Raw genomic sequence first — 120,450 nt, 5'->3', positions numbered from 1 at the left:
AATCTGACTTCTCTATGGGGCCGTCTATGAAAATTGTATTTCTGGGCCTGGCGTCAATTAAACTGAAGTACTGAAGCAAAAGTTTAGGAGCAGTCGAAATCGTGCTTCTAGATCCGAACCCTGTCCCCTTAATCTAGACCAGAGAAAGAGGCCCAACAGCGGAAAATCTTTCTCCCTCCAGCAGGGGGCGTTTTTCCATTGTTTCGGATGGAATTCAATGAGTGTCGAATTTCTTCAACCAAAAATGATTATTTGGTACGTGAGGTTTAGTTGATTGAATATAAGTTTCGTAATGCTTAAGTTGAGTGTACTGATATAAGTAGCACATGTGAATCCCGGAAACTGAGAAAACGTTTAGAGTTCTCGAGATGGCTATGCATATTCATGGTACGAGGCTAGTAACGTTAGCATGTTTCAAAAATGTGTTCCTTTTTAACAAATGGGAAACAAGTATATAGAAAGAATATACAAAGGACATTTGAGCCCTTACATTAATACAATGACAAAAAAAGCTGCAACGCTGTTTCTCGGTGGTCATTAAAAAATAAATATATATATTTTTTTTTTTACTTATTCGTATAGTGGTAGGCTTGATAATATCTATAAATACTTTTGAAAGAAACAGCCTTCATTTTGTTAATAAGTAGGTATGTGTGTGTGTGTGGCAACATCCAAACTTTTTCCCCCCAACAGACATCAATAAAACCATTCCAATAAGGCATGACATGAGGTATAGATAGATAGATAGATAGATAGATAGATAGATAGAACATCCTGTTGAAACAAGGCTCCTATAGCTCTGTTGTTGAATGGACTAAAAGAAAAACAAAACTTACCTAATGCTGGGTCAACGGGGTTAACTGTATGTATGTTCTGAGGGTCAGGTTACATTCCTGAATAATAAAGCAACACCTGAGGGAATGGCATCTAAAACAATTGCAAAATATTTAGGTTTTACAGGGATCTTGTAAAGTGATCAGAAATCCTTATAATTAAGTTAAAGGCCATCTGCATTTACAAGTTGGTTCACCAATAGGATATTATTTCAGAACGAATATCCTAAAAACATAAGTATTTTTATACAGCATGTCCCGATTATTCAATATATAATATCTGTCACGAACCGGCTCATAGCCCGTAACAAAGAGGGAGACAACGCGGTGATACATTTTTGTTATTCCTTAACTGAAGTAGCCTATATACAATAAACAATGGTGTGTGTAGTCAGTAATCAGTAGTGTAAGTGATTGGTTGCGTGCATAGACGTGATAATGATGGATGTTGTTGAAAGGTGCCAAAGCAAACAACCAAAATCCAAGTGTCTCTGCTTGGAGTCTCCTCAATGAATGGGGAAAGGTATTTATCCCGGGACACACCCTGGCCCAGCCCTACGTCCCCAATGACGGCCCACACTTCCACTTGCCCCAGCCAACCTTGTCCTCCCCAGATCTCAGCAACCTTTGCCCACAGGAAGAAACCTTTAACCTTTAAGACAGAAGAAAACGAGACCAGGCAGAAGCGACAGAACAATACCCCCAAAAATAAACAATGGTCAGTCACTTAGACATTCAGGAACAGGGCGCACGAGAGAGTGCGTCAGCAACAAGCTCCAACGAAAAGAACGTCTCAGGGTCCGTCTCATTAAATTGTCAACAGTAAGTTTGCAACAATATCAAATGAGTCCGGGGCACAACCGAGAGAGGATCGACCACTAGGTAAAACGAAAAGAGCGAGACGCTGAGGAGGTGGCGAGTTCTCGGCAGATGCTGCCCCAGTGGTAACTTCAAGAATACCACTTCATCCGATTGGCTTTCAATAGTCAACCCAACAGATTTTATTTAGACCTTTATAACTAATTTCAGCCTTGTAATGTTAAGCGATCTTCAACAGCTGTTCTTTAGTACATAATTCCAACAGTTCCTCTGATGGAAAGCGAATGAACTCGTCTACAGACGCCATAGTCACAAGTAAAAAAATATACGTTTTTTTTTAATTCTCGCTCTTCCCCTCTGCTGAGCACACCAGACCACAAGAGAAATGCCAATCACACTGGGCACCACAGGAGAGAGATTAAATATATATGCAGCTTCCCCAAATCCTACAATAACTCAACCCTAGTCTTTGCGGTGGGTAATTACACACTGTAGGCCGCTGGCAAGGAAAAACCCCAGCACGCTGGCAGATTTGCCCCCAAGCCACGGACATGCCCCCGAGACAACTGCTCAATCCAGACACCACACAAAAATAACAAACAAAATAACCATGCCCAATTTATTCCAAAGTGAAACAAGCCAAAACGGCTGCGCGTGTATTTTGTCCCCCACACCAAACGCGATCACGACACGTAGGTTAAAATAGCAAAACAAACTCTGAACCAATTATATTAATTTGGGGACAGGTCGAAAAGCATTAAACATGTATGGCAATTTAGCTAGCACTTGCTAGCTAATTTGTCCTATTTAGCTAGCTTGCGGTTGCTAGCTAATTTGTCCTGGGATATAAACATTGAGTTGTTATTTTACCTGAAATGCATAAGGTCCTCTACTCCAATAATTAATCCACACATAAAACGGTCAACCGAATCATTTCTAGTCATCTCTCCTCCTCCAAAGATTTTTCTTCTCTGGACTTTATATTGCGATTGGCAACTTTCATAAATTAGGTGCATTACCGCCACTGACCTCGTTCGTTTTTCAGTTACCCACGTGGGTATAACCAATGAGGAGATGGCATGTGGGTACCTGCTTCTATAAACCAATGAGGAGATGGGAGAGGCAGAACTTGCAGCGCAATCTGCGTTACAAATAGAACTGACTTCTATTTTAGCACTCGGCGACGCTCGCGAGCAGTGTGGGTGCAATAATTGAATAATATAGATTTCTACATTTATTTTACGACACGAGCGGCGTAGTCAGCCTGTCAGTTCAATTTGTGACGCAGATTGTTTGACGTGTTGTTTGACGTGACAGCAAATTAGCCGTGGTTGGCTAGCTAACAAGCAAGGGATAAGCACGTTGCCAGCCAGTATGGCAATGGAACATTTAGAACAAACAACTGGGTCGCATCCATAGATACAGAACAAAAAGACTGAACGACTGGGTCGCGCCTCTGGCAACGCTAGATTTGTGTCGGGACTATATCTTGTGGAATGTCATACTATTTCTGGCCAGATAGCATCAGATACACGGGCTACATATAGAGGGGTGCTGTTTCGCTCGCTCGCTCAGATGCTTTTTCTGATGAAGAAGGCAAGATGCAACAATTTCAATTATTTTACTGAGTTAGTTTATATAAAGGGCATCAGTCAGTTGAAATAAATGCATTAGGCCCTAATCTATGGATTTCACATGACTGGGAATACAGATATCAAATCAAATTTGATTTGACACATGCGCCGAATACAAAAGATGTAGACCTTACAGTGAAATGCTTACTTACAAGCCCTTAACCAACAATGCAGTTAAGAAAAATAAAGAAAAATAAGTCTTAAGTAAAACAAATAATTAAAGAGCAGCAGTAAAATAACAGTAGCGATGCTATATACAGGGGTTACCGGTACAGAGTCAATGTGTGGGAAAACATTGGCATTGGCTAATAGGACTGATGGTAAAGGCAGATTACCCACTTGCTGTCGGATCCTTACAAGGCACCCCGACCTACGTCCCTGATATCTCTGTCTTTCTCCTGCGAATGACGGGGATGAGGGCCTTGTCAGGTGTTTTAAGTAAATCCTTTGCGTCTGACTCATTAAAGATTTTTTTAAATTCCAGTAAGAGGTGAGTAATCGCTGTCCTGAGATCTAGAAACTCTTTTTGGTCATAAGAGACGGTGGTAGAAACATGTACAAAATAAGTTACAAATAACACAAACATACAATAGCACAACTGGTTAGGAGACCACAGATAACTTGTTTTCAAGGTAGGGGTGTGGATCAGAAAACCAGTTAGTATCTAGTGTGACCACCATTTCACAACATCTCCTTCGCATAGAGTTTATCAGGCTGTTGATTTTGGCCTGTGGAATGTTGTCCTACTCCTCTTCTATGGCTGTGCGAAGTTGCTGGATATTGATGGGAACTGTAACACACTGTTGTACACATCCATCCAGAGCATCCCAAACGTGCTCAGTGGTTGACATATCTGGTGAGCATGCAAGCCATGGAAGACCTGGGACATTTTCAGCTTCCAGGAATTGTGTACAGATCCTTGCGACATGGGGCTGTGCATTATCATGCTGAAACATGATGGCGGCAGATGAATGGCATGACAATGGGCCTCAGGATCTCATCACGGTATCTCTGTGTATTTAAATTGCCATCGATAAAATGCAATTCTGTTCGTTGTATGTAGCTTATGCCTGCCCATACCATAACCCCACCATGGGGCACTCTGTCCACAACATTGACATCAGCAAACTGCTCGCTCACACATCTGCCCGGTACAGTCGAAACCGGGATTCATCCGTGAAGAGCAAACTTCTCCAAAGTGCCAGTGGCCATCAAAGGTGAGCATTTGCCCACTGAAGTCGTTTGACACCGAACTGCAGTCAGGTCAAGACCCTGGTGAGGACGATGAGCAAGCAGATGAGTTTCCCTGAGACGGTTTCTGACAGTTTGCACATAAATTCTTCGGTTGTGCAAACCCACAGTTATCAGCTTTCCGGGTGGCTGGTCCCAGACAATCCCACAGGTGAAGTAGCCGGATGTGGAGGTCCTGGGCTGCCGTGGTCACACGTGGTCTGCAGTTGTGAGGCCGGTTGGACGTACTGCCAAATTATCTAAAATTACGTTGGAGGCGGATTACGGTAGAGAAATTAACATTAAATGATCTAGCAACAGCTCTAGTGGACATTCCTGCAGTCAGTATGCCAAATGTATGATCCCTCAACTTGTGACAAGACTGCACAAGTGGCCTTTTATTGTCCCCAGTACAAGGTGCACCTGTGTAATAATCATTCTGTTTAAATCAGCTTCTTGATATGCCACACCTGCCAGGTGGAAGAATTATCTTGACAAAGGAGAAATGCTCACTTACAGGGATGTAAACAAATTTCTGCCCACAATGAGAGAAATACACTTTTTGTGTATATGGAACATTTATAGGGTCTTATTTCAACTCATGAATCTTGGGACCAACATTTTACATGTTGTGTTTATATTTTTGTTCAGTATAAAACATATATTATTGATGTTGTCTACCTGCACTGCTGTATGCTGTTTGGGTGGTGACAGCACATGTGAAGCTCAATAGGGGAGCAGGGCCTTCCCAGCCCTGGTGGATGTCACTCATTCATGTGAGGTCAGCAAGATCAGTTGTGGCTCCCGCCACACTGCGGCAGTCACAAGTAAGAGCCCTTCACATAAGCGTCCTCAAACGGCTAATTTAGAAATATAACAATTTTTTCCCCATTTATTTTTCTGGTACGGGTGATCTCTACACTTGCGGCTGGGGTAAGCTTAAAAAAATATTCATGATTAGAAAATGTCACCTGTTCTAGGTGGCTTCGAGTAGGCCTATGTATTGCATGAAGTCATTATGAATTCCAAAGCGCAATACATATCCAGGAATGGAAAGACATGGCCTTTCCTCATAACCACGGCTACAAGCTCTGCTTGTATCACTGTTTCAGGTGAATATGGCCAGCTGGGACAGGGGACTGCAGCTCAGACGAGCCAAGATGAGTAGAGTTCTTCAAGGACCAGGGGCTGCGTGTGATGGAAGTAGTCTTTGGGCCATGGAACACTTTTGTTTCTGCTATCAAAGAGGACCCCTCTCCATCCTGACACATATCCTTTATCCTTCCTTTGTAACTAAGGACTACATGGAATGGAAAAACTGGCTGTAGGAGTTGAGCACTAAGGACAGTGCAGATTTTGATTGACTAGATCAGGGCTTTTATACAACACTGTTCCTGGAGCAATCATCCTGCAGATTTTCAGTCCAACCCTAATCTATCGCACCAGATTCTAATAATTAGCTGGTTGATAAACTGAATCAAGTTAGTTACAGTATAACTAGGGTTGGAGTGAACATACAAGAGGGTAGCTCTCCAGGAACAGGGTTGGAGAGCCCTGGACTAGATATTCATGATGATTTGTTCAGACAAATAAAAAATAAAAAAATGACTAAGTCAGTGACTAAGACTTGATTACTTTTATTCTAGATATTTAGATTTAAATAATACAGTTAGAAGGCTCTTATTGCATATACATTATGTAAAAATACATTATCAAACATAATAGAAATATTAATCTACAGACAAAGAATTTAAGGCAAGATCTTAAAAATATTATTACAATGAAAAAAAAAAGGTCTTCTGAGTATTAAATAGGACAGAGAATCCAAGGTATCCATATCCTGGCATCTTATTTGTCGACTTCACAGAACAATCTTAAAAGAACTAGAGAACAACGCAGAGCATTAGAGGGAGGCTCATAGGTGCAATGTAGAGATTATGAAGAGTATTCTAATCAGATTTGTACTGACCTGACGAAATCTGGTGACCTTGAGATGACGTGTTGGAACTCTGACAGATTCACAGTTCCATCTTTGTCTATATCAGACTCTTCAAGAATCTGCAATATTGTAAATAAGTATTTGTTTTAGCCTTGGAGATGGCAAACGGAGACCTGAAAGGTAGACTCAGCGATAGGACCATAGATCATACTCAGCAATGCAATTTCCTGCGTTGAGACAGTATTCAAATCTGCCACAGCTGCTACTATAGGCTAGGCTGATGCTCTTCCCAGTTTATGGTCTTCCCTGAGGCAGTGCCACATTGGAAAGAACCAGGCAATAGTGGACTTAATCTGTTAACTCACATTGCTGATGAGCTGCCTCATCTCTTCAGTGGTAAGCCTTGTGTCATCCGTCTCACCAGTCAGACAGTTCACCAGCTTCTCCAGGTCCCCACCATCCAGAGTGCCATCATCATCAAAGTCTGAACAGACAAAACAATACCAATTCAACATTTTCACCAACCCCCCCCCCCCCCCCCCCCCCCCCCAAAAAAAACTGCCAGACAACAATGAATACACTACATACATATACAGGCCTAAGAAAGTCTCAATTGCATTACCAAAAATGCGGAATGCGTAGTGGGACTTGATTTCCAGTGTAGCTGAATCACTGAAGGCACTCAAGAGATCAAGGAAGTCCTCAAAGGTGAGACTTCCATCTTTCATATCAGATGTTGAGAATACGTGACAGATCCTTTTTCTGAAAGGGTTGGACTAAAGGTTGGGGACAGAACATGACAGAACATTAAGTCCAATGCAGACGTTTTTCTCTGTCTAATCACTTCTGGGTAACAATGAAGTACATTACTGTTTTAAATTCAAATGGGCAAAAATATTTTATTAGCAAAGAGACATTTCTCAAGCAAGAATTTTGCTAGGACTGTCGGGGTGGTCTAAGTGGGGAGGGTAAAACTACTAACTAATTTACTGCTTGGTGAGGTCACCATGGAAAGGCCAACGCTCCATCCCACCAAAACAGGCTGACATTTCAGGTAGTTTTTTCAAACAGCTTACACTAAAAAGGCATTATCACAATATTATTCCAACCTCAGTATGGAAATATATATATATAAAACACAGGAAAAACACATTGTTCCTTAAAGGGCCAGTGCAGTCAAAAGTAAATCAAACATTTGTTACAATGTTTTTTAACTAAAAATAATTTACTCGCTTTATTAGTAATTTAGTATAATTTGAATTGCAATCTTGCCACCTTGAGTTCTGGCAGTGAAAGGACTTTCTCCATGGGCACTCGCGGGGTGGGGATGTTTCTGTCCTCTTTGGAGAGGAGTTCACTGAATCTCTTGTGTGCCCTAAAGAAAACATGCATCACAACATCCACTCTGCCTGTATGGATGTTGATTGCTCAACAAGTCTCTTTCGCAATAGATGTACAATGACAAACCTTTCCAACCTAGTTCAAAAAGTTACAGTAAATCCATCTTGCCTGTCAAACTTCCTTGTAAATTAGACTTTAGTACGTTGCGTAAGTAAGGATTAAAGTTAAGTTGACAAGGAAGTTTGGCTCTGGCAAGATGGAGCCTATATATTTACTATATGATCAAAAAGGATATTGACAACAATAGCATCCGCGAATTTAAATAATGGGGAATAACGCTAGTTACTTACAGAATAATTTCTTGCTTTGTAAGAAACGTCAGCTCCTGGAGGGGAAGAGTTGGTGCATTATTTTCAAATACACCACACATTCCAAATTGATATAATTATACCTCAACTTCTTGCTTTTATCAGTGTCGTGTCACTTGCAATGTACTCAAGAAGTTGTCCTACCAACAACGTCATCAAAAGCTGACAATACACTTGAGAATTAATATAAGGCAATTAATTCAAACCGAACAGCGACTCTTTATGAGGGCATAAACGATATAACTAACTAGCTGGCTAAAAACAACTTGGTTAGTTTTTAGATACCGCGTTAACTAGCTTGCTTAAGTAAGCTATTTGTTAACCTAACCACGTTACCAAATAGTACAATGACCAACAACTTGTTGTGTAACGTTACATTGGCTAGATAGCTGTCTTATTTCACCTGATATTCTGAGAGCAGATCCTTCCTTAATTGACTTGCTGTTGTTCCCATGTTGTTGTTCTTTTCTGTTTGTTATTAGCTAGTCAACTTCAGAGAAAGAAAACTTTCTGCTTCGATAACTTTCCAAAGCACCTAGCCACTTCCCTTTCCGAATCGACGAAATATACCATAGTAACAAGATTTGCATAGAGCACGCCAACACACCACCAGATGGCGATCACGTGCATCAATACAAATCGCTGACACAGGAAGAAAAGCAGAACGAAGATGGATCCTATCCACATTGACTTACAGTTTACGTATTTTTCCTTCAATTATTTGTATAAATCATGAATAAATACATGTTATTGACACTTTACTACTATTACGTGGAAAACTTTTATTTAGAAAATGTCCGAGATCCGGAAGTACTTCTAAGTGTTGCTGCGGAGACGCTGATAAAATATGCCATGTTTTTAGTTGCTTCCTGATAGTTGTGGTAAATAACGGGGTTAAACTACTTATAGATTAGCGGTTAGATATCGGTTTTTACATAAACTCGACAGATATGTAATTTATTTTCTACGCTGCTGATTCAGATAACGGTGCGTTAGCTACATGCTATTTACCTTGAGATAAGACTCGGCGTTGTCACTCCATGTCATTAATCTCATTGTTGAAACGAGACACATCGTGCCACGTAACGTCTGGGTAGCTACCGGTGCTAATATTTATTGCAGACCAATGGAGAACGGCAAATCGCCAACACGTTTCGTCTACTGTAACCGAGATTTTGCAAGCCATGTTTGCTGGTCTGGATGTGGTGACCGAACTGCCTCGATGTCTAAATTTGACACGACAATTCAAGCCGGCTGGACTGACAGGATGGACAGAGGGCTGTTCCGTTATCACCTGGGCGACTTGGAGACAAGAATTTTACCTGGGCCGGCTCGGTATGTGGCCCAACTGAATATTCAAAGAGGGATAGAGAGAAGACAGCCTCAGGAAATATTAAGCATCAAACAAAACTTTGACACCAAGCAGTTCAACTTCAACAAAATCAAACCAGAGGAAGTCATTTTTGAGATGAGTAAGCAAATTGAGCCTACGTCGCACCCCAAAGGTGGGGGCTCCTGTAAAGAATATGGACACCCATGTGATGAACTCTGTAGAATTATGGTGATTGTCAATGTTAGCCCATTGGAATTTGGTCACTGTTTATTAGTTCCAGAGCCCACCCAGTGTTCGCCACAGGTTCTGACCCCCGCTGCCATCCAAATCGGAATCGAATCTGTGCTCCTGAGTTCTGACCCGGGCTTCCGGGTGGGATTCAATAGTCTTGGTGCGTTTGCATCTGTCAATCATCTCCACCTTCATGGATACTACATGAACCAGGAGCTAAACTTAGAAACTGCTTCAACCCAACCCTTAGTGCCGGAAAAGGGATTTTACCGTCTGAGAGACTTCCCCATCGGCTTTATGTTCTACGCTGAAATGGATGACCTTGAGAAAGTTGTCCGTGCCATTAGTCAGGTCACAGACTCATTGGTGGAGGGGAACAAGGCACACAACCTGTTTTTCACTCGAGGCTGCCCACCTGGGAAGTCAGATGTGCGCGCCAGGCGTGGTGTGCGCATTGTCGTGTGGCCTAGGAGGTCCTGCTTTGGTGCCAAAGATGAATCTGCCTTCAATGTGGCTCTGTGTGAGCTGGCTGGACATTTACCATTCAAGAACAGACATGACTTTGAACACAGCACTGAAAAAGATGTGATGGCCATCATTCAGAGGTATCTGCTGCCTGACCAACAGTTTCTTCAGTTGGAACAGCAACTTACTGCACATTTACAGAAAGACATTTAATCCTGATTTACCTGGAAGTGAACAATTGGGCTTATTATATTTCATGGGCATTAAAGTATAACTCAACAAATCTCAACTGAATAAAACATACTTGAAATCGCAGTAACTGTTTTTTCCTTTTTCAGATGTATTACCACAAACACTGGCGTAATGCAGTTTCTCTGTTTTTAGAATATACAACTGTCCTGTATAGGATACCTGAACCTGCATGACAGGAACGGTCCTCCGAACCCAAACCGGCTGTGCGCTTGCGCCATTGTGCATACATTTATTTTGTCCCCCCACACCAAATGCGATCACGACACGCAGGTTAAAATATCAAAACAAACTCTGAACCAATTACATTAATTTGGGGACAGGTCGAAAAGCATTAAACCTTTATTGCAATTTAGCTAGCTAGTGTGCACTTGCTAGCTAATTTGTCCTTTTTAGCTAGCTTGCTGTTGCTAGCTAATTTGTCCTGGGATATAAACATTGCGTTGTTATTTTACCAGAAATGCACAAGGTCCTCTATTCCTCCAATTAATCCACACATAAAACGGTCAACCGAATCGTTTCTAGTCATCTCTCCTTCCAGTCTTTTTCTTCTCTTGACTTTATATTGTGATTGGTAACTTTCATAAATTAGGTGCATTACCGCCACTGACCAAGTTCGTCTTTCAGTCACCCACGTGGGTGGGTACCTGCTTCTAAAAACCAATGAGGAGATGGGAGAGGCAGGATTTGCAGTGTGTTCTGCATCACAAATAGAACTACATATGAAAATTTAAAAGGTTTACCGGTATGTATTAATTAAATGGCTTTTGAGGGTTACTGTCAATGATTTATTACTTAAAAATTTTTTTACATCAATGACAGGCGCACAGGTATGTCAGTGAGCATAAGTAGCTTACTTCCTTTCCTCCCCACCATATTAGAATAACACCACAAACAATTTTATGCCTCACAGGTTGCAAGTTACTCCTTTCATCCAGCATTAGGACTACACAGATCTAGGTGAGAAACCAGAGGAGGACCATCCTCAAGTGAGTTTCATAAAAATTGTGAAACATTAAAAGTGATAATTTTTAGATAAAACTACTAAATATATTCACAGGTCACCAAATAATTGATGAAAACACATTGTTTTTCAAGGAAGGTCTACAGTTCCCTCAGCAGCACTGTAGGGCAGCACCATGGTGTAGCTGGAGGACAGCTAGCTTCTATCCTCCTGGATACATTGACTTCAATACAAAACCTAAGAGGCTCAAGGTTCTCACCCACTTCCATAGATTACACAGTAATTGTGACAATTTCCGGAGGACATCCTCCAACCTATCAGAGCTCTTGCAGCATGAACTGACATGTTGTCCACCCAATCAATGGATCAGAGAATGAATCTAGTACTGAAAGCATAAGGTACAGCTAGCTAGCGCTGTAGTGCATACAATGTGGAGTAGTTGACTCAAAGAGAAAGACAATAGTTGAACAGTTTTGAACAAATCAATTTCTTCCAAAATTGAGAAGCAAGAGAGCTAGCTATTTTAGGTTGTATATATTTTTTACTTTTACTTAGCTAGTGAATGCAGCTAGCAAGTTTAGCCTACTCAAACACCCGGCTCAAACAGAGAGGGATGCGATGTTAGCTAGCTTGCTATGGCTATCCAACACTGGAACTTCAAGGTAAGTCAAGGTAAGCTTTTGGTTTTAGTAATTTATTGCAACCGGCGCGTGCCGGTGTAACTGCTAAATTCATTTCTGACTGTACTGAATGATAGTTTACTAATGCGTTAGTCCTGGTATGTTGACTATGACGTGACAACCATGTAGGCTGTGTGTAGTAGTTAGCGGTCTTGATATGAAGGTTTGGCTTGGAAAGTTTTTTTGGCCTGGTCACAGACAGCTGATGTGTTGTGCACTGAAGCCCACAAGCGAAGGAAAAAAGTGAGAGGAGAGCACGTAGATAGTTGTGAGAAGGAATGATATATCCAACTAGCAATGTGATCATGCTGTTTTTATGTGGCTGCTATGAAAGTGAACTGTGTTTCCGTGTGATCAGGGGTGTATTCATTCCTTCAATTCTGTTTAAAAAAAATCTTAAATGGCAGCAAACAAAACGGGGATAAACATACCTGAATTTGTCCAATAGAAACGTATGTTTCCAACTGTTGGGACTAATGATTACACCCTAGATCAGCTAGATGCAGGCAAGAGTGTGCAAGGCGGTATTGAATGTGTCACTGTGTCTTAACTTGATTGCTTAAAATTCTCTCGACCAGTGCACCTACGTTGTAAACTTTAAGTTATAAGCTTTGTTTTAGCAATGAAATGATGGGTACAGGGAAAATTTGAGTATCATGTAGTAGCCTAAACCTATCGATGTTACATTGGGTGCTGGGTGAATGGAATATGAATGACAGTCATCCAATATGCTGTAATATAAACAAGGCCATGTTCCTAAAAAAATGACCATCCTCCCTCATCTTAAACGGCACTGACCACCACTGTGAGTAAAATAGTTGACAGTGGCCTGCGTGGGCCTTTTGGAAGTTCATGCAGCCACTGTCACTGAAATATTTACTCCAATCATTGCACTCTTACACATTTTCCCCATTGTGACTTTTATTACAGAACATTGATACGCTTCCTGCCCAGTGGCTTCTCATGTGCACAGTCAGATCCCTATTGCTAGTAAAGCATTTACGACAAACATCCTATCTGCAATGTGAGTTTCGATGTGATGTTTCATACTTTCTGTGGCCCAAAACATTTTCCACACACCACAAATAGGTTATTTCTCCTTCGTATGAGTTTGCACGTTTCATTAATGAACCCATGTAGTGGAAAGATTTTCCATACACTCCTTTCTACACACTTCAATGGCAAAGTGCATGGTCATTTTGCCTGGGTGATTTCAGATTGGACAACACTGTGGATTTCTTACCCTCAGTGTTTATACGGGAGCTTTGTCTTTTACTGTCCATGTTTTCTTTGATTTTACTGCTTAACCTGAGGTCCTCCAATTCCGATCCTATCCATGTTTTTACTCTTGAGCTGCAGAACAGTATGGATTTTCTGCAGAGACGGGCTGAGAATCACTAGTTGGTTCTGGTACTCTGTAGTAATCTCCCCCAGTTTCTGTTTGTGCAGTTGAGGTGATGGGTAGAGACTCTCTTCTTTTCCATAATTTTGGGCATGAAAAAGATTGGAGTGCAGAGCTGGATCCTCACAGTCATGTTCCATAAAGGCAGGAAAGAACATGGAGTCTTTGGTATCATCTTCCAGCTCTTGAGGCTGCTCTTCCCACTGACTGGTTCCGAGTTCCTCCTTTATCTGTGTAGGCTCTGGGTCCTCCTGTCCCAGACTGTGACTCCACTACTGCACATAGTGCTGCTGCTCAGGGGGAACCTCTTCAGAGACTGACTGTTGACAGAGGATGTCTGGAGGCAAGTAGAAAGGAAGGACATGAGATGTAGAAAACCTGTAAGCTTACAATAGGAAATTCAGACAAAAGACATAGCTAAGCACGTGTAAAAGCGGTGTTATTTTTCTATAAACTTCCATACAATAAAGGTTAAATAGACTAACATTATCACAAACCTGCTCGGGGGGTTCTACTATGCTATATGGAATTGTTTTAAGGTCATACAAAGGATAATTTAGCTTTTTGATTTGGAATTTTATGACCACTTGCGGTAACAACAAAAAAAATATATATTTTTTGGCCTTACTGCTATTAGCCCATACAAACTAATTTAATAAAATATGCACTACATGAAACATGAAACAGATAATATCAAAAGGAAGTTGGTTCTGAAGTGTCTGTCCTATATCTGAGAGATAAGAAAGATCCGGAATAGTTTTGTTATATATTTTTTGTTGTTGTTGCATTTGACAGTGTCCATCTACACAGCATTCAGACCCCTTGACTTCTTCCAAATTGTTACGTTACAGCCTTATTGTAACAATCGTCTAATGGTTCCTGCTCGGACGAGGAGGAGGAGTAGGGGTCGGACCAAAATGCAGCGTAGGTTGAATCCATAATGATTTAGTTAAAGACGAAGACGAACACGAAAAAACACTTTGAAAATTAAAAAACAACAAAACGACGTAGACAGACCTGAACATGTGAACTTACATAAACACAAAGAACGCACGAACAGGAACAGACTACATACACGAACGAAAACGAAACAGTCCCGTGTGGTGCGACATACACAGACACGGAAGACAATCACCCACAAACAAACAGTGAGAACAGCCTACCTAAATATGGTTCTCAATCAGAGGAAACGTCAAACACCTGCCTCTAATTGAGAACCATATCAGGCAACACATTAAACCCAACATAGAAACACATAACATAGAATGCCCACCCCAACTCACACCCTGACCAACTAAACACATACAAAAAGAATGGAAAACAGGTCAGGAACGTGACACTTATTCTAAAATGGATTCATAAAAAAAAAAATCCTCCGCAATCTACACACAATGCTCCATAATGACAACAGGTTTTATACATTTTTGCAAATGTATTAAATAAAAAACATCACTTATTTACATAAGTATTCAGACCCTTTGCTATGAGACTCAAAATTGAGCTCAGGTGCATCCTGTTTCCATTGATCATCCTTTAGATGTTTCTACAACTTGATTGGAGTCCACCTGTGGTAAATTCAATTGATTGGACATGATTTGGAAAGGCACACACCTGCTATGTAAGGTCCCACAGTTGACAGTGTATGTCAGAGCAAAAACAAAGCCGTGAGGTCGAAGGAATTGTCTGTAGAGCTCTGAGACAGGATTGTGTAGAGGCACAGATCTGGGGAAGGGTACCAAAATATTTCTACAGCATTGAAGGACACCAAGAACACAGTGGCCTCCATCATTCTTAAGTGGAAGAAGTTTGGAACCACCAAGACTCTTCCTAGAGCTGGCCGCCTGGCCAAACTGAGCAATCGGTGGAGAACGGCCATGGTCAGGGAGGTGACCAAGATCCCGATGGTCACTCTGACAGAGCTCCAGAGTTCCTCCTTGGAGATGGGAGAACCTTCCAGAAGGACAACAATCTGTGCAACACTCCACCAGTCAGGCCTTAATGGGAGAGTGGCCAGATGGAAGCCACTTTTCAGTAAAACGCACATGACAGTCCGCTTGGAGTTTGCCAAAAGGCAGCTAAAGGACTCTGACCATGAGAAACAAGATTCTCAGGTCCGATGAATGTAAATGTAAATGTAAATGATGTAAATGATGAAACTAAGATTGAACTCTTTGGCCTGAATGACAAGCGTCACGTCTGGAGGAAAACTGCCACCATCCCTACGGTGAAGCATCATGCTGTGGAAATGGCAGCATCATGCTGTAGAAATCGCAGCATCAAGCGACGCTCCCCATCTAACTTGACAGAGCTTGAGAGGATTTGCAGAGAAGAATGGGAGAAACTCCCCAAATACACGTGTGCCAAGCTTGTAGCGTCATACCCAAGAAGACTCGAGGCTGTAATCGCTGCCAAAGGTGTTTCAACAAAGTACTGAGTAAAGGGTCTGAATACTTATGTAAATGTAATATCAGTTTATTGTTAATAAATTTGCAAACATTTCTAAAAACCTGTTTTTGCTTTGTCATTATGGGGTATTGTGTGTAGATTGATGAGGGGGGGAAATGATTTAATCCATTTTAGAATAAGGTTGTAACGTAACAAAATGTTGAAAAAGTCAAGGGGTCTGAATACTTTCAGAATGCACCGTATATGGTTACTCCCCTGTGAGTCCTCATGTGACCCGTCAGATTAGTGCCAGTGTTCAAACATTTGTCACAAAAACAGCAATGGTATGGTTTTTCACCTGTGTGGATCCTTGTGTGCTTTCAGATGTTCACTCTGAAACAAGCCTATGCCACAATCAGGACAGACATATGATTTCTCCCTTGTATGAGGCCTCATGTGCACTCTAAGATGGGAACCAGTGCTGAATGAGTCCTTGTGTGCACTGTCAGCTTACAATTCCTTACAAAACATTTACTACAAATGTTACAAGTAAACTTCGCTGTAAGATGCATTTGCAGGTGATCTTTCATACTTTCCGAGGACTCAATGCATTTTTCAGACACACCACAAGGATGTTCTTTATCCATTGTATGGATTTTCACATGATTCACTAAAGAACACATGTAACGAAAAGACATGCCACACACCTTACAATGACAAGAAGCATTATGACGTTGACTGGGTGATGAGAGAATGACAGTCACTGATTAGTTCTGATACTATGTAGTCCTCTTCATAAGGTTCTGTATTGATCTGTTTAGTTGAGGAGCTGGGGAGAGAGACCCTTTCTTCATTAACTTCATGTTGACCATGATAAAGATATGAGTGCAGAATTAGGTTCTCATCACAGTCACTTTTCACACAGGCAGGAGTGAATATGGAGTATTTGGTATCATCTTCCAGCTTTGGAAGCTACTCTTCCCACTGACTGTTCCTGAGCTCCCCATGTTCCTCTGTAATATGTGTAGGCTCTTGGTCCTCCTGTCCCAGACTAGGGCTCCACTCCTGCACACAGTGCTACTGATCAGGGGGAACCTCCTGATCACCATGGAGAGTGAGCTGCTGGAGGTCTGGATGAAATGACAATGTAAACGTCATCAGTCGCCTATGGTAGACTGCAATCACAAAACACAATACACAGCATTAACATTGAAAACGCAAAAGCTGATATGAGTCGTCCAATAAATACTGTACATTTTGTTACATACAATGTAGAGTAGTCGAACTAGACAAACTAACGAACCTGCTATGTGTAGCCTGATCTCAGGTTTAATAACAGCGACTTCAAGCAGCCTTTGCAGACAGTCGTTTTCCTCCTTTGAAGGGGAAAGTTCTTCCTGGTACTAAGTTTGCGTTTTATTCAACTGCCCCGAATATCTCCTCAACAGCAACTGTTAATCGCTCGTTGAGAAAAACCCGTAACAACTGTATTGAATATTTTTTTTAGATAATGCAAGTCGCAGATAGAAAGCTACCTTCGTGTGCTCTACCCATGCCCGTGCTGTAAACAAAAGGTGAGCACTATCTTGATCTTGCAGTAGCTAGCTAGGTATTGTCGCCACCACGATCAAAGCAAAGCTACAAACAAGAGAACTGGGGTGCGTTCGTGACGGGTTGAGGTGCGTTTGCTCACGTTTGGTGGGTGTGATCACTTGAAATCGCAAAACTCGTGCAGCACACTGCCCACCATACAATCTCTCTCTGGCCCCCATAATCAAATCGGTATTAAACTGGTCGTACAGTATCGTTTCCGTTGAGTTAAACTTTCAATACCCGTCGGTCATACTGAATGCACCCCTGATCCCATGGCAACGGTGCACGGAACATTAGTTGCTAAGCAACATTGTAGTGAAAGTTCTTTTTTTGCTCGCTGCTACTGGTCAAGTGACCTAGTTAGCTATGAAGTTCACCCACACCTTTCGTGCAAGTCAAGACGTGTTTTTCATTCAAAGGTACGTTTTGGGTTTTGCCTAACGTTATTTGTTGTTAGGAATGTTCAATAATATGTGATAATATCTGAGAAGCTGTAACCAGTTACCCCTCGTTGTTGTTGGTCTAAAGTTCTGTTCCTAGCTAAGTAATGTTAGCTAATTTAGCAAGCAACACGTGAATACTAACTTCTGTGGGAATTCTCTTTTGCAGTTCCACCCAGGATGTGCCCAGCATTGAAGACAGACACAGAGATACTGGTCAGTACTGTAGCTAGTTAGTTAGATGAGAAACATTTTAACATGTTGAGTGGACCACTAACAAAAACCTAAACACGAGTAGAGCAAAAGCATCCCATAATAAACATGTTCACATGCAAATAAGATTTATTTGATTGCTAGGCTAGCTAGCTAGAGCTTCAATGATCTCTAGGAATTATTTATATGAGAACAACGTACATGAGGTGTTGTACAATATTTGAAGCCATAGGCTACATTATTTTATTACAAAGTATCCTATGCCAACAAAACACAAACGTGATTGTTGTTGTGATCAGGTAAGATTGTACTTATAACGTTACTAGTCAGGACCCGGTTTCCCGATAGCGATGGAATTTCGTGTTTTAATTATGCATATTTCCTACAGAGGCAGAAGATGTAACATGCGTTTCACAAAACACCACGCAGAGAGGTTTGCTGTGCGTCGTTGGAGCATGATGTGTCGATCCAGATAGGATAGAAAGAAAGGGAGCGCTGCTCTCGGATCAGCTTTCTCCATTCAAATCTTTCCTTAACATTATAATTATTTCACAAAACTGACGAGGGATCAGCTCCTAGAGAGATATTACTACCTACAGCTGTAAATATTGAGGTGGCTTATTTTAATGCTTACCCCCCCAAAATGCACTGAATCACCGATTTGGCACATCATTACACACTTTAGGCTACACATCAAATATTGAGACCAATTACAGACCTTAGCCTACAAGTATAAAATATAACTAAATTGATTGAACATGAAATGTATTTCAATATGATTAAAATAAGCCTATAGCCAACTGTTTAAATGTTAATGCAGTCATCTCGGTTGCTTGTTTTGATTAATTGCAAAGACACTGGCAACTTTGTTTTCTAGTCAACATTGGTCAGAAGTTATCAGCGGTCACAGAGAGATGGATAAATCATGTGATTTCATGTTTAGCTGTTCTACGAATGGTCTGAGGCAGGCGTTAGATTACGAGCGTTTTCAAGTGCAACGTTAATAACGATGGATTTGGGAATGGCTCAGAGATTTAACGATGCTCCAACAAAGGTTCTAACGATTCATTTAGCCGTAAGATACTTTTGGGAAACCGGCCCCAGATGTTTTACGGTTACTCACATATTTACAGTATTTTTTCTAAATTATTACAATAATTGCAGTAGTCTATCACCTAGCCTGCTAAATGCAAGCTTCGTCTGATTTATTCTAAGAGGACATCAGAGGATGCCTATGAGAGACTCATCCTGCACCACCTACAGCACTATGGACTCTTTACAAGTAGGTTGGCACTTGGCAACCTGACACAATTACTGGAAACTCAAGAGGCTTGCCTTGCATCATTTGTTTACATAAATGTTACTTGGTGAGACCTGACCTACATCACTCTACTCTCTGTCAAATTACCATGCAATTTAATCCTGCAAAAGCAATCAATTCAAGGGCACCAATCTTACCCCAACAAACAAGATGCCATTGTGACCTTTTATACAGTAGTTGAGCATAGTACATGAGATTGTGCTACTGCTATTCTTGCCATATTAGCCAGTTATGTGACATGTTTACATACACAGATAAAATGTTTATGCATTCTTTGCTATAAACCAAGAAAAAAAACATTACAGTGCTTCCCTCAGAAATGTCAATTCTCTCCCCTCAGGCACAGATAATTCTTTCCAAGGCAACCTCTTAAGACAAAGATGGAGGAATTCCCACCCCCCCGGCTCCATCCACCCAGGCACCCACTCCTCTGACAGCAATAATTCCAACATGGAGGATGAGGAGCAGGAGCCTGGCAGGAGGGCATGTAAGATGAGAGCCACAATGTGGCCATGCAAAAAGGACAAATGGGTCAAAATAGCGAATAAAGCTATTTTACACTTGAACTATAACAATTTACTCTTCATCTGGATAGTAGTAGTGGTATGGGTTTTTGTTAGCAGTGTATAGTTGATTAATGGTTCAAATTGGATTTGTGGTTAAAGTTTTAAGCAAAGCCCGCAAGTTTGTGGCATGGGCAGATAGTGATGACTGATGAACAAGAGGGCTGGTATACCTTGTTGTATTTCACAATAGAGTGTGATTCCCAGACTTCTCCAATGCTGGGTATGTTACTTTTGGATGTGATGCAGCAGTGTAATCCAGTTGATTAAAGCAATCCAGTTCACCTGCTCCATGTAATACCTTGATTAGAGGACACAGAGGGTGGTGTCAGTTTAGTCATCTTTTAAAGCCCTGTCATCCCAAAAGACCAGATTAGATCTCTGTTGAATGCCTCTGCTGGTTACGGTTAAGCATCTTATTATTAGCGTCTACTACCATCAACCGGCTTTGTTTTTCTCAGCAGGATAGATCAAATATTATACATATAGTGCATTCGGAAAGTATTCAGACCCCATAACTTTTTCCACATTTTGTTACGTTAGAGCCTTGTTCTTAAATTTATTAAATGATTGTTTTACCTCATCAATCTACACACAATACCCCATAATGACAAAGTGAAAACAGGTTTTTAGAGAATTTTGCAAATTTATTAAAAAATAAAACAGAAATACCTTATTTACAGAAGTTTTCAGACCCTTTGCTATGGGAATTGAAATTGAGCTCAGGTGCATCCTGTTTCCATTGATCATCCTTGACATGTTTCTACAACTTGATTGGAGTCCACCTGTGGTAAATTCAATTGATTGGACATGATTTGGAAAGGCAAACACCTGTCTATATAAGGTCCCCAAGTTGAGTGTGCATGTCAGAGTAAAAACCAAGCCATGAGGTCGAAGGAATTGTCCGTAGAGCTCTGAGACAGGATTGTGTCGAGGCACAGATCTGGGGAAGGGTACCAAAATAAATCTGCCGCATTTAAGGGTCCCCAAGAACACAGTGGCCTCCATCATTCTTAAATGGAAGAGTTTGGAATCACCAAGACTTCCTAGAGCTGGCCGCCTGGCCAAACTGAGCTATCAGGGGAGAACAGCCTTGGTCAGGGAGGTGACCAAGATCCCGATGGTCACTCTGACAGAGCTCCAGAGTTCCTCTGTGGAGATGGGAGAACCTTCCAGAAGGACAACCATCTCTGCAGCACTCCACCAATCAGGCCTTTATGGCACATGGCAGCACACTTGGAGATGCCAAAGAGCACCTAAAATATTTTCTGGTCTGATGACACCCAGATTGAACTCTTTGGCCTGAATTCCAAGCGTCACGTCTGGAGGAATCCTGACACCATCCCTACGGTGAAGCATGGTGGTGGCAGGAATGTTTTTCAGCGCCAGGGACTGGGAGACTAGGTCAGAATCAGGGGAAAGATGAACGGCACAAAGTACAGATGTACTTGATGAAAACCTGCTCCAGAGCGCTCAGGACCTCAGACTGGGGATGAGGTTCACATTCCAACAGGACAACGACCCTAAGCACACAGCCAAGACAACACAGGTGTGGCTTCGGGACAATGTCCTTGACTGGCCCAGGCAGACCCCGGAATTGAACCCGATCTAACATCTCTAGAGAGACCTGAAAATAGCTGTGCAGCAACGCTCCCCATGCAACCTGACAGTGCTTGAGAGGATCTGCAGTGAAGAATGGGAGAAATTCCCCAAATACAGGTGTGCCAAGCTTGTAACGTCATACCCAAGAAGACTCGAGGCTGTAATCACTGCAAAAGGTGCGTCAACAAAGTAATGAGTAAAGGGTAAATGTTATGTAAATGTAATATTTCAGTTTATTTTTAATACATTTGCAAAAAAAAAAAAAAAAAACGTTTTTGCTTTGTCATTGTGGCATATTGTGTGTAGATTGATGCAGAGAAAAAAAATATGTTATCCATTTTAGAATAAGGCTGTAATATAACAAAATTTGGAAAAGTCAAGGGGTCTGAATACTTTATACAGTGTAGACATTGTTAATGTTGTAAATGACTGTTGTAGCTGGAAACGGCAGATTTTTTATGGAATATCTATATAGGTGTACAGAGGCCCGTTATCAGCAACCATCACTCCTGTGTTTCAATGGCATGTTGTGTTAGCTAATCCAAGTTAATCATTTTAAAAGGCTAATTGATCATTAGAAAACCCTTTTGCAATTATGTTAGCACAGCTGAAAACTGTTTTTCTGATTAAAGAAGCAATAAAACTGTCCTTCTTTAGACTAGTTGAGTATCTGGAGCATCAGCATTTGTGGGTTCGATTACAGGCTCAAAATGGCCAGAAACAAAGAACTTTCTGCTGAAACTCGTCAGTCTATTCTTGTTCTGATGAATGAAGGCTATTCCATGCAAGAAATTGCCAAGGAACTGAAGATCTGGTAAAACGCTGTGTACTACTCCCTTCACAGAACAGCGCAAACTGTCTCTAACCAGAATAGAAAGAGGAGTGGGAGGCCCTGGTGCACAACTGAGCAAGAGGACAAGTACATGAGAGTGTCTAGTTTGAGAAACAGACGCCTCACAAGTCCTCAACTGGCAGCTTCATTAAATAGTACCCGCAAAACACCAGTCTCAATGTCAACAGTGAAGTGGCGACTCCGGGATGCTGGCCTTCTAGGCAGAGTTGCAAAGAAAAAGCCGTATCTCAGACTGGCCAATAAAAAGAAAGATGGGCAAAAACACAGACGTTGGACAGAGGACCTGTGCCTAGAAGGCCAGCATTCCGGAGTCGCTTTTTCACTGTTGACGTTGAGATGGGTGTTTTGCGGGTACTATTTAATGAAGCTGCCAGTTGAGGACTTGTGAGGTGTCTGTTTCTCAAACAAATTATAGTCCCACTAAGCGCAAACCAGGTGGGATGGCGTATTGTTGCAGAATGCTGTACTAGCCATGTTGGTTAAGTGTGCCTTGAATTCTAAAAAAGTCACTGACAGTGTCACCAGCAAAGCACCATCACACCACCTCCTCCATGCTCCATGCTCCACGCTGCTGGGTTGACTTACACTACTGTTGCATATATGTTTTTCCTGTACATAGAATTTCATGACAAAACTATACCTATCACCTTTTTTTGTGATGCAGTGATGTTTTCTATCTATCCCCCAGTCACCTTGCACCTGGGACAGGCCCTCAGGACCAGGCAGCTGGTGATAGATTTTGACGGGGAGCGTCCCATCCCCCGGCTTAGGGAGCCCCTGGACCTGTTTGCCATCCCCTCCACCCCTTTCCAGGGGGTCCGCTGGCCCATTGAGTATGAGGTCTTCAAGGAAGCCATACACCACATAGGTACATACCACTGAACTGTATATGCTGTAACAAACACTAAGTGTTGTTTTGACCTCTACAGTGTATAGAACAGTCCAGAGCTGTCCATTACAGAGTTCTGTTTCGCAGTGGGCTCCACATTTTTAAACTGTTATACAGTATCGTGTTAATCCAAATTGGAATGTTATTGAAATATATTGTTGTGTTCTAGAGTGGGACCCTCCAGACCCAGAGCCGTTCTACCAGCCCACGGGCCATGAGAGGGCCCCCATGCCTGTCAGGGAGGAAAAGGGGAACGTAGTTTACTGCATTGACCCAGGTAACCCTAACTCTATGTCAGTAAGGTATATAGTGGTGCCCTTAGTAGGCTTTCATTTTCTGACCGTGTTACCTCTCTCAACTGTCCTAGCTCCTGTTCTTATTCTTTCCTCTGTTTAGGCACAAAGACCTCCTACTTCACCTACTCTCGTGTGGGAGGAAGCCGGGGGCCCATCAAGAGCTCCACTTCTTGTGCAATGCATCAGGACAAGTCCACCCTGGCCTTTGAGTCACGCTTTGAGAGCGGGAACCTGCAGAAGGCAGTTCAAGTGTGAGTCTACGGAGCCTGTATAACTGTTTAACCTATTTACAATTTACAAATTGTTGCTAAGTTGCAGGGAGGATAACTGTGTGTAGGGAAGAATCTTTCCTTCTCACTCTCTTTCTATCCCCCTCTCCCCCTTACACAGCGGTGTCCATGACTATGAGCTCACCCTCCGCACCGACATGTACACCACCAAGCACACACAGTGGTTCTACTTCCGGGTCAGAAACATGAAGGCGGGGGTCAACTATCGCTTCACCATAGTCAACCTGATGAAGGCTAGCAGCCTGTACTGCCTGGGCATGAGGCCTCTGCTCTACTCTGAAAGAGCCGCCTGGGAGAAGGGAGAGGGCTGGCGCCGAACTGGCTCCAACATCAGATACTACCGCAACCAGCATCACCAGGCTGAGCAGGACAACAACACAACCACCAACACAAAGTCCCTACACTCCCTTACCTGGACCAGCCAGTTCCCCTACGACTTTGACACATGCTATTTGGCCCACTGCTACCCCTACACCTACTCCCACCTGCAGCGCTACCTCAGCCGCCTCACCTCCAACTCGGCCACCGGCGCCTACTGCAAGCTGCGGGTGCTGTGCCGCAGCCTGGCTGGCAATGCTGTGCACGTGCTGACAGTGACATCACCAGGAGGGGGGTGGATGGATAGGAGTGCCAAGCGAGCGGTGGTGGTTACAGCCAGGGTGCACCCCGGGGAGACCAACAGCTCCTGGATGATGCAGGGCTTCCTGGACTTCCTGCTGGGAGAATCAGACGACGCCAGGCTGCTGAGGGAGACTTTTGTGTTTAAGGTCGCTGACGCACTTTGGGCCTTTTTATCTTTGTAAATATCCATGTGTTTTATTTATGTATTTGACTGCCATGTGGGATAAATTACGTTTTCCCTTCAGAATTAGAAACACCCAATAAAGACACCCATGTTGATTGTTGTGTTTCTCCCTTGCGGTCTTGCAGGTGGTGCCCATGCTGAACCCAGACGGGGTGGTTGTGGGGAACTACCGCTGCTCTCTGGCCGGCAGGGACCTGAACAGGAACTACAATACCCTGCTGAGGGACTCCTTCCCCTGTGTCTGGCACACCAAGAACATGGTCAAGAGGTGAGAGGCGGGAAGCAGGAGGATACTCAAACAGATGTGACACGGTCATACCTTTCTAACCTATGGAGAGGTTTGTCAGTTCACTCTGCCTTTTCTGACCTCTGACCCTGTTGCCATGGTTTTCCCTCTGTCCTTGTTGTTGCCATGGCACCCAAGACTGATGGCTGAGAGGGACGTGGTGTTGTATTGTGATTTCCACGGTCACAGTCGTAAGAACAACGTCTTCATGTATGGCTGTACCAACAGCGATGACGCCACACAACGGCTCCATGAGAGAGTCTTCCCGCTCATGATGAGCAAGAACGCCAATGACAAGGTTCCAATCCCATTGAAAGAAAGAAGATCATATTTTTTTACTGGAGACCTGGCCAAGAAGGCATCTCCAGTATAAAACCACAATACAATCATACATTTATGTTATAAATCACAGCTAGGGAGTCAAACACGATGTTTGTGTCCTCTTCCTGAAGTTCTCGTTCAGGAGCTGTAAGTTCAGGGTTCATCAGAGTAAAGAGGGAACAGGACGCGTCGTCATGTGGAGGCTAGGCATCAAGAACAGCTACACCATGGAGTCCACCTTCGGAGGCTCCACTCTGGGTAAGCATGCACAGGGTGTATTGTGTGTATATGTGTATGCATGCTATAGAGCTTCATTTCACAGAGCCATTCTGTATTATAGGGAACAGGAAGGGGACCCATTTCACCACCAGGGACCTGAAGTCTCTGGGGTACTACTTATGTGACACACTGCTGGACTACTGTGATCCCGACCCAACCAAGGTGAGGGAAGTCAACCTCTCACTACCACAGTGACCAAGGTTACATCTCAGCTTGTCATGTTGATGAGCCATAATGTGTGTGTGTGTGTGTGTGTGTGTGTGTGTGTGTGTGTGTGTGTGTGTGTGTGTGTGTGTGTGTGTGTGTGTGTGTGTGTGTGTGTGTGTGTGTGTGTGTGTGTGTGTGTGTGTGTGTGTGTTAGACCAGTCACTGCCTAGCTGAGTTGCGGGCGATGTTAAGGCAGGAGGTCAGAGAGAGGCTGGGCCGGCAGGTCGACTCTGATGGATCTCTCAGCGTCTCCATTTCTGACATTGAGTCCAGGTAAGGAAGGTTTTAGAGCATCACACACACACACACACACACACACACACACCTAAATGTCCTTTTTGTGTCTCCTCCACAGTACCAGCGGCTCAAACAGCACAGAGTCTGATGGCCTGCCTGTCCATCTACTGAACCAAATTGATGAGGTGTCGTTTGAACCTTAACCTTCGTATGACCTCAGTTATGTTTGTGTACAAAAGCTTTAACTGAGTCTAATGCCAACTTCTTTTCTAGCAGAGCCAAGCGAAGAAGAAGCACCTGAGGAGTGGTAAGGAGAGGAACAGACTGAGACAGGAGAGAGTGAGGAACGTCGACCCAAAGGTCCTCCACAGGAACGTCAAGAACATAGTGAGAAGAACACACACACACACAACACATTAGTGCAGCTCATCCACCAGATACAATGAAACATACAGTGGTCCCTAATACATAAAAGGCTGGGAGAGACATACAGATGATATAGCCAGCGAAAGTTCCCTATAATGGATCAAGCGTGATTGGGCGAGTTCGTTTTGCATTGCCTTTTGCCCCGGAAGGGTGGAGATTTCACTTTAGGAACAAAACAAACTTGCCAAATTACATTCTTCCTCCTGTCTGTTCTCTGCAGGACCCTGTGCTACCCACGGAGGACATGGTGAAGGTGAGGATCCAGGGAAAGACGGTGGCCGTGGTCAGAGAGAAGAAGAAGAGAGAGGTATGGATTAGAGTGAGAGAAGCTCACGCTCTTCCTCATTTGCTTAGACAGATTGTGGCTTTTGCATTTCCCCAGTATCTCATTTCTGAAGACATGAGCTTCTACTTCTGATGTAACGGTAGGTGCCGTTTGTGGTGACAGTGAGCCGTCAGACAGGACGGTCCTGGATCCCCCATCCCACCACTCGCATCGGGGTCATAGGCCATGTGACCCTCTGGAAGGAGGAGGAGTCAGAGAAGGTAATGGCTGCCATTCACCCTTCAAGCCCTACTGCATGTTGATAGTTTTGCATTGTCATTAATTAAAGTACTGCTACAGTTAAAATTTTCTCAAGGTATTTCACAACAACCTGGGCCTAACCCCCCCTCCCTTCCAACCTCTTCTCAGTAGGTCAATGCACTCTGAGCATCCCCACCCCATCAAACTTGACAAAAGGCATGAACGAGCAGTGACTGTTTTGTCCTAATCTGATGCTCAGCATTAACTGTGTTCCAGAATGAATACCTGGATGCTGTAAGGGCTGCATACCTGAGTACTCAGCCACCTGTCACAGGTACATGGATATACTTTTATCATTAGGAATGGATTTAGTTTTCTGGCCATGTGACTAAAGAAAAACTTATTTTTTTTCTCCGAGTTTACATGCAGAATGTGCAGGTTGACATTTATTTTCATGAATCTTGCCCTGTGTAATGAACACAATGGGAGACAGAGAGCTGGTTTCAAGCGCAGCAGGTGTTTATTTGTAAAGGACCACAGGAGGAGGCAGGTAGCTGTGTCCAGGGGCAGGCAGAAGGTCATACACAAGGGGTCCAAAAAGGCAACAGTACAGGCAGGGAAAAGGCTAGTAACGTCGTCTGGGAGATCAGGCAATAGGTTGATAACAGGAAATCCGATAGGCTAAAGTACAGGCAGGGAATAGGCAAAAGGCGTCGTTAGTGAGGCAGGCCAAAACTATCATACACAGGAGGATTAATTACAGGAAACCCAGCGCTTTGAATAGAAGTGTGTCACAAAACAAACAATACCTCACAATGATGGGGTGCAAAGAACGGAACTAAATAGTGTGTGATGATGACATACAGGTGTGTGAACAGGTGATCAGAATTCAGGTGATTGGGATCTGGAGAGTGAGCTGCGTTCAGGGGATCTATGTGTTTGAGAGTGTGAGTTGGAATCAGACGTAACACCCTCTGCAGAGTGGCCACTAGCTGGCACAGCCACAAAGTAATACAATATTATCTTAACCCTAACCACAATGCTAACCCTAATGCCTAACCCGACCCTTAAATTCATTAATTCATTTGTACTTTGCAACTGGCCCATATAGCGGAAATCGCTCAGTTCAGCCTCCAGGGCAATATTCATTACAATAAACGTCCCTTATTCAGACGAGCCGGAGGAGGAGTGGCTGCAGTATTGGAGTCCCCAGCTGCAGTTTGGCTCCTCCCAGGCCCCGCGGCCGGGACCTCAGCGTCGCCCCTTATCTTTTACAGCCGTACAGCAACGCGGCTTCTCTGTGCCTGTGCCCACCTCGAAGATCAGGGTTCACACCACCCCCATTCAGCAGCAACCCATGCCCTTCAGCCCCGATCACAGAAGCCACGCTGGGATGAGAGGTGGGTTGGAGCGCAGAAATAGAGTGGGTAGAATGGATGGTACAATATTGACATGAAGAACACACACCCAATATGAAGTTAGGTGTTCACTAACAGGAAAGTAGTATGATAGTAGTGACGTCAGTGGCATTCTTTTCCACCTCACAATTTAACAGATGCTAATCAAACATTCCAAATATTGCTATTGCAGAGATGTTCGATCAGTATGAATGCTGTTATTACTCTTGTCTTTCAGAGAGGATGCCTGCTTTACACACCAGGTAACTACTAAAAACATAGCGGTAAAATATGCTCTTTATTGAAAGTTGACTGCATTTATGACTAAACGTACAGGACTGGGACGGTACATCGTCTGCATAAATATGTCAATGTTAAATTGGACAGTCCGTCACACAAATGTGTTTTGTGTTGGAAATGTGTCAGGTCTCCCCCAGTAGTTCCGGGCATGCAGTGCAGGGTGGTCCCTGATTTCATCCCGCCACAAGGCCTGGAGCCCTGCCGCTCTTCCAACGTCTACCCAGCCAAGTCCCACCATCAGTGGCCACGCCCAGAGAAACAAGGCCACGCAGCCCGGGTCTCCATACGCTACTACATGCCAGAGGCTCCAACCTCTAACACAGATGCCCTGGAGACCCTACGGAGGAGCCCAGAAAGGGACTGCACAGCAGGTGTATCAGACGCTATGCCTGTGGGTGAGCAGGACCAGAGTGGACCTCAAGCAGCCTTTGAGAAACCACCGAGTAAACCTGGGACAGACGGTAACTCCTTCCTGCCAGACCTGAGGCACATAGACTTCAGAGGGAAAAGGTTACTGTCCTCTCCACGCCAGGCATTTTGACTTTCTAGTGCGTCTAGTTATAGTGCTGGACATAATATACTGTATATTGGTATACATAGTATAATACAGTGCATATACAACAGATGTTTATTTATGTTTCTTTCATTCTACATGTGAGAATAACTCCCTCTGAGGTCCTGCCCCAGCTATAACCCCTCTTCCCTCCATCTTTCCTCTGTAGCCATAGCCGTATATGGGGAGACCAGGCAGGGGCTGGAGTACAGAGGCAGGGCCCCTCAAAGAGAGAGCCACTGAGGGGGGGAGAAGGCAGGCGTGTGTGTGGAGGAGATGCAGCAGCAAGGCGTGTGAAAAGCAACCACAGGTACTGAGAGGGTATGCCACCCCTTGGCTTATACCAGTTTTATATTTAAGCAATAAGGCCCGACGAGGAGTTATATATGGCCAATATACCACGGCTAAGGGCTGTTCTTAAGGAAGACGCAACGCGAAGTGCCTGGATAAGCCCTTAGCCATGATATATTAGCCATATATCACAAACCCTCAAGGTACCTTATTGCTATTATAAACTGGTTACCAACGTAATTAGAGCAGTAAAAATACATGTTTTGTCATACAAGTGGTATATGGTCTGATATATCACGGCTGTCAGCCAATCAACATTCAGGGCTCAATCCACCCAGTTTATAAGGTTCTTTATCTTACCAGCTAATATGTCTAAAAACTACGTCCAAGTGTCACATGCACAAGTACAGTGAAACGCTGAACTTGCTTGCTCTCAGTGGAATGCTTAACTTGCATTCAGAGCTCATTTGAATGGTACCCATTCTTCTCAGGTTGGCCCAACAGACATTGCAAGAGGAGGATAAACAGGAAATGGGCATTTTACCCCAGATGTCCTCGACCACCCACACCAAGATAGATCATCCGCCCCGACAGCTAGACAGTCTACGTAGGCTCCAGAAACTCAGCCTGGCCAATAACTCCAGGTTCCACTCCAGTGGGAGAGGGACGGAAGCAGGGACAGGGATGGATCTGGAGAAGAGGATGGTCGCCAGACCGTCAGGGTCTGCCCCTCCTCGCAGTACAGCACCTTTGAGCTGAGAACCAGGCAGAGACACACATTGGCAAATGTACCAGACAGACTGCTGATATGAACCCTGAAGATGGGCGGAGACTATAGGGAGTTTCTGCTCTATTTTGACCACAAAAAGATGTACAGCACATTGCCTTTCAGGTGGATATCGAAATTACATGTATTTTTGCCTTGATTGTGTACCTTTCTTATTTGATGAGTCTACATGTCACTTTAAATCTAACTGAACTGTTTTGCATACTTTTTATAATATTTTGTATCCATTTTTCATCATGTAAATTTTTTATTTTTCATTTCTCAAATTGGGGCATAATCAGATTGAGTCACTCCCAATGCAGAAGTTATTTCTGTTAATCAAGAGACAGCTCATCATTGATCATAAAGTATCATATAACATCAGTCCAGAAAATACTGTCTCAGTATTACTAGGCAGCCCGTGTAATATTATCAAACTGTGTATGCATGTCTTCATTCAGACTCAATGTTACTGTAGCATAAACCTTGTGAAACATAGATATTTAGCAGACACTTATCCAGAGCGACTTAAAATGAGTGCATTCATCTTAAGATAGCTGAGTGAGACATCCACATATCACGTGACAAAAAATATATACAGTATATGTGACTAAAAAGACAAACATTTCATCTCTTCACATCTGTACAAAAAAATCACTCAAGGTACACATGGTATGAAAATACATCTGTAAATTGCTGAACATGGTCCACTGATACAAAACTGAGGGCTGGATCCTAACTTGAGATACATGTAAGTAGCATGTAAGTTTCTCCTTAATCATAATCAATATTAGTAGGAGATTTACACGACTCTCTTTCCTGTGTTTCCCAGTGTTCTGTGTGTCCGCTCAGTCGAGTAGTCAGGCGGCCCTGAACTCCTAAATCCCATCAAACCAGAGCTGCCAACTCTCACGCATTGACCGTGAGACATGGATTTGACCCTCATCTCACGCTCCCACCTCTTACATCTCACACATTGAAAAGTACTGCATTTATTTTTCTAATTCGTGTTGTGCTCCAAATCGTTTTGAAATTGGAAAATCTGCGACCAAGGCAAAGACTCAGGTTAATTCAGGTTGGATATTCGCCTGTAGTTTTCCTTACGTCCACCAACAGTAGTTAGGGACCGTCAACATAGTGACAAATCACATTTTTCAAATTTAAATAGCTCTTTAGCCATTACTCCTAAAACGTTCAAAACTGATTCTAGCTAACCTGATGGCAGAGACACATATTGCACACACTTTTTGGGGGGTCAATTTACATCTCGCACTATTTTAAATTATTTATAAAACATTTAGTAATTCAATAGCGCCTTGGTCATGTGACCCACAAACCTCAAATAAGGTTCATAATGTACACTCAGTGGGCCTACACCTTGCTCACCCTTTTGCTTGGCCATTTGCATCTCATGAGATTTTATGATTAAAAAAAATAAAGTTTCAAATTTCATAGCTCCTTACCGTCATGACCTACAACCCTTTCAGAATATCCACTGAGTACCGAGGTAAAGACAGTTTCAGGTAGGATATTCGCCAGATATTCACACTCAAACCTCAATAGCTTTCAAACCACTTGAGCCACAGACTCCAAATAAGTGTCATGATGTTGGAAACATTGCACAGGTCTTATTTTCACGATTTGGACATGAATTCACTTTACAAAGCTAGTAAACGTGTAAATGTGAGCAGCGTTCCGTATTAGTTAGGGAGCGTAAACAAAGTACAAACTTGTCTTACATTCGAATTTCAATAGCTCCTTGGTTCAGAATGTCCACTCAGTGGGCCTACACATTGCACACCCTTTAGTTTGTCCATTTTCATCTCACACGTTTTTACATGCATTTTTCAAACTTTAGAATTTCAATAGCTCCTTGGTCATCCTTGGTCATGTTGGTTCACGGACTAGCCTTATATATTGCACACTCTTGTTTGTGTACTGTAATCCCATGTCAATTACACACCTAAGAAGTGTGCAGTGGACATATACCCATATTGCTTAACTTTTAGTTATGTATCTTCTATATTGTTGTACATGAATATTAGTTTGACAATTAGTCCCAGATTTTTATATAAATATTTATATTTTTTGATCTTGCCTGTTTAGCGTGTTTTTGTGGCATTAATATGTGTCACATATCAGTTTGCAAACAATGTAAAAAAAAATATATATATATATATATATAATTCAGTTAAAACCTCTACAGGATCGGTGTCCCCCCCACGGGACGGTTGAGCTAACGTAGGCTAATGTGATTAGCATGAGGTTGTAAGTAACAAGAACATTTCCCAGGACATAGACATATCTGATTTGGGCAGAAAGCTTAAATTCTTGTTAATCTAACTGCACTGTCCAATTTACGGTAGCTATTACATTGAAAGAATACCATGCTATTGTTTGAGGAGAGTGCACAGTTACGAAGTTGAAAATGTAATAATAAACCAATTAGGCACATTTGGGCAGTCTTGATACAACATTTTGAACAGAAATACAATGGTTCATTGAAACAGTACACTGCTGCTATCTAGTGGCCAAAATCCAAATTGCGCCTAACTTGGAATATTACATTTTGGCCTTTTTCTTGCATTTAAAGATGGAACAAAAAAAGGAAACACATGTTTTTCTTTGTATTATCTTCTATCAGATCTAATGTGTTATATTATCCTACGTTTCACATTTCCACAAACTTCAAAGTGTTTCCTTTCAAATGGTTTCAAGAATATGGATATCCTTGCTTCAGGTCCTGAGCTACAGGTAGTTAGATTTGGGTATGTCATTTTAGGCGAAAATGGAAAAAAAGGGTCCGATCCTTAAGAGGATTTATTAAAGCTGCATACCCACATGGTCTCTCTTTTTGTTTTCTAGAGTAAGGCAGCTCCAACATGCAGGTGTTTCAGCCTAGCTCGGTGCTTTCTGTGGTGGTGAGGCGAGCCAGCAGAAAATACGGAGCGTTGCGCAATGATTGGCTCAGTGTTCTGTCACTCATGGGGACAGTACGTCATCTCCAAGTTTAAGTGCCTTAGTAAAGGTAGATATAAAAGAAAATCTGCCTTTTGGGTTCTGCCATAGAGTTATATTGCCAGTGCCCATCCAAGAAGGCTCAAAGTCACTTGCCACAGATAAAATGACGTCAAATCACATTATATGTACAGTAGCTTTGATTGGACTGATCATGTCAGCATTTTACTTTCAAAGTCTTAGCTAGCAGTCATCATCATGAATCAAGTTGACAATCTACTGCCAAGTCCTTTTTAATCCTTGACATATGAAGAGAAATAATGAAGAGAAATTATAGATTAAATGTATCGGTGCTCATCGGCCATTGGACATAAACATTACACAACAATTTGGAAATCGCAAATTCAACAATGATTCGTTTCGAGGGAATCAGTGGCTAACTGCAAGCGTTGCAAAGAAACCACTACGTTAGCCTGGTATTCAATTGAGTGGCTGGGTGTTTTTTTTTCAGAGTTCCCACCATAAATCCAGAGAATGCCAGACTTCGATGACAAGATTTGCCCACAAAGGACCGCTGCGCCACCTTCACAAGGTGAGTCCAAATATGTATTGTATGCTTCTGCATAAATGGTGTAATATGCCAGGGAGATATGTATACTGTAGCTAAGAAAGTAATACTAAGTGTATGTTGTGTAGTAAGCTGTTAGTAACCCATGTGCCTCACTCTAATAATTTGGTCTATTTTCACCAATGCGGTATTGTAAACACATCGTTCGTGCTTGTTTGGTTACTTTTTTTTTGTACAGCGTTGACAGTGCTACTGATATTAGTGGTGGCGGTTGGCTTACACGTGCAAATTCAACACACACATCATTCTATAATAGAATTGTGTTATTTGACATGTCAAATTAAAAGCTTATTTAACATGTCAAATAGTGTTATATGACCTGTATTGTTTTTGACATGCAAAGACCCAAATGGCGTTCAGTGTGCCTCACCCTAATAATTTGGTCTATTTTCACCTCTTAATTTAGCCTACTGTTCTAACTTGGTGGTGCACATATAGCCTATATCCTTTTAGAGAAATGTAATAATCCAATATTGTAAGAGCTTTCATTGTCTGTTTATATGCCCCCTTTATTTATCCTACGGTTCTGACTTGGTGTACAGGGAGAATACTGTAAGAATGGCCCATGTTCTGAATTCTGCCGCTGTACATTTCAAAAGTGCTGAACAAATAGTTATATTGACTACGTCCATCGTCGCTTGCTCATTAATGTCTTAATTGAAATTACGTATTGCCTCTTATCCGCTTGTCGTCCCCTTATGCTATAGTTTGTACATCTCAATTGTCAGTAGAAACCGCATTTGTTTAAGCAAGTCAGCCATATTAGCTATGTTTTTTAAAAGTCGGTAAATGAGGCTGAATTAACTGTTTCGCTGCCAGAAAAGGCTCGGCTGATAGCCAGGTGTAGCAGTGGTAAGGTGTTGGGATTCTGCTGTTGGGGCAGCTTTATGTAGGCCCTAACAGTTTGTGGGCACCGTTTGTCACCGTTATAGTGCAATTAATGTATTGTTTAGTGTTGTGTAGTGGCTTTGCTGGCATGTGTCCCACTTTTCTTTTCTTTTTTGCCTCACCAAGATGCACATGCTAAAATCGCCACTGCTCATATGTCCCTACGACAGATCATTTTTTAAATTATTATTGTTCTAGTGAACCACTATCAGTTAAGGGTGCATTCAAATGTGAAATCACAACCAGCAATATAACTGAGCAAGCAGAGTTCATTGTAATCAAAGGAAATTAAGAACCACTCCTGGGCAAAGATACAGTTGTGAAACTGGGGGTTCTGAGAATAGGTGCTGATGTCGCAACAGTGACAGACACAAAGCCCTCACTAAAACAGCAGTACCTACAAGTGTTCTAGGGAGTTGGAAAACTGAAAACAAAACAGACCTCAGGAAGAAGGTAAACCAAAATGTAGAGAAACCTTTGGACATGGACATTGTAGAACCTGTTAATGACCCCACCCCATGGGTAAACCCAGTGGTCATTGTACCAAAGGCAAATGATGAGATAATAATGTGCTTAGACATGAGACAAGCAAACCAGGCTATAATATCCCAACAGTAAACAAGTCCAAAGGCATCCGGACCAACAGCAGAGGGAGTGCAGTGATGCACTCCAGGGACCCAGAGAGAACCTCAGAAGTGAGATGCTGCCTGCTGGGAGTGAGAGCACAGCAGGAAAAACACTCACATGGATCAGATGAGAATGTGAGGATTGCAGCATTGAGTGCTACACCCAAAGCACTGACTACCAGAGAGGTAGAGGAAGCCTCAGCCAAAGACCCAGAGCTGAGAGAGGTAAGTAATGCTATTGCAAGTGGACATTTTTAGAACTGTAAAGATTATGCCTCAATAGCGAGTAATTGATATGTAGTTGGATACCTAGTTCTTTGCAGAACAGGCATCGTGCTGCCACAGGCATTACATGCGCAGGCACTTGCACTAGCTCATGAAGGGCACTTTGGAATAGTGGGCACAAAGCAGCATCTCAGAACCAAGGTTTGGTGGCCTGGCATGGAAAAGGCAGCCGAGAGACAATGTAAATCATGCCACGGTTATCAGACAGTAGCTAGACCTGACACACCAGAACCACTGAGCCTTGTGGGAGTAGTAAAGCTGTGGAGAAAGAGGAGGAGCACCTCACGTATCCTTTAACATTGTGGATCTCATTTGCCAGAGGTTTATGTAGTAGTCTACATATCCGACCACTACTTCAAGCTAATATGTTTGTGGGTTGTGATGCTTTCCAAGGCACTCTTTTGGGTATGACTGTGGGCGCAAGGCAAACCTGCAGTTGTTGGATGAGCGAGCGCTGACCATCGTGGGTAGAAAACCTGCTTATCTTCCTGGACATCCGGACCAAGGAGCAAAACTACCTCCGCTCCTGCAGTGGGGAAGGTATCACACCACCATGCTAATGTCAAACAAATACACTGGCACTGGATAACCTTGATACACCCTCATTTTAAAACCATCTGTCACTGTGTTTCTCTGCAGGCCCACTCCAGTAAGAGATACTTTGCTGTGGCAGAGAAGGGAGACCAGCCCAACATCGTCATCTATGAATATCCCTCACTTCAACCGTACCACATTGTCAGAGGTATGGGAACTACAACACACACACACAAACTATTAGATTTTTATTTTTACAATTTATAAAGCATATGATCAATGATCAAGACATTTGGTCTGTGGACTTTAACCGTGAGGGCATCCTGCTGGCCAGTGTGGGTAGTGCTCCGGACTACTTGCTGACACTGTGGGAGTGGAGATGCTGCGTTGCAAGGCCTTCGTTCTCACAGGACGTCTAAGGGTCGCCTTCGCACCTGACAACGCCGGGCAACTCACCACCTCCGGATCGGGACACATGAAGTCAGTAGCAATCAATCAATCAAAATGTTTTCGTGTACTAGCACTTTTATAAATTTGTCAAAAGGTACTTTATAGAACGCCAAATCCCCCAAAGAGAAAACATATTTCATCATGAAATATGGACAATAAATACATGAATGGCTTATTATGTGTACAGAATCGTACACCATGTGAGTTGAACTCTTATCATCCATTCTTCTAGGTTTTGGAAAATGGCCAGCACTTTTACTGGTCTCAAACTGAAAGGCCTTCTGGAAAGGTTTAAGTAGACTACCCTTAAAGATATCGTGGGGAAGGTCTGTCCACTGCTCTTATCATTCAATTCCTGCTATTCCATTGAAAATGACCCAAACCCAAAGCAATATGCTCTTTTCCTGTTCTATGTTGTCCCGATCACATCCCTTCTGTCTGTGTGCTATTGGGTTCTGAGAATATGAAATATACTTACTCATGTCACTGAGGGAAAGAGGGTAATGTATAACGTTTACGTTATGTCAGAATATGTTATTGTTAGCCATCAGGGATCCGAGAAGAGACAGTCTGGTACCAATCTCCATGATGGCCATGAGTTGGGGAGGAGTGAGCACTTTGGGGTAGAGGTCAGGTCAGATGAAGTAAGGAAGAACAGATAACCCTAAGGTTATGTCTAGCAGCAGAGATGCATTGGCTGTTCAGATGTGTAGGAGGAGACTCAACATAGTTACATATCAGTGCTTGTGTGACTATGTCATCATCTAATGCAGCTGTATTGATCCTCTGGGATGAATTAACTCGGTTTTAGCTTTCATAGTGTCCGTTGAGTTTTTACTCTGAGAATTAGAACCTAACAGTGCCAAGTGGTGTCTGGGTCTGAGTGGGGGAACATGCTAGTGTGGGACAGGGGTCTGATCAAGGTGGAGATATGACATAAGGGTGGAAGGACGTGCCACGCTGGCACCATCCAGCAGTTTGTCCTGAACGAGGAGGAACTCATGACCATTGGCACTGACGGAGCCATTAGAGTAACCTTTCAGATATAGTACAGTCCTCTCAGCCCCAGTCTAAGAGGTCTCTGCTAACCCTAAAAAGCCAGCCTGAACAACTGGTCTGTGGTCAGTTTTGCCTGCTGTGTAATATTTCTCCCTGATGACGTCACTTCCTCCACCCTGTGCAGGGCTGAGACTTTGAGAGTATTGACACGGCGGACTGTAACGATGACACCAGTCTGTTTGAGATCGAGCCCATGAACGAGATTGTGATCGGACGCAACATTAGCATGTCCTCCATGGTCATGGGTAATCCTGAATGAATCTTGAATAATGACGAATGAGAAAGTTAGACACACATATCATACCCCCCAAAAAATGCTACCCCCCCTACAGTATTTGTGTCTCCAACTTTCTCTCTGATCATTATTCTCAATTCATTCAGGATTACCATATTCAATTATTATTCTTTTTTTTACAATATAAGTGACTCCAAAATGACACAATACATTACTCACCATTAATTTCTATTGGGCACAAAATAATCTGAAACACAACCAAAACAAACAGCAAATGCATCCAACAAACGTGCAGTCACAAGCTTGACGTAATCATTGCGTGCTATGAATATGGGGCCAAATACTTTAATACACATAAGTTAATTTGTCCCAATGCTTTTGGTCCCCTAAAATGGCGGGACAACAGTATGTACAAAAAGTGCAGTAATTTCTAAACTGTTCACCTGATATGGATGAAAATACAGACCCAAAACAACAACAACAAAATCACTGTTCCAATACTTTTTGAGCTCACTGAGTTACAGTTGTCCGACTTAAATTATTATTTTACCATACAGTTATGTAATGCCTTGTTGCCTTTCACTAGGTCTCAAAGCGCTTTGCTTATCTGTGTCATGTACTGTTTTGATAGTGTTTGCCCCTGCCTGTGTGTGTAGGTGAACCCTAGAGGAGGGACTGGTGGTTGTGAGCTTTCAGGACGGAGTGGTCTGTCTGCTGGGGCTCTACAACCCCCAGATCTTATGGGTGGTTGCCGGACGCAGTCGCTATGGAGAAGCTGAGCTCCTTCTCAAACAGGCCTTCATACCGCACAATGCACCTGTGACGGCCATCGCGTACGAACCCAACGGAGAGATCCTGGCAACTGGGTATTCGGACTAGCGAGTGCCACTGACTGTTGACCAATGTGAAATCAATCATTAGCTCCCATCTAGACAATCCACTTGTAGATCAAAAACCAACTGGATGGGTATAATAACTGTGGTGTATTGAGAAATGTATTATGTGTTAATGAGTTTAGATTTAAAATGGTTGCAAATAGCCAATGGGATTTGTATGCAGGGGTTCAGTTATTTGAATTGACAAATGACAATTGGGTTTCGGTTCTTTCATTTAAGTGATTGGATTTCGAGATGCAAGGGCGGCAAAAGTTCAATGATGTATGGAAGAGTTGGGCTGAAGATACTGTAGAGTGTAGTCGACTGTAATGTGTTAAGGAGAACATTAAATAAATATGTCCTGGTTATTATAAGTACGCTTCGGAGTCTTCAGTAAAATAACCCAGCTTCTTAGGATGCAACAATAACCAATATCAATAAATCTCCCCTCCACAATCTCTCCTTCCCTCTCTAGAGCAGGGTTTCCTAAACTCGGTCCTGGGGACATCCCTGGGTGTGCATTTTTGTTTATGATTACACAGCTGATTCAAATAACCATCTCCTAGTCAAGCTTTGATTATTTGAATCAGATGTGTAGTGCTAGAGCAAAAACCGAAACGTGCACCCAGGGGTGGGCCACAGGACTGAGTTTGGGAAACCCAGCTCTAGAGTATGGACTGTACTGTGTTCTTCACTGTGGGGGACAGGTATGACCTTGACCTTGGCTTTGTCACAGTCCCAGGACATGTACAGGGGCTGGAGTGGTACCCCCAGTCACATGTCAGTCTGATCCTAGATCAGTGAAATATTGACAAAAGACAATGGCACGTGAGGTTAATAATAGTGATGGGAAGTTCGGCTCTTTTTACTGACTATGATCTTTTCGACTCGTTGAGTCAAAATAAATAATTTTTATGACTAATTTAGTTAATTTGAGCCAGTAATTCCCAGAGCACGCAGAACACACTACCGGCGAACGATGAACTGAAAACTCAAGAGTCATAATTCTACAAGACTCTCGTTTACATGTCGTTCACCATAGTCTCATTTGTGACTGAGACTGTTAAAAAAAAGTGTGCTTTAAACACTGTAGGCTATATTTGTTGATCGCTACAAATAAGATACTTTCTTGATACTTTTGAAACGAGGTCTAGTTGTGGCAGCAACCGGACTAGATTGTGAACGACTCTTGGTGGAATGCATTGCTTGACTGCCGTGAGGGTGATGAACACAATATCGTTCACGAACTGCAGCCTCACAAACGATTAATTCTCGAGTTCGAGTTTGTTGAGCAGAGGCTGCATATTTTTTGGTTCTACAAAGCTGTGTCCATCATAACATGAAATAATCAATTAATTGCATTTATTCTTATCCATGCGATCAATAATCAGTTCTAAACATGTATTTTTCTAATCTATACTGCCTGCAGCATGATCTATTTTCCTGTGGGCATATGTGACAGACAGTTATTTGTCGGACGATGTCGATGGAGCCGCTGAGCCGGAGGAACATTTATCAATCGTGCTCTAGAACTCATTGTAATCTCTCATGGACAGACTCCGCAAACATAAATTGCAATCAAGCATCTGACCAATTACGCAATACTTTAGTTCTGGGTTAATCGAGATTAGCAGGTCAATCAAACAACTAAAATGAAGGCGTCACACAGAAAAACGAATCATGACTCTCGAGTCAGTAAAAAGAGTCGTTCAAAAATAACGAATAGTATGCAAACTGCACATCACTAGTTAATAAATCATAACCCTCCTTCTGTGTGTGCACATGAGTGTTCAGGACAAGAACACCCTGCCGGTACTGTATTGGAGTGGTGACTGTGGAAGTGCAGTCTCCAGACCCGGAGGCCCAGAACCACAGCACCACCTACCACACCTCTGACACTTTACCTTCAGCAGCATCAAATTACGCATCAAGGTTTGGCCCTCACTGTCTGAGATTAACTGTACTGTAAATTTTAAACACATACTAGAGATGTGTTGGTAAATATTTAAATGTCAGCGGGAGGAGAAGATTGCGTTCAGGCAGGCTCTGAAGGAGAAAAGGCAGAGAGAGAGAGGCCCGGCTGAAGCAAGCCAAGGAGCAGGCCCGTGAGCCCACTGACGAGGAGCCGCAGGAGGAAAATGAGGAGGAAGAGTATGCAGTCCGGCAGTGTCAGGGCCTCCCCTCTGCAGCCATCCGACCTCCATGCAGGCCTCTTGGGCCCTCAGTCTCCATGACAACCAGTACGGACAGCTGTGCTGTAGCTTTGATGACCAGTTTGTCCTGACGACGGGGAGGACGGAAACATCTTCTCCTTCAGCCTGCTGCCCAGGAGGACCTGCTGAAAGCCCTGCAGCGCAGCGCAGCAAGGCCAAAGACCCCTCGCCCTTGGTCAGTGGGATAGAGGGAGAGTGGGACAGTAAAGACATGAATAACACAAAATGGAGGGTCAGTTCTGTGGTTGACTGTGTGTTGTTGTTGGTGAAACAGGTTGGCACCGAGATGGAGGGTGTGGCACAGGATATCAAGGACCCATCAGCATACAGGTGAGGGAGATACCTAGTAGAGAGACAAACAACATACAAAGACACAGCTGGCTAAAGGAAAACCAGTCCCTCTCTCTCTCCCATCTCCCTCTCTCTTTCATCCACTCCTCTATTGCTCTTTCTCTTCCTCCCCATCTCCAGATCCTCCTTGACCTTTTCCCTCTCTCTGTAGCATCGAGAAGGCTAAGCAGAAGTTGCAGATGGACCGGGAGGCTGAGCTGAGGAAGGCTGAGAGATGTAATAAGCTGGCTGAAATGCAGAGTCAGTTTAAAAAGAAGAACCAGGTTCTAAGCCAGAAGAAAGAAATGGAGGATAAACTAAACACCAGGCAGAGCAAGATGGTTGTGTGTGTGTGTGTGTGTGTGTGTGTGTGTGTGTGTGTGTGTGTGTGTGTGTGTGTGTGTGTGTGTGTGTGTGTGTGTGTGTGCGTGTGCGTGCGCGCGCACTTTCACCTGGTAGGGTTCCATTTCATATTTGCCCATTGTTTCTTCCAAGTTCTGGGATTACCGTGGTAGCGTTCCAGAGTGACCAGAGGATCTCCACCTATCGTCTGCTGGCACTGTTCCAGAGGTTCCACGAGCTGAAACAGAGAGGGAGGGCAGGGGGCTCGGGTACAGGAACGTTGGAGGAACAAAGCGAGGCTGACAAAGACCACTCCAACATCACAGGTAAGAGAAAGGGGGAGAGAAAGTGTGTGTGTGTATTATATCTACCTGTTACTGTTTATATAACATCATAATGTGCGTGTCCCTGGCCAGCGGACCAGGAAGACCAAGGTGAGGAGGCTGTTCTTGCGGCTCGTGTGGTTCGTCCAGGGGGCAGCAAGCCGCCAGGCAGAGAAACTCTGCAAAGCTATATAGAAGGCAGAGTGAGTCCGGCTAAGACAGAGAAGAGGATGAAGGAGTGGGCTGAACTGCGAGTCTTATCATATGGCCTCTGGTGGAGTTTCCTAGTCTTTCAGAATCACTGTCTTCACTCTTCCCTACATGACTATCTCCATGTGACTCTGCGAATGATTTAATGACAATGATTTAAAATGAAATATGATAAACCCATACAGTAACTAACTACTATCACATGTAGCATGAATACCCCCCCCCCCCCCCCCAATAATTCAGTGATATTGATGATTGTGCCAATCCTACCAACAGGGCCTGTAGCCGTGGCCAGCAACCAGAGGAGGTGTGCCAGACTGCTGGAGGCAGAGAGGAGGGAGGAGAGAAGGAGACCCCCTGTCCTACACCTGCAGCTAAAAGGAGAAAGAGGGAGGTGGAGGAAGGAGCTGGTGTGACAGAGCTGGAGAAGGAGATAATGGAGTTGGAGGAGTTGGAGGAGGACTCCCTGCTGGAACAGGTCAGGCTTTCCCCTAGTTTACTTTCCAGGTGGGGTGCAAAGGCCCCAAAAGCAACATCCGGGCACTCTGGCATCAAAATTGTCAACTGAAACCAAGCCAATTGTATATACTGTATTCTATTCTACTGTATTTTAGTCAATGCCACTCCGACATTGCTCAATCTAATATTTATATAATTATTAATTCTATTATTTAACTTTTAGATTTGTGTGTATTTTGTGAATTGTTAGATACTACTGCACTGATGGAGCTAGGAACACAAGCATTTCGCTAAATATGTGTATGTGACCCAAAAAGTTTTTATTTGATTTTGACATGTTTCTATAACTGATTGGAGTCCACCTGTGGTAAATTAAATTGATTGGACATGATTTGGAAAGGCACACACCTGTCTATATAAGGTCCCACAGTTGACAGTGTCGGCAGAGCAACAACCAAGCCATGCGGTCGAAGGAATTGTCCGTAGAGCTTCAAGACAGGATTGTGTCGAGGCGCAGATCTGGGGAAGGCTACCAAAACAATTTTGCAGCATTGAAGGTCCTCAAGAACAGTGGCCTCCATCATTCTTAAATTGAAAAAGTTTGGAACCTCCTAGAGCTGGCTACCTGGCCCAACTGAGCAATCGGGGCAGAAGGGCCTTGGTCAAGGAAGTGATGGTCACTCTGACATAGCTGCAGAGTGACCTGTGGAGATGGGAGAACCTTCCAGAAGGACAACCATCTCTGCAGCACTCCACCAATCAGGCCTTTATGGCAGAGTGCCCAGATGCAAGCAACTCCCCAGTAAAAGATACATGACAGCCCGCTTGGAGTTTGTCAAAAGGCATGTAAAGGACTCTCAGACCATGAGAAACAAGATTCTCAGGTCTGATGAAACCAAGATTAAACTCTTTGGCCTGAATGCCAAGCGTCACGTCTGGAGGAAACCAGGCACTGCTCATCACCTGGCCAATACCATACCTACGGTGAAGCATGGTGGTGGCAGGCATCATGCTGTGGGAATGTTTTTCTGGGGCAGGGACTGGGAGACTAGTCAGGATCAAGGGAAAGATGAATGGAGGAAAGTACAGTGAGATCCTCAGGACCTCAGACTGGGGCGACGGTTCACCTCCCGACAGGACAATGACCCTAAGCTCACAGCCAAGACAATGCAGGAGTGGCTTTGGGACAGTTCTCTGAATATCCTTGAGTAGCCCAGCTTGTCCCCAGACTTGAACCCGATCAAACATCTCTAGAGAGACCTGAAAATAGCTGTGCAGCAAGAGGGACCCGATAATGTTTTGTCATTATGGGATATTGTGTGTAGATTGATTTGGGGAAAAAACTACGTAATCAATTTTAGAATAAGACTAACATAACAAAATATGGAGTAGTGAAGGAGGTCGAATACTTTCCAAATGCACCGTATATCTGGTTGGAAACTATTCCAATGAGGCAGATTTTGGCCTAACTTTTGGAATTTTTCTCCACAATTTCGTGGTATCCAATTGGTAGTTAGTCTTGCATCATCGCTGCAACTCCCGTACGGACTCGGGAGAGGCGAAGGTCGAGTGCCGTGCATACTCCGAAACACAACCCAACCGCACTGCTTCTTGACACAATGCCCACTATACCCGGAAGCCAGCCGCACCAATGTCAGACGAAACACCCTACACCTTGCGACAAGGACATCCCTGCCGGCTAAACCCTCCCCTAACCCGAACGACGCTGGGCCAATTGTGCTCCGCCCCATGGGTCTCCCGGTCGCAGCCGAATGCGACAGACCCTGGACTCGAACCTAGACTCTCTAGTGGCACAGCTTGCACTGCGCCACGCGGGAGTCCGATTTTGGCCTAACTTGCACGTATATCTGAGGCTTGGTCTCTATTCAGACCATAAGCAGTTTTCAATGTAATAACCTATCGAAGTACACAACACGCTTGTGCTTGCATTAGAGGGTGCGTGCTTTGAGCTGCGCAGAGGCACGCACAGAAGAAACGGGCGCGGCTTTCGTGAAGGGAGGGGAATAGTTACGTAACTAATGACGTCAGGTGAGCCAGGAGATTCGTCATTTAAACCCAGGCGGGAAAGTAGAAGTCTACATTGAAAGTGTACGTCCCGTTTTGTTTCAGGTTGTGGGGTAAAAACAAAGTTTAACATGGTGAGGACGAAGGCAGACAGTGTCCCCGGAACTTACAGGAAAGGTAATGGTCTACAAACAAAACGTTAAGTTATGTTATTTATTTTGATTCACAACATGCTAGCTAACGATAGTTAAATGGTTATTCATTGTACCCAACTGGAATCGCTAGCTACTGTAGCCAGTGAGTTTTGTGAAGATAATTGCAACCCCTGCATTCCATTATTTTGTAACAACTAACTGCTAATATTCGATTTTAGTGATTAACTAACTAGATGGCTTGATTGACTGGGTAAGATTTGTCTCCCGCCATTTCAATAGAATTGTGAACACAGATGGCGCTCATGCTAACCCAGACGCGTTCGTACTCGCGTCATGGTTTTTGTGTCGGATTTGATTGTTACCTTAACGTTATTAAACGTGTTGTTTACAACGAAAGACTGGATAAAAAAAACATGGTAGTAAAATGTTTAATTGGAGTATTTTCGTTAACTAACTACTTGTTATTCAATATCCTCAATCTGGCGCCAATTTCACCGCCCAAACTAAACAAACCAGTCACACATGTGTCGGTGAAGATTACTTTGCTACTATACACTAACTCTGCATTTCAATACACGGCGTTTGCTTAATAAAATGACTTAATAATTAACACACTTATCCATTTTCAGCTGTGGCTGCATCTGCACCCAGGAAGTCATTGGGTGCCTCGAGTTCTGCAAATGCGTCAAGCGGCTCTCAAGCTGGCACGCCTGGTGAGTGTGAGTCATGATTTAATTCAGTCTTAAAGTTAAATTGTCTAGTAAATAGCCCATATTTCCATGTAAGCTAGATACCTACATAACAATTTTTGGTAGATGGCTAACAACTATTGCCTCTAGATGCATTTCTTTCTCATGTGTCCAAGTGGTAAGTAGTCATGGCAGATATTCTTCTAAATTGTGAATTTTAATGCTGACATTGTTTTACAGCGAAGAGTAAATTTGCTGGCGGGAATCCTGTGTGTCCTCGGCCCACCCCAACTTGGCAAAAAGGCATTGGGGATTTCTTTGGTGGGCCCTGCAGGGAGCCTGAGAAAGAGAACCAGCTCCCCCAGTCAGATGATGAAGAGGCTGGAGGCAGTGGAGTGTCCAAGGCATCCAAGAAGTACATTTGATTTCTATTAAGCTTAGTTTAGCTTAGTTTTAGAGCCAGTCCAAAAGTGGCCCTAAAATGCCTACCTCTTTAGTGCTTGCAGATCTGGAGGAAGTGGAGTGTTTTCTCAAACATTTTCATTAGAATCTGTTCCAAAAATGTTGCCAAAGTTACTAATATTAAGAATTCATTATGGTACTTTAATATATTGCATTGGTCTGTTCTCCATAGATAACTTGGTAATGTTTTTGCAACTGATTCTGGGGAGTAATACTTTTTTACCCTGGTTTAGTGGAACTATTTGCCGATGGGAAATGTGTGCATTCGTGCTATTTTTGATTAGTGGTCATCTGGCTGTTTGTGATTTTTTTGTAAGCGTGTATTTGCGTTGGGTGATGTACCCTGAAAATGTAAAACCTGGCACATCTATGACTAACTGTGCTGCAGAGCCTGTTCAAATGTGATTATGGGTCAAACATTGCTGTCCCATCTAATGTCAACCACTCACCTTTCAGATCCAGACCACTGCCTGCTGAAGATGAGGATGCTGATGAATGAGCTTTGCCAATTGTGTCCCAATTAAAAAGCCATTGCGCCTAGTACTTGAATGGGCTGGCAGATTTTGTATATATAATTGATGAATTCATGGTTTTTGTACAGGAGTTTAATAAACCTTTTTTTGTATGCCTGATTCCATTACCTTTTGTTACGCTTTTCCTGTTTACCATACCTAGTCTATTTTCTAAATTGCACTTAGCTTTTCTGTGCTAACAATGTTTCCTTTTGTTATTGAAATGCCATGATGGTAGAATTAGCAAATGTATCAGTCGATTCCCTGCATGTCCAACAACTATGGCAATCATGCCCCTAATTTATTAGCCAATATTTTTCTGCTCATATGGGTAACATCTACATACCAGTAGATGGTGCTAGATCATTAAGAACATTATCAAAATGTTGTGGACAGGATGTAATGCATACTTCTACATCAATGAAATGGGACAAATAAGCACCCACCCTAAAAGATTCGGTCACTTTTTTTTATTGGTTAAATGTAATGAGGATCACTGCCTCTATGAGCAATGCTTGATGATGATTAGACTACCTGTATTTTGTCCAATTTCTATGAGTTGTGGCCCTCAAATAACCTCAATACTGTTAGTGCTAAAAAAATAATCTTAAATTGTCCCAGCAATTTGTTTAAATGCTTGACCTTTTGTAAGGTGAACTTCCAGTGCTACATGTTTGGTCAATACCATGAGATTTTCAACCAGTATCAGGAAAGGTTGGTGGAACCAATTCTTCATTGAGAAGTGCCAAGTGTGACAGACATGTCATATGCCAAGGTCACTTGTACAGTGCTCTGGAGAAAATTAGGGGTTAAGTGCCTTGCTCAAGAGCACATTGACAGTTTTATTTTAAATACATTTTTACACCTTGTCAGCTCGTATTCAAACCAGTGACCTTTTGAATACTGGCCCATGCTCTAACCGCAAGGCTACCTGCCGCCCATGAAGCACATTGACCTGTAATTTCCATGATGACCATGTTCTATCAGTATACACTTGGAACTGATTTTCTCGCAGGATGTTGGAGCAACACTTCCGGGACCATTTTTTCAGAGACTGGAGAGGAAGCGAGACATTCAGTTTAAATGAACGTAAGTATACAAGACCCAGCTGCTATTGCATTGGTGTCTGAGACACCCTGTTAGACCGGAACTCACCGCTTTTTTCAATGGTAAACAGCTGGAGTGAGCTATCTTCGTTTATGCACCATCTTTGATTTTTATATCAGTGGAGGCGAACTGAAGAAGGCTGGGATGCTAACTGAAAACACCAATTGACGTCGCTTCTTCGTTTCTGGCGTAATCGCTACACGGAAAATAAATGACTAAATGCATCCAGGACCACATTGAAAGTAAGTAACATTTCCACAAACTAACATTGGCTAACACTAGCTTATCTGCGTTTTCTGAACGCCGCCTAGGCTAGGTTTAGCTAGTAGCAGCTAGCTAGCTAGCTAGCAACTTGCTGGCCTGAATTGAAGACGTTGCCTGGATAATTACCTTTAGCCAGCTACTGTAGTTGTACGAACCACCTACCTAGGCTAGAGAGCATTGGACCACAAGGAAATGCATTCACTGTTTTGTTTGTGTGTGGTGCAGACAGTACTATACATGGTATGTAATGGGATTGTCAGTGGTTGACTAACGTTAGTGTTTGTTGTCTGTCAAATGCGAGTTTCCGTCATTTGTTAACTACTGTAATAGTTAGCTAACGTTAACTGGTGATCTAGCTAGGAGGATAATGGCAAATTGCTAAGTTATCTAATTAAGGACACGGGGACGCTCGTTTTTCATAAGTGGTTAACGTAAACTCGTACATCGCCTTGGTCCGTACAATTGCCCTTATTTAAGCGCCCCAAAAACGTAATACTTCCAGATCAACTGTAATGTCAATACCATTGTAAAGCACAATTTCTCCCCTTTCCAACAAAATCAATTACATGACCTAAACACTGCCCGTTTCTGCATAATTCAAGCAGGCACTGAGCCCGTCGAGTGGGTGGGGAAGCTAAACTAATGCGTGACAGTGAGAAGGACAGATGTCGTGTAGGAAAATTGCTTTTTTCACTCGATCTGTCCAACTTATCATCTTATCACCCGTAAAATGTAAATAAAACACTATAAAGAGTTTATATAATGTGTCATTACATACCTATTTGAAGGTTTGTGTCGAATTTGAATCGGGCTTTTAGGGCGGTGCTAAAGTGATCTTAGAAGTTAACAACGGCTTTGAGAATGATGACACAAAAAATGACCCTTACCCAGTCACTGTCCATTTCTTGTTTTTAAAGGATGAGAGAAGTGCTACATCTGGTGGAGAGAGATTGTAAGACAGAAATAGTTGCTTTATGCGTGCTGTACGTTACAACATGACACGTCACGATGTAACGGAGGGTCAGTTTTTTAAAAACTTTTCTCCAATACTATAGAGCCATTACCATGTCGATCAGCGCTTGAATAGAAACCTAGTTCACACCCCTGATTTTGAAGTCAACACAGTCGTTACAGTCCCATTTAGTTTTCTTTGTAGCCTCGTTTGAAATGTCGCGGTTACGCACATTTGTACGGAATGGGGTGAGTTTACGTTATCTATGTCCAGTAATCTGGCACGTTACTCTAACCCATGTCAGAACCAAGCTAGCCAGGTGTCTGAGTTTGTGTTTTGTATTTATTATGGCTACTCTTCCTGGGATCCAGCAAAATTAATGCAGTTATACATTGTGTAGGTAATCCTCTAAAACAGTGGTTACCAAACTTTTTATAGTCCCGTACCCCTTCAATCATTCAACCTCCAGCTGCGTACCCTCTCTAGCACCAGGGTCAGCACACTCTCAAATGTGTTTTTTTGCCATCATTGGAAGCCTGCCACACACACTATATAATACATTTATTAAACATAAGAATGAGTGTGTTTTTGTCACAACCCGGCTCGTGGGAAGTGACAAAAAGCTTCTTATAGGACCAGGGCACAAATAATAATCAATCATTTTGCTCTTTATTTAGCCATCTTACTAATCAAGCTGTGTGCTTGCAGTAATTGTTTCAAAACATCTCCTGCCATGTCACTGATGTATCGTGAAACAGTGTTGTTTGATGAAGACATTGTCTGTATACTTTTTATGGCCTTTTCCCCCAGCATTGTCCCAGCCATATCCGCGGCAGCAGGAAGAAATAAGTCCTCCACAATAGTATGGGGCTTGCCTGTCCTAGCCACTCGGTCGCTCACCATATAAGACGCTTCTGGGGGGGGGGTCGGGGGGGGGGGGGGGGGGTCAAATAGTCCTGTGCAAATAGTCCTGGTAGCCATTTGATTACCTGTTCAGGAGTCTTATGGCTTGTGGGTAAAAACTGTTGAGAAGCCTTTTTGTCCTAGACTTGGCACTCCGGTACCGCTTGCCATGTCGCAATTCAACGGCCCAGACACGAGAGGTATGTGGCAGGGTCTACAGTCAATCACGGACTACAATAGAAAAACCAGCCCCGTCACGGATCAATATGCCTTGCTTCCAGACAGACTAAACAACTTTTTTGCTTGCTTTGAGGAAAATACAGTGCCACTGACCCGGCCCGCTACCAAAACCTGCATGCTCTCCTTCACTGTAGCCAACGTGAGTAAAACATTTAAACGTGTTAACCCTCACAAGGCTGCAGGCCCAGACGGCATCCCCGGCCGCGTCCTCAGAGCATGCGCAGACCAGCTGGCTGGTGTGTTTACAGACATATTCAATCAATCTTTATCCCAGTCTGCCCCCACATGCTTCAAGAGGGCCACCATTGTTCCTGTTCCCAAGAAAGCTAAGGTATCCGAGCTAAATGACTACCGCCCTGTAGCACTCACTTCCGTCATCATGAAGTGCTTTGAGAGACTAGTCAAGGACCATATCACCTCCACCCTACCTGACACCCTAGACCCACTCCAATTTGCTTACCGCCCCAATAGGTCCACAGAAGACGCAATCGCCATCACACTGCATACTGCCCTAAGCCATCTGGACAAGAGGAATACTTATGTAAGAATACTGTTCATCGATTACAGCTCAGCATTTAACACCATAGTACCCTCCAAACTCGTCATTAATGTCGAGACCCTGGGTCTCAACCCCGCCCTGTGCAACTGGGTCCTGGACTTCCTGACGCGTCGCCCCCAGGTGGTGAGGGTAGGTTACACCATCTCCACCCCGCTGATCCTCAACACTGGGTCCCCACAAGGGTGCGTTCTGAGCCCTCTCCTGTACTCCCTGTTCACCCATGACTGCGTGGCCATGCACGCTTCCAACTCAATCATCAAGTTTGCAGACGACACTACAGTGGTAGGCTTGATTACCAACAACGACGAGACGGCCTACAGGGAGGAGGTGAGGGCCCTTGGAGTGTGGTATCAGGAAAATAACCTCACACTCAATGTCAACAAAACAAAGGAGATGATTGTGGACTTCAGGAAACAGCAGAGGGAGCAGCCCCCTATCTACATTGACGGGACAGTAGTGGAGAAGGTGGAACGTTTTAAGTTCCTCGGCGTACACATCACGGACAAACTGAAATGGTCCACCCACACAAACAGCGTGGTGACGAAGGCGCAGCAGCGCCTCTTCAACCTCAGGAGGCTGAAGAAATTTGGCCTGTCACCAAAAACACTCACAAACTTTTACAGATGCACAATCGAGAGCATCCTGTCGGGCTGTGTCACCGCCTGGTACGGCAGCTGCTCCGCCCATAACCGGAAGGCTCTCCAGAGGGTTGTGAGGTCTGCACAACGCATCACCGGGTGCAAACTACCTGCCCTCCAGGACACCTACACCACCCGATGTCACAGGAAGACTAAAAAGATCATCAAGGTCAACAACCACCCGAGCCACTGCCTGTTCTCCCCGCTATCATTCACAAGGCGAGGTCAGTACAGGGGCATCAAAGCGGGGACCGAGAGACTGAAAAACAGCTTCTATCTGAAGGCCATCAGACTGTTAAACAGCCATCACTAACATTGATTGGCTGCTGCCAACATACTGACTCAACTCCAGCCACATTAATAACTGAAAAATTGATGTAATCAATTTATCACTAGCCACTTTATATTATATGTTTACTTACCCTACATTACTCATCTCATAAGTATATACTGTACGCAATACCATCTACTGCATCTTGCCATCTTGATGTAATTAAATGTATCACTAGCCACTTTAAACAATGCCACTTTATATAATGTTCTCATACCCTACATTACTCATCTCATATGTATATACTGTACGCTATACCATCTACTGCATCTTGCCTATGCCGTTCGGCCATCACTCATTTATATATTTTTATGTACATATTCGTATTCATTCCTTTACACTTGTGTAAATTGTTAGGTTATATTACTTGTTAGATATTACTGCATGGTCGGAACTAGAAGCATAAGCATTTCGCTACACTTGCATTAACACCTGCTAACCATGTGTATGTGACAAATACATTTGATTTGATTTTGTAGTAGAGAGAACAGTCTATGACTGGGGTGGCTGGGGTCTTTGACAATTTTTAGGGCCTTCCTCTAACACCGCCTGGTGTAGAGGTCCTGGATGGCAGGCAGCTTAGCCCCAGTTATGTACTGGGCCATACGCACTACCCTCTGTAGTGCCTTGTGGTCAGAGGCCGAGCAATTGCTGTACCTGGCAATGATGCAACCAGTCAGGATGCTCTCGATGTTGCAGCTATAGAACCTTTTGAGTATCTCAGGACCCATGCCAAATCTTTTTAGTTTCCTGAGGGGGAATAGGCTTTGTCACAACTGTCTTGGTGTGTTTGGACCATTCTAGTTTGTTGTTAATGTGGACACAAAGGAACTTGAAGCTCTCAATCTGCTCCACTACAGCCTCGTTGATGAGAATGGGGGCGTGCTCGGTCCTCCTTTTCCTGTAGTCCACAATCATCTCCTTAATCTTGGTTACGTTGAGGGATAGGTTGTTATTCTGGCACCACCCGGCCAGGTCTCTGACTTCCTCCTTATAGGCTGTCTCGTCGTTGTCGGTGATCAGGCCTACCACTGTTGTGTCGTCTGCAAACTTAATGATGGTGTTGGAGTTCTGCCTGGCCATGCAGTCGTGGGTGAACAGGAAGTACAGGAGGGAACTGAGCACGCACCCTTGAGGGGCTCCAGTGTTGAGGATCAGCGTGGCAGATGTGTTGCTACCTACCCTCACCACCTGGGGGCGGCCCGTCAGGAAGTCCAGGATCCAGTTGCAGAGGGAGGTGTTTAGTCCCAGGATCCTTAGCTTAGTGATGAGCTTTGAGGATACTATGGTGTTGAACGCTGAGCTGTAGTCAATGAATAGCATTCTCACATAGGTGTTCCTTTTGTCCAGGTGGGAATGGGCAGTGTGGAGTGCAATAGAGATTGCATCATCTGTGGATCTGTTTGAGCGGTATGCAAATTGGACTGGGTGTAGGGTTTCTGGGATAATGGTGTTGATGTGAGCCATTACCAACCTTTCAATTCACTTCTTGGCTACGGACGAGAGTGCTACGGGTCTGTAGTCATTTAGGCAGGTAGCCTTTCTGTTCTTGGGCACAGGGACTATAGTGGTCTGCTTGAAACATGTTGGTATGACAGACTCTGACAAGAGAAGTTGCAAATGTCAGTGAAGACACCTGCCAGTTGGTCAGCACATGCCCGGCGCACACATCCTGGTAATCCATCTGGCCCCGCAGCCTTGTGTTTGTTGACCTTTTTAAAGGTCTTACTCGACTACGGAGAGTGTGATCACACAGTCGTCCGGAACAGCTGATGCTGTCATGCATGCCTCAGTGTTGCTTGCCTCGAAGCGAGCATAGAAGTGATTTAGCTCGTCTGGGAGGCTTGTGTCACTGGGAAGCTTGTGGCTCTGCTTCCCTTTGTAGTCTAATAGTTTGCAAGCCCTGCCACATAAGACGAGCGTCGGAGCCGGTGTAGTATGATTCAGTCTTAGCCCTGTATTGACGCTTTGTCTGTTTGATGGTTCGTCGCAGGGCATAGCAGGATTTCTTGTAGGCTTCCGGGTTAGAGTCCGACTCCTTGAAAGTGGCAGCTCTACCCTTTAGCTCAGTGCGAATGTTGCCTGTAATCCATGGCTTCTGGTTGGGGTATGTACGTACAGTCACTGTGGGGACGACGTCCTCGATGCACTTATTGATAAAGCCAGTGACTGATGTGGTGTACTCCTCAATGCCATCGGAAGAATCCCGGAACATGTTCCAGTCTGTGATAGCAAAACAGTCATGTAGTTTAGCATCTGCTTCATCTGACCACTTTTTTATAGACCGAGTCACTGGTGCTTCCTGCTTTAATTTTTGCTTGTAAGGAGGAATCAGGAGGATAGAGTTGTGGTCGGATTTACCAAATGGAGGGCGAGGGAGAGCTTTGTACGCATCTGTGTGTGGAGTACAGGTGATCTAGAATTTTTTTCCCTCTGGTTGCACATTTAACATGTTGATGGATATTTGGTAGAACTGATTTACGTTTCCCTGCATTAATGTCTCCGGCCACTAGGAGCGCCGCCTCTGGGGGAGTGGTTTCCTGTTTACATATTACCTTATACAGCTGACTGAGTGCGGTCTTAGTGCCAGCATCTGTCTGTGGTGGTAAATAAACAGCCCCGAAAAGTATAGCTGAGAACTCTCTAGGCAAGTAGTGTGGCCTGCAGTTTATCACAATATACTCTACTTCAGGCGAGCAAAATCTAGAGACTTCCTTAGATTTCGTGCACCAGCTGCTGTTTACAAATATGCACAGATCGCCCCCCCCCCCCCCCCCCCCCCCCGGTCGTCTTACCGGAGTGTGCTGTTCTATCTTGCCTGTGCAGCGTATATCCCGCTAGCTGAATATTCATGTCGTCATTCAGCCACAATTCCGTGAAGCATAGGATATTACAGTTTTTGATGACCCGCTGGTAGGATATTCGTGATCGTACCTCGTCTAGTTTCGTATTCGTCTAGTATTGTCCAATGATTGCACATTGGCAAGTAGTAGTCTAAACCTCATTTCTCTCATCGTGTCAACTATGCTCAATTCTGTGCCAGAATTAAGGGTACTGGTTACCCGACATGCTCACTTTCCAGTTGAACTCGTAATCTTTCTTATCAAATCTGTAGGACTTAAAACAATATAGAGCCAGGTAAGATGGATATCATTTGAGTCGTGTGTGTGTGTGTGTGATTTTGACCCTCCCTTTGTTCAGGGACACATTATTCAATTTCTGTTAGTCGCATGTCTGTTTAACTTGTTCAGTTTATGTCTCAGTTGTTGATTCTTGTTATGTTCATACAAATATTTACTCATGTTAAGTTTGAAAATCCTTTTTTTGCTGAGTGTATATATGTGTGTTGTGTTATAATAAACTGGGTAGGCCGAGCCCTGAATGCTGATTGGCTGACAGCCGTGGTATATCAGACCGTATACCACGGGGATATGACAACATTTTTTACTGCTCTAATTACGTTGGTAACCAGTTTATAATGGCAACAAGGCACCTTGGGGGTTTGTGATATGGCCAATATATACCATGGCTAACGGCTGTGTCCAGGCACTCTGCGTTGTTGTGCTAAGAACAGCCCTTAGCTGTGGTATATTGGCATTAGACCACACCTCCTCTGGCCTTATTACTTAAGTATACATTTTCGTATTAATTAGAAATTCATGTTTTTTTTTTAAAGATTCCTCACAAAAACAAGCGCATCTCTGTGAAATATCAATGGAATACTGAGTGTATACCAAGCTTTTTATTTTGAAAGATTTATCATTTAGCTCATGTCATGGCAATTTAGCTTTTTGCGAGGACCACAAAATGTAAAATCCGCAAGTTGTTACAAAAAGTCTGTGATAGATGGGTTGGCTGACAATGTCACAAACGATGTGTGCGCTGCCATGGGGCAGAAGTCAGCCTGTTGTGATTTTCGATGGCAGATTGCTAGCAAGGATGACAAGAAACTGCATGTGGGGATTATATGTGGCTCAATCAGCTTGTTTCATCATTTTATTGATACCATGTCTTGTGTTGCTGTTTTGACTGATTTCATGTCAAGGCTAATATGTAAAGAAATCGCTAGCTGTCTAACCAACAACTGTAACGATGTAGTTGAGACGAGTGGTAATTGTGCACATTTATTTACATTTTCAATCAACATGGGGAAGTAATATACATGTCAACAATCTAAGCCAACGTCAGCTGTTTTGCCCATGGTTGCGCGTGTGTCCTTATTGTTGCTAAACAATCAACCCAAAATATGTATTATGTAAATAAATACTACATTTTGGATATTAGGTTAAAGACCCCACTGAATGATTCAGAACATGAGTAATCATATTTGTATTGGTAAAATGAATTTCTCTTCCTTGCATAACGTGCTTTGGGGAAGTATTTTTTATTTTTTTGGAAACCCCTTTTTTTTGGAAACCCCCCTTTCTAAAGTAGCTAGTGTATCTAGTTTTACCTAAGTTAGCCAACAAACCACGGCCAGTTTCCCGATTTTAGCGATGGAATTTGTGGTTTCCACTAATTACCACAGCCTAAAAGTCAATGGCTTTTGTGTTTTTACTTTAAGGTTAGCAGTGTGTTTAGGGTTAATCACACTTTAAAAACAGAAATTAACGAAAAAAGGGTTTATGACTTTGTGGCTGTGCTAACTAGTGATGATCAACTTAAGCCCTGCTTTATATCGTGATGCATTTCATTGCGTCTTATGTGAACTTCATGCAATCTTGTTCCGCTACTGGACAGATAGGATAGGGTTTCATAACACAAGACAAGATGGAGGAGAGTGAAATGTTTCTTTCAAAACAGGAGAAACATATTTTTTCAGTTGATAATTAAACATGTTTAGGGAAGCCAGGCTTCCTCAAATTTTGCAATAAAAAAAAGAACATTGCTTTTGTCTCTCATCGTTTTCATTACATTCAGCCTCATGCAAATTTATCTTACCAAAGTAGGCATTTGTGTGAGCGAAACAGGGCCCCTCTGTTTTTAATTGGCAAAAGTAGAAAATTTAGGCATGACATGCCAGCACCTAATGCTGAGACTACACATCTAAGTATAACTGATCAAATTTCTAAAAGACAAGCGTTGTAATTTTGACTTCTGTAAAGTGAGTGTGGAAGAGGTGAAAAATTTGTCAACAAGCCACCGTGGTCTGACAACTTGGATGGAAAATTACTGAGGATTAATAGCAGACGATATTGCCACTCCTATTTGCCATATCTTCAATCTAAGCCTACAATTTTTTTATTTTATTTAGGCCCCTAAGTTCTCTGAGCAATTATTTTGGGACAAAAGGCTGTAAAAACACTAGGAAATCAACTCCATCCTCAGAAATGCAGTGTAGACATTGTTAATGTTGTAAATGACTATTGTAACTGGAAACGGCAGGTCCAATCGGTTCGCCACTGAGTAAACATGTCTATAATAGATATTAATGTTTTAAGAAAGGTGTGTGTGTGTACACACACACATTTGTCCTGGCGAATCGGTTTTATGCTCTTACTGAATGGAAGCTTCTTTTTTTTTTTTACTCCGCTGGTCTCGGGAAGAAATTACGAGTCTTCACTGTCCAAGACCGAGTACAAATGTATTTGACACGAGACACTTAAAACGTGGTCTCGAGACCGGAATCAAGACTGGTCTCGAGTGCTACCACACTGGTAACTTGAATAAGCAATTTCATAAATGTGTCAATAACATAGGAATCACAGCAATTGGGTGTTAGCGATTACCCCTCTAGTGCAGGGATCATCACCTAGATTCAGCCACAGGCCTATCTTTTTTTGACAGGATGGAGGGGGATACTGTAGATACGCCTCACAAGTCCTCAACTGGCAGCTTCATTAAATAGAACACGCAAAACACCAGTCTCAACGTCAACAGTGAAGAGGTGACTCCGGGATGCTGGCCTTCTAGGCAGAGTTGCAAAGAAAAAGCCATATCTCAGACTGGCCAATAAAGATTAAGATGGGCAAAATAACACATTGTTAATCTTTTATTTATATTGGCCAGTCTGAGTTACGGCTTTTTCTTTGCAACTCTGCCTAGAAGGCCAGCATCCCGGAGTCACCTCTTCACTGTTGACGATGAGACTGGTGTTTTGCGTGTTCTATTTAATGAAGCTGCCAGTTGAGGACTTGTGAGCGGTGTCTGTTTCCCAAACTAGACACACTAATGTACTTGTCCTCTTGCTCAGTTGTGCACCGGGGCCTCTCACTCTTTCTATTCTGGTTAGAGCCAGTTTGCGCTATTCTGTGAAGGGAGTAGTACACTGCGTTGTACCAGATCTTCAATTTCTCGCATGGAATAGCCTTCATTTCTCAGAACAAGAATAGACTGACGTTTCAGCAGAAAGTTATTTGTTTCTGGCCGTTTTGAGCCTGTAATCAAACCCACAAATGCTGATGCTCAAGATATTCAACTAGCCTAAAGAAGGCCGGTTTTATTGCTTCTTTAATCAGAACAACAGTTTTCAGCTGTGCTAACATGATTGCAAAAGTGTTTTCTAATGATCAATTAGATTTTTAAAATTCTAAACTTGGATTAGCTAACACAAAGTGCCATTGGAACACAGGAGTGATTGTTGCTGATAATGGGCCTCTGTACTCCTATGTAGATATTCCATAAATCTGCCATTTCCAGCTACAGCTGCCGTTTCGTCATTTACAACATTAACAATGCCTACACTGTATTTCTGATCAATTTGATGTTATTTTAATGGACAAAAAAATTTGCTTTTCTTTCAAAAACAATCACATTTCTAAGTGACCCTAAACTTTTGAACTGTAGTGTAGAACCTAACAAATGAGCAACAACATCCTCTATGATAACACCTGCTGCAGCTGCTGCAAACTAGCCTACAAAAGATGGCTAGCTAGACCGTGGGAAAACCTACTAATCGCTTTTGCGCAGTGATCTGTTGGCCTTTGAGAAGGCACAAGTTTCCATATGTTTTTTGTAAAAACGGACCCACCCATTACAAGTCTAAATGTGATTGGTTGAGTCCACTGTCACTCCAACATTCTGCCCTAATACACTTGAATGACAGATGCATTATATCTAGCTTCTAATTGCCTAGCCAATGGCTGACAAGGCTAGCTAGATTTATCTCCCCAGAGACAACAAAAATAAAATCCTGATTGGATCATTGTTCTCTTCAGTATTAACCCTTTCCTTTCTAACAAATACTGAATCAATTAAATCAGAACATAATTGAAAATAATAATTACTTTATAAATCCTTAGCCCTTCTCTGAAGGTGTAGAAGGCCCGTTGTTTCCCACTGTGTTTGGTTTAGTAATCATTCATAGGGTGGCTCTTCTCTACTCTGTCACGAAACCTTGAAATCGGCCCTAATTAATCGGCCATTCCGATTAATTGGTCGACCTCTACTTCTAATGTAACTATGGCAGCACCCAAGGGGCTAGAATTTTCTAGGTCTACTCTTAGACTTGCCAGTGACGCAGTGTCCCCATGAGTGACAGAACACTGAGCCAATCACGGCGCAACGCTCCTTATTTTCTGCTGGCGTGCCCCACCACAGAAAGCACTGAGCAAGTCTGAAACACCTGCATTTTGGAGGTGCCGTACTCAAGAAACAAAAAAAGAACATGTTTGTATGCTGCTTTATTAACTCATTGATATATATACACTGCTCAAAAAAATAAAGGGAACACTTAAACAACACAATGTAACTCCAAGTCAATCACACTTCTGTGAAATCAAACTGTCCACTTAGGAACCAACACTGATTGACAATAAATTTCACATGCTGTTGTGCTTCCTAGTGCTGGCCGCCCGGACAAAATGAGCAATCTGGGGGGGAAGGTCCTCTGTCAGGGAGGTGACAAAGAACCCGATGGTCACTCTGACAGAGCTCCAGAGTTCCTCTGTAGAGATGGTTGTCCTTCTGGAAGGTTCTCGCATCTCCGCAGCACTCCACAAATCAGGCCTTTATGGTAGAGTGGCCAGACAGAAGCCACTCCTCAGTAAAAGGCACATGACAGCCCACTTGGAGTTTGCCAAAAGGCACCTAAAGGACTCTTAGACCATGAGAAACAAGATCCTCAGGTCTGATGAAACCAAGATTTGTGGAAAAAGTGAAGGGGTCTGAATACTTTCCGAATGCACTGTATAAGTGAATTCGTCCCAATACTTTTTGACTCCTAAAATGCGGGGGGGACTATGTACAAAAAGTTTAGACTAAGGATGAAAATACCCTCCAATTTAAGCAGACAGTCTGCACTAATCTCCTAGTCATTGTATCATTTCAAATCCAAGTGCTGGAGTACAGAGCCAAAACAACAACAACAAATGTGTCACTGTCTCAATACTTTCAGAGCTCACTGTACCTAGCTATGGAGGAGCGCCTAATATGGAGGAACTTTGAACGTCCGAGAGTTGGCCCAATGCCGGGGCTAGCTCAACACCCTGGACCAGATGTAGCTAACAAACTTAGGTGCGCACCAGAATTCAAAACAAGTCCTACCTTTTTTGTTAATAATACACTGTGAAATGTGATTGCTATAGTATCCTTAACTAGCTGGCAGGCAGACACTGGAAGGAGACGTTTATGAATGACAGTAAGTGCTTTGTATAGGCACTTTGATTTCGCTTTTTTGTTGGACTGAGTAAAATGCATGCGACGTAAAATAACATTCACCGGTTCCCATGCTTTTAAAATAATGGTTCTGAAGCCTCCCGAGTGACGCAGCGGTTTAAGGCACACACAGTGTTTTCTCCGACACATTTGTGTGGCTGGCTTCCGGGTTAAGCGAACAGTGCGGCTTGGCAGGATCATGTTTCGGAGGACACATGGCTCTCAACTTTCACCTCTCCCGACTCTGTAGGGAGGTTGCAGCGTCATGACAAGACTATAACTCCAATTTGGATATCACGAAATTTGGGAGGAAAAAGTACAAAAAACGTAAAAAAAAATCTGTTCCGAGGGCCTCCCGGGTGGTCCAGGGCACTGCATTGCAGTGCTAACTGCGCCACCAGAGTCTGGGTTCGCGCCCAGGCTCTGTCGCAGCCGGCCGCGACCGGGAGGTCCATGGGGCGACGCACAATTGGGCTAGCGTCGTCCGGGTTAGGGAGGGTTTGGCCGGTAGGGATATCCTTGTCTCATCGCGCTCCAGCGACTCCTGTGGCGGGCCGGGCACAGTGCGCGCTAAACAAGGGGGCCAGGTGCACGGTGTTTCCTCTGACACATTGGTGCGGCTGGCTTCCGGGTTGGAGGCGCGCTGTGTTAAAGAAGCAGTGCGGCTTGGTTGGGTTGTGCTTCGGAGGACGCATGGCTTTCGACCTTCGTCTCTCCCGAGCCCGTACGGGAGTTGTAGCGATGAGACAAGATAGTAATTACTAGCGATTGGATACCACGAAAATTGGGGAGAAAAAGGGGGAAAAAAATTAAAAAATAATAATAATCTGTTCCAGAAAACTGGAGATCAAATCTTTTGAAACCGTCCTCTTGGCCGCAGACACAAAATGTAACCTTTTTTTAAAGTTAATTTCCTTCAATTCAATACATTTTGTCATTGACTGAGTTTTTAAATGTTTAAAAAAAAAACTTTTATCCAGTTTTATAGCTAGTTACCTGCATTTCTATTTTGTCATGGGGCTGAGATGAAAAATACATTTTAAAGCTAATTTCCTGCAATTCTACAATTTTTGCCATGTCTTGTGGTTTTCTAATGCGGTCTGATTGACTTAAACATTTTAACAAAGTCAGTGGGGCCCCCATGCTATTTTATTCCTTAACTGTCCATTCTTTTCTACATTCTTTCTGGTTTTATCATTTTAAGTTTACACGGAACATTTTACATCCAGATTTTTTCCCTTCAATATACACATATATGATATTAGCAGTGGCGGCTGCTAATAAATGAATATAGGGGAAACACTATCGTAGTAGGAATTTCGTTGCAACCACTCTTTATAAACCAATATGTCTAACATATATTCCAGAGCACACAGTAAAGTTTAAAATGACACCAAGACTTGCTCTCTACCATCTACAAAATACTGTCTACAAGGAGGCCCCGGGAAGGCCCAAATCATCTAACAGAACCCTTCATTCTGTTGAAGTTGTGAATGAATTGTGTTGTATATTTTATTTGTTAATTTTTCTTAGTTTGCGTTGTCAATTGTAACATGTTTGCATAACGACTTCACTCCATGACTGTGACGTTACATTTGATTTAGCACAGCAAGATGAAAAATAATACACATTTATTCAGGCAGAGAGAGAATGCATTAGAAAAACACACACACTGTGTCACACTGAGCGATTTAATCCCTGACTTTCCACACACTATTGTAGGCTTAGCCATGAAGTGTGCGACGTGCACAGAGCTGGAATTTGCATAACAGCCGGTAGAGAGAGGATGGTGTGAATCAGTGACTTCGCTACCACAGGCGAGACACACACACACACACACACACACACACACACACACACACACACACACACACACACACACACACACACACACACACACACACACACTCTATATTGAAAAAACAGCCTTTATTCTCACAATGACATTTAAAACACCTTCCCCTGTACTTTTGTTTATTGTCCTACCTTAAGAAAACATCTACCTCTTTTCACTGGGCTCTAACTGGAGTGAGGTGTAAAATCTCCCTCCATCTCCAATTCACAGCTCTGTTACTCCAAAGAACTTAAAAAATAGAAATGGTAGGACCCTGAAAAGTAGTAATGAAGTTCTAGAATGTCTTGAATTAGTGCACATGGAACATGACCGCTCTGAAAACAACCCTCAAAGAAATAGGCTAGTCAAACTCTAATCTCCTCCAGTATTAGACTGTTGCGGGAACTGCTTTTTTACCAAAGCTTTCCTCCACAGTACCAGTAAGCTATTTGTTGAAGTGTGAATGGTCTCAAGTGTAGTAAACTGGAAGGGGAGCTGATATAATGGCCACTTGTTCAACTCATGTGTTTAACGGTTTGTATCCACCTCCCCTCCCACCACTTGACTGGTGAATCTCAACTCAACCTTTTACGGGTTTAAATTATTCAAGAAGCCCCTCTATGCTGAGTACCTTTTGTGTTTATTATGTCCAAGCTCTGTGACCCCAGGTCTGATTGGATATTGCACATCCAGGGTTATTTGCACTAGTCTGATTGACGTGGATGTCTAACTCCTTTCCATCAATGATTTTCATAGACGATGAAGGAAAAATGCCTTGCTGGGCAGTCACTGTCGGGTGCGAACCGAGCACGAGTATCGTTTTACTTTTAGATGAGGGCTTCCAAGCTTTGTAACAAACTGTTATGGCCTCAGTGAAACAAAGGTTTGAAGGTCTTGCGTCTAGGGTGCAGGAAGCACAGAAAGCTATCTTTGTCTTCTGATGGCCATCTCACAGCGACTGTGCTTGTTTCCCCCATCTATCACTTTTCCTCTGCGGATAAAAACTCTTTGATCCAGGCGCAGGAAATATCTCATAGGAAGCCGGGCTAATTTGTGCGATCCCAGTCACTGAGAGCGATAACCGACCCACATTGTGGAGAACAGTGACAGATTGCCATACTCCAGCACCAAGGCCCTCTCCTGTCATTGTCAGAGGGAAATGGAGCAGACAATTGTGGGAAATGAAAGGGGATCTGAAGACGTTGACTTTTTTCCATGAATTATTAACCAAATGCCTACTGTTCTCTGCAGGTTGGTGAGACCTGTCCTGCAATGTTTCATTTAGGTTTAGTAGTGGCAACGGTAACATAAACCATCATGATTTACTGAGGCTTGTTTTATTCCAAAAAATGTATGTGGGTGTAGGCTAACTCATTAATGTATGGGGGGAAATGTATGCACTTGGTATGTAGACATATCACTGAGTATACCAAACATTAAAAACACCTTACTAATATTGTGTTGAACCCCTTCTTGCCCTCAGAACAGCCTCAATCCGTTGGGGCATGGACTCTACAGGGTGTCGAAAGCATTCCACAGTGATGCTGGCGCATGTTGACTTCAATGATTCCCACAGTTGTCAATTTGGATGGATGCCTTTTGGGTTTTGAACCATTCTTGCAACTGTTGTGCGTGAAGAACCCAGCAGCGTTGCAGTTCCTGACAAACCGGTGCGCCTGGCTCCTACTACCACACCCGGTTCAAAGGCCCTTAAATCTTTTGTCTTGCCCATTCATCCTCTGAATGGCACACATACAAAATCCATGTCTCAAGGCTTAAAAATCCTTCTTTAACCCGTCTCCTCCCCTTCATCTACACTGATTTGAGGTGGATTTAACAGTCAACATCAATAAGGGGTCATAGCTTTCTTCTGGATTCACCCAGTCAGTCTGTCATGTAAAGAGCAGATGTCCTTAATTGTTTTGTAAACTCAGTGTAATGGCTGTAGTTAATAGCCTAAACCCTCACTGGGTAGGTAGCCTACATAAAAGTAAAAAATAGGCCTACACTATATTTAAAAATATATTACATTTGAATAATATTAGTGGCTATCTACATGGCAGTTATACCCTCCATGTTAGAGCAAAGGTCCTGTAGCTTTGCCTCTACAGACACACAAGGTCACTAGTGGATATATTTAAAACACAGTTCCTGGTTTCTAGTTGTAGCTTGATGTCAAGGACCATGATCTACAGTTGAATGCTAAGGCTAATGTTTACAGCATAATGAATAGGAATTCATCAATGTGAGCCAAAGTATAGTTTGAAACTGTACACGGGTAGTTGCCATATGGCCAAAACTAAAGTTTTTAAAAAAGAGTTACAACTCAATGTTATATAGCCTCTTTCAGTTTTGAGTTTATATCCAGTTTAATGAACCTGTATTAGTGCCTTGAATTTGTCCTCTGGTGTGACATTACAAATCATTTTAATATATATTTCATATTAATGGTTTGTTTCCAAAATAAGAATTATTTTACTCCTTAGTTACTTTTGTCTTTAAATCAGTAATCATATTCCGGCATTTCAAATGAAAAACACACAATTTTCTTGTATAATGATGATAACCGAGTGTAAAGCTTTACAAAAATGTTGTGTAAGATTCACAGTAATTTCACTGAACTTAGATTAAAGCAATTATCTTACTTGTGTATTATTATAATGTTACCTGCCTCATACCTGCCTCATGCTACATTTTGTCCAAGATGACACCTTTTTTTTCTCCATTTATTGGCGTCACCCCATAGGACATTGTCACACCGATGGGCAATACACAACAGGCAGTCAAATTTTACAGTTAAAACCTAATGACACTTTCAGAAGTTTTTGACCACTGTAAAAATGCTTCTAAACATCAGTCCTAAACATCAGTAATGGATCCTCATTTAAGGATTTGAAGTGTACTCATTCCAATTACAGGGACTCCAAAGAGTCCTGTATTATTATTTTTTGTCACTACTTCCCCGAATTGGGAGTGGCTCATTTCCGTGCCTGCTTCCTTCCTTTGATGTGCTAGCCGTTTCTCAGGCTCCCTCTACTGAGTCTAACCCTGATTTTTCCGTTACAAGTCGTCACCATGGTAGGCACAAAGTACCATTGAAAGTTGATAGGGCAGACATTCGAATGAGACACCAGTGCCACGAAGGGTCCCCGTATCGGTTTTGGGCCAGCACTTGTTGGCATATCTTAGCGCTACAATTGCCACAGTTATCCAAGTAACATTGGAGCGATTTAATGGAACCTTAACTGATTTTTTATTTATTTATTTTTTATTTTACCGTTATTTTACCAGGTAAGTTGACTGAGAACACGTTCTCATTTGCAGCAACGACCTGGGGAATAGTTACAGGGGAGAGCCATTAATGAGCAATGCAAATTTTCACTGTACCGGCCATGTGTATTTAGACTTGATTTAATCTTTGGGACGAGAATATGGCAGGATCAACCAGGTTGTTCCCCCCCCTGCTCTGTCTCCAAAAGAGGCACGGCTGATAAGGTCTCCCAGGGTAGATCACGTATGCCAATCGGTCAGGAAAAGGGAAACTGGTAGGACAGACATAAAGGGACCAAGGGGATGGATGTTATAATGCAGGGAGTGAAAACCAGGAATGGGAGCATCACAGCCATTCCACAATGTCTGCTTGCACTAAAGAAACTAGACCCCCCCCCCCCCCCAACCCAACCAGGGGGCAGAGACAGACGCAGAGGTTGCAGAGAGTGAGAAACCAGGCATGGGAGAATGAATACATAAATATTGCACTCAGAATCACTTAAAAGCATCAAAATTGCAACAGGATACAAATAGGTCTAATGCAAGTAAGTGTTATTTGATTATAATGAAATGTTTAGACTTGTTTAAAAGTTTATTAATAGGTTATGTCCCCTGGAGTGACCGCTATTTCCTCTGTGACACCATCTTCCTGTCACACCGTTGGGAATCTCAGGCTGTATGCCCATTTTGGTCCTTATTGTTAATAGTAAGCCTTCCTTATGATTTCACCACCAACATTTTTTATTTTTGTACTTCAAGTGTGTAAAAATATATATCTACAGTACCAGTCAAAAGTTTGGACTATTTTCTAAATTGTAGAATAATAGTGAAAACATAAAAATAACACACATGAAATCATGTGGTAACCAAAAAAGTGTTAAATCAAAATATATTTGAGATTCTTCAAATAGCCACCCTTTGCCTTGATGACAGCTTTTCACACTCTTGGCATTCTCTCAACCAGCTTCATGAGGTAGTCACCTGGAATGCATTTCAATTAACAGGTGTGCCTTGTTTAACTTCTCTAGGATAGGTGGGACGGTAGCGTCCCACTTGGCCAAAATCAAGAAAAAAATGTAGCGAGACAAATTCAAATATATTACTATAAAAATCAATCTTTCATGAAATCACACATGAAAGAAACCAAATTAAAGCTACACATGTTGTGAATCCAGCCAACATGTCTGATTTCAAAAAGGATTTATGGGGAAAGCACACCAAACAATTATGCTAGCTCAGTACATAGCCACAGAAAAACACAGCCATTTTCCCAGAAAAATATAGTAGTAAAAAAGCAGAAATAGAGAAAAATAATCACTAACCTTTGAACATCTTCATCAGATGACACTCATATGACAATGTTACACAATACATTTATGTTTTGTTCGATAATGTGCATATTTATATCCACAAATCTCGGTTTACATTGGCGCAATGTTCAGAAATGCCTCCAAAATATCCGGAGTAATTACAGAGAGCCACGTCAAATAACAGAAATACTCATAAACTTTGATGAAAGATACATGTTTTACATATGATTAAAGATACACTTGTTCTTAATGCAACCGCTGTGTCAGATTTAAAAAAAACTTTAATAAAAAGCACACCATTCAATAATCTGAGACGGCGCTCAGATTTTAACAAAATTTCTCCGCCATGTTGGAGTCAACAGAAATATGAAATTACATCATAAATATTCCCTTTGATTATCTTCATCAGAATGCAGTGCCAGGAATCCTAGTTCCACAATAAATCGTTTTGTTCAATAATGTCCATTACTTATGTCCAATTAGCTACTTTTGCTAGCATGTGTAGTACACATGTCCAAACGCTCGTGCAGATGCAGGCAAACGTTGGACGAAAACTTCAAAAAGTTATATTACAAGTCGAATAAACTGGTCAAACTTAGTAGAGAATCAATCTTCAGGATGTTGTTATCATATATATCAAATAATGTTCCAACCGGAGCATTCTTTTCAGTCTCTATAAGTAATGGAACGCATGACAATATCATGTGGAAAGTGCATGACCAAGAACTGGCACTCTGCCAGACCACTGACTCAAACACCTCCCATCCAGTCCCACAACACAGCATAAGCTTCATTCCACGTTCTACTGACTGTTGACATCTAGTGGAAGGCGTAGAAAGTGCTAACATATCCATATATTACAGGGAATTGAATAGGCAATGACTTTAACATCGACCACTCTCAGAGTTCTCACTTCCTGTTTGGATTTTTTCTCAGGTTTTTGCCTGCCGTATGAGTTATTTTGTACTCACAGACATCATTCAAACCGTTTTAGAAACTTCAGTGTGTTTTCTATCCAATAGTTATAATAATATGCATATATTAGCATCTGGGACAGAGGAGGCAGTTCACTATGGGCACGCAATTTATCCAAAAGTGAAAATGCTGCCCCCTATATAAAATAAGTTAAAGTAAATTTGTGGAATTTATTTCGTTAATGCGTTTGAGCCAATCAGTTGTGTTGTGACAAGGTAGGGGGGTATACAGAAGATAGTCCTATTTGGTTCAAGACCGTCCATATTATGGCAAGAACAGCTCAAATAAGCAAAGGGAAACGACAGTCCATCATTACTTCAAGAAGGTCAGTTAATCCGGAAAATTTCAACAACTTTGAACGTTTCTTCAAGTGCAGTCACAAAAACCATCAAGCGCTATGATAAAATTGGCTCATGAGAACCGCCACAGGAATAGAAGACCCAGAGTTACCTCTGCAGAGGATAAGTTCAAGGTAATGGACACAACATCAACTGTTCAGAGGAGACTGCATGAATCAGGCCTTCATGGTTGAATTGCTACAAAGAAACCACTACTAAAGGACACCAATAAGAAGAGACTTGCTTGGGCCAAGAAACACAAGCAATGGACATTAGATTGGTGGAAATCTGTCCTTTTGGTCTGTCGCAGAGTAGGTGAACGGATGAGCTCCGCATGTGTGGTTCCCACCGTGAAGCATGGAGGAGGTGGTGTGATGGTGTGGGGGAGCTTTGCTGGTGACCGTCAGGGATTTATTTAGAATTCAAGGTACACTTAACCAACATGGCTACCACAGCATTCTGCAGCGATACGCCATCCCATCTGGTTTGCACTTAGTCCCACTATCATTTGTTTTTCAACAGGACAATGACCCAGCACACCTCCAGGGTATATAAGGGCTATTTGATCAAGAAGGAGATTGGAGTGCTGCATTAGATGACCTGGCCTCCACAATCACCCGACCTCAATCCAATTGAGATGGTTTGGTATAAGTTGGAGTGAAGGAAAAGAAGGCAGTAAGTGCTCAGCACATGTGGAAACTCATTCAAGACTATTGGAAAAGCATTCCAGGTGAAGCTGATTTGAGAGAATGCCAAGAGTGTGCAAACCTGTCATCAAAGCAAAAGGTGGCTACTTTGAAAAATCTCAAATATATTTCGATTTTGATTTAACACTTTTTTTTGGTTACTACATGATTCCATGTGTGTTATTTCATAGTTTTGATATCTTCACTATTATTCTGCAATGTAAAAAATAAATGTAATACCCTTGAATGAGTAAGTGTGTCCAAACTTTTGAATGGTACTGTACTTCTCGTCATTATATACAGATCTCTGGTGTAAATGGGGAAGGTGCACAGAGGAGCGACGGAGACTAGACCAAAAATACAACATGAGAACAAGCGGACATAAAAACGAAAAATAACAAAACCTTGATTCTTGGAATAGCACGGAAAAACATACATTTGAATTAATTTGATATCGCCCAGCCATAAGCTCCCTCATCACAATTTTCATTTTCAGTGTCCTGATAGGATCAATTTAGGACTCCACGGTATATGTAGGCTACTCTAGTAAAAGTGGTCTGATTTTGTTACTTTTTTTTGTAGAGTTCTTTTATCCTGCAGGTCCTTGTGTGGTGGGGTTGTCATGGTTTCTCAGTACCTAGTCACTCCATAGCTTATCTCAGCAGGACATTTAAATTGGTCAATTTCTGACATTTCCTTTTTCCTTGTTTCCAGGATACCTGTGAAAGCTCTCGCTCCCCTACCCCAATGTCGAGGTCGCAGTGACGGGGCTGGGCAGAGGCAGAGCCCGGTGCCCCGGCCCCTTTGCCCAGCTGAGGAGCAGCCCCTGACAGGGAGCGCACCATCTCCTTGTGCCTTGTGTCCTCTGGGGGGCATTTTGAGCCATGGAGCACCCACGGGAAAAAGAGGGTGAGCGACCGGCGCGCAGCAGCAAGGCGGGTCAGGGGCGCAGCGGGCACTCGCGCCCCTCGGGATCAGGCTCCTCCGGAGTGCTCATGGTTGGGCCCAACTTCCGTGTGGGCAAGAAGATTGGCTGTGGTAACTTTGGAGAGCTGAAGCTAGGTAAGAACTCGCCACCCTTTCAAGAATAAGTTTGGAACTTTTTTTGGTGTATGTATGAAGACTGGTTTTACAATTTTGGGCCTCTGTTACATTCCTCTTGGAAATGTAAAATCTTGTTCATTGATGAATTCCTAATGACAGTCAGTGCCCTCTTCTCACCCTCGCTATCATATCTCAACACGATGATTAAAGTTGGATGCAATCACTGATTCATGATGAGGTGAGGCCCCAGCTACTCTGCAAAGGCTGTGGACACTGGAATTGAGAGACAGATTACATTGCCGGCAAATAAGATGCATTTAATTTTCGTTGTGGATAATTACTTCACTTTGAGAGCTGAATGTCTATCCCCCTGCACCTCCACTACAACTCATTATCACATCTGACACCTCATAGCCTGAGGTGACCTTAAACTCAGGTACATTTTTATGCCTTTAAGGTCGGAAACTTCCCGGTAAATCATCAAAAAAGTTTGCTTACAACAGTAAACCTTTTTATGGGATACACATAAAGCAATTCTAGGTCTTGTGGCATATTTTGGTTAAACTATCCCCAATTCAATGGAATTACAACCCTCTGCATGTACAGTGCATTCTTCATCACATGTGCAGTGCACTCATCCATCACATGTACAGCTGATTCTCAAGATCTTGAACACTAATGAGATGCTATTGAGCCCACACTACTACACTGTCTGAGCCAAGGACTACATGTTTTCTGGTAAGTTTTGATTACAATACTGGGTGGGGTGAATATATTTTACATGACATATGGGATTTTGTTTTTTAAACTAGTAAATAGTAGCCTACAGCAAAGTGTGTTTAAATAATTTCTAACTTGTTAACAATTTCTGCTAGTTAGTTTTTGCTACCATGTGGGTAAATTAGCTTGCTTGAGCCTGCTAACTGAGTGTTAATTCACCTGTTTCCATACATGTTTCATTTTAATACATTTATCTTACAAAGGAGTTGTTTAATCTAACTGCTTAACTATTTATCTGTACATGGAATTGTATATATTTTTTTTAACTCTTTTTCTAATCTTTACAGGAAAATACCACGGTCACTAGCTGATGTGTGGAGACATTTCACTGCATCTAATGTAGAAGGAAAAGCTGTGCACATTTGCAAATACTGTGCCAAATCATATGTGAAGAATGCAGAAAAGATGCAGAATCATCTGGCCAAGTGCATAAAGTTCCCTCAGCGCTCACAACAGGCAACCTCTGACAGAAGTCCCTCTACTTCTATTTGAGGTGAAAATGATGAATCAGACACCTTATCAATAGCAACAGCTCATGGTCCTCCTGGAATCTGAAGTTTTTTTTGATTCAATGGAGGAACATGGTCAGAGATGCTGATGCATGTCTTGCTCGAGCTGTGTATGCAACTGTTTCTCCTCCAATGCTCACAGGCAATATGTATTGGATGAGATTTCTGAATGTTCTTTGCCCAGCATGCACCCCTCCAGCCAGACATGCTTTATCTACTCATTTGCTGGATGCAGAGTTCAACAGAGTGAAGATGAAGCAAATCATAGAGAAAGCAGACTGTATTGCAATCTCTGATGGGTGGTCGAATGTTTTTTTAGGCAAGAAATAATTAACTACATCTCCACCCCTCAACCAGTATTCTACAAGAGCACAGACACAAGGGACAACAGCCACACCGGTCTCTACATTGCAGATGAGCTGAAGTCAGTCATCAATGACCTTGGACCACAGAAGGTATTTGCACTGGTGACAGACACTGCTGCGAACATGGAGGCTGCTTGGTCTAAAGTGGAGGAGTCCTACCCTCACATCACACCCATTGGCTGTGCTGCTTATGCATTGAATCTGCTCCTCAAGGACATCCTCAAGGACATCATGGCACTGAAAACAAATGGATACACTCTACAAGAGAGCCAAGGAAATGGTTAAGTATGTGAAGGGTCATCAAGTTATAGCAGCAATCTACCTCACCAAGCAAAGTGAGAAGAATAAGAGCACCACTTTGAAGCTGCCCAGCAACACCTGTTGGGGTGGTGTTGTCATCATGTTTGACAGTCTCCTGGAGGGGAAGGAGTCTCTCCAAGAAATGGCCATATCACAGTCTGCCGAAATGGACAGCCCCATCAAGAGGATCATCCTGGATTATGTATTTTGTGAGTGGTAAGCAGCCTAAAACTCCTGAAACCTATAGCAGTAGCCATTGCACGGATTGATGGAGACAATGCCACCTGTCTGATGTTCAGACTCTGCTTGCAGCGAAGAAGTCTGTTCTGCCCTGCCCACTTCACTGTTGCTCCAAGCAGAGGAACCTGCAGTACTGAAATACATCAAAAAGCGTGAAGATACATGCCACATCGTACATGTTGGACCCCAAGTATGTTGGCAAGAGCATCCTGTCTGGTGCAGAAATCAACAAAGCCTATGGTGTCATCACTACTGTGTCTTGCCACCTTGACCTGGACGTGGGCAAGGTTCTTGGCAGTCTGGCGAAGTACACTTCCAAGCAAGGGCTTTGGGATGGAGATGCAGTATGGCAGTTGAGCCAGCGTATCTCATTAGCCACCTGGTGGAAGGGACTTTGTGGATCTGAGGCTCTTTCCCCTGTTGCCTCCATCGTCCTCCAAATCCCACCAACATCAGTCACCTCAGAGCGCAACTGGTCCTTGTTTTGGAACACACACACCAAAGCACGCAACAGGCTGACCAATACAAGGGTTGAAAAATTGGTGGCCATCCGGTCAAATTTGAGGCTTTTTGAGCCTGACAATGACCCATCCTCAACAAGGTTGGAAAGTGACAGTGAAGATGAGGCCTCAGTCTGATGTTCAAGAGGTGGACATTGAGGAGGTCCAGGGAGAAGACATGGAAGCCTGAGAGGAAGACAACCAAAGCTTTATTTTCTAAACTATGTATGTTGAAAATGTTTTTAGGAGATGCGATGGATCATTAGGGATCCTTCAATATTCCCTTTTGTTGTTCAGTGAAATCATCCCATGTGAACTCATTTAATTAAAGTTCAATTCATAACTAAATTGTTTTTTTTTGTCTCTATTGGAAGGATTTAATCATTTGCAATTGTCTTATGATATGTCGTTCTCCACCAACATCAAGGCGGTGGCCCGTTCCTGTAGGTTCATGCTCTACAACATCCGCAGAGTACGACCCTGCCTCACACAGGAAGCGGCGCAGGTCCTAATCCAGGCACTTGTCATCTCCCGTCTGGATTACTGCAACTCGCTGTTGGCTGGGCTCCCTGCCTGTGCCATTAAACCCCTACAACTCATCCAGAACGCCGCAGCCCGGCTGGTGTTCAACCTTCCCAAGTTCTCTCACGTCACCCCGCTCCTCCGCTCTCTCCACTGGCTTCCAGTTGAAGCTCGCATCCGCTACAAGACCATGGTGCTTGCCTACGGAGCTGTGAGGGGAACGGCACCTCAGTACCTTCAGGCTCTGATCAGGCCCTACACCCAAACAAGGGCACTGCGTTCATCCACCTCTGGCCTGCTCGCCTCCCTACCACTGAGGAAGTACAGTTCCCGCTCAGCCCAGTCAAAACTGTTCGCTGCTCTGGCACCCCAATGGTGGAACAAACTCCCTCACGATGCCAGGACAGCGGAGTCAATCACCACCTTCCGGAGACACCTGAAACCCCACCTCTTCAAGGAATACCTAGGATAAAGCAATCCTTCTGCCCCCCCCCCCCCCCCCCCCCCCCCTTAAAAGATCTAGATGCACTATTGTAAAGTGGCTGTTCCACTGGATGTCATAAGGTGAATGCACCAATTTGTAAGTCGCTCTGGATAAGAGCGTCTGCTAAATGACTTAAATGTAAATGTAAATGATATGGTAAATACTGTGTATATCCAATGCAAAAAAATATCTACATTTTTAAATGTTATTAAATGTTATATTCCAGTTAATTCCCACAAAGTTTCCACTTGTGAATATTCCCCAAACTGTGCGACCCTACCTGAGTTTATGCATGGGTGTGCCTGCTCATAAGAAGACCCCTCTGCTTCTTACCCCATGAATAGGCCGTTAATGTTGCCTTGTTTCATGTATGCTGAAAGAATCTAATAGAATTCATAATAAGATTTCCTTTTTAATCCAGTCAGCAAAGGGACATACAGTACCTGCATGGTAAATAGGAGGAGGCTGTTCTTTTGTAGAGAAGAGACAATGTTGTTCATTTGGGTACAGTATAGCAGACCTATCTTTTTTTCTTTTTAACCGTTTTTTGCTTATACTTTAAGCTCATTGGGCCTATTTCACATCACCTGTAGCCTGTGACTGACTAAGATCTCTGGATTGTCTAATGAACATATTCTCCAAGCAGAACAGTGAGGAGCATGAAGCCATAAAATGAAGAGCTATAGCCAGAAAGGCTTAACTGTTTGTTCTGAAACTGGTTGAGAGACTGAGATTCTCCTCCCCTCTACTCTGCTGCCTCCCACGTGGATATTAGTCCAGGAGGTGGTGGGCGAGAGAGTGGCCTGTTCTCTGGTATGCTCCACGCATGAACTGTGCTGCTGAGCTGTCAGAGGTTCTCTGAGGCCTATAGTTTGCCTGTGGCGTTGTCACTCAGCCTGAGTGTGGCTGGGTTCCATAGGCTCATCTGCTCACTTATGAGGAATTTAAGAATGGCCTAAATTGCCCTGACATTTAGAATGCTGGACTGCTGTTGCTAGATTGAAGTTGAGAAGAGATAAGCCTACAGGGGCAAGACATCTTAACAAGCAGATGTGAATACTAACTGTCTTGGGAGGGAGTTGTTATTCAGACCTGTATTCTTCTCTTATGACTAGAATTCATCAAATTTGACTTTGTTAATCAGGAGACCTCACCACAAATCATTGGCATTTCAACATTGAACGTGGAGGATGGTAAAATAGCAAATGTCACAAGGTGTCTTTTGGAGCCGGTGTTTACCAGGAAAGAAGCCTCCATGTGTATACTAAACCTTGTACCCTTTGAAATTTAAAGGAATAATCCTCTGATTATCTCGTTATTATTATTTTTTTCATTAGTCCACTATAAATACAGTCCCAAAAATGTTTGCTGGTCAGCAGTCAAGCTTTCAATAATATAGTACTTTCAAGCAGGCAGAAATGCAGCTGGTATGACACCTTTTGGATCATACGTTGCAACGGGTGTATTTCTGCCTTCATAAACAGCAAGAGCTCAGATAAATATGAAATGACTCCAGGAATCGAAAGAACATTGTTCAGGGATGGCAAAGCATGATATAACATTCAACATGGGTGAATCTTTCCTTTAAGCCTGGCATCTCAAAACACGTTTGGTCTATTTCAAAACACATAAACTGAAATGATGTGCTACGCTAAGTAATTGAATTCTACAATAAAACACATTCTCCCACTGACCTACGTATTCCCCCACATTTTATATAAAGTATCATTGCACTGCTATTGCGCAGGATCATTACATCAAAACACAAGCCATGTTCTCACTTTCCCATTTGGTGTTGCACTGTTGGCATTAGCTCTTTCATTCTTTGCTTGCTCCACGAACGCATTTCACTTCTCTCTCCAAGATGACACCTTTTGTAATGCGATATGACTTAGTGAGCAAGGCATACAGTCTCTCCAATTACTGACAAAGAGACAGGTAATTGGAGTAAAATGGAGGCCCAAAGTTACTGGATTTATTAAATCCTCCGAAGTTGGTAGTTTCGTGCAAGACGTGCACCTAATAGGCTACGCATGATAGGGTTCATGGTATTGCACAAGGGGCATATTCAGATGCCTAATTGTGCATTAGAAGCTCCTGGTTGTCCTCACCTCAACTGTCCAATGAAAACCTCTGCATTTATCAAATTTACACGCCTCTGAACCTTCCAGTCACTGTTTGTTCAGTCATCACTGTTATTTGTGTCTTAGAGCTGTGGGAGTTAAGATGGTTCCTTGGTGGCTGCACTGGATGTACCACCATAGAAATATAACGTGCGTCCCCATTCAAGTCAATGATGGCATAATGGGTGTACTGGCAGACATTTTGAGTGTACCCATGCCAGGACGTAAAAGCAGGAAGTGTACCCTTCAATCTGTGCTGTGATTTGTTGAGTCAACTCAACTGACATTATAGAAAGTACAGTCCATTGCATGAGCCACATCAGTTAGCGTCTACATTACCATGGCAATCCAGCATAGTATTAGAACGTCTCGGCCTTGCCCGCCCGTGGGGAAAACAATCTGTGGTTACCTAGGTTACCCCATTGACTCACAGCAAAAACCTGTAATTTTTTCAATCAGCAGCTTTTTGGCATGTTTTGCCACTTCTGTTTAACAAAAAAAACGACGACAAAGTTGGCTCTTTTGCAATGGGAAAGAATGTTTATTTTCCCCGGGTTGTGGGTGTGGTAGAGGGGTGTTGCTCCTTATGATGTGAAAATCGACTCCGCGTATCAGTTGATAGAAATGATTGCATTTCAATACCAGGAATCCAATGTGACTGTACCCATGAGTTTGCCAGTCAAATTAGCAGGGTTAGAGCATCCAAGCCCGTTCTATTTATTGTATTTCTATGGGTCGACCTCGGATCTGTTTTTGAAATAGTTTACCCAACCTTCTAATAACCTTTTCTTTTTTTTTCTAGGTAAAAACCTCTACACCAATGAGTATGTTGCAATAAAATTGGTAAGTATGTATTCTTCTGTATTATTTGTGGTGACACAATGAGCAGCTCTTAAAATCATACTTCGAGTGAACAGCCTATTTACATATATTATTTAAAAAATATATGTGTTTGTAAACCTGAATTTGAAAGTAGTTTGTTGAATGATAATTCATTTGAATAATGTACCTATTTAGGTGTACTTCTTATTCTTGACGTGTAGTGAATGAAAAGCCCCCCTTCAACTGAAGTATTTCCTTCTGTATTCCCCCTCCAGGAACCAATAAAGTCAAGGGCACCACAGCTGCATTTGGAGTACCGGTTTTACAAAACATTAGGCAGCACAGGTAAGACCTTCACTCTGTTTGCCACACATTTATCTCCATCCTCTCTCTTCCTTGGCTCACTAATCACTCCTACTGACTTGAGGTCACCTCAGATTGGTGATGTTTTGTATGAAGAAAGACTGTGCCCGTTAACTGTGACACAAAAGAAGAATTATCAAGCCCTCCTGTTATATCAATTTCACTGTGCCTCTATGTCTGATAGGGTGAAGGCCCTCAATATGAATAAATGACTGCATGTGGGTGCGTGTGTTGCCTCTTGTCGGTTGCTCACGCAGAATACCTGAATCTCAGGCATTAAATCGCTCCAGAATATTTAGGCTTGCAAGGACATGGTAATGTTGTGCAGGTGTACAGTCTTTTTGTGGTTCTCCGTGTTGTGGTTTACTGATTGGAACGGTTGCCTGGGAAAGAGCTTGAGAACTTTCTCTTACACATATACATTACCTTTCCCTCAAATACACAACCAGTCACACTTCAGTCAGTGAACTTCCTACACACTTGTCAGTCTCCTTGCTCAGGTACAGAAATTAACACTGGTCCTGTGGTGTTGATGAGACACCTGCAGAACCTCTGCGGGAGGCGACACGTTGCCATGGTGTCTCCCTGAATACGCTGCTGAGAGGGTGCTGTCGCTTCCCTTTAACAGTTACGCTATTTTACCATTCACACCCAATTGTTTTTTTTTAATAAAGGTCTGACAAATTTGGCTGTAGTTGTCTTTTTTATATTATCTTTTGATAAGTCTGATGTGATGGTAATCACTTTTTTACTATTTTTCTGAACAGTAGTCCAGTTTTATATGGGATGACTGCTTTCTGTTTGAAACCCCCCATTCACTGAAGACAATCACAGGAAGTGCTGTCTGTTCACACTTGCACAGCTGTTGTGACACAGCTTCCTGTGTTACCTTTGCATGTGGGTCATTGACAGGACCAGTGTTTAGACAGAGATAATGTCAGTGTTGGGGGAAGGCAGATGTAAATCTCAAATATAAGGTCTTGCATTGGTGGGTTCTGGCCATTTCCTCTTGGGCGGTGCTGTCTAAGCAAGTGTCATTAATCAATTAACTAATAAATCGATCAATGGGTACATCAGAGTTGTATCAGTCACATTTTTAATACAAAGTCAGGGTTGAAACAAAAGTTAGCTAAGCAGACGGAGAATAGAAAATTCCTAGGCGCAATATGTAGAAATTCCTCTGCCATTATCTGGTTGCTAAAATTCGATAATGTTCACCTAATTTCAGTTTGTGACCAAATGAGAATCATTGTATGATCTAAACAGCTGTGAAATGGCTTTGCAATAACCGAAAATTTAGTTTTGAAGCCAGTGTACAAAACCGAAAGTAAAAAGACACGAGCGGATAATATCCATATGCTGTATATTTGACGGTGATATGTGGTTGACTCACCTAGCTATCTTAAGATGAATGCACAGTGTACTTCTGTGATGTCGCTCTGGATAAGCACACCTGATAAATGACTAAAATGTCAATGTTTTGCATACAGATCTCATATTACTGTATTGAATTTATTTATTAAAACAATTATAATATAGATGTCACAAATGTATCATTTGTACAGTTTATTAAAAATTTAGTTATTTGTTACATTTGACTGTGTAAAACCGAGCAGTATTACTTATTTCTCTGAGTGAGGCGAATACATACATACATACATACATACATACATACATACATACATACATACATACATACATACATACATACATACATAGTGGGGCAAAAAAGTATTTAGTCAGCCACCAATTGTGCAAGTTCTCCCACTTAAAAAGATGAGAGAGGCCTGTAATTTTCATCATAGGTACACTTCAACTATGACAGACAAAATGAGAAGAAAAAATCCAGAAAATCACATTGTAGGATTTATTATGAATTTATTTGCAAATTATGGTGGAAAATAAGTATTTGGTCACCTACAAACAAGCAAGATTTCTGGCTCTCACAGACCTGTAACTTCTTTAAGAGGCTCCTCTGTCCTCCACTCGTTACCTGTATTAATGGCACCTGTTTGAACTTGTTATCAGTATGAAAGACACCTGTCCACAACCTCAGTCGCACTCCAAACTTGTTAACAAACTACAGTTTTGGCAAGTCGGTTAGGACATCTACTTTGTGCATGACACAAGTAATTTTTCCAACAACTGTTTACAGACAGATTATTTCACTTATAATTCACTGTATCACAGTTCCAGTGGGTCAGAAGTTAACATACACTAAGTTGACTGTGCCTTTAAACAGCTTGGAAAATTCCAGAAAATTGTTATGGCTTTAGAAGCTTCTGATAGGCTAATTGACATAATTTGAGTCAATTGGAGGTGTACCTGTGGATGTATTTCAAGGCCTACCTTCAAACTCAGTGCCTCTTTACTTGACATCATGGGAAAATCAAAAGAAATCAGCCAAGACCCCAGGAAAAAAAATTGTAGACCTCCACAAGTCTGGTTCATCCTTGGGAGCAATTTCCAAACGCCTGAAGGTACCACGTTCACCTGTACAAACAATAGTTTGCAAGTATAAACACCATGGGACCACGCAGCCATCATACCGCTCAGGAAGGAGACGCGTTCTGTCTCCTAGAGATGAATGTACTTTGGTGCGAAAAGTGCAAATCAATCCCAGAACAACAGCAAAAGACCTTGTGAAGATGCTGGAGGAAACAGGTACAAAGTATCTATATCCACAGTAAAATGAGTCCTATATCCACATAACAAAGGCCGCTCAGCAAGGAAGAATTCACTGCTACAAAACCGCCATAAAAAAGCCAGACTACGGTTTGCAACTGCACATGGGGACAAAGATTGTACTTTTTGGAGAAATGTCCTCTGGTCTGATGAAATAAAAATAGAACTGTTTGGCCATGATCACCATCGTTATGTTTGGAGGAAAAAGGGGGATGCTTGCAAGGCGAAGAACACCATCCCAACTGTGAAGCACGGGGGTGGCAGCATCATGTTGTGGGGGTGCTTTGCTGCAGGAGGGATTGGTGCACTTCACAAAATAGATGGCATCATGAGGTAGGGAAATGATGTGGATATATTGAAGCAATATCTCAAGACGTCAGTCAGGAAGTTGAAGCTTGGTCGTAAATGGGTCTTCCAAATGGACAATGGCCCCAAGCATACTTCCAAAGTTGTGGCAAAATGGCTTAAGGATAACAAAGTCAAGGTATTGGAGTGGCCATCACAAAGCCCTGACCTCAATCTTATAGACAATTTGTTGGCAGAACTGAAAAGGCGTGTGCGAGCAAGGAGGCCTACAAACCTGACTCGGTTACATCGGCTCTGTCAGGAGGAACGGGCCAAAATTCACCCAACTTATTGTGGGAAGCTTGTGGAAGGCAACACAAAACGTTTGACCCAAGTAAAACAATTTAAAGGCAATGCTACCAAATACTAATTGAGTGTATGTAAACTTCTGACCCACTGGGAATGTGATGAAAGAAACAAAAGCTGAAATAAATAATTCTCTACTATTATTCTGACATTTCACGTAATTAAAATAAAGTGGTGATCCTAACTGACCTAAAACAGGGAGTTCTTACTAGGATTAAATGTCAGGAATTGTGAAAAATGTCTTTGGCTAAGGTGTATGTAAACTACCGACTTCAACTGTATACCTACTGTAAATCTGTCCAGATATGCTACTTATTTTACTTTTTTTAACATGCACAGAAATAAACCACATCCATGTTCTCCTTTTGGTAGGTATTTTCATTATTAAATGCAATGAACTACATGGAGGGAGAAGTACACTGTACATTCAGCACCACGGACAAAACTCTTGTTAATGGGTGTATGCACAAAAACACGAGAGAGAGCTCTACATTACATTGAGTTGTTTAAATCAGTGTGAAGTTTCTGATGGGCATTGACTAGAGCAGTGAAGTCAGGTATAGTTTCTGACGTCACTATGCGCAGGATTGCTGGAAGGTGAGAGTCAGTCAGAGATTATCTGTGCCTTGACTTGTTATATTTCATCACTGAAAAATGTCTGATCACATACGTAGGTTGACCCAAACAGTACAAACATCTTCTGAGCATGACTCTTAATCTTCTGAAAGTTTTGTTCATCGAGAGATGCATAGAACCTCGTCAGTGACATTGTTTTGAATAGTTCTCCAATCACTGCATCAGACTGAAGATTGATAAGCTCAAGTTGCAGGTCAGTGGGAATGTTATCCACATTGAAGGTGAAAGGAGAGGAAACCAACAGCATGCCATTTCCCAACACTTTCAAATCCTCAAATGACGAGAACTCACCGTTCAAAGCACGCAGCAGCGACGTATACTTCTCCCGCTGGTCATCTGATAGGGAACAGACTAGTGGTGTCAGAAAGTGGGTGATTGTTGGCTTCTACTTGGCGGGTCAGGAGGAGTAATTTTCCCTTGAAGGCTTTGACAAGGCTGTACATCTGATGTGCAAAAAGGCCCTTCTCTTGTAGTTTGGAATTCAGTTCATTCATGAGGGCCATGATGTCCACGGTGAAGGCAAAATCAGCCAACTTTATTTTATCTTGCAGTTGAGGGAAATCCACATTTTCCTTGCTGAGTTTTTGCAAATGAAATCTCCAACATCAGGTCCCACTCCTTTTTTAATCACCTTCCTCAAAGTCATCTCACGTTTGTGTGGTAGGGGAGATCTGCATGGCCCGACTCTCTTCCAACAGTGAGACAAACTGCCGGTGGTTTTTAAGATTTAGCTCTTATGAAGTTTACCACTTTAGTGACTGTGTCCACAACATGGCTCATTTTCAGGGCACATTTACAGAGCACCTCCTGATGAATAATTCAATGCAGGAAAAACATTTTCTGATCTGGTTTCAGCTCAGATCTTGTATCCTTTTCAAAAGGCCAATGTTTTTTCCAGTCAAGTTTGGGCACCCATCAGTGGTCAAACTGGATCATTTTATAAAACTCAGTCCCAGCTTCGCCACACACTTATTGACCACCTCCAATAAATCTTTCCCTGTGGTTGGGCTCTTCATTGACTGCACTGAAGCAAGCTCCTCTGTAATTTCAAAGTCTGGGGTTATGCCTCATAAGAATATCAACAACTGTGCTGTGTCACTTGCATCACTACTCTCATCCAGGGCCAGGGAGAAATAGGTGAAATCCTTTACCTTGTCTTTCAACTGTTGTTCCATATTCTCTGTGATGTCCTCAACACGCCGTGTCACTGTTTGTCTTGACAGGGAAACATTTTCAAACAGCTCTTTCTTGTCGGGGCAAAGTATTGCTGCAGAGTTGATTTTAACATTCTTTAATGAATTCACCCTCAGCGAATGGCTTATGTTTAGCAATTTTGTGGGACAGTACATAGCTAGCTCTCGCAATTCCGTCGATTGCTGAATGCAGTTTTGTGAAAAGTCCTTGCTGCTTTTGCGACTGAGAAAGCAACTCGTTCGATGCACTCTGCTCAGAAGACATTCCTATATTTCTCTGCATGCCTTGTCTGGAAGTGTCGGGACAAGTTGTAGTCTTTCAAGACAGCGATGCTCTCTTTGCACACTAAGCACACAGCTTTCCCTGATACCTCAATAAATAAATATTTCGATGTCCACTCTTTCTGGAACACCCTACATTCATTGTCTATTTTTCTTAGTCTAGCTCAGGCCTGTTGAGTTATTCTGTCTAAACAGTGACATGATCCGCCTGAAAGCCTGAGATTGAATTCAAATTGGAATTAGTGGTTTTGTTGGGGATAATATTGAATTGGGAATTGAATTCTTGGAGTTGACCTAACATTGAAATTCAAATGAAATGAAATTTTATATGTTGAATTTACAAGGAGAGAGAATTCAATTAGAATTGAATTTGTGGAATTGACCTTAACACTGATGCGCATATACCAATGGTACTTGACTCAAAGCTGACTAGCATTCAAGAAGTATTCAGACCTCTTATTCTAACACGGATTAAATTATTTTTTCCCCTCATCAATCTACACAATACCCCATAATAACAAAGAAAAAACATTTTTTTTTGTGTGTGAACATTTTGCAAATCAGGTCAAGATCAGGACAAAGGATGCATGTTTAACGGCAGGTATAAACAGCTTCTGAAAGTTGTACGTATTCAGAGCAAAAACCATGCCGTGAGGTTGAAGGAATTATCTTATCCGAGACAGGACTTTGTCAAAGCACAGATCTGGAGAAGGGTACCAAAAAATTACTGCAGCATTGAAGGTCCCCAAGAACACAGTGGCCTCCATTTTTAAATGGAAGAAGTTTTGAGAAAACCCCCCGGAATTATTACATTTATGTAAGTATTCAGGCCCTTTACTCAGTACTTTGTAGAAGCACCTTTGGCAGCGATTACAGCCTTGAGACTTCTTGGGTATGACGCTACAAGCTTGGCACACCTGTATTTGGGGAGTTTCTCCAATTCTTCTCTGCAGATCCTTTCACGCTCCGTCAGGTTGGAAGAGGAGCGTCGCTGCACAGCTATTTTCAGGTCGTTCCAGAGATGTATGATCAGGATCAAGTCCGTGCTCTGGCTGGGCCACTCAAGGACATTCAGAGACTTTTCCCGAAGCCACAGCTGCGTTGTCTTGGCTGTGTGCTTAGGGTTGTTGTCCTGTTGGAAGGTTAACCATCGCCCCAGTCTGTGGTCCTGAACACTCTGGAGCAGGTTTTCATCAAGGATCTCTCTGCACTTTCCTTTGTTCATCTTTCTCTCGATCCTGACTAGTCTCCCAGTCCCTGCCGCTGAAAAACATCCACATAGCATGAAGCTGCAACTACCCTGCTTCACCGTAGGGATGGTTCCAGATTTACTCCAGATGTGACGCTTGGCATTCAGACAATGGTTTCATCAGACCAGCGAATCTTGTTCCTGATGTTCTGAGAGTCCTATAGGTGCCTTTTAGCAAGCTCCCTTCTGCCACCGATTGCTCAGTTTGGCCGGTTGACCAGCTCTAGGAAGGGTCTTCCATTTTAAAATTGGAGGCCACTGTGTTCTCGGGGACCTTCAATGCTGCAGTAATTTTTTTAGTACCCTTCTCCAGATCAGTGCCTCGACAATCCTGTCTTGGAGCTCTATGGATAATTCCTTCAACCTCATGACATGGTTTTTGCTCTGAAATATGTGCAACTTTCAGAAGCTCTGTTTATACCTGCCGTTAACATGCATTCTTCGTCCTTATCTTGACCTGATTGGCAAAATCTTCTCTGTTTACACTTACAAGGTCTGATCACAATCCGATCACAATGTGTCTGTTTATACCTGGTTTTACACCGAACAAAAATATAAACGCAACATGTAAAGTGTTGGTCCCATGTTTCATGAGCTGAAATAAAACATCCCAGAAATGTTACACACAAAAGCTTATTTCTTTCAAATTTTGTGCATAAGTTTGTTTACGTCCCTGTTTGTGAGCATTTCTCCTTTGTCAAGATAATCTATCCACCTGACAGGTGTGGCATATCAAGAAGTTGATGAAACCACATGGTTGTTACACAGGTGCACTTTGTGCTGGGAACAATGAAGGCCACACTCAAATGTGAAGTTTTGTCACAACACAATGCCACAGATGTCTCAAGTGAGGGAGCATGTAACTGTCATGCTGACTGCAGGAATGTCTAACGGAGCTGTTGCCAGAGACTTGAATGTACATTTCTTTACCATAAGCCGCCTCCAATTTTGCTTTAGAGAATTTGGCAGTACATCCAATCAGCCTCACAACCGCTGACCACGTGTAACCATGCCAGCCCAGGACCTCCACATCCGACGCGGGATCTTCCTGGGGGGGCGGGCGAATTTTGATTGGCTGTGCATGGCTCCCCAGTGAGGTGGGCCTATTCCCTTCCAGGCTCACCCATGGCTGCGCACCTAATCAGTGATCTGAAATCCATTAGAGCCTAATGAATTTATTTAAATTCAAATCGAATGATTTCCTTATATGAACTATAACTCAGTAAAATCGTTGAAATTGTTGCATGTTGCGTTTACTTTTTTGTTCATTTATAGAACAATCAGTGCTTTAAAAAAAGAAGAGCCATCGTTATTTATGGGCCAGAAAAGCTCCTATTAACACTGACGAGCTTGCGAGAATGCTTTATTATAGTCCACCCACGAGGCCCCTATTTGCACTGACCAGCCCTGGAGGAAGCTTAATATAAACTAGCCACCGAGGCTGCTATTTACACTGACCAGCCTGCAAGGAACCTTTTCATGTCGATTTACTCTCATCAGCCTCCGAGGAGCCTTGCACAAAGATCAGCCTCTGAGGTTTCGGGTGAAACTGCTAGCTTTGAGGCCCACCAGCCTTGGTAAGGTTTCTAAGTAGACTGACCAGCCTGGGAGGAGCCTGCATTGTGTTAATTAAATGCAATTATATCTATCAAATAGGCTTGGGGTATATACCATATACTGTGGTATATAGAAATAGCCACGGATTGGTTTTCAATACCGTGAATACCATTGAAACTATTTCTTTGATATTCAAATTTGTAGCTACTTAAGTAAATACCTGCAGTCGACTTGTGCAATATGTTAGATTAAGCAGATCACGTTCTTCATTTCACCTGTCACATTATTTTACATTATGAAGCTTACTGTAGTTCCCCAGAAAAGTTAAGCCAACCACGTGTTTGTTTGTAAATAGCACAACTGGAGAAAGCAGGAGCAGGGTCCAGCTGGGTATTGACGGGTCGCATTTTATATTGAAAGTCAAGTGTTTTTTTTTTACTTCAATAGAGTGATCAGGGACGTGCAACTCTAGTTTTCCATCACAGAAAATACATTAGTGCTACACATTCGGCAGAAAATAGCTTCGTTTTCATCAGATGACAACAGAAGTGCAATGCTATTTGACTGACAGCCACACGAGTAGGCTAAATTAGCTTATAATGAAAAATCAAGGTATTTTTTTGCTAAACCTATGCATGGCCATCATATTTCTGTTCATCATAGAATGTAGCCAGCTACATATCCTAATGTTTTTTTTTTTCAAGTTAATCTTGCATTTTACCAGACAAACGTAGCTACACATAAATTAGAGCGCTGTCTACTGATAAAATACCTGTCCGTCAATTCTCATCTGAGTGGAGAAATGCAATTGAAGCACAAAATTAGTGTGATGCCGAGCAGAAATTACAATGAGGCAGTTTTACAAAACCCTTTGGATGAGTTATCTGTACAGATGCCACTGCTATCTTTTGATTTCCTTGCGTTTTTTTCTCCTCTCCGTTCTTGGCCCATCTGCTCTCTGCTCTTCTCCCATCTTCTCCGAGCAGAGCCGGCAGGCCCGTTGCTCTATCGACTCTAGACTCCACACAGAGACAGCTTGTACACATGCTCCTCCAGAGCCAGTACTGTTCATTTGCACAATGTCTCTCGTTCACATTTGCTTGTAAATGTCCAAACTCACCAAAAATGACATTCGATAGCTCCTACATATATATGTATACTTTTATGTGCAGGATTGCCTGTCTTAGCACTCGTTAGCATATTTTGCTAGCAGGTTCCATGGAGGTTCGCTATTACTTGTGCTAATTTAGTTAACATTCTGGTAATGGAGCCCAATGGGCTTTTGTTTTGCGTTTTTGGCACCCTCTTGTGTACTTAGCCGGTAATACTGCAAATCCCGGAGTGAGAGAAGGACGGAATGAAGATGTGAAAATCTGGATACCGCCCAACCCTACTATCTAACCAGCCTGGTAAATTGCAGCTTGCGATTAGAACATTGCTTCAGAGAAAATAGGTAGCTAAGAAGTTTAACAGTTGTAGCTGTTCTTGCTGCATGAAAAAACATCCAAATACCAGCCATATGCAGCTAGCAAACTAAGTTAGCTCATTTGAAAATATATAACTAACCAGCAAAGCAGCTAGTTAATCTACACTGAGTGTAGAAAACATTACATGACATAGACTGACCAGGTGAATCCAGGTGAAAGCTGTGATACCTTATTTGATGTGGTCTGTTAAATCCACTTCAATCAGTGTAGATGAAGGGGGAAGACAGGTTTTGAAGGACTTTTAAGCCTTGAGACATATGTGTGCCATTCAGAGGGTGAATGGCAAGGCAAAATTTTTAAATGCCTTTAAGCGGAGTAGGTGCCAGGTGCACTGGTTTTAGTGTGTCAAGAACTGCAACGCTGCTGGGTTTTTCACGATGAATAGTTTCCTGTGTGTACCAAGAATGGTCCACCACCCAAAGAATGTGCCAGTATCCCTGGGAAACGCTTTCGACACATTGTGGAGTCCATGTGCCGATGAATTGAGGCTGTTCTGAGGGCAAAGGGGGGTGCAACTCAATATTAGGAAGTTGTTCCTAATGTTTTGTACACGCAGTGTATATCAGCATGTATACATTTGAAATAGTCTTTGAAAATAGTTTTTTATTTCAGTGTTTTTGGATGCAATGTGCTTTTTTTAAAGCTCCATCAGTTAGGCACCACCACATGAAATATTTCAAAATGATTCTTGCTGTCCCTCCATCTGCAATTTGAAGTTGATTGGCTGAGGGGAAAGAATGGGCGGAGTTGCATAAATGTCAGCCTGTGAGGTAGTACAGCCTCACATGCACGACCCAAGGCACTTTTAATGACTTTTGTCTTGTGTTTGATGTTTTGATGTGGTCCATGTAACAAAACAATTCTGAAAATGTACCCGTCACTACAGACAGTCACAATGGTGTGTGTGTGTGACACCAGATGCCCTGCACAGTACATTGGTTCAGCTCAAAGGCCTTTCTTTATGAGATGAATGAGTAGTCAGTGGAAAGGGTCCATGGTGTGCCAACCACCATGCCATCTGGGTATGATCATGGCTGAGAGGACTTAACCAGTTGTTTGACACAGAGTTTAGCAGATGACCAGGCACAACTCCGATATACAAAGTGTTTTTTCTCAAAGTTGCCCAGATGTCACGTGTCCTACTTATATCAGTACACTCAACCTAATCATTACGAAACGTCTATTAGATCAAATAAACCAAATTTGACAGTCACGCCATTACTTTTTTTTTTTTTTACACCTGCTGGAGAAAAACGATTTTGGACCCAGTTATCCCTCTCGTTTAGCCTCTTCCTCTCTGTCTAGCCTCAATCCTTATACCCCCCCCCCTCCCCCCCTTAGCCTTCCCCGTCAGTGGGGGAGAAGTTTAAAATTGAGACACTAGTGGTAGGGAGAGTTAAATTAGGCCTAGTGAATGATTTCTGTCAGTGGGCGTGTTTTTTTTCACAGGACCTCCTGTGTGTGCAACAACTTCTGCATTATATAATTGGGTGTTATAGTAAAGACCATAGGTCGCTCATGAGTTTCAAGCTTGGGGAAGCTTACAATTTAACCTTCCACTTCTACCTACCTGTGTGTCATTTATGAATATTTTTACATGTGCATTTTTGTGGAAGAGTTTCAATTCAATCATGTTTTTGTTCCTCAAAATCATTGTCACATGGTTAATCATAAAGATCCGAATTTAAATGATGAAGTAAAAATTCTACTAAAATTCTACGAATGCGAGAGCACCAGCCTCAGCCATAATGGACACATGAATAAACCGTACATAATACATAGAAAAATAGTAGAAAATATCCTGATGAAAGAACCTGCATTTTCAATCACAATCTCTCTTTCCATCGGTCTGCCTCCCCGTCTCTGTCTTGACTTGAGCTATCAATGGTGCAGTGTAACATTGTATCAACTAGCCTATTCCTGGCCCCTCAGAGTTTTCTGTGCCAGTGAGCTCGGGACAGACAGCTCTTTTTTTTAACGTTTTCACTGGATATATGGGGTCATCAGATCATGATAAACAGACTTCGTTGACTTTTACTATGTGAGGGTAAGAAAAAAACGACTGAGAAGCTCAGCTTATAAGTGATGAGTTAAGACGATCAGAAATCAGACATCCCCAAATGTGCACTTTCCTATGTTGGCGCACAGCAGGCCAGGTAGGCCCTCTTCTATGTGTGCTCAGGCACGGTCCTTCAACGTTATCAGGACAGAGAAACCAGTCACACACTCATTGCTCACATGGAGCACTCCAAACAAAAGACAATGAAAAAAAAAATGGACGAAATTCGTAAATGATGGTGTTGAAATAATCCCAAACTCATGAACATGCTCTCAAGCCAGGAGAGATTCTATATCTCTGACATGCATTGATCCATGGTGTGTTGTCGTTTTTGGAACAGTGTGGGTGTGGAATATGTTTTATGTGCCTACCTTTGCTGGAGAGCTAAATTGAGTTTTTATTCAGGTATAAATTACATGAGATTCATACAGACAGAGCTGCCATTATTGATGACTAGCTAGGTGACTCAGGCCTGACTGTTCTTTGAGTGTGGGGGTGGATTAATGGTTTGATTGGTTGCGTGTCTCAGGATAATCCGACATTTGCTCCTGTGTGACTGAATTCATTTTCCCCCAAAGCATTTCAAAAGATGCACTCTCATGGCATTAACAGGCTTTTATCCCGCCTCTGCTTAAATTTAATGGGATCTGAGACCAGTTGCCATTTTCATCATTCTGAAACTTGGTAAAAACATGGTGCAAATACGAATTGGTTTAGGGAGCGGAAGGGGTAAGGTAAAATCACATTTGTGTTAATAGCTTGTAGAGTGGAACTCCTGTAATGCCTCGACAGTTAGGCAGCATATAGAAGACATGAGAAAATGTGGCCGTTTGCTGTCGTCGACATTGTCCTTTCTCACATTACACACAGAGTGGGCCTTCAGGACCACTGGGCTTTTCTCAGGAGCTCGTATTTCTCTGGCGCCCTCTCTCCCTCCCTCCGTCAAGCTTGGAAACACCTGCCCACTCCCACATTGTGCTTGCTCACTTATCTCTGTCACATTTGTGAGCCACCAAGCTTGTACACGTTGGCTAATTGTTGACCTACTCCGCTGCTGCTTGTCTGGGCCCCTCTTGTCATAGAGACACACACTTTCAACAACTATTTTTCTTCCCTTGGCTCATCTTCTTCCTCACTTTCTTTTGTCTAAGGGGAAGATTATTAACTCTTCCTCGACTCCACCATGCTGTCTCTCTCTCGTCTTGTTTATGGTGCTGGGAATGAAATCCCCATTGTTCAGATCAATATAAAAGGTAACTTGGGCATCACTGTCTGTCTCTTGCACACTCTCATCCCATTGATGCACCGGGCAACTGTATCCTTCCCGGAGCCTCCAATAATGTCTAGGATACTTCTGCACTACTCCAGAATAACGTTATTTTGCTGTACAGATGGGAGTTTGCTATTGGATCGTTTTGGAGCTCTCAACCTCTGTAGTTAGCCTTTGTCGTCCAATAAAATGCATCAGTCATTTTCAGGGCGTTTTGAATTCCAATGATATTCTCTGAAGCACTCTTAAATTACATTTAAGTAAAATTATGCCTATACACAACAATTTGTGACTAAAATATGCTCAGTCAGGAGAATATATCTGAAATCCACTCTCATTCCTGTACTGTTGATAAACGCACAAACTCATCCGCCGTACTCGTCCAGAGCGCTCTTTGAGAGGGGAAAAAGCTAACTTTTTTGCTGAGCTCAGCTCGTACAAGAAACATCACACCGGGGATGTTTGTTGGAGTGGAGTACGGCGCAGGTTGCAATCCCAACGGATTGAGCCACTCTAAAATTCACCAAATGTATCCTTCCCTCTGTTCGTAATCGTTTTTTTTAGCAGCAATTCTCCTCGAGTTGTAACACAGAGATAATTCTGGATATTCTTTCCAATCCCATCACTGTTGTAGTTTTTCTGCTACTTGGCTTTGGAAAATGGGGGCGGTTCTAGTTGTGGGTTTCATGACCGTCATTATTAGCTTGCCCAGGTTCCTCTGGGCACCATTCCTCTCTGTTCCCTCCTGAGATGGGTACAGCAGATGGCTTCTAACAGCTGCAACAGACAATTCAGAACAACACTCATGACAAACCCCAACCAAACAGCTTGGCCCATCTTTAGATGCCACTTGTGAAGTGTTATGTACAGCATAACTACTGCTCGTCTCAAGTCCTGCATGTGACTGGAGTACAAACTAGTTCCAAAAAGGCTAATGATGAAACAATACCCAGGTATGTGGTATCACAGGTAGAGCCATTTAAATGGGCATGTGAACTGCGCTGCCACACCCTCATGCATATTCAAAACAAATTAATGGAACACTGCATAATCCAAACTCTAAATTGTTTGTCATATGATTTGTTCTACTGATAGTCTTTTCAATTTCAGTTTAATGGACTTCTATATTTTTTTTATTTTCCTCTCCCTCTATCCATCCCTCTCTATCCCAGTGGAGGGTCTTCCTCAGGTCTTCTACTTTGGGCCGTGTGGGAAATACAATGCCATGGTGTTAGAGCTGCTGGGCCCCAGTCTAGAAGACCTCTTTGACCTCTGTGACAGGACCTTCTCTCTCAAGACAGTCTTAATGATGGCTATTCAGCTGGTAAGTCAAGTTTACATCCAAATCACAAAGAAGCTTGTTTTGGTGAATTATGCCCATGTCTGTTCTGATTGTATGTCCCAGTGTGGATGTCCATTCAGTTTTTCGGTGTGCATGGAGTTGTGTGTACACCTTTTTTTTGAGTGCATGCGTTTGACCGTTACACACACTACGCTCCCCAGCTCTCACGGATGGAGTACGTCCACTCCAAGAACCTCATCTACCGAGACGTGAAGCCCGAGAACTTCCTCATCGGGCGGCAGGGGCACAAGCAGGAGCACATCATCCACATCATTGACTTTGGCCTGGCTAAAGAGTACATTGATCCCGAGACCAAAAAACACATTCCGTACAGGGAGCACAAGAGCCTCACAGGGACCGCCCGCTACATGTCTATCAACACCCACTTGGGAAAAGGTAGGGCTACAGTACTTCTACCCTCTACCAGACAACTTAACTTGTCTCAACTTCCCTGTGCGGTACTTACATGGATGCAGTATAGGCTACTCTCATATCTGATTGGCTGAACTCTGCAATTTGAAGGGCATTGCCTTTGCAATTTTTTTCTAGTCTGTCCTGTTTACACATGGCCACGGGAAGTAGTTTGGGGGTGGGGGTGCTGCAAAAAAATAATCTGCGGGGGATGCGACACAACAATTAACAAATGTGTATTGATGAAATAGCGCAGTGCAGCTGCCTTGGCTTCACCAGTAAACAGGTGAGTAATGCTGGGGGAGCCCGAAGGACCTCACTTTTATTCTGATCTATTCTAAATAAATTATATTTAATCACCACAAATATTCCATGAAAAAACAATACAATTACAAACCAAAATAAATATGTAAGCTACAGCAGCCTAGGTAAATTGTGGTTTCTTCTCCGTCTTCTCTCTGGCAAATAATGAAGAAACGTAGGCTACATGTGTGCACTGATGCAGTTTCACCGGTAAAACATGAATAATTATTATTCATGATTGACAGTGATGATAGCCTATAGGTATGTCTAACTTGGTGTTTGAGGGTATTAAAAATATAACATTTTCTTGAGACAATATGTGTGAACATAAGCAGACATTGCTATTGGAGGATGCATTTTATGCATATTTTATAACAGGGATCTCCAACCCTGTTCCTGGAGATCTACCATCCTGTAGGTTTTCATTCCAACCCTAATCTAGCGCACCTGATTCTAATAAGTAGCTGGTTTATAAGATGAATGGTGTTCGTTACAACTGGGGTTGGAGTGAAACCCTACAGGACGGTAGCGCTCCAAGAGCGCAGGGTTGGAGAGCCCTGTAATGATAGGCTATTATCTGTCGGTACAAACCTTGATTGAGGAAATGATGACGTCATTTACACCACTGCAAGTCAGATCTGTGGTAGGTCTGTAGCCGATGGTGTCTGTAAACTGCATGTGTGCCCCGCTGGCTTCAACCAGCTGAGCAGAAGCCAAAATGCAACCTTCCTGTGCTCTTGCGAACAGGGTAAATAAAGGACCTTGAATGACAGCACCATGGACAACTCATCCCACCCAGAGACTTGGTGCCGCTACTTTGATCTGCCGCTGACCATGTTTTAGCCTTCTCCATTCACATTGTGTCATAGCCTACACTTGGATTAGCCTACATTATAATTCATTAAACTGTACTGGATTATTTTATCACACCAGCATTGCAATCCAATGCATGCACGATTTATGCAATAAACTGAGATACTGTATATTGCGGCGCTGTAATTTTTTGGGGGGCTGCGCTACAGAAGGCTATATTGGTCTGCTAATACTGGACTAGTAAAGGCCAAGTAAACTACTACTATTGTAGATTTTTTTTAACGCTACCGGTAAAAAGTTTTAGAACACCAACTCATTCAAGGGTTTTTCTTTATTTTTACTATTTTCTACATAGTAGAATAATAGTGAAGACATCAAAACTATGAAATAACACATGGAATCATGTAATAAGCAAAAAAGTGTTAAACAAATCAAAACATATTTGAGATTCTTCAAATAGCCACCCATTGCCTTGATGACAGCTTTGTAAACTCTTTTTCCAACAGTCTTGAAGGAGTTCCCACATATGCTGAGCACTTGTTGGCTGCTTTTCCTTCACTCTGCGGTCCGACTCATCCCAAACCATCTCAATTTGTGGAGGCCAGGTCATCTGATGCAGCACTCCATCACTCTCCTTCTTGGTCAAATAGCCCTTACACAGCCTGGAGATGTGTTGTGTCATTGTCCTGTTGAAAAACAAATGATAGTCCCACTAAGCCCTAACCAGATGCGATGGCGTATCGCTGCAGAATGCTGTGGTAGCCATGCTGGTTAAGTGTGCCTTGAATTCTAAATAAATCCCTGACAGTGTCACCAGCAAAGCTTGACCCACACGATCACACCACCTCCTCCATGCTTTACTGTTGGAAATGCACATGCATAGATCATCTGTTCACCCACACTGCATCTCACAAAGACATGGCGGTTGTAACCCAAAATGTCCAATTTGGACTCCAGACCAAAGGACAACTTTCCACCGGTCTAATGTCCATTGCTTGTGTTTCTTGACCCAAGCAAGTCTCTTCTTCTTATTGGTGTGCTTTAGTAGTGGTTTCTTTGCAGCAATTCGACCATGAAGGCATGATTCACGCAGTCTCCTCTGGACAGTTGATGTTGAGATGTGTCTGTTACTTGAACTCTGAAGCATTTATTTGAGCTGCAATTTCTGAGGCTGGTAACTCTAATGAACTCATCCTCTGCAGCAGAGGTAACTCTGGGTCTTCCTTTCTTGTGGCGGTCCTCATGAGAGACATTCATCATAGCGCTTAATGGTTTTTGCGACTGCACTTGAAGAAACTTTCAAAGTTGTTGACATTTTCCGGATTGACTGACCATGTCTTAAAGTAATGATGGACTGTCGTTTCTCTTGCTTATTTGAACTGTTCTTGCCATAATATGGACTTGGTCTTTTACCAAATAAGACTATCATCTGTATACCCCCTACCTTGTCACAACACAACTGATTGGCTCAAACACATTAAGAAGGAAAGAAATTCCACAAATGAACTTTAAACAAGGCACACCTGTTAATTGAAATGCATTCCAGGTGAATGGTTGAGAGAATGCCAAGAGTGTACAAAGCTGTCATTAAGGCAAAATGGTGGCTACTTTGAAGAATCTCAAATATAAAATATATTATGATTTGTTTAACACTTTTTTGCTTAATACATGATTCCATATGTGTTATTTCATAGTTTTGATGTCTTCACTATTATTCTACAATGTAGAAAATAGTAAAAATAGCGAGAAACCCTTGAAGGAGTAGGTGTTCTAAAACTTTTGACCAGTAGCGTATGTGTACGCTAGGGAATGGTAGCCTAAACGAAGCAGAAAAGCAAAAAAGAGAGAGATTGAACACATATGGAATCATGTAGTAAGCAAAAAAGTGTTAAACAAATCATAATATATTTTACATAGCCTTTCATGTCTGTAAGCCACAGGTAATTCAAATTCAGAAAGGTTCTATTTTGTTCCTAATTTGGAGCTCAATGCATTAAGTCCTACATAAGCCCCAACCCAAGGATATGGTAGATAAGATAGACGTTGGTCGCAGCTTAAAGCGGATACCCCTCCCTTTTTGTTTCAGAGCAAAGTCGACGGGATGACCTGGAAGCCCTGGGCCACATGTTCATGTATTTCCTACGAGGGAGTCTGCCGTGGCAAGGACTCAAGGTAGGGGAGCTTGGTATGATATCAGCTGGGTTGTTTTCAGTAGGCACAAAATGGATAGAAAAACAGATCGCACCATCTGAATTTGTCCAATTTTTGAAACGCTCAATTTTGTTTTGTGTTGCATGACATTTTACTACGATGTACTCTAATAATAATCCCAACCCAGATATTAGGAGAGTGTGATGCACTACTACTAGTGATTCAGAGGGGGGTCAAGGGAATGGTAGCCTAAATGAAGCAGAAGAGCAAAAAAGAGAGAGATTGAAAGACTGCTGAGGAAGTTTAACATTAGTGGGAAGGCGATAAGATGGCCAAAGTGTGTTGAACTCAGTGTGCCTTCTACCTACAGGCTGACACCCTGAAGGAGCGATACCAGAAGATTGGCGACACCAAGCGCAACACTCCCATCGAGGTCCTCTGTGAAAGCTTTCCAGGTATTACCAATCCTTTGTGAAATGTCTATTGTCCGGTACTGTGTGACTAGATGGAGCTCTTGTTTTGCCTGAACCATGTTGACTGACTGTCAACCCCTTGTAGAAGAGATGGCCACGTACCTGCGCTACGTGCGGCGGTTGGACTTCTTCGAGAAGCCCGACTACGAGTATTTGAGGACTCTGTTCACAGAGCTGCTTGAGCGCAAAGGATACACTTTTGACTACACCTACGACTGGGATGGCAGACCGATTGTGAGTAGCTAGCGTTCACGTGCCAAATAGCATAAGTGTAGTCTCAGGTACAATAGTCATACTGAGGCTATTGAAAGAGACTAGAGAAAATGTGCTGATTAGCAGCAGCTTGTTAACTGTTCAGTCCTGTATGTTTTGGTGTAGTAATAACTTTATTTGTGTACCGTTCATAGCTGGAAAGCTGTGAAATCAAAAGTACAATAGACATTTAAAACACAAGTGAAAGCCATACAATACTGTAAAACTAGTTTTTCAAAGAAGACAACATACTTTCCTTGGGCATCTCTCCACTTGAGCCTTTTTGTCTCTCTGTCTCAGTCTCTCGCTGTCTCGCTGTCTGCGTTATATTTACTTTGTTGTTTCTGCTCCAATGGGCTCTCTCGCTCTCTCAGCCTACTCCAGTGGGGTCTGTCAACGTGGACTCGGGTGCGTCTGCCATCACAAGAGAGAGCCACGCTAACAGAGACCGGCCCTCTCAGCAACAACCCCTACGGAACCAGGTAAACACAGTAGTCTCACTTAGCAGTTCACTTCAGCTTTGCCTGTATCTGAAAATGCCAATAATTTCACGAAAATCTACTAAAATCCAATTCATAAATCAACAAATCCTCATAGAAAATAATGAGATTTGTTTTGGAGCCACTTCATGAATGCAATTTCAGTTTGTTTCCTATAATGTCATCAACCCCAATGGTTCTACTCAGTTCCATTTCCACTCCTGTCAGTTGAATTGGACATGGAATCTAATTCCAAAATTGACAGAGATTGAAATGGACAGTTGTCACAAAGTGCTTATACAGAAACCGAGCCTAAAACCCCAGAGAGCAAGCAATGCCGATGTAGAAGCACAGTGGCTAGAAAAACTCCCTAGAAAGGCAGGAACCTAGGAATAAAGAGAGAGGGTTGAGTGAGAGGGTCGAAACAGCAGGTCCGGGAGAAGGTAGCACAAGTGTTGAACAGGTCAGGGGTCCATAGCCGCAGGCAGAACTTCAGAAACTGGATCAGCATCACGACCAAGTGGGATGGGCGGGGGCAGCCAGGAGTCGTCAGGCCAGGTAGTCTTGAGGCATGGTTCTAGGGCTCAGGTCCTCAGAGAGGGAGGGTGTCCTAAGATAACACAAGACACCAGATAAGACAGGGGAATTACACCAGATGGGACAGGTTGACCCTAGCCCCCCGGCACATAGACTATTGCAGTATAGATACTGGCGACTGAGACGGGGGGAGACAACAATGTGGCCCCGTCCAAAGTTTACCCCCGAACAGTGCCAACCAGGCAGGTTGTAACCCCACCTACATTGCCAAAGCACAGCTAAAGGGATATCAAAGACCACTAACTTACTACACTGAGACAAGGCCCACGAAGTTAGCCCAGGAAGTTCTCCCCCACCACACGATCCCGAGGACAGGAAGGATTGGAGCAAGCCAGTGACTTAGCCTCCATAATAGGGCCAGAGGCAGAGAATCCCAGTGGAGAGAGGGGGGCCGGCCAGGCAGAGACCGCAAGGGTGGTTTGTAACTCCAGTGCCTTTCCGTTCACCTTCGCAACGCTTGGCCAGACTACACGCAATCATAGGACCTACTGAAGAAATGAGTCTTCAATAAAGACTTAAAGGTTGAAACCGAGTCTGCATCTCTCACATGGATCAGCAGACCATTCCATAAAAAATGTAGCTGTATATGAGAAAGCCCTGCCTCCAGCTGTTTGCTTAGAAATTCTAGGGACAATAATGACGCCTGCGTCTTGTGACCGTAGCGTACGTGTAGGTATGTACGGCAGGATGAAATCGACAAGATAGGTAGGAGCAAGTCCATGTAATGCTTTGTAGGTTAGCAGTACAATCTCAAAATCAGCCCGAGACTTATCAGGAAGCCACTAGCACTGGAGTAATATGATCAAATGTTTTGGTTCTAGATAGTAGCAGCCGTATTTAGCACAACCCTGCCAGGCACACGGACAATCGATAAGCATTGCTTGTTTGAACACCATATACACTGCCTCTATATTATTTGGAGTGAAGCCTAAACTTTCAATTTGGCTTTATCCTGAAGCATTTTGGATTTTAGATCAAATGTTTCATATGAGGCAGCAAGCACAGAATGTCACCTTTTTATTTTACGGTATTTTCATACATTTGTTTTAACTTTTAAAAGGTTGCATTCTGTACTGTCGCCTCAAAACATTTGATCTCAAATCCATAATGCTGGAGTGTAGAGCCAAATTGAAAGTTTTGGCTTCACTGTCCAAATAATATGGAGGGAGTGCGTATGGTGTTCAAACAAGCAATACTGTCCAAGTAAAGGGGAGTTTAAGTCAGGAGGGTAATTGTATAATTGACCTAGAGTGAGCTGCAAAGCTGTTAAAGGTTCATGTCAATGCTATTGAGTTGAATGACTTATGATTATGGTTTTGGGATTGTCTAAATTTGATCTCAACAAGCTTTTATAGTTTACGCTACATTACATCTAACATCATTTAAATTAGTGCAAGTAGTAGACCATATAGTTTGTTCCAACTTGATGCCTCTGCTTATGCTCCACGGAGTTCAAGCCTTGCTTTCAATCATCTTTTGTTTTGGGTTTGTCCTATTTGGCTTGTTTTAGTGAAAATTATATTTTTCTGCATATTCGCTTTTGGAAAAATACAGAAGCAAAGCAGCTTTCAGGTCAAAATAGGGATCCTAGCATGTAGTCTCAGCTGATATTTAAATGTTGGCACCAAAATACCTTGTCCATATCCGCCTCTGCCTGACTGTTCGACCGGAGAGGCATGGAGAGCCACAAAATGAATTTCTCCACTGGAAGTCCTCCAACTTTGCTCCCGACAGGCAGGGAAGCTTGTCTCAAATCTGATTGGCTGCAGCTTGAGTGGTGCTACTTGATTGTCCTATGACTGCGTTGCGCCCAGGAGGCCCAGACTAATCTCTAATCAGTGCTCCACCTGTGCCACCATTGGTGCTACAGTATGTGCCAGACAGAGATTGTGAGATGGAGAGACAGAGGGAGGGTGAGAAGGAATTAATATGGAGGGGGGATTTAGGTGGAAGGAGAAAGCAGAAAGAGATGGAAGAGTGGACTTGAGAGAGAATGAGAGAGGGAGAAAATAGGAGAGAAATGAGAGGGAGAGAAAGGAAACGTCCTTGGTTTTGAGGAGGTCGACCTAGATCACCCCATCAGGTGAGTCATTTTAATGAGCCAGGGCTTCAGCCCCGCGAGACAGGAGATGCCAGCTAGTCTGGCCAGTTGAAAGCTCCCAGACTGCGTAAGTCACCTGCCAAAACTCCTGCAACAACTCTATTAGCAGTTAATCCCTCAATGTCCTGTCACGTACAACCTGTCCTGTCCAACGGAACGGTGATGAAATAATTACAGGGGGACAAAGCAGAGCCTGACTGGTCCAGACTTCTCAATCAATATAGCCAGGATTCAGGTCAAAGAAACAATGCAAGTCTCTTAGAGAAGACACCAGGATTATAAAATAAGGAAATAAAAAAAGATGAAGATGTCAAACATGCATACAGGGTTTCTCTTAACTGGCTAAAAACGTTTTGCTTTGAATACACAAATGTATCTAATTTTAAAGCTATTGTTTTTGCCTTTTCACGCTTACCTTTTTGTTCTGACCTGGTTGTTCTCAATTACTTACACGCGTGGCAAAGCCGTGAATACGTCTCACCTTTGCTTTTTTTTCTGTGCTGCATGGCCTGTCGGCGCCTTCCTCTCTCACTCACTCTCGGCCCATCCACGTCCCCATCCGCCTCCCTAATCAACCAACCAGATGGCAGCATCAGACCGCAGAGGAGCATGGGATGCACAGCCACACCGGCAGACAAATTCCTCCTACCTGAGCAGCTCCCACCTGGCTGCAGACAGGCATGGGGGCTCTGTGCAGGTATACACCAACCAACAACGGAGAGACCCGAATGTTAACTACCTGTACACTGGCTGCCTTTCAAACCAAAAAAACTGCTTCATTTACCTATGTCCTTGATAGCCCTCTAGCCCACAGATCAGAAGGGACATAGACATAGTAGATGAAAGCAATATGGCAGAAACCTCTTATTGAATTGCTAGGTGGGGCCCTCGCCACATTGCTTGCACCACCTGCTCTTTGCGCTTAGGATAAAATGCTGTACTGTATATGTGACGCTGTTATGATGATCAACAGCGGAGGCTGTCCGTGTTGTGTTTCTGTGTTTAGCAGCAAGAGAGGAGAGACAGCCTCATACACAGCAGCAAGCAGACACTGTCTGAGGAGGAGGCAGACAGGGAGAGACAGGTTCACAAGGCCCATCAGACAAACACGTTCAGTCACACTCGAACAAGAACCTTTCCCATTAAGGGAGACCGGTAGTAAAGGGGTAGAGGTAAAGGTTAATAAGACGGGTAAATGGCGCCACACATGGATGTCTGGCAATGGCTAAACTGTATGGAGGGAGATTGGTAACGTCACTTTAGTTGATGTTTCTGTGGTGAGGGCCTACATACTACTGTCATGGGCGTGACCGAGCGGGCAAGATACCATAAGCATTTATTACAAATGATGTCATCGTAACAGCTTATGACAACCCGTTTTACGCTAACTTGACACTTTGTTTTTGTTGAGATAGTTGGCTAGGCCTACTGCAAGCTAGTGTGCATATGTGAGAAACAGTTTTATGTTGTGACAGTGTTAAGTTAGTTGTAACAAAATGCGGCAAGTAGCCTAACGGTTAAGAGCGTTGGGCCAGTAATCCAAAGGTCGCTGGTTCGAATCCCCTAGCCGACTAAGTGAAACATTTGTCTATGTGCCCTTGAGCAAGGCACTTCATGTAATCATGACACTTTGGGCTATATTATGATCTTGTCAGTGGTTGACCTTATGATGGAGATGTCAATGTTGTATTTTTCTGTTTTTAATCCTCCTAGCAGAATAATCCTTATTTTGGCTTGACTGATATGACCTTTTTCCCCTCCATGTGCCTCAGGTGGTAACCTCCACCAATGGGGACCTGAATACAGACGACCCAATGACGGCCCATTCCAACGCACCTATCACAGCGCAGGCCGAGGTGGAGGTGGTGGAAGAGGCCAAGTATGTATCTGCCACTTCGTCTTCTGTCGTAGCTAGCTCTCTCTCTGTCTCTCTGTCGAAGCTAGCTCTCTGTCTCTCTGTCGTAGCTAGCTCTCTGTCGTAGCTAGCTCTCTGTCGTAGCTAGCTCTCTGTCTCTCTGTCGTAGCTAGCCCTCTGTCTCTCTGTCGTAGCTAGCTCTCTGTCTCTCTTTCGTAGCTAGCTCTCTGTCTCTCTGTCGTAGCTAGCCCTCTGTCTCTCTGTCGTAGCTAGCTCACTCTCTGTCTCATGTTCTCGCCCCCCCTCTCTCCCTCCCTCCATCTCGCGCTTGGTCATCTGTCTCTTTCAGTAGCACTTTGTTATTATTTGTATTGGAAGACAATTTATAACAGCCAGTGGTCATTGGGGTAATTTCTTTACTATGACTTTTGCTCAATCCATGAGATTGACTGATTGTCCAATCCCAACCAGTTTGAAGCTCAGTCAAAGAGGATTGGATCCAAGAAGTCAAACTGCTTGAGCCAGGATAAAGTCCAAACAAGTTGTCTCTTGTGGATGGGACCAGATGGGGTTTTGATTGGGGATCTCCTGATAAACTGATCATCTGCAACAAATCCAAATTTGGTTCCGTTAGTTTCAATTACAATATGAGGGGGAAAGTTGTTAAGATTATCTGAATTATTTTCTTAAAATGTTCTGAAAATATACCAACTAGCTAAAACAAAAACTTTCAAAATAAAAATCCCCATATTTGTTTAGTAAGAATCTGTTCTACCTGTTCAATCATCATTTCAAAATAGTTAAGTACCGTATACCTAACTTCACATTCAATGTCATCTAGTAGATTTACAGATGATATCCCTATTCTGATTATTCCCTATGATTGTCCTTTCCTCCATTGCCCAGACACAGTTTTGTCTCTTACCTGTGTGTATGTATTTGCATGCAGTTTTACATTTCAGAAGGACTATCTTGAGTTGTTGTCCCTCTCTTTCTCTCTCTGTACAGTATTAATATGTCTTTTCTCCTCACACTCTCTGTAGCTGCGTGAAAATGCTCAACCTGTGGTGAGTCTCCGCTCCCATGCACATCAGCCATTCAAAAGGGAGTGGACCAGACTAGCACCAGACAACATATCCAGCACTGTGTTGGTTTCTTGGCTTCACCCCTTCCATTAAACAAATAACTACGTTACTTTCATATTGGGTTTTAGGCCTCACATGATGTGGTTTAATATCCTTATCACACTACTGAGTGGAGCTGAAGGATGATTATGTAGCTCAAATGTAAAGCTTTTGAGAGTTTGAGTGAACTGGAAAGACTAATGCCTGGGCCACACAAAGATTTTGTTTTCTGTCAAGAACGGATTTGCGAATGGCGTTGTTACAGGGCACGCAAAGAACTAGAACGTTGGTTCTACAGTTATTAACCTGCGTCCTTGAACAATCTAATTGCAGAACATGACAGAATTTTTTTGGGGCCAGCTGGGTAGCATACAGAGTCTGGGTGTATTCCCTCCCCATTGAATGTTTGCTTTCTTCTTCACCGACACACTCATTCTTATACCTGTTAAATGTTCAATGTCCATTCTTTATTACCTCTAACCCATACGTGTCACTGTTGGGTTTGTTTACAAGCTGACATTTTCAATATTTTAAGTTGTGAGTTGAGTGCAACATGAGTCTTAGGGGATAATAGTGAGCGATACACACTGAGTATACCAAACATTAAGAACACCTGTTCTTTCCATGACTAACTGACCAGGTGAATCCAGGTGAAAGCTATGGTAGTCACTTGTTAAATCCACTTCAATCAGTGTAGATGATTGGGAGGAGACATGTTAAAGAATGCCTTGAGACAATTGCTACATGGATTGTGTATGTGTGCCATTCAGAGGGTGAATGGGCAAGACAAAATATTTACAGTAAGTGCCTTTGAACGGAGTATGGTAGAAGGTGCCAGGCGCACTGGCTTTTGTCAAGAACTGCAACGCTGCTGGGTTTTTCATGCTCAACAGTTTCCCGTGTGTATCAAGAATGGTCCACCACCCAAAGGAGATCCAGCCAACTTGACACAACTGTGGGAAACATTAGTGTCAACATGGGCCAGCATCACTGTGGAGCGCTTTCGACACCTTGTAGTCCATGCCCTGGCGGTGCCCTGGGCACATCCTCAATTCCTTAGGTGTGCCTACTGTTTGGTATACTCAGTGTAGATTGCCAAGTAACTGTCCTTCCTTTTCTCTCTCTTCTCATTCCTTTCTCCTCAGGTGCTGTTGCTTCTTCAAGCGAAAACGGAAGAAGAACACTCCACGGCAGAAATGAGCTCCTGCTACTCTGTCCGATGTCACTGAGCGGGTTTGGTTTGAAGGAAACTAATTAAGGGACATTTCCAGTTGTAGTTGGGAGAGAGACTTTTTATTACGAGAGATATGTGATTCTTAATGACCCGGACCTACTGAATGACCTTCGCCATAGAGACCTTTCTTTGATAATTTGACCACTGACCCTCCCTCTGGATACCGGAGAACATCTCTTAATCTTCTTTTGCTCAAGTGGAGATCAAAGTCAAATATCCCTCCCTCTCTTTGAGGGAGTGAGGAGACAAGTCTTGCAGTCTATAGACACCATATTTTTTCTGTCTCACGTCTCTCTCTCGCGCTCTCTCTCTCCCCATTCGCCAAACCCTCTCACATCCCCAGTAAAAGCAGGTATTAAGCTGTCCCTAATTGTTTGCTTTTTGTTCATGCATATTTATGTCTGTACATATGTGTGGATGTATGAATGTGTCCTAATGGTTCATTGATTCATATGCCACCCAGCCCCTCCCACTTAGCCCTGTTTGACTGTCTTGGAAGTGTAGGAGATATTAGGGCAATTCCACATCAGGACAGCCTGAAAATATTTTGGGAGTATCAAATTGTTCTTGCAATTCTCACATAGAAAGTTCATTGGAAGAAAGAATGTTTGACATGCTTGTTACATTTGTATCACTTTCTTTTTTTTATCATGAAAGTGGTTTTCTGGTACTTTGGAAGATACAGTATGACCCATTTTATATATAGAAGTTGACATTATAGGTCATTAACCAATCACATCCCTCCTTTAGAATTGCACATTTAGCAAATCACCAGCAGAGGGAGTTCCCTTTTGAATCCATTTTCCCATTCACTGTGTTGGTGGTGCTTATGAAATGTATCATAACTTAAACATTTGCGGAGAGCCTACTCTGGAAATGTGATGTACTTGTAGAGTATATTGTTTCAAACAATGTCCTAAAATTTGCTAAATCTAAAATGTGTAATTCAGAATGTAGACATACTCCATATGTTAGAGCACACTATAAGGAGTATAATGACACCAAGATGTTGTCTGTGTCATGTATGGTGCATGGATCATAAGAGCTTACAGGAGGCATGTATAGGTCTAAAAAGGGCCTAAATTGCTACTTGCATCATGATTATCTGAAGGGAGAAAAAGCATGTCAAACATCCTTCCTTCCAATGAAGTTTCTATATGAGAATTTCCATAACAATCCGAGTTACCCAAAATATTTTTGGGCTGTCCTGGCATAGAATCGCCCATTTATAAATAATACTACAAAGTCCTAAAGTAACCTCTTGCTTCAAGCCTAGACACCGCTTCATGTCCCCTCATAGATCTGCAAAGATGTGACAGGTGTAAGCAATATGTTAATAGTTCCACTTTTGCTTCTGGTTGGCTAGGTGAAGTGTCCACCACATTGCTCAACACACATCCAGTTCTTTCACATCTATAAGGGTTTATTTGGGATTGGGCATAAGTAGTCAAAGCAGAATGAAAAGGTAGAAAAGGAGGGAACAGTGAAAGACAAGCACGTTCCTAATGCATCCCTGCCAGAAAAAAAAACCCTGCTTGTACTATTCACCTCACAAGTCAGTTACTACATTTGCCTGGTGCCTCCATATTTGTATTAAAAACTACTAAAAGTGCTAATTAGAAGAATAAGCAAGAAAAATGTAAGACAGCAGTTGGTGAGTGACCAAAGGGATGTGTGTGGACAGAGGACCAATTATGTTACCAGATTGGGATTTATTTCTGAAAATGATTTGAATTGTAGATCCCTGTGTTTGATGCACTGTTCATTATAGCAAATGCACATCATTGCTTGTAACCCACTCGCTCCTTTTGAACTTTAGGCCTTGGTCTATTGTACATTTTTGGGGGAGACAATATATCGACAATAGATCAGTTACGAGTTGCATTTTGCATTGCTTTAGTTAACATTGCACGTACCCCTAAACTGGTCCCTGTTATCCACAAACACTTAGATTTGTCTGTGTGGATGAAGGAAAAGTTACTTCCAAATGATGATCTAAGGTCAGTTTAGCTTTTTTACCTCCTAATATTTAAGGCTAGGATTGGGATAGAATGAACTGATCCCAGATGTGTACTTCATTGCGGCTTCTACCGCCAGTCTGTCTGTATACAGAATCTTGGATAAGGAGAACAGACTGAGCTCTCCCATTGATTTAGATGCTACTGCTCCCTCTTCTGGCCTTAACATGGAATGCCTTAATCAGACCACCTCTCATTAGAGCCTATCGGATAGGTGTCTGGTCACTGCAACAACATACCAACCAATAAGAAGACATGGATGTTGACTAGTCTGATTCCTATAGAGCGGTCGTTCTCAACTCCAATCCTGGGGTACCATCTGGTGTTGCACATTTATGTTCTAGCCCTGCCCTAACACACTTGAGTCAACTAATCACAGGCTTTTGTGATTAGTTAAAGCTTCAATGCAGACTTTTTTTTAATCTCCATATCAAATTATTTCTGGGTAACAATTAAGTACATTACTGTGATTGTTTTAAATTAAAATGGTCAAAATGAAAGACTCTTAACAAAGAGCAATTTCTCAAGCAATTTTTTTGCTAGGACTGTCGGAGTGATCTGAGTGGGGAGGGGATAACTGTAAACGAGCTGTTATTGGCAGAGTGGCTTGGAACGCCATCCCACCAAAACATTTTCATAATTTCACAGTATTATTCCAACCTCCTAGTGTGGAAATGTATATAAAACACAGGAGAATCATGTTTTTGACTGCACTGGGCCTTTAAGTATTTGAATCATGTCTGTTAGTGCTGGGCTAGAACAAAAAAAGCTGCAGTGCTGCGGTGTGGACCTTCAAGACCTGGACTTAAAGCCACCCATGCAGTCTTTACTATTTAATTTTTAAATCATCACTGTGTCTAATAAATCACTGTTTATTTCATGAAAATAACAAATATATTTTTGATCATTTATTTCCCTGAGCTTTCTTTGGCCCTTGAAATGCTGCCTGACCATGTGGGCGTTAGGAAATACTTTTAAAGATATTTACATACACAGCCATGATTCCGTTTACAATAACCCGAAAAATCTTGAGTCCCGGTTATGTGAAACCAGGATAAGATGCCTGAGATATGCTGATCTTAGACGGGATACTGTGGCATGTAAACATCTCATCACTGTTTACTGTTGTTTTTCCACAGTCTGCACAGTCTCAGTTGCTCATATCATTGGTGTTGTGCAGTCTATGATGTTGTGTGATGTTTTCATCTGTTAAACAAATCACTCCAAAGAGAAGGCTATCTGCGCTGTTCGATCCACCATAATTCCATAATAATTGATTTTGCTGATACTCCGTACTGGACTGTATAGCATACTGGCTACTTTCACCCCTAATTTAGACACTTCTGCTTATCATTTTTGACATTTGGTAGGTCGTATCATTTCGGACATTTGGTAGGCCATTTCTTTGTCAACTATAGTTAGATACATGCATCTTTTCTTCTGTCATAACTTGTTGCCCTAGAAGACTAAATAAAGTAGTGCTCACCAGAATTTCATACATCGATAGAATGATGCATTACACAGTAGGTTGGTGGCACCTTAATTGGGGAAGATGGGCTTGTGGTAATGACTGGAGCAGAATAGGTGGAAGGGTGTCAAACACATGGTTTGATGCCATTCCATTCGCTCCGTTTCAGCCATTATTATAAGCCGTCCTCCCCTCAGCAACTTTGACTGCTGCATTCGTAATCTAGTTAACACCAGTAAAGTTGTCTGTTTCGTTTAGGGACCGGGAGAAAACGCAATAACTCCAAAACAGTGGAAAGATTGGTCCTGAGCAAAATGTCCAGTGTCATCATTTTGACCGGTTTTAAGGAAATGAAAAGCTGAGAACTATGAAACATTTCTGTTAAGACTTCAGTTCTTGGGTGCATATTTTATGTGGTTGAAATACTGTCTGCTGGCATAACGGTGTCAAAGATAACACATTACAATCACCAAAGCATTTTCTCAAGAGATGCTGATAGAAAGAAATCATATTTCTCCACTCCTGTTCCCGAGACAAAATTATAATTTGTTGTATCATTGTACTGCAAGAAATTCATAATTCTGCAGGAGTTAATATTATATTATGCTACATGTGAGAGGTTATAGGCCTACAGTCAGTGTCCATATTTCAGTTACTTTTCCATTTAACCCATATTAACTATAATGACTAATATTCTGTTTATACCCATGAACTGGATATCGAAGCTGCATGTAAACAGCATATCCCGAATAAGACCTTAAGCGGAATATGAGCTACTGTCCGGAATACTGTGCGCATGTAAACGTGGTCACTATTTAGCTTGTGGAAATAGTCGCATTTTGGGAGATGATACTGTGGTGTCTCACTTTAAATCAATATTAGCGCAGACATGGTTGAGAAAGCAGAATTTGAATATTTCAAATATAGGAACCTCCTTTGTGTCCTATGTAATGTCATCGGAGTGAAAGGACGTGAATGGCCTCTGCAGTCAAGACATTTGAGGTTGTGAAATGCTAAACTTGAGAATGATATTCAACCCACTTGTTAAACCCTAGTGTTGACTCCTGAAGGGTTATCTTGTCTGTTTCGATTTATTGTTTTGTTAATGTGAACAAAAAATGTATGATGTACTGTAATTTTACAAAATGTAATCATTGAATGACCTTGCTTTTTGGTGGGGGAAGGTATTTAAACAGTGATTGAGTGCACTACTTCTGCACCTACTGTTGTCTGTAGTTAGGATGCCGGTCTCGTTCTCTACCATCTAGATCAGGGGTGTCAAACTCATTCCATTGAGGGGCTAGTGTCTGCAATTTTTTTCTTTTTTCTTTCAATTAAGCCCTAGGCAACCAGATGAGGGGAGTTCCTTATTAATTAGTGACCTTAATTCATCAATCAAGTACAGGGAGGAGCAAAAACCTGCAGACGCTCGGCCCTCCGTGGAATGAGTTTGACACGTGATCTAGGTACTATCCACTGTTTCATTTGTGTGTTATGGAAATGGTGGAAAGAACTCGTGGCCTTGAGGCAAGGCTGGAGGAATTGTCTATTTCCTTTATATGCTTCTATTGAATAACTCCCTTGTATACAGACACACAGGCGTGAAACCCAAGCACAGTGTTAATTATTTTTACTATATGCTCCCAAGTTAACACTGAGTGATGCCCCCTGGTGTGCAGAAGGACTTTTGTCTGCTATGATAAAGCATTTATCTTTGGCATGTCCACTCCCTAGCTGCCTTTTAGGGATGGACAAACAAATGCTCCGTATATTTTTGAGTAACAAAGCAGAGTTTTTGTGTGCTGTGTGTGGATTTACGTTATTTCAAATGTACTTGAATGGAAAGATATGGGACGAGTCTTAGTCAAATAGTGGAATGTCAGGATTTACTCAGATGCCATTGTCGGACTAAATAATGTGCGTATGGGCAATGTTCTTTATACATGGATTGGTCAATTGATTGATTCACCCACATGTCGTTTAGGCTTTTAGACATCAATGCTGACCACAGCAGGCTAATTGTGAAGTGGGTAAAAGTCCAGGCTTAGGCTGTTGTCATGTATCTCTCGCCCTTTCTCCCTTTCGCTCTCATTCAACTCTTTGTTGGGGACTTCCTCCCTTCCTTGAAGTAATTACTGATCTAGCCAGAGGAGGCTGGTGGGGGGGTCCTATAGGAGGATGGGCTCATTGTTAAGGGCTGGAATGGAATATATGGAACAGCATCAAACATATGGAGACAGCATGTTTGACTCCGTTCCATGTATTCCATTCCAGCCATTACAATGAGCCTGTCCCCCTATAGGACCCCCCACCAGCCTCTTCTGGTTAGATCAGTAATGATTTGACAGGTGAAAGCAATGGCTTTTACCTGTCCAGTCATATCTAATTAGTGAGGGAGAAAGGACAGTGTTCGTACCAGGACTTTTGACTTGCTATGAGGCCGGTGCCGCATGGAGGCGCTGACCCTAGGGTTTCTTGAAAGCACAGAGGACTTCCCCTGACTTCCACACGCCCCTGGTGGCAGTATATATTTCTATATTTGCCCATATAGCCGTTTGATCCCACTGTAGGTCATTTTGAAGCCTTACATTCCCATTGCTCCATGACATGTTAACAGAACCCCCTCCAATGGCAGGGTTTGTTTGAGATGTCACTCACTGTATCAGGATAATCTATGAATAGATGTATACCTCAGAGAAAAGCCATTTCTGTCTCACCACACACATGCACATTCCCTTTCTCCTTTTTGCTCTCTCACTCAGTCTTTGCTCCCCAGTGACAGCTTGTTGACCTCTAGCCTTCCTCTGGTGCCAAGGGCGCTGAAATGTTAGCGTGTTGTAGACATGAGCCCTATTTTCTGCTCTTAAGATGGTGTCATTTTAGACCCATTCGGTGGGTTAGCTGGATCATTGCAAGTGATTTTGAAAAACCATTCAAAATAATAATAATTTGCCATGTTATGCTTGTGTGACAACCATACCATCTCATTATTTGTGTAGTGAAATATTATTTTGCTTTGGCGCATTTAGGTGATATGAGGCTTCTACTATAGTAATATTGCTAATGATTACAGCTGATTTGCTTCTTTCATTAAGTATTCTAGACCTGCTTGTTTTGATTGATCCCAACCACCAAAGTTATTGTTTTGTCATCCCTGTTTTCTTATTATTGTTCATTTTTATTAAGGAAACCCCTTTATCAATATGTTTTGCCAACTTTTGTGTAACATGTACATATGAAAAGTCCTCTCTAAATGATCTAGATGCTGCAGAGGGGGGGCATGGCTTTTTACCCTCCATCAGCAACCAGAAGATGACACTGAGTCAGATGGCTTTGGCCGGTTGTATTCTCATGCCTTCTGCATACTGCATAAAGGGGTCGATTTAATTCAACTTGAGGTCTTCTCATTGGTTTTAAGCACAAAGTTATTGTATTGGTATACTTTGTGTACTTTTAAATAATACTGTCCTGCTTAAATGAGCAAGGCCCACCAGGGCCTTAATGACCGTTTTTCATTCTTACTGTCATTCCAGATAATCTCTGCACTTTCTCAGTGTTTGAGGGACCATTTATCAACGGTTGCTTGCATTTGTCTAAAGAACTGTGTAGGGCGCAAGCTGCAAATACTGCTCAAGTGAAGACTTCCTGACATTACTTTCAGAGTTGCTTATATACTGTAGACCTCCAGTGGTTAGAGACAAGACTGCAATATTGTAATGATTATTTTTAATAGTAAATTATGTGAAGTTGATTTTGTTTTTATGTTCAAATTGGAGTCTATTTTCTCAGCCTGGTTTTCTTTTCACCCTCTTCAAAGCTGTGGAACGCAAACTTGTACAGTGCTATGAGAGCTTATGTCTCGTGTTCTCTGGTAATGGTTTCAAAGCTATGAATATAAGAATCAAGTCTTAAAATTGTATTGTGAATATTATTGTGTTGAAACATGAATGTTACTTCAAAATGTATTTGAAGGCTTTAACCAACCTAGTTAAGGGCTCCTATCCTGAAAAACCCCTCTTGGTTTTTTTCAGCTTTTTGAATTCCTTTTTTGGGGGGGGAGAAAAAAAAGGGTTTGGACTGTCTTATTATGCCTACTTCCCAGAGGCCTCAAGTGAAATGTGTCATGGGACCTTTCCAAAATGTCACTACACAACTTCAAAATAACTCAAGTTTGCACCCGTTTTTTATGTAAAATAAAAATCTCTCTTAACCTTTACTCTTGGCCCTGTGTTTCTGTCCTTGTGCTGCGGACTTCTTGCTGTCCTAGAAATGCACAAGATTGTGTAGTCTGATTTAATTAATGAACGTTTTCATTGTCTATTGGGATGCTCAAATGCGCTTTGTTCAAGTTTCATTTGATGAGCAGTTTATTAGTTTAATCAGTTGTTTCAGTAGGTTGGAGCTGAAGCCTGCACCCTATAGTGCTCCAGGACCAGGGTTGGTGAGGGGTGACCATGTTGCATTGTGTGAAATGTGCAGCCCTTTGTAACCATATCCCCAAAACATGTTAATGAACGGGAGGTATAAAAAGGTGACTGAATATGGGAACACTGTCAACCCATTCCCTTTCACTGTACAATAGAATAAAGTGTTAACTTATAGTGATGTGTAGGATATAAAACATTTGTTCCCAGCAATTTATTGGGTAAACCACCAAAGTTTTGGCATCACAGTGCCTTCTAAACGGCATCTCCAGCAGTGTGATGCCGAAACGTTGGTTTACCCAATAAATTACTGGAAGCTTACATGTGTTTGGAGTTTGCCAGAAAGGCATTTCACTGAACTTGTGCATGTGACATTGAAACGTGTATGTATATACAAAGCCTACAGTTTACTCACCATTAGTCAGCACCTCCACTAACTTTTTGGGGTGTGCAGCTCTTGCTTTTCACTAAACTTATGGTGTGACATCACCTGAATGAGAACCAACGCATTGGCAGAATGAAGCCATAAGAATCCATTTCAGCCACAGACAGAATCGGCATAAGAAACAATGAAACTTGAATTTGTTTCTCATGTTAATACTCAGACTGTACAATGTGAGATGTGCAATATTTTTGCACTATTTGAAGACGGACCGGACTGAACTGACACTCAACAGGGGAAACCAAATGTATTGGTATTAAAGCATTATTATAAAGTAGCCTGAAGTGTGTTTTGTAGCTCTTCACTTTATTTTGGACAATACCTTTATGTACACTGCTGGACACATCACTTTTTTCATTTGAATTCATATTCCTATATACGTAAACAGTTTGGGAATAGTAATCTTTCCAAATAAATTAAGTCTGATAATTGTTTCACGAATTCCCCCACCACTAGGGGCCAGCAGAACATTTTTGCCTTGGTTTGCCAGTTCCGCATGCTCTCTTATTAAACTTCTGCTCAAGAATTTGTTTGGCCTCTTCAACTAACCCTATTCAATATGGTGGGTACTCAAACATTTACAACCCCGCTAAATCTATCGTAATCGGCGCTTTTTAACCAACCGTAATGGTATTTAGGTCTGTAATAGTAAAATGTTGGATGTATTACTCAATCACATTGACATATTGAGTTAGAATGCCGTTCCTGGTAGTTTTTATGAACAATTTTATGTAGAGTGTTCCCCGAGATACTAACGGAAGAAGCAGTACGCTGGCATTTGGCTGGCCATGAATAACCTCGTTTTCCATGTCTTGATTTGATTAGAATCAGTAGAGAGCACTGGCAGTGTCTTAAATGTTGCACAATCATCCGCTGTGTTTTTGGTGTTGCACCTAGGTTTAAACTGTGTGTAAGGAATTGAATTTCATTCGTGATAACTGATAAGCATAACTGGCTAGTTGGCTAACTAACGGTACCTTATTGCCAAATCATCCTGGTTAACCTTAGCAAGGGGTCTAGCTACCGGTAGTTATTTACCCATGTACAGTACTGGCTTGCTAGTTATGATTAATCACTGGTGTAACTAGTCATGACTTCCGTTTACTAGCCAGGTACCACGCTAGTTAGCCAGTCTACACAAAGTTGCTTTGCAACCCGGATAACTGGTAACGTTACAAGTAGTAACGGTATTGGGCTAGCTAGTTACGTTTTTGCAATTCTGGTTGGTTAGAGCCAAATGTAGGTTGCATGTCAGCCGTGGGAATACTGAAACCTACAATTTCAGCAGCTTCTGTACTTTAATTTCTTACATTAAACCCTGTATCGAAAGTGGCTATGGCGTTGATTTAAGTGGCCAGGTCATTGATAGTACAGGAAAAGTGAAATGAGAGCCTTTCCCGTGTTTGATGGGTCTTCAATCCCAACCGAACCCTGGTTCTCTCAGACATTTTAAATGTGGAGAATTTGGGCCATTCTGATCATTCGGGAAACTGAAAGTAATTTTCACAACTTTACAACAGGGACGAGTCAGGACTAAGACGGTGAAAAAGGCCGCCCGGGTCATCATTGAGAAGTACTACACCAGGCTGGGAAATGACTTCCACACCAACAAGAGGGTGTGCGAGGAGATCGCAATCATCCCCAGCAAGAAGCTGCGCAACAAGATAGCTGGGTGAGTCTTTCTTTAGACATATGGTCTCTGAGTAGAGCATAGAAGGGGACCACGTGAGCAGTGTTTCTCAACCATTTTTCTTGGTGGCACCACTGGCCTTCGAACAGATTCAATCTTTAGAGCAGTGACTTTGAAGAAGTCAGATTTGGCTGTATGCAGTCTTTTAAAAGGAGGACCATAACTTGTAATTTGATCACACCATTGGGTAAGTGGGCATTTTATATGTGTGAATGAGATGGGGTGGCATGTACATAAAGATGATTAAGGTGATTGTGTAGGAGATGGATTGTTTAGGGGTTTCCCCTTTGTACTGAGATCTTTATGGATGCTATGGGATGAGGCACTATCACATTGGACAATATATATATATATATATATACACTCCATACTGTCATCAGGACACCAACACCAAATTATTTTACACTGCTCTTCCCCTTTCAATTTGTTGTGCTGAATGACTCATGTTTAGACATTGCTTGAACATCAGACTGTTTTCACGGTTACACCAGGGATATTCAGTATGGATGAAGTCTGCCTGAAAAAGTCGCAGGAGTCTCTACAAGCCAGAATGTTGAATACAATTATCTTTACACGTACTTTACCGGTTGTCTGTGCTGTTGGTCTTTTTGACAGTAGGAGGTGGAGATGGGGTATCCACAGAAAAGTGTTTATCTGACTTTTTGCGGCACCTGTAGGTTTTGTCAACTGTTTTTTTTTTTTTCATCTCCTGCCGCATTGCACTTGATGCACAATATGTAAATGATAGCCTAATGTAACCTTAACGTAGTTGACCAAAGCACGTTTCCTCTCCATCTGTTGGAACTGTTTGTGAATTTGCCAGCTGATTGTGTGGGACAACGTTCAGTTTGTCTCGGCCATATTGTGCAAGTGTTTGTCGCATGCGAGAAACGGATAAACAGATCAGTGTACTGAAGGTTGGGTTGATGACGATTCCCTGTGGATATTTTGTCTGATTACCCTTGACATGGGGACAAAATCAGCAGACAACAGGTAAAGTTGAAATTAAGTTTGTTCATAGGACTTGTAGTAGGACTGTTCGGTAATGCTGAGCCTACATGATAGAGACGAGAGTAAGTATTTCTCTCTTGGATTCTAAAATATGCTAGTCTATGCCGTGTTTTGTGGTTGGTGTTGCCTATGGATTGAATTTGAGCTTATGTCAACATAAAGCATATTGGTCAACCCTGAAGTAGCTCATTCATTACATTTCTTCATTCAATTAACATTGACTATGCTGCAGTTCAATCAGGTTGGAGTTCAACACTACTTGTAATAGCATGGGTGAATCACAGCCAGTCTGCTGCACTGGCTTGGAGGGACAGACTCATTCATTCTATCATATCCCTGACCTAGCTAATTATTGCTAGTTCGCCACTTAAAACCCTGTATCGAAAGTGATTATGGCATGACTGTTGCCATAGTCATTGATAGTACAGGAACAGTGATTTTTGAAAGCTTTTCCCGTGTTTGTTGGCATACCTGTTCCTGTCAAACCCTGTATCTTTCAAACATCTTCCACATCCGCAACAATCTAAACTTGTGTGAAACCTCATTCTCATTTTAGGCTAGTTTTTAGTGATCTTGCAATTTTTTAAAAGCTTGAACCTATGGTGTGATCCAATGCTGTGACAATTGTGAAGTTGAATGTGAATGAACTGGATTCTTGATTGTGCACTCAGGTATGTGACCCATCTCATGAAACGCATCCAGAGGGGCCCCGTCAGAGGCATTTCCATCAAGCTCCAGGAGGAGGAGAGGGAGAGGAGGGACAACTACGTCCCAGAGGTAAGTGTGCCCCCCCCACCCACACAGGGCCTAAAAATAACTTGAAACTTTAGATTTACAAAAATCTACAAACCACAGTTTTTACCAGACAAAATATATTTTTGTGCCAATATTACCCCCCCCCCCCCAAAAAAAAAACACCATGAAATTGCTTAGCAATGTGTCTAAAATAAGAAATGTATTACTAGTAAGAAGTAATGTGGAATATTGCTGAATTTAATATTTTATGACCTTTTAACCAAAATATCAGACACATTTTCAACTGCCCCTTTAAGGTTACCATGGTAATGGGGCCATCAGTCCTGTGCCTGTGAGAATCTCACTAGTAGAGGCTAACAATGTCTCTTTGCTAGCTGTAGAAGCAAACTCAAACATTGACAAGCAACCTAGCTTGAAGGTGTGAACAAAACCTTGTAAATAGCCACGAAACACAAGGACAGTCTCACTAGACTTTCGAGTATATTAGACCATTGCGTCGAAAAACAAATCTTTCAGCACTTAACTCAGTGCGCACAGCCCACCAGACAGGCAGTGGTGCTACGTGAGGTGGGATAGCTATAACGTTAGGATTCGTATTTCTTTGTGCATTACCAGATAAGAAACTAGCACACTGCTCTTGCTTGTATCACTACTCTTTATTAAGCTTTACGTATCGGCCTTCAATCTCTGGCGAAGGCCTTGAGGCCGATTATGTAAAGCTTAATAAAGTGCAGTGATACTAGCAAGCGGGTTTGTTCTTTTTTCTCATCTTATTCAATTGTTACCATGCACTTACAACAAAGATGGGTCAGATGTGCGGGTAAGAAGCAAAACTGCTGAAATACTTTGAAAATAGCTACTGACGCATTTATTTTGCTATAAATCACAACTTTCACGTGCTCAAACTTGTCTTTTGACCATTTTTATTTAATGCTCACACTGTAGATCCCTGAGTTTGACCACCAGCCAACATGGCTGGTGAATTCGACATTCTTGCCCACTGATACCAAAATCTACCTGCATTTGGCAGGTTTTAATTGTAGGCCCTGCACCCACACCTCTGAGCATTAGACAATGCCAAGATTGTAGGTTAAATTCACATCACATACAGTACAGATATAAAAATTGCATGCACTCACTGTACTATAAGTTTGTTTGCTTAATTGTATTCAGTGGCATATGTTAAGTTACTCGCTCCTAGTAGGAACAGGCTAGAGGCATCTTAATGACAATGGACTAGCCACATCTGTTTTGGTGCTTGTGACGTATAGCTAGGAAGTGTTCCTCTCAAATGAACAGACAATAGTTATGCCTTGCTGGTGTGTGCGTGTTTGTACCGAGTTTGATTTGCTGTCCAGTAGGGAGTTGTAATTGCTTTGTCTGTACTTGTGAGCAGTTTTATTTTAGCCAGGGCTCGACATGAACTCTTTTTTTTTTTTTGCCAAGTAGGGTTATTATTATTTTTGAAAGCTCTGGTCACTTGTCTCCCCGCCCCAAAAAAGGTCTAACACCATGGGCCAAAAAGGTGCTGTATGATGCAAGGAACCACTTTACACAATATACTGAACCAAAATATAAACAAAACATGCAACAAATTCAACGATTTTACTGAGTTAGTTCATGTAACGAAGTAAGTCAATTGAAATTAATTAATTGGGTCCTAATCTATGGATTTCATATGACTGGTAATTTGGTCACATATACCTTTAAAAAAAGGTAGGGGCGTGGATCAGAAAACCAGTCAGTATCTGGTGTGACCACTATTTGTCTTGTGCAGTGCGACATCTCCTTCGCATAGAGTCGATCAGGATGTTGATTGTGGAATGTTATCCCACTCTTTTTTCTCTTTTTTTTTACCCCCTTTTTCTCCCCAATTTTGTGGTATCCAATTATTAGCAGTTACTGTCTTGTCTCATCGCTACAATTCCCATACGGGCTCGGGAGAGACGAAGGTCGAGAGCCATGCGTCCCCCGAAACACAACCCAACCAAGCCGCACTGCTTCTTAACAAAGCGAGCATCCAACCCGGAAGCCAGCCGCACCAATGTGTCGGAGGAAACACCGTACACCTAGCGACCTGGTCAGCGTGCACTGCACCCGGCCCGCCACAGGAGTCGCTAGTGCGCGATGAGACAAGGATATCCCTACCGGCTTATGCCTGCCCATAACCTCAACGCCACCATGGGGCACTCTGTTCACAACATTAACATCAATAAACCTCTCGCACACACAACGCCATGCACGTGGTCTGCGGTTCTGAGGCAGGTTGGACATACTACTAAATTCTCTATAACAACGTTTGAGGTGGCTTATGGTAGAGATCAACATTAAATTCTCTGGCAAAAGCTCTGGTGGACATTCCTGCAGTCAGCGTGCCAATTGCACACTCCCTCAACTTGAGACATCTGTGGCATTGTGCTGGGACAAAACTGCACATTTTAGTGGCCTTTTATTGTCCCCAGCACAAGGTGCACCTGTGTAATGATCATGCTGTTTAATCAGCTTCTTGATATGCTACACCTGTCAGGTGGATGGATTGTCTTGGCAGAAGAGAAATGCTCTCAAACTGGGATGTAACCAAATTTGTGCACAGAATTTGAGAGAGAAAAGCTTTCTGTGCGTATGAGACATTTCTGGGATATTTTACTTGCGCTCATGAAACATGGGACCAACACTTTACATGTTGCGTTTATATTTGTGTTCAGCATAACATTCATTCATTATCACTTGTATTGACAATGGAAGGCACAGTATCTCCTGCCGTTGCGGCCTTGAACAAGTAAAATACTGCATTGATAGGCTACTGTATAAAACACGTGGTCCGTCAACCCTCCATCTGCAGAGCTATTGGGTGTGCAGGCTTTTTATCCAACCCTGCTCAAACACACCAGTGTCAGTTTATCAAGGTCCTGTTGAGCAGCTGATTTTTACAATGTTGTGTGTTCGAGCAGGGCCATTTTTTAAATTCCTGCACACCCAGTTGCTCTCCTGGCATCTCCTGGAGGAGGGTTGGCCACCCTGAAACATTACATTTAAAACCAAATACGTTTTATGTCTTTATAAAATAATTCCCTCATTCAATGAACCAGGGATCAAATGGCTAAGGTGGGCGAGTTAGCTAACTAAGATGTTAATCTATTTGTAAAGTTCAAATATTGTATTCACTTCTTGACAGCATTGGAGTTACTTGTCAATTAGGCTATTCTAAGAATATATATTTTTAATTTGGTCAGAATTACATGGCTAGTATTGAATAGAGGAGAATTCTAACCTATTTTGAGCGCTGCGTCGTTATTTTACCTGCTACGTAAATGTCTCGCTCTCCTCTGGCAACGGCCCACTGGCACACGGAGGTGATGCACACACAATGACTATTCCAGGATTTTCATTGCTCACACAAAATTAGCTATAGCTGGGCAAATAACTCGCAATGAATATCAACAAATGTGCACATGCGGCTCGCTTTGATCTCAAAAAAACGCATCTTGCGGATGACTGCATGATTGAAAGAATGCTCGTGCCTGTCAATGCATGTCTACAATAATTGCATCCAGAAGACACTGATCCTATTTTTATCTGAGAGCTTGTTTGTTTTATATTCTGTTTTTACATGTTTTTTTTCGGCTAATTTAAATCTATATTCTTCTTGTCTGACTATTTTATTTATTTTCCCCGGACACGTGGACAAGCGTTAATGTCAAGCCCTGATAGCTATGCATGCTTCTACTTTGCCTAAGCACCATAAGATGAATTCTCATAAACTGCTTTTAGTCATCAACAATCGCCTTCCGTTGCTGCCATTGGGAATCTTCAGTCTATAGTTGGGATGGGATGTGATACCTTTTGAATCCATCTGAAATTCTTTTTGATTTGCCCTGTATCGAAAGTGACTATGGCATGACTGTTGCCATAGTCATTAATAGTTCAGGAATAGTAATCTTGAAAGCTTTTCCCGTGTTTGTTGGAATACCTGTTCCTGTCAAACCCTGTATCTTTTTAAAAATGTGTTTAGACCGCAAACCTTGCAGCCAGTAACTGCTGTATGCGCTGTTGAATTGGTGTCATGTGGCAGTGTTGCCTGTTTAATATGCACACTATTAATACATTGTTTGGTGGACAGTGCTGACATGCCATTAGCGCAGTAACTAAATCTTTGTTTTTGTTTCCAGGTGTCTGCTCTCGACCAGGAGATAATCGAGGTCGACCCAGACACCAAGGAGATGCTCAAGCTACTGGTAAGTCCCTCACAGGCAGCTACGTTTGGTGTCTTAATGATGAATATATGTGCAGCGTGAAGATGACACCTTGGTTTTAACCCTGTATAAAAAGTGACAATGGCATGATTGTTGCCATTGTCATTGATAGTACAGGAACCATGACTGAGATTTTCCCATGTTTGTTGGAATACCAGTACCTGTCAAACCCTGTATCTTTAAAATATCTTCCACGTCCTCCCCAGTCTTAACTTCAGGGTGAAACTACTCGGCGTTACAAGACCAGTCTTCTGCGATTTACATTGTTAGCATTAACCTGTGATCTATTCTGGTGGTAACTTGATGGTGAAATGAGCTTTTATCTTCCTCCTTCCTCCAGGACTTTGGCAGTTTGTCGAACCTGCAAGTCACCCAGCCAACTGTCGGAATGAACTTCAAGACACCAAGAGGAGTCTAGGCATTTGTAATATCGCTTAATAATAAAATTAAAAGTACACAAAAAGCAGTGTTTCCTAGGTGGTGTTACTGTTTAGAACATGGATGGGCAACTCAAGGGCTGGATTGGTGTCACAGTTTTGCCCCAGTTAACACACCTGAGTCCAATACTCCTCTAATCATGATCTTCAGTTTAGAATGCTATTAGTTTAATCAGCTGTGTTAGCTAGGTATGGGGAGAAAGTGACACACCACTCTGGCCCCAGAGGACTGGAGTTGCCAATTCCTGGTTAAGCACAAGTAGAAACGCATGAGCGCACACTGCAGGATAATTGGGCTTTTTTTATATATATATAATACAAAATTATCCCCTTTTCTCCACAATTTTTCGTGGTATCCAACTGCTAGTAATTACTATCTTGTCTCATCGCTACAACTCCCGCTCGGGAGAGACGAAGGTCGAAAGCCACGCGTCCTCCGAAGCACAACCCAACCAAGCCCCACTGCTTCTTAACACAGCGCGCCTCCAATCCGGAAGCCAGCCGCACCAATGTGTCGGAGGAAACACCGTGCACCTGGCCCCCTTGGTTAGCGCGCACTGCGCCCGGCCCGCCACAGGAGTCGCTAGAGCGCGATGAGACAAGGATATCCCTACCGGCCAAACCCTCCCTAACCCGGACGACGCAATTGTGCGTTGCCCCACGGACTTCCCGGTCGCGGCCGGCTGCGACAGAGCCTGGGCGCGAACCCAGAGACTCTGGTGGCGCAGCTAGAACTGCGATGCAGTGCCCTAGACCACTGCGCCACCCGGGAGGCCTAATTGGGATTTTAACCATTTTCAGAAGGGGGAAAGCGATAATCATGCAATGTGGGAAAATGTGGATTGGATAAGTGCTTAGTCCTCGTTCATGTGCTTGTTTCAATTGGCCGACCTGTCATTGCAGGCTTTGTGCAATAAGGTTGGGTTCCTATACATACGTCTAGTATTACTCACTCACTACTACAGCAGCATTGTGAAGTGAGATTAACATAACTTTACATTTGAGAGCTCTTGAGTTAGTACTGTGCACAGTACTGTTAAAATCATTGTAGGGTATTGGATCGAGTGGATTAGAACAAACATTCCATTTGACCCATGAAGTTTAAAAC

At 42.6% G+C, this 120,450-nt stretch overlaps 6 protein-coding genes, 2 long non-coding RNA genes and 4 other non-coding genes across 22 annotated transcripts; 10 read left to right on the top strand and 2 right to left on the bottom strand.

Moving 5' to 3' along the window:
• Positions 1–6,137: 6,137 nt before the first annotated feature.
• On the bottom strand, positions 6,138–8,758 carry LOC129866908 (calcium and integrin-binding protein 1-like). Its single transcript, XM_055939931.1, has 7 exons — positions 8,568–8,758; positions 8,147–8,181; positions 7,731–7,830; positions 7,078–7,231; positions 6,821–6,939; positions 6,486–6,574; positions 6,138–6,399 (listed from the first exon to the last, which is right to left on the bottom strand). The coding sequence occupies exons 1-7, from the start codon at positions 8,616–8,618 to the stop codon at positions 6,378–6,380; spliced, it is 570 nt and encodes a 189-aa protein (XP_055795906.1). The 5' UTR covers positions 8,619–8,758; the 3' UTR covers positions 6,138–6,377.
• A 57-nt stretch (positions 8,759–8,815) lies between these two features.
• Positions 8,816–10,508, top strand: gdpgp1 (GDP-D-glucose phosphorylase 1). The gene has a single exon (XM_055939930.1). The coding sequence runs from the start codon at positions 9,291–9,293 to the stop codon at positions 10,404–10,406; it is 1,116 nt and encodes a 371-aa protein (XP_055795905.1). The 5' UTR covers positions 8,816–9,290; the 3' UTR covers positions 10,407–10,508.
• Positions 10,509–12,955: 2,447 nt separating this feature from the next.
• Positions 12,956–17,568, bottom strand: LOC129866905 (uncharacterized). The gene is made up of 3 exons (XR_008761548.1): positions 17,177–17,568; positions 16,581–17,048; positions 12,956–13,825 (listed from the first exon to the last, which is right to left on the bottom strand). It is a non-coding gene; the product is annotated as an uncharacterized LOC129866905 (long non-coding RNA).
• Positions 17,569–17,732: 164 nt separating this feature from the next.
• Positions 17,733–32,419, top strand: agbl2 (AGBL carboxypeptidase 2). Of its 5 annotated transcripts, none has more exons than XM_055939926.1 (23): positions 17,799–17,885; positions 18,076–18,122; positions 19,335–19,401; positions 19,781–19,927; positions 23,147–23,326; positions 23,517–23,624; positions 23,744–23,894; positions 24,034–24,700; positions 24,864–25,006; positions 25,163–25,322; positions 25,477–25,603; positions 25,686–25,786; positions 25,986–26,104; positions 26,187–26,253; positions 26,345–26,455; positions 26,715–26,801; positions 26,924–27,040; positions 27,297–27,354; positions 28,193–28,420; positions 28,656–28,680; positions 28,844–29,227; positions 29,440–29,580; positions 30,053–32,419. In XM_055939926.1, the coding sequence occupies exons 2-23, from the start codon at positions 18,087–18,089 to the stop codon at positions 30,318–30,320; spliced, it is 3,492 nt and encodes a 1,163-aa protein (XP_055795901.1). In that variant the 5' UTR covers positions 17,799–17,885; positions 18,076–18,086; the 3' UTR covers positions 30,321–32,419. The 5 variants fall into 5 exon arrangements, with proteins under 5 accessions (XP_055795900.1, XP_055795901.1, XP_055795902.1 ...); XM_055939927.1 differs by having other exon boundaries at positions 26,342–26,455; positions 28,298–28,420; XM_055939924.1 differs by having other exon boundaries at positions 26,342–26,455.
• Positions 32,420–33,432: 1,013 nt separating this feature from the next.
• On the top strand, positions 33,433–39,239 carry LOC129866903 (uncharacterized). Of its 3 annotated transcripts, none has more exons than XR_008761546.1 (5): positions 33,433–33,877; positions 35,417–35,652; positions 36,106–36,252; positions 36,352–36,454; positions 36,581–39,239. It is a non-coding gene; the product is annotated as an uncharacterized LOC129866903 (long non-coding RNA). The 3 variants fall into 3 exon arrangements; XR_008761547.1 differs by having other exon boundaries at positions 36,352–36,726; positions 36,929–39,239; XR_008761545.1 differs by having other exon boundaries at positions 36,352–39,239.
• Positions 39,240–44,471: 5,232 nt separating this feature from the next.
• LOC129866901 (PCNA-associated factor-like) lies at positions 44,472–46,698 on the top strand. Of its 2 annotated transcripts, none has more exons than XM_055939922.1 (4): positions 44,472–44,944; positions 45,552–45,641; positions 45,852–46,026; positions 46,530–46,698. In XM_055939922.1, the coding sequence occupies exons 1-4, from the start codon at positions 44,899–44,901 to the stop codon at positions 46,570–46,572; spliced, it is 354 nt and encodes a 117-aa protein (XP_055795897.1). In that variant the 5' UTR covers positions 44,472–44,898; the 3' UTR covers positions 46,573–46,698. The 2 variants fall into 2 exon arrangements, with proteins under 2 accessions (XP_055795897.1, XP_055795898.1); XM_055939923.1 differs by having other exon boundaries at positions 44,488–44,944; positions 45,552–45,635.
• Positions 46,699–47,595: 897 nt separating this feature from the next.
• On the top strand, positions 47,596–110,545 carry LOC129866900 (casein kinase I-like). 4 transcript variants are annotated; one of them, XM_055939918.1, is made up of 15 exons: positions 47,596–47,674; positions 47,812–47,934; positions 69,302–69,649; positions 76,257–76,297; positions 76,552–76,621; positions 90,881–91,032; positions 91,212–91,446; positions 94,664–94,749; positions 95,099–95,183; positions 95,287–95,435; positions 95,828–95,935; positions 99,214–99,327; positions 100,403–100,509; positions 101,529–101,552; positions 102,755–110,545. In XM_055939918.1, exons 3-15 carry the CDS (start codon positions 69,472–69,474, stop codon positions 102,807–102,809), a joined length of 1,404 nt encoding a protein of 467 aa, XP_055795893.1. In that variant the 5' UTR covers positions 47,596–47,674; positions 47,812–47,934; positions 69,302–69,471; the 3' UTR covers positions 102,810–110,545. The 4 variants fall into 4 exon arrangements, with proteins under 4 accessions (XP_055795893.1, XP_055795894.1, XP_055795896.1 ...); XM_055939919.1 differs by having other exon boundaries at positions 47,618–47,934; positions 95,290–95,435; XM_055939921.1 differs by lacking the exon at positions 101,529–101,552 and having other exon boundaries at positions 47,618–47,934; positions 95,290–95,435.
• A 1,118-nt stretch (positions 110,546–111,663) lies between these two features.
• Positions 111,664–119,371, top strand: LOC129866899 (40S ribosomal protein S17). The gene is made up of 5 exons (XM_055939917.1): positions 111,664–111,757; positions 112,716–112,867; positions 114,568–114,673; positions 118,822–118,887; positions 119,246–119,371. Exons 1-5 carry the CDS (start codon positions 111,755–111,757, stop codon positions 119,321–119,323), a joined length of 405 nt encoding a protein of 134 aa, XP_055795892.1. The 5' UTR covers positions 111,664–111,754; the 3' UTR covers positions 119,324–119,371.
• LOC129867733 (small nucleolar RNA SNORA71) lies at positions 112,512–112,642 on the top strand. Its single transcript, XR_008761677.1, has one exon. It is a non-coding gene; the product is annotated as a small nucleolar RNA SNORA71 (small nucleolar RNA).
• Positions 114,270–114,399, top strand: LOC129867726 (small nucleolar RNA SNORA71). The gene has a single exon (XR_008761670.1). It is a non-coding gene; the product is annotated as a small nucleolar RNA SNORA71 (small nucleolar RNA).
• LOC129867732 (small nucleolar RNA SNORA71) lies at positions 118,526–118,654 on the top strand. Its single transcript, XR_008761676.1, has one exon. It is a non-coding gene; the product is annotated as a small nucleolar RNA SNORA71 (small nucleolar RNA).
• LOC129867734 (small nucleolar RNA SNORA71) lies at positions 118,968–119,092 on the top strand. The gene has a single exon (XR_008761678.1). It is a non-coding gene; the product is annotated as a small nucleolar RNA SNORA71 (small nucleolar RNA).
• Positions 119,372–120,450: the final 1,079 nt, after the last annotated feature.

The sequence above is a fragment of the Salvelinus fontinalis genome, chromosome 12 (genome assembly GCF_029448725.1).
Source record: "Salvelinus fontinalis isolate EN_2023a chromosome 12, ASM2944872v1, whole genome shotgun sequence".
In the NCBI taxonomy this organism is placed as follows: domain Eukaryota; kingdom Metazoa; phylum Chordata; class Actinopteri; order Salmoniformes; family Salmonidae; genus Salvelinus; species Salvelinus fontinalis.
Note: the sequence above shows the minus strand (reverse complement) of the source record. Positions and strands in the feature narration are given on the sequence as shown.

Bases quoted from the DNA above. Each gene is read 5' to 3' on its own strand.
- LOC129866908 (XM_055939931.1), bottom strand. From the start codon at position 8,618: ATGGGAACAACAGCAAGTCAATTAAGGAAGGATCTGCTCTCAGAATAT. The intron at 7,831-8,146 runs GTAAGTAACTAG...TGTTTTCTTTAG, and splicing joins ACAAAGCAAGAAATTATTCT to GGCACACAAGAGATTCAGTG. The intron at 6,940-7,077 runs GTAATGCAATTG...TTGTCTGTTCAG, and splicing joins CTACGCATTCCGCATTTTTG to ACTTTGATGATGATGGCACT.
- gdpgp1 (XM_055939930.1), top strand. From the start codon at position 9,291: ATGGAGAACGGCAAATCGCCAACACGTTTCGTCTACTGTAACCGAGAT.
- agbl2 (XM_055939924.1), top strand. From the start codon at position 18,087: ATGTGCCCAGCATTGAAGACAGACACAGAGATACTG. The intron at 19,402-19,780 runs GTAGGTTGGCAC...CTCTCCCCTCAG, and splicing joins GCACTATGGACTCTTTACAA to GCACAGATAATTCTTTCCAA. The intron at 27,355-28,192 runs GTACATGGATAT...TCCCTTATTCAG, and splicing joins TACTCAGCCACCTGTCACAG to ACGAGCCGGAGGAGGAGTGG.
- LOC129866901 (XM_055939922.1), top strand. From the start codon at position 44,899: ATGGTGAGGACGAAGGCAGACAGTGTCCCCGGAACTTACAGGAAAG. The intron at 44,945-45,551 runs GTAATGGTCTAC...ATCCATTTTCAG, and splicing joins CCCCGGAACTTACAGGAAAG to CTGTGGCTGCATCTGCACCC. The intron at 45,642-45,851 runs GTGAGTCATGAT...ATTGTTTTACAG, and splicing joins AGCTGGCACGCCTGGTGAGT to CGAAGAGTAAATTTGCTGGC.
- LOC129866900 (XM_055939918.1), top strand. From the start codon at position 69,472: ATGGAGCACCCACGGGAAAAAGAGGGTGAGCGACCGGCGCGCAGCAGC. The intron at 76,622-90,880 runs GTAAGACCTTCA...TCTCTATCCCAG, and splicing joins CAAAACATTAGGCAGCACAG to TGGAGGGTCTTCCTCAGGTC. The intron at 94,750-95,098 runs GTAGGGGAGCTT...TTCTACCTACAG, and splicing joins TGCCGTGGCAAGGACTCAAG to GCTGACACCCTGAAGGAGCG.
- LOC129866899 (XM_055939917.1), top strand. The intron at 112,868-114,567 runs GTGAGTCTTTCT...TTGTGCACTCAG, and splicing joins CTGCGCAACAAGATAGCTGG to GTATGTGACCCATCTCATGA. The intron at 114,674-118,821 runs GTAAGTGTGCCC...TTTTGTTTCCAG, and splicing joins GGGACAACTACGTCCCAGAG to GTGTCTGCTCTCGACCAGGA.